Source organism: Thermobia domestica, chromosome 8 (assembly GCF_964235325.1).
Source record: "Thermobia domestica chromosome 8, izTheDome1.hap1.1, whole genome shotgun sequence".
Lineage (NCBI taxonomy): Eukaryota > Metazoa > Arthropoda > Insecta > Zygentoma > Lepismatidae > Thermobia > Thermobia domestica.
Genome location: NC_137461.1, coordinates 265,057,694 through 265,179,589, shown reverse-complemented (window position 1 = coordinate 265,179,589; position 121,896 = coordinate 265,057,694). Strand labels below are relative to the sequence as shown.

The following is a 121,896-nucleotide window of genomic DNA, read 5'->3' as shown; positions in this document are numbered from 1 at the left end:
TTACAAAAGCATGTAAATTGCTAATAGATAATTTTGACTTGTCATGTTATACCATACATTAGTTATACTTTCTTTCTGAGTTTATACTTAATGTTTTGACGACAGCTACTCAGAGGCTTCATGTCGAAGCTCTGAACGGAACGAAGTGAATTCCAAATAGTCTAATGATAGATTTGCTTTAGACAAGGATGTTATAAATAGAGGATCTGCCCATATGTATCTTCATCCTATTAAATCGGTGAAGCCAAAAAGCAACCGAGCATCGGCAGCCTAATTGGTTACTCTCGTTTCTACCATCGTCTGATTGGCTACTTTCGTTTCCGCCATGATTGTTGGCTCAAAACATTGCGATCCTATTGGGCGGAGCAGGCAGAGCAGGGTTGGCGAAACTGTGACGTATGGCTTCAAGATTTTGTTGTAAGGGCAGATCCTATATTTTATAAGATCCTTGGCTTTAGAAGTTTTTCTTTCTATACGCACCATCGTCCTTGTTTGTTACAACTAGTTGGCACTATTTTTTTTTTTGAATTTTTGACCAGTCAAAAATCTTTTTAATAAATATTATTGTTATGTATACAAATATAAAGTGTTAGTTATTTTTGTTTTTTTGTTTACTTTCGGAAAACCCGTGTATTTGTCCACCAAAATATTACCAGATATTTTGTTTTTAACTTTTCTTGCAAATAATAAATTAGATCACAAAAGCACATGTCAAGGTCAGCTAGATGTTATGTTATAGCTTGTTATTGAAAAGTTTGTTTTTTTAGTTTACACAACCTTAGCCTCAAGTTGTTCTTACTTTTGAATGCTTTAACTATTCTCTCACCTTCCGCGTACCAAATATTCGCACTAAAAATATTATTTTAATTGTCCACTCTGTTCCATGTTAATAAAAAAAACTTTATGCAATTTTAAGTGATAATTTATTTATGTAATACAAAATCATGAGTTGGTAACTTCATTCAAGAAAAGATAAAATTTTTGCTTCTCCGAAGTACTCTGCTACTTGGGTAAACATTTAGTTCAATATAGAGCAGTTCCTTTCTATTATTGACGGCGCCAGTCTGTTTGAAACATACATGTGTGCAAAGAAAAGTCTCCATCGTTTCTCACCTGCGATGAAGAGTTCAGAGCAAAGCAAGAAGGTGCCTTTTCTCACTTGAATAAAATATTAATTTTACATGATAATTTAAAGTCGACGAGAATATACAGTTTGTCCAATAAATTAAAAGTTATGGCCAACCGGATGGACATAATGATAATAAAATAAATAGTGGGATGAACTGATGAACCTGAGATAATCCACATACACGGTATTTTCTTTACCACAAATTCAGTAAATGTCAGTGCTGTGCCCTAGAAATTCAGCGCCCGGGGCGAGAGTATACGGCAGTTCCCTCAAACATATATTTCAAATAATTTTTCCTTTCCTTTTTCCCCTTTACTTCAGTGACTGAGGCCGTCCCCCCGCTGGCTTCCCAAGGCACGATACTGGTTACATTGACCCATAACGAAATTACCTCTAAGCTTTGAGAGATAATCGTAACTCTCATTTTCTATTGTGTTAATTGAAATGACAGTAGTTGTAGACATGATGAGTGAATATTTAATAAATTTATTTGTGGAATTTCAGGTCCACACCATTATTATGTAAGCATAGCTATTATTGAATTATTGATATAAAGAAAAGTTGTTTTGTATATGACTTTTAGTAATATTAACAATAAATATTAAAATGCACCAGCAGCAGGATCTGCGGTGAGTGCCAGTCATGTTAATTTAGTGGTACGTTGATCTCCTACCGAGCCATTGAATAAATAAATGAAAAATTAGGTAGATATTACCGTGGCTAAATGATCTGTGGATATTACCAACGTTCATTAGAAAGAATGTGCTGGTGAGAAATGCCCTTCTATCCATTCAAAAAAAAACTTCTGTAATTCCTTCTGATACAATTAACTTAATGCTTATCAAAAGATTTATGTAGTATTTATAGCATACTACCAGTCTATAATATGATATTTCTTTCTGGAAACTGAAAAGACAAAATATGCTTCAAAACGTCTTTTTAGAGTTAATATCTGATACAAGGATCTTATAAAATAGAGGATCTGCCCATATGTATCTTCATCCTATTAAATAATGAAGCCAAAAAACAACCGGGCATCGGCACGTGTGATTGCCTACTCTCGTTTCCGCCATCGTCTGATTGGCTACTTTCATCTCCGCCATGTTTGTTGGCTCAAAACTTTGCGATCCTATTGGTTGGGGTGGGCAGAGAGGGGTGGCGAAACTTTGACGTATGGCTTCAAGATGTTGTTGTAAGGGCAGATCCTCTATTTTATAAGATCCTTGATCAGATACCACTCCACCCATGTTTCTACCAGCGATGGGCAAAACCGGTTTTTATACAAACTGGAAACCGGTTTCTAGAAAAACCGAAATCCGAAAAACCGACATTTCAGTTTTCACCAAAACTGGTTTCGGTGCAAACTTTTGGAAAACACAAAACTATTTCTGTGGAAACGGAACCGGTTTCTGCAGAACAATGAAACACTATTCTGGTTGGAAATAAAACCAATCTTGGAAAAAACCGGAACCGATTTTGTAGAAAACTGAAACCGGTTTTGGTAATTAAAAAGAAAAACCTTCGGGAATCGAGTACGGAACTCTGGAGAGTCCCGTTTTTCATGTGGGAAGACATCTTGTAATGTCACAATAGCAGCATTTAGTTCCGTAGCAAAATTCAGTAAAACAGTAGGGGGTAACGCAACGCAGTATAAGCTCTATGCTTATTATATCAAAATAAAACGCAGATTTTTCGGTGCTACAGTATATTTGCAAAATTTACAGGTAAATATCAATGTTCTGCTTCAAAAGACATGTTCATAAGGAACAAATTGTAGCAACTACCAATTAATACATATGTTTACAAATGTACCGCTACTAGGTTAAAATCAATACTAGTGCTTTATAACTGATAAAATAAGTGCGTGCATACAAAAATGACTGTATTAGCTGAATGCTAACTTCTGCCCTCAATGTATCTCTGTACAATGTACAAAAGTATTGTATTTTATGTTTACGAGTGTAGCTTTACTAGCGTAAGTTACTTACAGGTGCTATCTCACATCAATGAAAAACTCATGTGTTTCTACAACCTTTGCTTAAATGTATGCTTATCGTCGCTGATGCGCCTGTCCCCCATCGGATGCACTCCCGCGCTACTGGGTGACCATTAGCTTCGTCCTACTCGGCTACAGTGGCGGCGTACAACAAACTGGGGCCCGGGGCCAGCGAAGTAGATCGGAGCCCCTTCTCGAACAATCATAATTTATACACTGCTATTTTTGACATTCATTTGCATAATTATTCTTCCTGTTTACTCCTCCTCCTCCTTTCCCATTGGCGTGTGTATTTAAACCATCTTAATTTGGGATATATTAAATAAATAGGGGTGAAATTCAGCATTCCTGTATATCTTTATAATGTTCAGAATCGCCTTTAGGCTGGTATCTAAAAATAAAACCGGACTTAATTTTTAAACAAAGAACACGATAGAAAGAAGATTAGAGATACAATTGTAACGGAAACTACAACCCACCCCAGAAATAACAATCTTAAGAACAAACAAATCATAACAACAAAGAATCCAGAATTTATCCTACACCTATCCTGTACTATCCTAGTTTAAACGTGTAATGTAATTAGATGGAATAGTGGAAGTAATATCCTAATAATACATTTAGAGACAACTTTGCGCACAAAATATAACAATGAGCTGATATTGAAAAAAATGCGAATAATTTAACCGATGCGATTTCTAAATGAAAGCTCTAAGTTTTCTAGAATTTTCTTGTTCGGTTCTCCCCTGTGGTGTTTTTCCTGTTCAATTTCTCACATGGTTAAGTTTTTTTATTCATGGTTTCTCATCAGTCTGAGTTTACGCCAAATGGGTTTTATTTGATTAGATTTTTTTCCTACAATTAGCCCCATTCACTTTAACATTCGATTTCTCTCCCAAAATCATACACGATACTTAACTTTTATTTTTTATTTATTTATTTTTTTTACCGAACTACAGAATTAGTAAATAGTGGCTAGAATACATTTCTCTCTTGCGTGTCTTTTTCATTTATCTTTTACTAGGTTTCTCTGCAGTGATAATATACGATCTACTTTGTCCCACTGCTTTAGCCGAAATATCAATGAGCAGTTAAGCACTAGAATGTTGTCTTTTTGGATCAAAAGATCCAATATATTTCAATAAAAAATTTTCTTGTACGTCTTATATCTGGCCAACTACATATAGTGTATCCTAACCCAAACTATTACTTAAATTCAGTATGGTGTGGTTGTTGCGTAAAAAAAAAAATAGATGCCGTTCAAAATTTTGGTGGCCCCTGATCCAGAAATTAATTATTGGCCAAGATCTCAATCTTTTGATGCATTTTTTATGGATCATTCCTAAAATTCTTGTTTACTATTGTTTCCAGATTTCACGCTTGATTTATGATTACATTACTTTGTATTTAATAATTCAATCATATTTATATTCTGTCATGTTTCCATTACCACTTACTAACACACTTAGTATTAGAAAATATTATAACAAGAAAACATGAATATATTAAATAATTGTGGATATATCATAGATTAAATATGTGAGCTCAGAATTCTATTACGGGCAGAATCTACTACATACTTTTCATTACCACCCATCACCAGTCAATTGAGAGATTTTGACGGCTTTTTATTATTCTTTTGGCACTTTTGTAATTTTATTGTCTTAAGTTGAAACATGAAACTACTTTTGACGATAGTTCCACTACCTGAAGCCTATTCCACCAGCATTCAAAATGATACTTTCCTTGCTTTGGTAGCAGCGAAAGTCTCAACTATATTGTCAGAATCCAGTGGATGCTATTTCATTTTCGATAGAAAGAGTGGCCAGATTCGTGAGTCTTTCTTGATTCATTTTGAAGAGCAAGTATGATTGTATCAGCTTCATTTTGCTGGAAGACCTTTCACGTGATGCGAAAGATAGGGCAATGTGATCAAAATCTGAAGAGCGGTTGCCAAACTTTTGTAAGCTTCAAGCCTTATTGAAGGCATATTTCAGTATGCATTGTGGGGAAAAGTTAAGTTGTTCTTTAGCTTTCTGAGCACATCTTAGTGAACGGATTATATCCTTAAAATTCTGAAATAATTCTACGGCATCCAGGTCATTTGGGTAGAACAAAGCCAATTAAAAGAAACATGCTTTTAGCCTTTCCTCGCTCTCAACATGTAGCTGCCGCACAAAGTTGGCGAAGTAAAAGAATAGTTTTATTTTATTTTCATCTAAATATAGAAGGAAGTAGTATAACATATAATTCACGTAAATTATTTTTTCTTTTGAATATTTGAACATTTGTTTTCTTATTGAACATTTTCTTCACTCTAAATTTGTGGGCTGAAGTGCAAATTCATACGCCAAAAAACAAAAGCAAAGAAGGGGAAACCAGCTAAGGAAAAGCATTTCGCTCGCTGAAAATTAGACTTGTGAAGGATAAAAGAAACAAGACAGAAGTAAAACAAGTGAATCAGGACTATAGCGTCACCCTAATAAGGCATTATGTACAGTCATGTCCAAAATTATTGTCGCATGTCTATAGATATGTTGTTGTAGGAATATAATTTGATAGGGAATTCGCCTGGTATTTCTTACAATGTTAGTATGCGTATAATCAGTAAAGACATGTATGTGACAAATTTCATGTCAAAAGAGCAGTAAATAAGAACAATAAAACAAAAATAAAACTTTCTTTTCCAATTAGTAATATTTTGTTTTACTCATTCTAATTTTCGTATTTATAATTATTTTCCTGTGAAATTTACCACAAGTATACTGTACATTTCCCGATTGTACACATAGTATCAGTATTAAAAGTACCCTGCAAAATCATTATCAAATTATATTCGTACAAGAAGACAGTTGTAGATATGCGACAATCATTTTGGACATAAGTGTACATTGATCAATTCTTTGTGCCCTTCCCTTGAACTGATATATATATATATATATATATAAACAGTGATATTTTAGAAGCAGGCTAGCAAACGGGGCCCATTACTTGCACCATAAGACCTTAGAATGAAAACAGCACAATATACTTTGATTTTTCTTTTATTATATTTTAATATATGCTCAGTTTTTCCTTTAAATTTCTCTGAGGTTGTTCAACAGAGTGAAACTTTTATTTTATTTATTTTATTACACATACGTTTTTTTTTCTTTAAATTTCTTTGGGGCTCCAAGAGAATGAAACTTTTATTTCATTTATTTTTCACCTACATTCAGCTTTTTTCTTTAATTTTTAGCGGCCTCAAGAAAGTGAAACGTTTATTATTTTTTCACCTACATTCAGCCTTTTCCTTTAAATTTCTTTGGGGCACCCAAGATAAAAAAATTTTTATTTTATTTACTTTAAATCTACATTCAGATTTTTTAGAATTTCTCTGCTGGTCCCCAAGAGAATGAAGCCCTAAGCTATAGCTTGTTTAGTTTATACGGAAATCCGGCAGTGATTAGTTTTAATCGGGAGATACTTCTGTTATTTGGTGTACTATTGATTGACAATTAATTGCGTTTACTTTTAGGAAAGATGTGGATTATAAACCTTGATGGTCCTTGTAAGACTCATGCTAACAAGTTTCTTTAGTAATTATTTTTTACCTACCGTCCGGGGGTCCCACAAAATAGGGCCCGGGGCGAGGGCACCGCTTGCCTCGACCTTACGCCGCCACTGCTCGGCTACAAAGCATTCTTGCTTTTTAGCGGACATCTAGCACAATTTACGTTGTGTTTCTTGCATTGTTGTTTTTGTGGCATATATTCGGACACTGTATTTACGCAATTGTGAAATAAATGTAGTTTGCATATGATTGCCCCGTTAACCATCATCTATGCTAAGTGGGATGTTGTCATGTCAGCCAGTGCAAATCTTAAATCTTTTGAGGACAATAGAAAGGAAATTAATGAAAGAATCCTAATTTTCGAAGAAATATTGTGAGTGGTTACCTAACTTTTACCTACACAGATTTAATATTGCGTTAACGAAAACTGCTATAGAATATTTTCATAATAATAATATTTAACAATTTCAGTGTGAAATGAGGTTCATCAGTCTGAGTATTCTGTGGTCGGTGGAAAGTGGTGTCAGGTGAAGAAAAATGTCAGTTTCTTCCTGTTTAGTGAAATACTCCGTGAAAACGAGAAACATTGATCAGCTTTGTGTACGTTCATGATAAATTGAAAATTAATTATAGAATAATGGCTGAAGGCGGTGAAGTTCTGGAAGGATTTTTGTGCCCAGTGTGTATGCAAAATTTTGGGACAGCTGTTCAGTTGCATACCCATTTTCAAGATGAACATAATAATGAGGACCAAGATGTTCTTCGGTCGTTAAAACATCTCATTGGAAAGGCCACTAAAAGGATATTGAAGCAGGATGATGTAGATGAGTCACCTCGAAGTCAGGGTTACAGTGATCAATCTGTTTCGAAAGTGGTCCAATATTCGGTTGATTGGGAACCACAAGAATTCGGTGCCTGTAGGAGTCACACGGATGCATTCCGAACTATTCGAAATATGCGAATGGAACGTTATGCAGCTGAAACTAACAAGCTCCTTATAAGATTAGATAAACTTCTGCATGATATGCCAACTGACCCGGTGAAAAGGAAAAATCATGAACAGCAACTTGTTCCTTGGGTAAATGATGCTGATGTGAAGTTATGTCCAAATTGTGCTAAATCTTTCAACATAACTCGTAGAAAGCATCATTGCCGTTTGTGTGGAGGTATTATGTGTCATTTCTGTTCCGAGTTTTTGCCGTTTTCTAGTGCCAAAAAGATGATCAATCCTGCATTTGGTAATAGAGATCAGTCACCTTCAACAACTTCAAGGCAGCTGGTACCTTCATCAATTATTTCAAATCTCGGTACCCTAACAGGTTTACAACGTAGTGGATCGAACTCAAGCCTTAATTCTGTGCTTTCCATTGTAGATACCGTGACTGGTGAACAACATATTCGTTTGTGTGTCCACTGCAAAAAATTATTAGATTATAGGGAGGAATTAACAGAAAGTCGAACTATGAAACCAATAATTACACAATTTTATGAACGCTTAAGGGGATATCAGAAAGAGGCTTCAGAACTTTGTGTTATGTATCATAAAATGGCAATGTCTCTTAATTGCGGAGAAACAACATATCACCTCAACGACGCTCACGGGTTACGTATTAAACTTCTTAAGTTAGCAGAAAGTATAGATTCGTTAAGCAAGAAAATTGCTGTCCTGGGTACGAAAGATACAGATAGTCCACCTAGAGGCAAAGCTCTGAAGCTACAGCAGATGATACGCATAGCAACAGCATCGTATTTGAAAGAACAGTTAATAGGTTTACCGGCGTTACCGTCTGAAGAGGAGCTGAAAGCCCGTCAAGAGAAGAGGCGTTTAGTGATTGAGGCGCAGATACAGCATGAAAAGCAACTTGCCTTAGAAGCACAGCAGAGAATGCTAATCATAGAACAAAAGCGACACCTAGACCAACAACAATCGTCCCCGCGGCGTGACTCTACCATCGGTTTTAATAAAAGCAGAGAAGAAGTTGTTACAGAAGCAGGATGGGGCCCTCTCACTGCCCCGATCTTTGATATGGATGATCCAATGGTTCAACAAATGAATATAATTCGTAACTACATAAAACAAGCGAGAGAAGCTCATAAATATGATGAAGTAAGCACATTAGAAGCTAATTTGTATGAACTGCAACAAGAATACCAAAGGCAACAACAAGAACAAAACCAAGATTGTAGTTAATATAGAATTTCAACTAAGTTCACGAATTAAGTAATGTATTAGTTATAGTATATACATATGCATCATCAGTTATGTAGGTAAGGGTAGTTTATCCATGCAAATCTCACTTTCTTTTAATATACAAAGTTAGTTCTTTAGCCTGTACAGTACCTATACTAATGTAACCTGCATATTGGACTAATAGATTTCAGTTATGTACAAGTACTTTCATAGGTCACTTTTAAAAGATAGGATGAAGAAAGGTTTCGTGTTAATAGGGTAGGTTATTAAATACCGGTAAGCATTTTGAACAGTTCAAAGTGGTAACTAGATCGTGGTATCAATACACTAACTTCTTATGTATAGATGTATTATCTCGCATTATTCTTCAATTGAGCTTAGTATTTTATAAAATGGGGATCTTTCTTCCTGGTTCTTTTTAAAAACCGCCACTGGAGGCACTCTTTTTCAGCCATCGAATGCAACTTGAAGAATAGGTTTACTCTTTAATGTGTTGAGTATTTTTAAGTTTGGTATCGCCAGTTTCATTAAGTATGTATAAAGTTGTCACATTTTGAAATGCCTCATCGAATTGATTATAATATAGAAAAACTATTATTTATAAGTTTATAAAACACTAATCTTTGTAACTAAGCTGTATAATACAGAGTTGATTCTAGACCACTGTTATAAAACGTGGCAGAATTGTCTCATCATATTTCGTAAAATTTATTTATTCCTTTCTATTTCGTATATAATAAGCACACATCTTTTGTGTGTCTTGGATTTGTACCTTTTGTATATTACTGGGAATTTATTCTCTTCTATGAAATTTCCTATTCTATTACTGTATTTTTTTTTTATTTCTCTGGCTTAAGTTCCGACAAAAATCATCCTAATGACGCAATAAACGTCTAAGTTTAAAATGATGAACACTGAAATTTGCTTCCTCTAACCCGTAGTGTACAAGATACAGCCCGTTTTTATGAAAGGAATAGTTCCAATAACAGAATTTCAAATGAAATCCTTTTCCCTCAATGGATGATTATCTTCGAAACTTTCACGCCATCAGAAGTATGGGGTTAACTTTTCAACACCCGCTCCAGGAGGTATACTTACTTAGAAACGAGAAATTACACACTATTAATTTTATGAAAGTGGATCGAAACTTACCTTAAGGTAACTTGTTCCTACCCCTACCCTACTTATCCCTATCTTACTCTACTCTGCTATCCCTTGTAAAGTTTACCCAATGTAACAATTGGTGCAGTTGAACGATATGAGAGCCAAGGTTTGGAAAATTTACGGGTAAAATATAACGGGTGTCCTACTTGAAGGTAGCTCCGATACTATTCGCTTGCTATTGTAAATATTTCAAGGATTTACTTTTCCGAGGGACTTTGTAAATCACTTAGATGATCAGGAACCCAAACTTGTTTGTTACCAATAAGATAAATTATGGAAGTCATCCTCAATAACATGCAACATTTCTTCAGTTGTGTTTGGACGCTCAGAGAGGACATTTCCAGTACGTACTGTAACAAACCTCAATTCATTTCATACATATAGTATGGCATATACATGTTCTGCCGTATTTCCTCTCTTATTTATTTTAAACGGACAATTTCTAGTGCTACCAACGAGTTCGACACCCTGTACTATTTCATATACAAAATAAATGTCTGAGGAACTGATTTATGAAGTCAATATCCTCTCGTAAGACTAATAAGGTAGAGACAACATTAGCAATATAAGCTTCATACACATTCCAGCACCTTAAATGCAATTCCTTAAGATGTAAGAAATAACGGCAGCATCTCATGCAAGCCGCCACTAAAATTGGAAGGTCCATACTGGCAGAAATGCTGTCTGTGTAAAGGAACAGTGAGCGGTCATTATATAATGACATCCGTGTTCTTTATGTGTGCCGGCATGGTGAAGAGTAAAATGCAAAGCCGGCAATGGAATAAGCATTTTTGATGCTGTATCTTGTTTCTGTAAATTGAACAATTTCCATAGTGTTCAATTCGTGTTTCGGTTATGCTAGTAACACTTCAATATGATATACTTCGAGAAGAACGGTACATGCTTACCCATTAAATATAATCTTGTCAGTAAATTTTAAACAAATGAGCTAATTTAGATGTTTTTGTAAAGAGAATGGTATATATTTAGGCCAAGTAACAAGTCTAATTATTCAGATGGTCAATATTATGTAGTACGGTAATTGATTAAAGATCATGTATAAGTTGAAAGTGCTGGCGACTGTACACAAAAAGAAAAAACGAAAGTGAAAGTTACTATTTAAAAGAGTAAAGAAATCTTGCTTTTTACATTTTTGTAGATTAAAAAAAAAAAAAAAAAAAAAAAACTATTTCAATTCTCTTTTCGCTTCTTTAGTTGCCCCGCTAACGCTAAAATCCCATACCTCGAAGAAAATCTATGTGTTTTTCCATACCAACAAGTAATGAAGTTCAAAGTTGTCAAAAAAAAATCTTCCTTTTGAAAAACCGATCAAGGATTAAAAGCGTTTAACTTATGAACTGAAGTACTGAAAATATGTTCACTTGTGTTGGTGATAATTCTAAATTGTAGTAAGTTCTTTTTTTCTTTCTTTCGTCAAACCAAATAGAAATAAATAAAATAAAAATGTAAGGTAAGATGTATTTTGTCTTTTAAGTACGAAATAAGCATCAATTAGTAAGTAAATAGTTATAAATTTATAATAGTAAAATTGTTTTGTGTTTCCCAGTGAGTGATGATCGAAAGTTAAAACTGAACTGCTGAATCTGGTATTCAAGTCCATCTTTGATTTATCGCAACTGTACGGTAATCATTGTAATCATTGTGCTACTCAGGTCGCGCTCTGAGGATTACATTTACGTACTTGACTTTGGTGTTTGGTGCTCAGTCATTAAGACCTATGAACAGTATGACACATACTACTTGTCCAGATCAACAGCAATTGGGTTGAGGTTACAGTGGCTCATTGCTACAGCATTGATCTCTGGTGCATGGGGTCCTAATTCAATTCCAGCTCCTTCCAAATGCACTTTGTGATGAACAAACCTCATGTTCATTTTTTTTTTCTCAGGGTTATTCTGTTTCCTCGCACTTTCGTCATTGTATCGTTATCCATTTCATTATCGCCGTCTGTGTTAGCTTTGGTGCATAAGTGTGGGACGTTAAATAAACTCATTTGTGGTGTGGAATCCATGTAGACAAAATGACTGAGTATTGAGTTCAACATTAAAAAGTTTATTGCTGATAAGCAGCGAACTGAGTAGCGTAGTGGTTAGTGCATCAGTATAGTATGTCGGAAATTCGGGTTCAGATCTGGGTCCAGTCGCACATTTGTGGCTAAAAAATTATGTTTGCACTCACGTGTATGAGAAAGGATGTTTTAACTAAGGAAAATTTTAGAAAGAGCTGATATTAATCTTAACCTGTATGAAAGGTAGTGTGTCCAGGTTCTTTATAGTTAGTAGTGGCACGGATAAATTGTGCACGTTTTGAAAATGAACACGTTTTAAAAATGAATTAAGTGAAGTATATACTAAATCACTGTTACGTTGAAAATTGTTTTCAAAATACGAAAGATACAATAGGTTAAGTTGTATCCACATATGTACTACGAACTTCGCTTTCTTTGCAGTAGATCCGTTAATTTTGTTGTTGTTATTTCTTGGGGTTTAGCTTTTACAGCACCGAGGCTATGTGATACGTGGACCTACAGTTTAAGGTGAAATCCAAACCATAGTACTGCCTTCATATTTTCAATGCTCTCCCACTGGGAAACGAACTCAGGACCTCGCACACTAAAGAAGCATGCACTAGCTACTGGACAAGCGGGAAGGGCTTCGGTTAATTTTAGATTTGAAAGAATGTATTACTGTGTTAGTGCAAGTTTGACCCAAAGTGTGCTCGGTTTTCAAAGTTTGAAATGCCTAACCTCAACTGCATCCGTTCCAAAAAGCTATATACTTTGCCATGGGTTTGGTAGCTTCAAGCTTCCAGTCCAACTTTTGCATTGAACAAGGAGATAGATCTAACAGCACATCATCCAGGTTTTTTTTTTTTTTTTTTTTTCAGTATTAGAGAGACGTTTATATCAACTTTGGTGTGGGAGACCTGGGTTCGATTCCCAGTGAGGACTCGTGTTCGGATTCCACGTTAATCAGTAGGTCCCGTCTCTTATAGCGTCGCTGCTGAAAGGGACGTTACACTCAAAATCAACTCAACGTTTATATCAATTCTCAGTCCAAGTATATTCGTTTTGAGAAGCCAGATCTGATCTCAGTAAAATTAAACTTCTAAGGTTGCTGTAAGCGTAACAGTTGTATTAACTTCGTATCAGTATATTAAAAGCAGAAGTGTTTCTCTTCATGGATAAACTGTTTTTTGCGCGTATTCCTGGATACGTGTGTGTTGTGGATCTGAAAATGTAGATAAGGGCTCAAAATGTGGGCTGCATCTCACTCTTACCCAGTAGGTGCCTTCTCGTATAGCTTGAGTACTGGAAAAGAGGTTCAACTACAGTCCGTTTGGGTACTGGAAAAGAGGCTCAAGTGCAAGCAGTTTGGTTACTGCAAAAGAGATAAGCTATAATCAGTTCGAGCTGCCTTGTGGCTATGCGCTCAGCGTACACGGATTCGATTCTTGACGGAAACTCACATGGTTCAAATCCCTCGTTTAGCTGCAGGTTTCATACAGCCTTTGTGCTGAAAAGAAAGGCAGACTTACTTAAAGAGTCTGAATTTTTGGACAATTCCTACATGCGGTAAATAAACATTCGTAAAATTTAACTTGTTGGAGTTAACACCTAAAAAGAGTTTCGTTATTACACATTACTCTAGCAGATTTATATTATGAAAAATATATATTATTAGTTGGGAGTGAAGAACTAACGGAATCTGTAATTTTTGTGTGTGTTTGCTTTCTATGGAATTATTTTCGTTGGTGTTTTCTCCAGAATATTTGGTATAATGTGAACAACAGATACATGATGGTGATATGTGAATGGTACCGTTTTGAAAGATTATTCAATCTGAAGAGAATGGGGTATAAAACATGATCCTAGGATAAATAGGGATGTCTCAGGAAATTTTTAAATTACATGTGGATGTTTTGGGATAATCGGCCATTATGGGGCTCATTGGTAAATAGTCCCCCCCCCCCTTACTATTCAAGATAGAATCTTGAAATTTTGTACACATATTTAGTATAGCCTTTAGCATTTTTCAGTTGATTTTGAGATCTGTGTGTTAACAAGGGGGATCCAGAGAGGCTCAAAATTTTAAAACAATTTATATGACATGTGAATGGTACTGTACTGTTGTACAGTAACTGTGAAAAGGCTGTACTGTTCTGAAGAGAATGAGGTACGAACCATGATCCTAGGGTAAATGGGGATAATACTGTAACTGCTTGACTGAAAATCTATAATTTACCCTTAAAAAAAAAAAAAAAAAAAAAAAAAAAAAAGGCCAGAGTTAACCATCCATCTCTTTTACTAGAAATTTAATTTCATTTATTTTGAATATTATCCAATGGTTGAGGTCTTTTAGGAAAGGGGGCGGTGTGAATGTGTGGAACGTAGGTATTTATTACCACGGTGTTTTGACGTTTATTTAGAACCTATGCACTGCGTTTCTTTGATAACTGAAAAACAGCTATGGACGAAGAAAAGTGGTTCTTACTCATTATTAAAATTTTGAGTAATTTAATGTTGGAATCCAAGAAATATTTGCAAGACGAAAATAATAAGATTTATCGCAAATGAGAAACTAATATTTTTAAAGACTTTAGGTTGATCGGTTAAATTTTAATGGGGGACGTTCAACAGCGAGGCTATTTGGTTCTTGTCTGACAAGGTCAATAGCCTACACAAGCTGCACATCAAAAATTCAGAAGAAAACTTGAAATTGTCAATCAAGTATAAGGTCTACGAATTAAGAGAAAAAACTAGATAAATAAATATCAAAATATAAAGTATATAACAAGAAAATAACGAAAAAATAGCAATAACATGAAGAAATCTATGTAGAGAATTCTTCAAAGCATGTTAACCATTCTAATCGCACGAATAAAGCTGAAAATACGGTAGTTGAAGACCGGTTTTGTTCCCAAAAACCTGATTAAGATCTTCAGGTAGTACTAAACCAGGGTGTCTACTAAAATTCCAAAATGAAATTTCGTGACCTTTTCCTTCCCAAATCATAACATTTAGTAACATTCTCAAGAGGGAATTTGGGTGTGAATTGGGCCGAATTTTCATGCATGCGATAGAAGTGTGGTTTGTTTGCGATTTGGTAGCATCTAAAGCCGACCAGACACATTTTTGGTGGTGAATTTTGACGTTTTATACAACAAAATTTTCCAGTCTAATATTTGCACAGATAAAAAATAATTCGTGACCCAAAAGCTAAATTTCGTGACATTTTCTTGACTTTCATGACCGTTTTTTGATTTCGTGACTTTTTCATGACTCGTGACCGATAGAGCCTGTAAACTTCTGTCAGGTTGAAGTATTCTGGACATTCTACAAGAATGTGCCGAATACTCAGCGAAACGATACGATTTTTACTACGAACGGTGAGCGACAAGCATTAAGTAGAAATGTGTGAGATGTGAATGTCCAATACACAAGCGTGGCAAGATTCTTTTATCTGGGTATCAGTACGCAACATCATCTGCCAATTGCCTACGAAAAGTTTAGCTGAGTTGACCGAGTTCCTTCCGCATGCTTTGGAGCAAATAGCTACTAAGATCAGAGCACGGAATTCGTAGGACATTTAGTATTATATTACTTTGTAAAATCCGTATGAGTAATTTTGGTAAATGCGTGAAAATCAAAAAAGTTAGCTGCTTACGTAATGATATAGTGGGATGCATACCAGCTAATAATAACAGTGTACACTCACTTGTTTTCACCATCATCAGTACATATTAAAAAAAAAAAAAAAAAAAAAAGTTGATTAGAAAAACTAAATATTTGATAAATCGTTATCATCTGTAAAAATAATGGTTACGGATTAGTGAAACATTGCTCTTTTTGAGTTTCCTTTATAACTTGTGTTGTTGTCTCATTACCTGTGCCCAGATTTGAAGTGAATTAAATGTCTATATATCATACAGCTGAAAAAAAAAAAAAAAAAAAAAAAACTTTAGTCCGAAATGGCATATATGCATGGGCAAGCAGCGGTAACGTTAATAAAAGCCATGTAATATTAAATGTAGCCTAGTAGTTGTAAGCCAAGGTATTCAGTTATGATAAAAAGAAAACTAGTGCCTTTCATTTTTTGTTTATTTTAGAAAATTTAACAACAGAATTTGAAAACAATCAAGAGAAATTGTCCTCAGAATCTAATTTTACCTAGGCTATCAATAATATATATATATTCATTTAAAATCTTAATCGTGGAAAGTTATATAACGAGTTTGTGTGATAGATTGATCATGAACAATGCAAATACTTCAAAATTTTTTATGTTTGTAAAGGTCCTGTTAACTAATGTTCAAAGGATAAACGTGGAATCAATACTAATTTGTAAACTAAAATCAGTATTATTATTATTATTGCATGAGTAATGAATACGAGTGAGTACTTACTCAGTGTAGCAATCAAGGAAAACAATTCAAAGCATTTTCTACTCATATATATAGTACATTTCAAGAAACACAATGTCCTCAGTACCAGGAGATATTTACCAGGCAGCATTTCCTTAATACACAACATACGTACTAGCAAACAAAGAGCGGCTCTTAAGTATGGATTACTTGACCAATAAGACGATTGTTACTTTCAAGCGAATATATATAACGAGGATTTCATATTTTGAAATGAACAATACTTGGAGTGCTATGTATGTGAGAAAGATGACAAGTTCGTAAAATGTTTGACTTTACGTAAATGATTTGCTATAATGGTCTCCTGTCATGCGTGTATTGCAATCTCAGTGCTTTCTTTTTTCTTTCCATTTTTGTTGGGGGGGGGGGGGAACGGTACGTGACATAACCTTATACACTACTACTACTACACGGACTCCTTGAGCAAAGTAAACATAGTATAATGTATTCAAACAATATTACTCTGACCGGGAATTGAACACGATATTCCCGTAACTGTATAATATTCATTAGCATGCAAGCCTGACTGAAATGTGTAACAAAGTGAACACTTAATCCATAACATTCAATAGAGATTCTCTGATACACTTCAAGCCATTTGTTTCATTCATGTATCGTAGAATTTTGTTTTGGCCTAGCATTTTCGCAATTTGAACGTCATGTTAACAAGATTAGAAAAGTACAGACACACACAATTAGTGATTTGTAGTTTGAAGTGCTGGACTAGAGTCTTTCTGTTTCAAGTATACCCTCGGAAAATATGTGAAACATACTTTAGCCTTCCGCCCGCCCTCTTGCGGAGAAAACCTTCCCTTTCATCTGTGTTGCCAATTTTTGCATTCAGTTGTTTGGTCTGGGAGAGTGAAGGTCGTAGGTTACTTAGATTACAAGGCAAGTGCATAGCGAAGTCCGTGAAATAATTAAATATAACAATCTTGTCCGCATCCAACTAGTGAAGGATTTCGACCAAAGCAAATTGTCCCTCCTGTTGCGAGAGAGCCACGGAAAAACATACATTGACAGGGCGCCAGCAGGAGCACACCTGAAATAGTACGACTCTAACACAATCAACATTTGAATTCAGTATAAAATAACAGAGAAAAGATAAGGTACAGGTACTGTATTAAGGTGAAAGGAATAATATACACCTTTAAAAAAAATGTTACATATTGAAAAATGTTATCTATGTACTATATACATATAAGATAAGAGTTTCGTTGATAAGCAACACTTATAATTCAGATGCAAATGTTATATTTGAAATAAGTTGCAAAGATATATATTTAAGAGTAGCAGAAATGCTTTCTACTTAGAAAAAAATGCAAGCTTGATATTATGATTTGTCTTCCGAAGTAAATTCTTTATTGTATAATAATTGAACAAATACATGTATTTATAGATATTTATATATAGGTACATATAGAAAAAGAACTAGTGTGTGTATTTTAAAACATATACTGTATCAAATTAATTTTTGTTTTGGTAGTAAATATTACATAGTATTTATTGTTAATAGCGAATGATTATCTTTAAATATTCGTTAAAAGTATTCCTGTAACAAGAAGAGTTATTTATGATTGTAAATATTACATTCCTCTTGTGACAATTATAACTGCTGGAAAGATGTCTACGGAACCCAGAATAAGCTGAAAATTAAAGTAGTAGTTTCAAATTAAAATTTGAAATCAACATTCATCAAATCTTGTATATTATGTAAATGAAAAATGTAGTGTTTTGTGTGTAGGAGTTTATATAAATTTTCATAGCATTTACTGTATAAGATCCCTTTAAATGGAATGTATTTACAATGTACAAATGAGCGACTCGGAGGAAGACAGTGGTATCGTTTCTTAGTCTTCAAATAAACTTGAAAAGGAAGTTGAACATTCCCATGCAATGCAATGCAATATTAACAATCATATCTTGCCATATGCAGGTACATTTCCAAACTTAAAAGCCACCTACATAGTACTCTGTGGTCGGATCCCAACCCATTCTACCTAAGAACTTCATTTCTGCTTACTATTTATTGTCCTCCCCTGGGGTCGCGATGGCTGTGCTAAAGCGTTCACTTCTGGTGCATGGAGTCTGAGCTTTGTGGTGGAGAAACAACGTATCGGTGGGTTTTCTCGGGGTTCTGCGAAAAAATTATCTGTGAAAGAACTTGCCGATTACTGCTTAAACAATTGCTTCACCGCATCTCTATCTATTTTTAAAACTTTTTGTGGCTCTGTTTCTGTGGACATTCGAATTGGTCTAGAAACATGGAAGTCACAGAATGACAATAATGACATGTTTAAGGTTCTTTCAACTAGTTGTAACTCTGTTCATACCAATGAATGATTGCTACTGGGGCAAATATGCAAGATAACTACTCTTTAATCATAAATCAGGATGCTTGGACGTAAATAAGTATTAACATTAATTCAAGCTTGCTGCCTTGAATACTAATTTCTCTATATTTCCTCACACACTTGCCGGCAGATCACTTCAACTGCAACAGATTATTTGAATCCTTTCATATTTTCTTTATTTGCACAAAACTGCTCACGCCATGGCTAGTCTCTATTTTAGGTCCTGCCTCTATATTCTTGGATTTCTGTGTTCCTTGGTTTGTCACATGTGCCTACAACGGTCAATCTACACTGGAAATATATTAACCTATAAAGGACACTATGAACTCGCAAAATATTGATATCATGCTAGTCTACGTTTCATTTCAAGGAGCTTTATAACATTGCTGATTGTATCTGAAAAGTATTTGATTTATCCATACATATAATAAGTATTACTAACTCCAACAGAATAGTGTTCCACTTTAATCACTGTTTCTTAGACAAGGATTGACATTATTATGATATTACATGAAATTAATACTTGCTGTCGTCTGTATAATTTATTTATTTTTACAAATATTTTCAATGTATCATTGTAATACTGTTATTTCCGAAACCAATTAAGAAAGTGAATCGAAATATAATATGAGATTGAAGTGTCTTAAAACTTTTTATTTATTTATTTATTTTTTTTTACTATATAACAATTTGTTTAGTAATAGTTGCCAAGAAATCTGTGTTCACTTACTGAAACAGGAACTATTTCACTTGCCATTTTCGCAAATGATGAAGGTTTTGAATGTTGCTAACAAAAGTAGCATAGCTTGAGTCCTCGAATATATTATCAATGATTGAGTCAAGATTGATGTACTTCCGGTAAGTTTTGTTTCTCGTGTGGATTCTAAGTAAATATACTGTATATAACATACCGAAGATACGGTGGTTGTTTTGCTGTTTAATTCCTGAAAGAAACAATTTTAGGTAGATCAGAGGCAGTCATGAAGATAAAAGCTATCTGTTTGAAAATATAGGTAAAACAAAACATCGCTGCGCTAGAGAAACCACTGTGTAGAACTGGCTGCTTTCCAGAAGCACAAACGAGCGTTCTCATCATTTACATTTTCATTTTTGTATCTTTATTAAAACTATAATTCACATATAGAAACATAAAGAAAGATGTAATATGACTTTCTGCTCATATTGTTGCATATAACTTACTTTCGACGAAAATGTCACATACAGAGTTTTCGAGGCGCAGCGACGAAGAAACTGGTTTATTATGTTTTCATTAAGAAACTTGTTCGAATCGTAAATAGTGTATAAAACTGCACTTTTTTTATTACTAGAAATATTCAATTCTTTGAAGAATTACTTGACTCATTGTGGTAGACGAGCCACTAATACCATGGTCTTGGCTTTGATCTCTATACATATGGCTCTGCCTTACATTGTATACCATATCTTCTGAAAATAAACTGTTCAGTTACAATTTGTCCGTATAAATTATTGTTGGACCGTAACATTTTGGGTTCCGTTAGCATCGTAATACCGAAAGAGCTAATATACTGTCTAAAATAAGGTTTAAATATTCCTTTTTGTGATTATATCTGAATTTACTACCGTCCTGACCATTCTTTACCAGTAAATTCTGAATCCTGATGTTTTTATAATGATTATTATTAAGAACATGGATGTTTGCCAAGTGAGTTACCTTATGTGCTGTGAATTTCGTAAAATATATTTTTTATGTTGCTATCCTGTACATTGTTTTCATTCACATCAGTCGTTTTATGTTAGTGCAAATAATAGGAAAAAAAAATATTTTGTGTCAGAACGTCTGCAAGTATAATAAAGTGTCTACTGAAAGTAGGCCATGCATCGTACGCAAAGAACAGGTATTATGATAAAGTCACTTAGGTCGTGTTATATGTCAATTTGTTGTTGCTTATGATTTTATTGACTACGCGCTCTGAAGGGTATAGCAGAGTAAACCAGTCACGAAATTATAAGCAACAAAATATTGATATAAAAACAATTCAGGCGATATATATATATATAGCTTAACGATGCTTAAATAGTTAACCTATAAAAACCTAACCTATAAGCAGCCCACTATACTGTAGATAGTGACAAACTGTTTCAACAAACCACTGTCGTTTTCATCACTGTAGGTCGGAAGCAAACCACTAACTTATGCTGCTGAATTCTTCGCATTATGATGTTTCTTTCAACTTATGAATATTGATAAAACTATGTACAGAATGGATGAGTCCGTAAATATATACAAGTGAAATGGTTACACTCTGGGTTCCTCGTACTGAAGAGCTAGTAATGATCATAAAACCTTTCGAAAAACTTCCTTTACATTAATGCTAAAAGTTACTTTGGTTTATATATATTTATTTATTTATTTACTTTTATTTATATATATATATAGAGTAGCGCACGAAAAAACGTACTTCCGCGAGCATTACTCTCCCGAGCGGGTCGTGTGCTTGTATAGCCTTTTGTTTCGTTTTTTTCCTCCGCGGTGTACCATGATACTAACGCATGCACGCTGGCGATTGCACGGTTCACTGTTGGATGGACGACTAGTAATCGTCTTTGCATTATTCGCTGTGTTAGTCAATTTTCATAGGTCGCCATATCCTAAATTTTCTTTAGTACAGGTTTTATGAGCTTCACTGACGCCCTCTTTAGATGCGATTTCATGGGTTATGAAGGAGTCTTCTGTGCATACTGTTTTAACTGTAACACAACAGTGGTCCTCCTAGCACAGAGCTATTGTTTCGACGCTGTTTTATGATGTGGGGAATACTAAATTTTGCATGGGAAAGATTCACGACGTACTTTTGCCAAAAACTATTTTTTCAGCGATATATTGCCCACTACAACACCTTCACTCTGGAGCACAAGAGCTGAGTGAGTGATACCCGTGAGAGCGTTGCTACTCTGTAAAAGCCGGTTTGACGGTTTCGCTGTCTGCAAAGTTTTTCGGTTGGAAACGGATCAACTTGTATATTAGTGAAAATGTGAAATATAAATGGAAAATAAAAGCAAGATAGGAATATTATTTTAATGTGTGTTGCGTGAGTCATTGAACAAAATTTACATATGAGCAATATTGTTAACTATACGGAGCAGAAACTCATCTCAAATAATAGGGATTTCTACTACTTTTTTTTTTATTTATTTTAATTTAAAAAAAACATCGTGTGAAATAAATACAATAAAACTTGCTCAAAGCGAATCGCAAGGGGCCGAATTATTTTTTACCAAATTGGACAAGTTTCAGTATTATACAAAATTGCGTACAGAGATTACTATAAATCTGAATAATGTTAGGCACATACCAATAAGTATGTGTACCGTTTAGGAGTGTAGATTCTCGCTGATTTCATTCTGCATTGACACATGCTATAAAATCCCACAGTACATTTACGAATTACGTATTTATTATTATTACTCTTGTACACTAGATTTCATACCAGTATCGATTTCTTCATGGAACGGAGGGAACAACCTATTCCCTCCTTTTGAGTATCTTCAAGTAAGATTTGCATTATTCTAAACAGTGCATTTTGTAGGAGAAAACTAAAGTCCCATCTCTGCCATACTGCATTCAAACTCCATATCGTCTTGTTTGTATGGGTGCACCACCGATCAACATTCAGTTGTAGGTGGTGCGAGGAATTTTTCTTCTGAATAAACCCGAGCAGACACGAATGTAGCGAAGAATAGGAGGGAAGCTATGTGTTGGACCTGTTGCATCCACTGTATTGGGCATAGTGGAATTCAGTGCTTCATACAGTTCAGTTTGTTTATGTAATTTTAATTTGCTAAGGAATAAAGGAATGTGTTATTCAGTGAGTTACTGCTCTATCAAGTTGCAAGCATATATTTATCAAAACATGCTATCTACGACTGAGGATAAAGAGCTCTTAAAAGGAAGATATTTTGTAACTCGACGTCACAGAATCAGCATAAAGATTTCTTTCCTCGGCTTCTAGTTAAGTGCCTTTGAATACTTTTGAATGAAGTGCCGCATGTGACATTGTTTATCTTAAAAACCATGTAGTTGCATTTGGATATTTAGACTCTCTTGAAATAAACTGAAAAAGGCAGATATCGAAATATTTCACTATTTATTTTTTCAAACAACACCATTACTCCAAATACAAATATTGTTACAATATCAAAAGATATTAAAAAGGATAGCAAATTTGGTAGCATTTACAATGTCAGTTACTTTTTATCTTACAGAACCACTGCATATCGATCAGGAACTTGAACGAAACCGCAGTAAGGACTAAGTTAGTTATTTTTACCAAAATTAAGTAATATCTACAAGATACAATACTGTCGCAGGACTGAAGCAAGTAAGGTGAAAATCGGAATGTTTCTCATTCCTGTTAAGACATTCAGAAATATTTACGATCGTATTTTCAAGATAATTTGTCACTTAAAAAAAAAAAAATCATGCTTATATTAACAGTACATGATTCATATAAATTTTAATATTTTATTAACATAATTTTCCAACAAATCACAACTTATATGTAGGCTCGTGGAGAACAGCGTATATTGAGATGATTCGTGCATCCGCCAACTGTACTTGATTCAAGCCCCGATCGTAGTTCGAAATCCACATTAATAGGTCCCGTCCTTCAAAAATTTGGTGTTGCATGAGAAAACAGATCTCAAATACCTCACAACAAATACGAGTTTTGCAGTCAGTTAAAAAAAGTGGAAGAATCATTTTATCACAACAAATGTTAGAAAAGTTAAGCCAAGTGATCTGAAAGGCCACGGGTTCTTTGAAATTGTACATTAACCAAAGAAGCTGGTTATGTACTGCAGTTTTGTGTTTTATGTCACATGCTTCTCGTCTTTAAGCTAAAGGAGACCTTGAGAAACGAATGATGAAAGAATATATAAGAAGCATGTTCTATTCAAACTCGCGAGCCCAGTTCTATCAGCCCCTAGCTCAATAAATGAGCGCAAGCCCGAGTAAACTCGAATACCAGCGAGTTTGATCTTCATTGAGCGTGGTGGGTGCGAGTCCAATATAGCTAACAAACGCAAGATGGAGATAGCGTGAGTCTTACTGAGGATAGGGGACCTGAACCCGCGCGAGTTCTGTGACGTGTCATGTGAATAAGCTCTAAAACGGCCATCTCTGTGCCCTGCATGAGCTTCCAAACCGCAACAGATAGGTCTTGAAGTTGCTGACGTTATAATGCCTTAAGACCATGTCAGCCACCCAGACGAATCTGATTGTGAGTTGCTTGGAGGTGATGAGTGTGTAACAAGTAATCATCTTGTTGAAAGTACTCTGGAACTACTACTCGAGGTAGCATGTGTAGAAACCACCCAAAAGCATTGGGTGAATTGCCTGAAACCATTAGGAATGAAGCTAACAACATTACACCTCACAGATTTTAGTAAACATGTAAATACACAGAATATTGTGTGGCAGTTCAGTTGTGTTTACGGGAAGGGTAAGGTGGACATTTTCGAAATATCCTGTAACAAAACTATAATCGGGTACTCTCATGAATTTATTCTTCAACCTCATGTATCCTCAAAGTAAAATGAGTGAGGTTGAACGGTACTGAGTGCCCGTGCGAGTGAGGTTGAGGGATGGTGAGGGACTATGAGGGTGAAGGACACTGAATACCCGTGAGTGAGATTGAAGGATGGTGAGGGACCATGAGGGTGAAGGGATGGTGAGTGGCCGTAAAAACGAGGATGAGTGAAGTTAAGTGATAGGGGCCGTAAGGGCGAGCATAGTTGAGAGGTGGTACTGGTAAGCTAGGTTGAAGACAATTTTGGTTTGAGTGAGGTTTCGAAAAAGTGCCTACCCTTTAGACAAAACGACTTTCCCACATTTACAGCATACGTCAGAACTGACTGCAGTGATCTGTTGTGATTTGTTTAAAAGTTACAAGGTAATAAACAGGTAAAGATTTACATAAATTATCCTGCACAACCAAAGAAATAATGGCTAATTATGAAAATCTTGCTTTCTTTCATTTGTATTTCTTAAAGGCGAAAAATCGTGATTATATACATATAATGACACCCAAAATTATATATATGTACGAGGGTTACTAGAAAAGTTTATAGCGTTCCGCTATTCTATAATTTCGGAAGAGTATATATATAAATTATCTTTCATTGTCTGATTAAGTCGATTCGTTTACTTTTTATAGCAGTTTGAAAAAGTAGTTTTGTGTGAGAAACGGAAATTTCTCTTGAACATTTTCGGTCAATTGATTTTTTTATGATTTCAAATTTAGTTTAACCCAGAAACAATGCATCGAGCGACTTCATTTGGCTTTTTAGCATGAGAAGCAGCATCCAATTGGACTCTGTACAATTAGTTTTCCTGATTCCAGTATGGTCACAATTCTCAGTGATTAATTTCGTGAAGGTCATCCATCCACGTGTGTTGTTGCCAGTAATGTCGATGCTGTGCGTGAAATAATTGAAAGATATCTGCGTATGACATACTGTGCTATTCAGACATTCTTGCACATTGACATGAAAACAATACATATGATTTTGTATGGTCACCTGAAAGTACGGAAACTTTCAAGTCGTTATAACCCACACAACTGGCCGAAACTCAAATACAGGTTCGTGTCAATTGGTGTAAAGAAATATTCAAAAAAAATCTACTTGAGGTTATCATTACAGGAGACAAAACTTGGATCTATTCATACGAACCTGAAACTGAACAGCAATTCATTGTTTGAGTGTTTCCTAATGAGACGAAACCAAGAAAGTTTGTTTGTTCGAGGAGTGATGCCAAGAAAATGTTGCTTGTTTCTTTGGTTATACAGGACATGTGGCAACAATTGGTTTAGAAGATCGAACGATTGTACATGCTGAGTGATATATAATTGCCATACATCATCAATGAATTGCGTAAACAAAACCCAAGTCGTCGCATCATTTCTCACCATGATAATGACTGTTCCCACTCAATACTCCGGACTTTTGATTTTCAGTTTAGTAAAAAAATCGAATGATGATTCATTGTCCATATTCATCTGATTGTATACCTAATGACTTCTTTTATTCCCACACATGAAAAATAAGATGTGGAGTGAGCGATTTGTGCCACCTGAAGTAGCTGTTAACGCATTCCGAACAGCAGTTTCTGAGGTACTTCTTCAAACTGCTGTGAAAAATTAACGAATATACTTAAAAACAAACAATCAAAGGTTACTTAAACATATAAAGGTATATCCTTCTGAATTTTATATCGGAATACTTGTACCTCTGTAAGTTGTAGTTGTCAGAAACTTTTCGAGCAGCCCTCCTATAAAGAAACAAAATAAAATTCTACTTTCCTCCTAAATTCTTTACATACAAATTTATATAATCAAACACAAAGCTAACACCATTATGTAAGCTATCACATTTAATATCACAGAAATCAAATACTTCACATTGTATACTTTTAAGACTAGAACAAAAATGGTAACCGTAAAATTACAAACACATATACCCTTGATGTTAACAGTATTTTCACACTTCATTGTTGCAAACCCTTTAAAATGACTTTGATTCAAGATTAAATGTTTGAAAAATTGAAATATATAAACAGCTGGGCCACGTAGATAGAGTAAGATTCCCAACTCCTTCGTATATATGTATACACAGGGTGTCCAATATACAATGGAACCCAGAGTTTGGGATAGTAGAACTTTTGAACCTGAAGCGATACACAAATAATGATTATACCAAAATGAGGCCTTGTTCATGCATATATTTTTAAAATTAGGAAGCAACGATTGAAGTACACTAGGAACCACACAGTGTTGCCAGATGTAACCGAAGGTGTAAATCAGTTTTTTTTTTTTTTTTTTTTTTTTTTTTTTTACAAAGCATGTAAATTAAGTCATACGTATGAATGTTCTGTCGTTAATTTTCAGTTTGTTTAGTTGAAGCAGCTTGGAAACTATGGAGCAGAAAAAAGAATTTTTCATTTCCACCGATAACTAATCGGATGAGGCCTCTGTAAGGGATAAGTAGAGAAATCGTAGTTTTCATAAATTAACACTCTGAATTGGCAACTCTGCTGATGTTTCAGTGCATCAAAAGGTGTGTTAAGGCGGCAGACTACTGAATATTTTTGAAAAACTAATAATTTTTCTTTTGCCCGTTTTTCGTAAGTGGAAAAGGGTAATAAAATGTCACTTATCACAATAATAGATAATGTTATTCTACACCCGAAAATACGAATCGGAAGAATTTTCAGTGTTGCCATCCATAGAAATTACAGTGTGACCAGAATTTGAATTACTCAAAAATCTGGGTAAAGGCAGCGACTAGAAAAATGAACTCAACGGTATATGATGACTTATCATGTTGTCTAGATTTCTTGTTTACTACTTTTTAAATAATATTTCTATTTATTTTATAAAACTTACATAAATTATTACAAAATAAATAAGTTATTACAAAATAAATAGAAACATTATTTGAAAAGTAGTAAACAAGAAACCTAGACAGCATGATAAGTCATCAATTACCGTTGAGTTCATTTTTCTAGTCGCTGCTTTTACCTAGATTTTTGAGTAATTCAAATTCTGGTCACACTGTAATTTCTATGGATGGCAACACTGAAAATTCTTCCGATTCGTATTTTCGGGTGTAGAATAACATTATCTATTATTGTGATAAGTGACATTTTATTACCCTTTTCCACTTACGAAAAACGGGCAAAAGAAAAATTATTAGTTTTTCAAAAATATTTAGTAGTCTGCCCCCTTAAGGATCTGTCTACACTATGCAATTTCTAAAAACAATGAAAAAGAAACTTTGAAATTATTATGACAAAACGTTTACTTACATGCACCCGGCAACACTGCTACTATCACGAAATGAGTTATTAGCTCTATAGCAGATGCTGGAATTGCCCCCTGGTTTGATTCAAACCCTGGTCCACATGTTTCCCCATGTTGGCAGTAACTTAACGAAGAGTAGAAGTGTTAATGTTCTCAATAGTATTGTGAATGTTCGTTTCCACGTCTTGAATAGTTCGAGAACTGTTCTTGTATACCTCTTGCTTTAAATAGCCCCATAGAAATGAACAGCACTGTTGCCGGGTCTATATACATGATATCATGATAATTTCAAAGTTTCTTTTTCGTTGTTTTCAGGAATTGCATAGTGTAGACAGATCCTTAACACACCTTTTGATGCACTGAAACATCAGCAGAGTTGCCAATTCAGACTGTTAATTTATGAAAACTACGATTTCCCTACTTGCCCCTTACAGAGGCCCCATCCGATTACTTATCGGTGGAAATGAAAAATTCTTTTTTCTGCTCCATAGTTTCCAAGCTACTACAACTAAACAAACTGAAAATTGACGACAGAACATCCATATGTATGAGTTATGAGTCAATTTACGTGCTTTGTAAAAAAAAAAAAAAAAAAAAAAAAAAAATGATTTACACTTTCGGTTACATCTGGCAACACTGTGTGGTTCCTAGTGTACTTCATCATTGCTTCTTATATTAAAAATATATACATGAACAAGGCTTCATTTTGGTATAACCATTATTTGTGTATTGCTTCAGGTTCATATGGACTTGTGGTCGGAAATGCATAGTTTCGTAGTTATGGAGTGCCGAAAACGTGAAAAAAAAAAAAAAAAAAAATGAAAGTCCATTGTTCCACTACTACAGGACCAATCATAGTCGAGTCAAGACATTAATGAGTAACCAGTATGTAAACTATCGAAGTAACTATCTTTCAGAACCTCCGGTACTTGCACAATCATTTTTAGAGAGGCAATTTGGAAAGTACTTGATCATTCTTCACATACCTCTCTAAAAATTGTTGTGCATTCTTAAACATGAATATTTGGATAGTTCACATGCAAGTTCCGCAGTGGTGTCTTGACCCGACTACGATAGGTCCCATAGTAGTGGAGCTATGAACTTTTAAAGTTCTCTTTTTTCACGTTTTCGGGACTCTATGACTTCGAAACTATCCAAATTAGAACACAGTTTTATATGAACATTTTTCTTTTCCTTATTTTGATGTTAGGAATCTGTTTCCAAAATATTGTGAGACATTTTTGTAACACCCTGTATATATATATATATAAAACTAATAATGATATGAATAATCGTGATGCAGATCAAATTCAAGATTAATTACAAATCAGTGTTAATTTATTATTATAGTGCAACTAATTTTTATAATACACGAACGACTTCAGCCTGCTGCCAAAAAACGTAAGTACAATTTTAAACATAAATATGTACAATTTTGTACTGACTGACTAATATTTATTTCTACTTTTAACTATCACCGCAAAGCCTCCCGTATTTTCACATCTTCAGAATAGGGTCAGTTCAAGACTTGAGAAACTGTAAACTGTATACAAATGTTGTTTAAAGCTCTGTTCTTAACAACTATTTACAAAATTTTGGTGATTTTAACACAGAGTTTGATTATTAAATGACTGAGAGACTATAATCTAGCTTCTCTGTTACCATTATCAGCAGTAAAGTAATCACAACTCTTTTCAAAAATATATCCCCATGCTGCCTACCTTTGGCACTGTGTTTTACTCATGAAAAATTTCAATTAACCCACAAACGCTTAGTCAGAGTCCGCCAGAAAAATGTATACACTTTAAGAAAAAAAAACTATATATCATATTTCTTAATTACATTTAATTATTGTTCAAACATGTGTTACAAACTTTCAAGTAAGCATATGTTTACATTACATGTTCAAAATGTCAATGCCAGTATGCTGATACAGGATGATAGAGTGTACACATTTTTCTGGCGGACTCTGCTTTTCAACTTGATTTCTGAAATATAACTGATCTCTTGCTTTATTTAACGATCTCATATCTATATATTTTCATTGAGATTAATAAAAATGGGTACAAAACAATTACGTCAATATATATTACGTCATATCACAGAGTAGGAAAAAATGAAATATTTGAGTTTTACGTCCCACGGTTATGCCGGTTAGGCTAAAGGAGACGGTGATGATGAGTAATGAATGAAATGGTGGAATGAAGAAAGTGGGAGGAAACGGGAGAACCCCGAGGAAACCCACGCACACGGTGTTCGTCCACCACAAAGTTCACTTAGCACAGAGTAAGGTCGACTACGTCCAGCTTACCTACTGTTTTTTTTTTTTTTAATTTTTTTTAAAGCCTGGTTGTGCCTACATAGTTATTTGTGTCGAAGACAAACAAACACATTCATTGTAACAATACTAATAAAAAAAGCTTGTCATTTGGGATAAAAGTTTGCAGCTCACTAAATCATCTAGTCTTTCTTTATATGAGATTGGTGTCTGTACTTAGGAACAAACGTGATCAAGAAACATATTCGATATATATATATACTTTTGTTTGTAACATATAATCTTAATCCTCTTCTCCCTCTCCCTGTACAAATTCTCTCATTGCACCTACTTAAATTGTCATCTGGACGTAAAACAAACGCACTTTCGCGAGTTATGCTGGCATTGGTTCTCGAAACCTGTAATAGCTATCACGGGTCTATTTTATAAAGGACACAGGTCGTGTAACTTCAGCATAAAAAATATTTTGTTTATTCCCGCTGGGGACACTTGATCGAAAAGATGTTAACAGCTTTTTCAGACCAGCTATACTGAGTACTTTTTTCTGGGTTTTCCTCATTCACAACAGGCAAATGCCAGGATGGTACCTAACATGTACGCCCCAGACCGCTTCTCCCTTCTCTGGATAATGTATTCGCCGAGGAATGTCACCTCTCATACGTGACGGACTTACTGTTGCCAATAATGCCTAGAAATATGTATAAATAAATAAATATACTTATTATTATTATTATTATTATTATTATTATTATTATTATTATTATTATTATTATTATTATTATTATTATTATTATTATTAGTGTTGCTGATTTGTAACGTTTGCAGGAAATGTACAAAGAACTTCCAGGCTTGTCTCGCAAGATTCATTTTCAACCACAAAGTTTCGTTGACTTCCGAGGAAGTTTTTCAAGCAGCAAAAAAGGTGCAGTGAAGCTTAATAAAAAGCACAAAACATCACCGACATGATTAAACGGATGAGGAAGGAAACAGCTACTCTAGTTATTAATAACTCTCCGTATCTTATATCACTTTTTTGCTGGCTCAAAAATTTCTTCGAAACTGAATGAACATTTGTGATTAAAATGAAAATTGCAAAGCAAAATGGAAACTCCTTTACATATGAATCATACCATTTCATTTTCTTATGATGATTTTATTATTAGCATATGCAACTGCTCTTGCTGTTTTCGCTAGATACTGCTACCAGCTTTGAACTATAAAACATTTGGTGTATGGATCGTATTAGTTCATGTCTTTGAAATTAATGAAATCGACAAACAGCAAAACATAGTCAAATATAAGTCACATTTATGATGCAATTTCCATGCAAAATGCTAATATGAAACAAACACGATACAACAAATGTCATATACAGTAAAACCTGCCTTCAACGGACCCTTTATTAAACGGAAAACTGTCTTAAACGGAAATATTTCACGGTCCCATGAATTTTGGAGTACAAAACGTGTAAAAGTCCCTTCATTAAGCGGAAACTTTATTATGCGGACAACGGAAAGCAAAAGAAACCTTTAACGGAAAATTCTGAGTTCCGGACTACAGCGTTTAGAAAATGTTTAGACATTCTGTGAGAGGGTAAATATGTATACATTGTATGTCTGCGATAAATTCTTCGTTCTTTTGTTAAATCTTTTTGGGCATTGTTGACCTTCCCCAACCACTACTCATATTCACCTCCACAATGTTTCTTTAATCCCCTCACCTTAATCAAGAATCATACGGAAAGTCGGAAAGGAGAAGATGAGGTGAAAGAAGAAGAGGAATACGGTACCGAGTTCGAAGAAAAGTGTAGAAAAGAGACGTATCAAGATGCTCTGAGAAGTTTAAAGGAACTACAACAATTTGCCTTACGAAAAAATGACTCTGATTTACTTAGTGCAATTTCTCAGGCTAAAGTGTGTGCGGAAAGTAGAGCAGCCAAGCAGCAATGTATACAGAAAACTCTGTTTGACTACTGGAAAAAATAAAGAAAGCATGTGCATAGCATATTTTGTATTAATTTTAAACTTTCTGTGTATTAATTCGTAGAAGAAAGAAATGTTGTAATTGAAAAAGGCACGTAGAACATTTTCTCAGTATGTCCATTATAAGCATCTACTTTAAAAAAAAAAAAAAAGAAAAAAAAAAAGGAAACGTCTACCTCCATTAAGCGGAAACCTGACTTAAACGGAAATTTTTGCCAGTCCCGCTCGATTCCGCTAAAGGCAGGTTTCACTGTATTTGCGTTTACATTTTCGTACTTAGAAAAGCTTTGTACAATTATCGAATAATAAAACTCAAAGTGAAAACAAACTGTTCATATTTAAACAATATCCTATAAATCATAGAAAAAACTGTTAATATAAAATATATATAAAGATCCTATCTGAACACGTCGTAAAACGCGAAAATATCAATATTTCGCCCAATCTCTTATCTTTCGACATGGTTTACAAAATACCACGGTACAAACAGATTTACGAAGAAGGTACCATATGTCACTGGAAGGTTGAAAGAAAAACTAATTGAAAGAAGTAAAACAAAGTATGAATATCAATTTGAACATTGCATAATATAAAAACGGTTGGCAAATGATAATCAAATGCCCTGACAACGACTCACGAATCCTGCTAATTTGAGAGGTTCAAATAGAAGTTAAAGACACTCATGGTGTCCTTTAAGTTTTTCATACATTTTCTTCATAAGATTTGATGTAGAGAAAATGTCTTAATAGCCTTAACTCGCCAAGACAAACCAAAAGTTAATAATAATAATAATAATAATAAAACGTTTATTACCCAACAGTTTTTGAGACAATAATATACCAACTTCACTAATTTCAAGTCATATATATATATATATATATATATATATATATATATATATATATATATATATATATATATATATATATATATATATATATATACGAAAATCGGTCGTAATTTTTGCACTTTACTAAGAAATTATTAAGTCAGACGGTGGTGCTTTGTATCATTGCTAGCTAGCAAATGCTCTCACTGTTCCTTCGGGCAAATTCCGTGTACTTCCTTTTGCATTTTCACATAGAATTCATCTGGACTCGAAGTCTCATATGAAATTCGAACGCCTCATATGTCATTTGGAAGGGGCTAAACTTGCACAATGACTGAAGGAGCCAGGAAGTCAAAAGATGATGCATGTTGACAATATTCAAAAGAAGTTTACTGTTATTACGAATTATTTTGAAAAGAAACTGAAACCAAATCAGTAATTGTTCAGTGTTCACTCTCTGTTTAGACATTGTCTGTCTGATGTTTTTGTGCAATATGCACTTATTTTGCCATAATGTATAATGCCATAATTTTTATGCGGTCTTCAATTATATCCACATGGTTTTGTAATTGTTTTGTAATGTCATACATGGAAGTGGTCACATCCCATCCAGTAAAATTTAGCTTCCATAAGTACTTTTGGAAGTTAAATTCTGCCCAACCGGCCTTCGGTAGGGGATTTTATTTAAACAAGAATAAATTTTTTCATGACTTCGGGTCCGTATTTAGTTACTTTTTTTAAAATGTGTGGTCCCTTTATGCTCCTTTTTGCTGCGAGAATTGGTCCTTTCTTCTCTATTCTTCTGGTTAGCATGTGTTGGGAGCCCTGCATTCGATCCCCCCCATCCCTCTTCCTTCTATTATAGGTCAAACATCTAAAAAAAGAAACAAAATGATGAAACATGTACTTAATTTATTTTAAATGAAAAGTCTGTCTAAACACCAAATTTTGTTTCTAACCTTAGGAATACCGAGATAAGAACATCTTATTATACCTAGGTAGTAATTACAACCCCTACCCCATTTCATTCTCGCTTGTTTTCTTCCCTTCTCAGAAAAAAAAAAAAAAGCTAAAACTCGTGTTTAATTATTTTAAATGAAAAGTCTAAATACCAAATTTATGTCTCCGGAGTCCGAGATATGGATCCTTCCCTTTCAAAAATCATTCCTTGGTGGTACCTTACGTTACAAATCATATGTACCGTCCAAATTTCAAGCTTCTAGTTTAAGCAGTTTGGCCTAGGCGATAATCAATCATTCAGGACTTATTTTATGTATAAAGGCATATTAATTAAAATTTTCCATAAACAGAGGCGTGCGTTGTGCCATTTGAGAAATTGATTGATTAAAGTTTTATGGCGGAAAACTGAAACAGTTCAGTATGTATTAAGCAGGATCACAATAGGTAAAACGAGGACTCATTGCTGCATCTTCAAGGTAAATCTGCAAAGCAAATTCATGATAACATATTCGACATTTATAAGAACGTTTCTTCTTTTATGACACTGTGAAAGGTTAGAAAAACATGTTCCGGTTTGAAAGTAAATTAGACTTGATTACCGCACTGAAAACACGGTTTAGAACCCACACAAAGAAGTCTTATAATGAGCAAATCAAGACGAAGAGATGGGAGCAGTTTCAGACGATTTTCCCCAGGAGGGTGGTTGAACAAACTAGAGTGAAAGTTATACTTCGAAAATACTAGTAACACATGGTGAACACGATCGTAGAAATTCCTCATCATCACTAGATGTAAGAGTATTGCTTTGAGAGATAATGGTACAGGATTAATGTTTAGATCAATTTTCGGGTACATACCTTGAATCCTAGTACAAACTAAAGTGTACTTGTCGACCGACCTTCGTATCTCAGCACGACAGAAAAGGGCCTATCCGGTTGCAATGATGTGAGCGGAGGGGAGCTGAAATTCAACTCAAATGTAGAAGAGGCTATATAGATTCTATATTCCAAAAACAAACTGTCCAAAAATGGATTGAACATAATCAAAAAACGCACGAAACATTAAAGATTAATGTCAGTAAAACAAATAATTCCTCTTTTATCTCAAAAATCAAAAGAGGTAGATGGTTGAAATTAAGCTATAATACAGGACATATTATAAAGATTTTATATTCAAAACAGAATTTTTTCTAAAATGGATGGAACATAGTCAAAAACATACAAAACATTAACATTAATGTCAATGGAAAATCAATTAACAAAAATGAAGTCGTCAACATATCCCAAAAACTATAATAAGGAGATGGCTAATTGAAAGCTTATTGCAAAGACATAATGAAGAGTTTAATAACGATGTATAGCACGTAAGGTAAATTTTGATGAAACATTGTTAAAAAGCAAGTTGTTTGAGTAAAATAAACAATAATGATAAAGTACATGCACCTTCTTCGAATTGCCTAAGGCGCCCCACGCGGAGGTGATGTGCCTGATATATACTTCACATCTGGATTTGAAATATGCAGACTCGATTTAGGAAGCAACTTGACTTTTGAGCTGATCACGTGACAGTCTGGTTCCTATGGCAAATCGGATAGGCTTTTTATTTAAGTAGACTTCAAATTGGTGATCTTATCTAAATGGTTTTAGTGTTCCTGATATCATCTTAGGACATTTGGTTATTACTTATCAATCAGTTTTTACGTTATATATATGTTTATCTTAATATTCATACGTATGGACTATACTGCATTTTCTGTGTACGTAGTTTCAAAGGGAAGCTAATGATACCACTTTGTTCATTCTAAACGTAACGGCTCAGTTGACGCCATTTGTTGTTATTCTTGTCAACTATTTGATGCTTTGATGGAAGTAGGCTATGACGTTTTTCTATTGATCTATCCACATATAGAACCTTTATATAGTTTACATTGATGGTATCTCTACCGTATAGAACAAGCAATTCAAAATCTTAAAACATTATTCATTCAACAAGAAGTACCCAAACCATCTTTTAAAATTTACAACATGAATCACAATTTTCCATTTTACATTAAAACAGAGAAATATGCAATTCATGTAATTCTGTAGCATCTAGTAACAAAAGTGTAAGAGAAGCACTGTGAATATATCGTTCTGCTCAACTCCAGCATATTTAAGATGCATTTTTTTTTTTTTTTTTTTTTTTTACAAGGTCGTGTACTTACACTAGGTACATTTTGTGCCTTACAAGCAAATATTTAATTATTTTTTTCTCAAATGTTACTTCATTAAGAATGAAATGCTGTACAATTAATTACATATTAATCAATCACAGTTAAAGTCATTAAAACACAATAACATACTGAGCAAGACTATGTGTAATCTGAAAAATAAAAATTAAAAAAAAAAAAAAGAAAACGTAAACAGTTTCAACACAATAACTGTGTCTTTTCACAATATACATGATGAAGACACAGTTATTGTGTTGAAACTGTTACATGATTTTATTTTATTTATTTATTTTTTACATATTACACACAACCTTGGTCAGTGTGTATTGTGTTTTAGTACAATATGGAAACAAGACCTAATAGAATAGTTAAAGTTTATGTTAAGAATAATTGCGGTTAACGATCTCTGTTTCGTGATATTTTTGTATCAAATTTGATTAACACGCTTTCACAAGAACAAATCCAAAAATCAAGCGACGGAAAATTAACCATAGAATGTTGCCAACCTATCTTTCCACACAACCTAACTCCGATATGTAGTCATTTTCAACTTACTTGTTTATGAAAGCTTATTAACCGTATTTGATATGTTGAATTCACCTTTTTATTGTGTGGCAAGGGTGTTGCAATCACTATGTACATAAAATATATATACATTATAAACAAATTTGACAAAATAATACTAACAACAATACTCACAATTTCACTCTCGTTTTCTCAATTTAATACTTTTTTTTCATAAATTTATTTACTCCTTAATTTGAAAAAAAAATAGATATTATCATTAAAAATCAAACTATAAATTCATAAACTCTTGAAATCATAACTTTTACTCAATACACTGCAATTCTTCTAGTAAAATAAGTTTTGAATTATACATATATATAGAAACTATACAGTCAGCCACATGGTGTGATTAATATATTTTGTTATTAATATTCATGACCTGAAGAAGCTCAAAGTTTTATGGAGAACAAATAACAAAGCCAGTCCATCAATGAGTATTTCTGATTGTTAAAAAGAAAGTATACATAAGCGAAATCATGCTTTACAAACTTTTTTGTTCTAGCATTTTATTATTTTCTTTGTGTTTATCGGCATTTGACCATTAACATGTAAGTAAAGTTACACTAAGCAGCAGCAATCCCAAATTTATTCTAAAAAAGGTCCAACAAGATTCAATCACGAACATATTGAATCAACAATCAGAGCATCACCCGTATACTTTTATATATATATATATATAAATGAGATGTTCTTAAAATGGTGCCCACGGACTACAGAACACTTTTCTTTAAGTCAAAGCAATATATATATAAATTGTATACCTTTCAGGTCATCATCTGGAGACGCGAATTGCACAATGTGACAACGTCGCAGATAAAGAACCACAAGGTAGACTTACCAATCTATCAAATAGTTTACATCGATTCTTTTCAGATGACAGTTAAAGTTGACAGATGTTGACACTAGTACCACGTATTAGTATAACAATCCATTTAGGCCTAATTGCCCAATGGATTCGTATACCAATGTCAATGGTTACTAGTTAATCTGTCACGTTGTCACATAGTGAAACTTTTGATTCACCACAGCGGCTGAAGGAGGCTCTGGAGAGTATGGTATACCATTATACAGAATTTTTACTTTATTTTGACCTGAAAAATGGCGCTCTGTTGTCTGTGAACCCCATTTTTATAACACTCGTTATATATTGTTTCATTTATTATTGAGAGACCACTTATGCATGTAACAAAATTAGAATCGAATTGAGTTAAAAAAAAAAAAAAACGTGGAAATGTGTGTTCGGAAGAGAATTTACATCCCGGAGTTATTAAGTAATCGAAGAAAGAAAAAAAAAGGCTAATCATAAATGTCATGGTAGTAGATAGAAGTGCAGAGTTTGTGTAAAAAGTAACAACATTACAGTGCATACACTCTGAACATGTATTGAAAGGCGTTTATCAACTGAGGTGGAAGGAGCACATCTGTAACTTCTTAATACCACAAAGTAATTTTTACACGTGTTCGTCTCGTTACTGTGTTTGTATATAATCTGTTGAAATTTAGCGTGGCTTTTCAGTACCCAGGCCATATGATATGTGGTTCTGCAGTGTAAGGTAGAATTCGAACCACCATAATGCGTTCAATTTTCAATGCTTTCTCACAGGGGATCGAACTATGAATCACTTCCATCAAAGGCACGCTCGCTAGCCACTAAAGCAGAAGGAAGGGTTCTATTAACTTGGATTTCAAGTTCCATTGTAGATTCTTCATGCATTTCTTCGCAGTAAATATTTAAATTATGGGATAAGTTCTAGGAACATTCTAATTTATACATTTTACAGTTGTCACAGGAAAAAGCAAGAGATTCAACAACTCCCAATATCTTTCTTGGGTCTGCATAGCGTAGTCGCTAACGCTCTTGTGTTTTGGTGCGAGCAGTCGTGGGTTCGATTCCCGGTGGGGACAATCGAAAAAGGGTAAAAGCTTTTTCAAACCAGCCTTCCTGAGTGAGGTTTTCTTGAGTTTTCCCCATTCACACCAGGCAAATGCCGGGATGGTACCCAATATACAGGTCCCAGGCCGCTTCCTTTTCTTTCCTCGGATAGTATAATCACCGAGGAAGATCATCCCTCATACGTGACTGGTTAACATAACCATAGATGTCCGAAAGTCCAGAAATCTAATTGCTAATCCTAATCTTACATGTCTTGACAATAATGATAGCAGTCGGTGAAAATTAAACGTGTAATATTTCTTAAACAAAATTATAATAGAATACAGAATAGCAAGAGTTCCCTCTCTTTCACCCACCCACCCCTTTGTTATAGAAGGAATTTTAGCGGACGTCTCACAAGTAAAGGGTCCAAATGGATGAATCGAGTTGCGGGGTGAGACATAGTGCGCCTGATAGAAGATGTGAAAATATGTGTATATGCAAAGTTATAGCGGCTGAGCGCCATAAGAAACGGAGGGGGAGGGGATTAAAGTTGGTGGGAGAAGGGCTATGCTGTTATAGAAATACATTTTTAAAAAAACCGTTGAATTGTAAAAAGTAGTGAAAGATAGACAATGCAAACTATGGTAGTTTCACATACTGGCTAAAGAAGAATGGGCAGAGTAGATCACGAACCTCCGCCGCCATCTTAAAATCCGTCATTTTGAAATTTGTGATTTTTTTTTGAAATGGAAAGGTAGTCACGTGATATATCAATTAGCGTCAGCATGTTTTCAAAAAGTCAATTATGAACTTTAGTAATCGTAATCTGTACTTATTTGGAAAATTTAGGATCATGTTTATAGTTATTTACGAAAATCTAGGAGACTGATACTCGATGTTGAAAGTTTGGATTATTACGAAAACACATTCGACTGCAGTAGTCCATTTTTCATCCAGATATGACATACTACGCTCGTCCCAATATGCTATTGCTTACGAAGGTGAACAAAGAAAGTTGATTGAAAAATATAGCAAGTGTTAAAAAAATAGTGGTCTACGTGCAGTACGTAATAACTGCATTCCAATCTATCACATGTTATTGTGTTATAGTCTATATTAGTAAGTACGTCATTTAACAGAAGGTAGCTATATAAACTTCACTTTGTTGTCGACCAAAAGCGCAAAAAAGAAAAAAGCGGAAACGGTTCTTCCAGACCGGGACAGTTCTCTTCGGCACTATATGAAGCAAATTGGAAGTAATGTCACAAATAATCATGTAATAATATACAACTTGTATATCAAATATCATTGTTAGTTTTCTTGGCTTGTAGATATGTTAGCTTAGATGTGTTTTTGTGATAATCAAAACTTTCAACATACGAGTATCAGTCTCCTAGATTTTCGTAAATAACTGTAAACATGATCCTAAATTTTCCAAATAACTATTACTAAAATTGAAAGTTGACATTTTGAGAACTTGCTGGCCCTAATTGATATGTCACATGACTACCTTCCCATTTAAAAAAAAAAACACAGATTTCAAAATGGCGGATATCAAGATGGTGGCGGAGTTTCGTGATCAACTCTGCCCATTCTTCTTTTGCCAATAGGTGAAACTACACCGTTTGCATCATCTTTCTTTCACTATTTTTACGATTCAACAGTTTATTTGACGTATTTCAATAACATAGCATAGCCCCTCTCCCACTAACTTTGACCCCCACCGTCTATTATGGCGCTCAGCCGCTACAACTTTGCACATACACATATTTTCACATCCTCTATCAGGCGCACTAAGTCTCATCCCGCAACTCATTCATCCATTTGGACCTTCATGAAATAGACTTCAGCAGCACATTCATGAAATAGATAACACGTTTTCCACCGATGTCAATTCGCTTCTTATTTTGCTCCGAAATGAAATTTCTGGTTTTGCGTCTCATGATTATGCACTTCAGGTCAAATGAGACAATTGATTAATGAAGGAAAAATGATTGTTAAAGAATTTGTGGAACGAAAATGTGGGAGAATGGTATCCACTACATAAATTAGTCTGAAATCGAACCAGGGACCTCTGGCACCAGAGGTGAGCGCTCTACCACGGAGTCACTATGCCTCTTTTGTTTCGTTCCGAATTTTCGGAGAAGTATTTACTGAGTTTGAACCATAGAAATAAATGAAAGAAAATTAGTAAATACACAAATGATGCTCTGATTATAGATTCAACAGCCATCTCTTCAAATGGGCTGAATCACTGTCAGTACATTCACTTAAAAGAAAATTCTGACATTTTTCTGCCATTAGTGCTTCTTTAAACTAACTTCAAAAAATTGATAGAAGTCCTTAAATACAGCATTAAACATCAGTCTCTTACATACAAACCTTGAAAAAAAAAAAAAAAAATCACACTTGGTTACACAAAACCAAATACCAAATTGAGTATCTTAACAAACGTTATCTACCAAACTACATTTTCCTACACAAAAGTAAAAGAATCAGATGCATAGATGCACCTAAATATCCGATACTTTCCAATTCCTTCGAATTTATCATGTTGGTAATGATGCTAGGAAAGAAATACCGCATGCCTCCATGCAGGGCAAAATTCAATCCCAGAATCCAACCTTGTCTTTCAGTTTCAACTGATTTACTGAGGCACGCCGTTATCAATACGTTGACTACAGTAATGGTTGACAACAGCATTACAGTTACTAGGACGAAATTGAAAGATACATCCACATGTATCTGAAATAAAAGGATATACAATTATTCAAATAATAGAATGGGTACAACAGATAATAATAATAATAATAATAATAATAATAATAATAATAATAATAATAATAATAATAACTAGCATTAATTATCCCCTTCGCTGGATTAAAATAAGAAAAATTAGTAATGTTCCGTTAGTCAGTTACTTTTTTACTAATACTGATGCGCTCTCTGATATTGGTCATTTTCGATCACCGCCCCCCCAAGTTGCGGAGCTAAATTTGGATTTAAACGACATCAGAAGTGTCACTGTTCATCTCAGCAACCCCGAAAACTATGGATTCGACACTAATATCCCTAATTTTCGATAATTTTCATATACCTTCCCTTCCCCTCCCCTCCCCTATGTTGTACCGTCAAAGTGAAATGATAAAAACCATAATCCCAAGCCCGAACTTTATGTATGTTGAAAATTTGATCGAGATTGGTCGGGTGGTTCAAGAGTTATTAAGTCACAAATATAGTCACTTCCATTTTGATTTATATAGACAAGAAGAAGAAGCCATGGTGCAAGAGCACAAACATGTAGCAAGAGAGACGGACACAAAAATTCGTTAGCAGCAAGGGCGGATCCAGGGGACAATCGCCTTCCCCCCAGAAAGGGAAGCTTTCTTATTTTATAATAATAAAAAAAAAACTAATCCCAGAGTTTGGAGCTCTTAAAAGTAGCTCTCTAAGTAGCAGCATTACAACCCCCCCCCCCCCTTCAGAAGTCCTTCCTGGATCCGCCCTGGTTAGCACGAGCATACATGAATGTGTAACCTGAGGTCATAAATCTGGCCACCACGCAACGGAAAGCTGAAGAGGTGGACAGAAATATGTCGCACATGAGCTGTATAGTTTCTGCGAAATCTTTTGCGACGCTAGGCTAACAGTAGTTCATTTTCTTCAGCATAAATAGGACTACTATGAAAGGCGTCAGCAGCTAGCTGAATTCCCGAGTGTTGAAGAGTATCAAGTTATTTCAGCATGGAGGAACAAACAGATGAATACACAGTACAAGTATAGTCCCACTTGGACCGAATTAGACTATGGTATAATCGAAACAGAACAATATAATCATCATCGCAGATGCAGTGGGAAAATACTGTCAACAAATATCTGATGAGTGTCGCCCAGATACAAGCCTGGATCAACAAGGCAGGTTCGTTGGCGGCAGATGTGAACTTACTGTGTTTTTTGACCAGAAAAACGAAAGGCTGTCTCGTCTGACCAAAGAAACAAGACGATTTAATGTTACTTGAAGCTGTCGAGTAATTCTGACACCATTTTTCTACAGAAATCACCCTGAGAGACTGGCTCGTCCATACATTTTAAAAGTTCTTCAGGAATATCGCTGTGTGACCACAAATCCCAGTCATCTAACCGTTTGAAGATTCCTTAACGCCAAGTTTATCATAAGCTTCCTCCAAATCAATATATATATTATATATATATATATATATATATATATATATATATATATATATATATATATATATATATATATATATATATATATATATATATATATAACATGATGCTAAGAGTATAAAAAAAAAGTTCTTGCATCTGGTTTCCGAGATCGCAAAATTGTTTGTAGTGGATCAGTAAGAGGAAAACTACACTGACACTTGCTCAACAGGGAGTTTGATTCTAAATACCAGAAGATTTTTCCTGTGAGCTTGTGGACACTATGAAAGTTGATTAACTCTAGCTTTCCGTTGGGACATGAAGTTACAATTGATAATCGGACATAGTGTCAAAAGAGAATTAAGTTATTAACTATTGTCATGTTTATGTAGATATGTATAAACCTAAGAGGTAAAAGTGAAAGTGAACACGTAAAGTTGATCGGTAGATCTATTAAAGTTTAAAAGGACATTATCGTTTTGTTGTTATGGTGATGTAGATGTGCATAATTACGATTTGATTTGAAATTGTATGTAATTCCATTTGAGAAGTGAAAGTAAATATGAACATGTAAGTTGATCCGTAAATTTCAGAGAGTAAATGTGCTCTTATAAAAACTTAGTGGAACAAATAACATTTGACCGGAAGACACATATGTGACACCAATATGTCATGTTCTGTGAATTCTTATGGTTGATTGTACATTACGGTCCAGAAACGTAAAAGGAATTAGATATTGGTAGCAGTATCAACTGGTTTGTATTAGAGCTCTCAAAGTAAAGTTCTAACGCTCTCGATGATACGAGGAGACGGTAATCACCAAAGGTCATGTGCTGAAGTAAGGGTAATATTTAACCAAAAAAAAAAAAAAAAGCGTTCCACTCAATCCCATTTCGAGATTTACTGTTGAGTGCATCGTAAGACACGTCGAGGAAACGGTAACTATAAAGGATTGTACCATTCCTGGTCGACCGAAATCGGCGACAAACAGATTGATGTTGCAGTTATTTGTTGAAAATACTCAACTCAGTATTCATAAAGCTGCTGAACAACACAACATTAGTCACGTTTCTGCGAAAAGAATGTAGAAAATGAAGTTCCACCCATACAAAGTTCATCTGATACACCAGCTGGATGAATATGTCTTTGATCGGCTTGTAGGATTTTGTGAAGATATGATGAAATAAATCAATGATGATCCTACTTTTCTTACCAGCAATGTGTTCTCTGATGAAGTCACTTTCCACCTAACCGGTTACATGACTTCTACCTAACAGAAGTCATTGTAGGTATTGATTTGACAGCAATCTCATTGGTCCTTTCAAACACGTTCTACATCCTGAAAAGTTGAATATCTGGCCGGTAGTGTTAAATATACAATAATTGGTCCCTTTTTTTATTAATAACAATTTGACTTCCGAACTGTGTGAGGAGATGCTTCGAAATCAAGTAGTTCCAGCAATAAGAGACACTGCAGAAGACAATTTTGCCCACAGATGGTTTCAGCAAGATGTACAAGACCGCACAACGGTGTAAATATGCGGCAATTTATTAACACGGAATTCCCTACATAACGGATTTCCAGAAGAGGTGATAATGGGTAGCCCGCTGGTTCTCTGTTCCCCTGATTTACTGCCACCAGACTACTTTTTCTGGGCTTATCTAAAAATCCGAGTATATCAACCAATGCCAACCACTTTGGATAATCTTCGTCAAAGGATTATTGATGATTTTGTTCTTATTGAACTGAACGTCATCAGGAATGCAGTATTTGTGTTTTACCATCTGTCATACCAAGAAAGGTGCGCAGTTTGATAACATGCTGTGAAACATCAGTTACACTTTGTTCATCTGCTAATTTTAGACAACCAAGTCGTGAGGGGCAAGGAGACTCCAAGTTCTTCGAAGAAAGAAAGAAAGAAAAAAAATGGGAAGACACTACGTTGCTAGTAAAGGTGATGTGTAGCTACGCATTCCGTACCTAGGGTAACAGTAAATCTAGATATCAGGAAACGAAGACAGCACAATGTTTTTTTGTTTTTTTTTTGTTTTTTTTACTTTTATGTGAAACGGAATTTTCAACGAAGTTAGGGTTATGTTAAATCCAAGTGTATCAGTCACCCATCCCTAACAATTAAACTGAATTTTGAGAATGCATTTAAGAAGCAGATGGATCTCCTGGCTGTGGAATGTAAAAAAGTGTGTTCCAAGAATTAGACTATCAAACTGATGTATGTTGAATTACAAACGGCACTCATCTTGAGCAACTTTGACTAGGAACATGATACGCATGTATTTATAAACAAAAAATAATTTTGAGTTTTCTATCATTTAACATAAGTTGCATGTCATTGTGACTAAACACACGTGAGTTATTAACCTCTGAAATCGGGAAGATCATTTACAATAACCCTGTAAGCTTCTATGCGCTTTATCCGGTTTGCTAAATTCGTTCTCCTGTGAAATCCCCTTTGTCATTTTTGCTTTTACGTACTAGTGTGAAATAATGATTTTATTTAATCTCTTCGTGTCACGTGATATATAACAAACATATTAGTCTACTTGACCTTTACAATTCTAGGGAAGATGTTTCTTGTTGCAAAACACAAAAACTTTCCTATTCATATCGTAATGGTCTACCACGGTCGCATTAAAATGTAAATGAAAGCAATTTTATTTTATGCTAAGCCTTTTTTAAAATATATGACACGTATTTCGTGCATTTTAATTGCACGTGTATTTCTCGAGATATTTAGTTTATTATCAATCCCAGGTAGCGTACGATATTTCTTTTGTGTGTGATTACAGCGCCATCTACGTGTATAACGAAAAGTACTTCAAGTACAATTCGCGTATTTTCGGTCGCAAAATCAGAATCTGCAATAAAAAAGGGGGTTTCTATTTGAAATTTTTAAGTTGGCCCCTGGTGCCCTATGATGGGACCCCTGGGAGTCACTTGTCATTTACAGAATTTTATAGGCCCCTTACATGGGTACATTCTTACGTAACTAGATTTGTCACATCTTTTGTTACTTCGGAAATATTTGCGGTCGCAAAGTTTGGGACGTACGTACGATGATATTAATTTGTTTGCGATTACGCGCCATCTACGTGTATACTTCAAGTAAAGTGCTTCAAGTAAAAGTTGCTTATTTTTGATCGCAGAATCAGAATCTGAAATAAAAATAGGGGGTTTCCATTTAAAATTTTCAAGTTGGCCCCTGGGGCCCTATGATGGAACCACTGGGAGCACTAGTTGTTTACAGAATTGTATAGACCCCTGACATGGGTACATTCTTATACGTAACTAGATTTGTCACATTTTTTTGCCATTTCGAAAATATTTGAGGTCGCAAAGTTAGGTGAGACATCCTATATTATATATATATATATATATATATATATAATAACAAGAAGCTAACAATGAAATGAAAAAAAAAAAAAAAAAGTTCTTGAATCTGGTTTTCGAGATTAGCAAGATTGTTTGTAATGGATCAGTAAGAGGAAAACTACACTGACACTTGCTCAACACAGAGTTTGATTCTAAATACCAAACGAGGCATTTGTTAATCATATTCCCAAAGAGCTTACTGACCAATTCGTAGGAGCGATGGGTCTATACGTCATGGCTGTTGCTGGGTTTCTTTGGTTTCAAGATGGGAAGATCCAGAGCATGCCATCGTGGTAGAAACATCTCCTACGACCAGATGCTGTTTGTCTAGTGACGGTATTGCCACTCAATAACAAGAAATCGTGGTAAAACACAGGAATTTTGAAGAAATTTTAAAAATTTTTCTGTTATTTCCCTTCCTTTGCCATATATATATTTATTTTAAAACGTATATATAAAAAAGTTAAGAGCAGACGGTAATGCTTCGATTCCGGAGGCATCCTTGAGTTTTCATGGATTAAGGAAGGAACAGTCATTCTACATTCAAATGTGACCTAAAGTTCACATTCTTCGGAACAGTAAAACTATTCTAAGTTAAACATCTGCAGTTATTTTAGTAAGACTTCTCGGGCTATCAGCCAGGTGAAGGTATTGGCATTCGACGTTTCATCTTCAAGGATTGTGATGAAGAGACTGGAGATGTGGGCATGTATATATTGTGACTACTTGAGGGCGGAGCTATGAATAGGGCTGATGGAAATGCTGGCTTGTGATTAGCTAAAAGATGCTAGCTTCTGATTGGCTGAAGGATGCTGGCTCCTGATTGGTTGTTGTTGTGGCTACGAGAAATGTCTTTGTCGAATGCCTGTTTTTGTACCTGAAAAGGGCCGACCAGATGCTAAGTTGAAACCCACTGTCTCTATTGAGACTGTTTCTTTCCTGTGAAGTAGCTATGGCTTCCTTTATTATTGTGTCCCTAAAATTGCTGCACTTGGTTACTATGGTGGTATTTGTAAAATCACTTCTGTGTTTAAGGTCTAGCTCTGTTCTGACTTTTCGTGTTGCTGAAGTCTTATGTAGCTATTGTGTTCTTTGCATCGTTGTTCTATTGTGATTAATAAAAATGCTTAATTAAATAACTTGAGTTAGGTATGGTATATGATATCAGTTTATATTATTTGCCATCAACCAGTATCCCACGCTGTCACTATTAGTGCATGAGAGGTAGGTTCTAATCTCTTCTTTGTAGAAGTAAAGTAAAAGAACCTAATTTACCTCATAATGCTTAGTCACAATTTTATTTACACCATGTACAAAATGACGATAATGCGATTATTTGTACAATATCTGAGTTACTAGTCACTAAAACGGTTTTCGCTACGAAACCAAACGATAGCTCAGACAGTCTTCTTAGCTAAGTTTTTACTAGTGGCAGTAATTGAACTCACATGAGAATATGGAAACCTCTCACCCAATGTCCGACCGTCCTTCCTTTCCACATGGCTAAGTAATCTTTCTTGACGTCTCGGCTGCCTCCGTGATTTTTTCCCTTTCTCCTCTTCTGCCAGCCTGGATCCCATTATAGTACCACATTTTATCAGTCTTTAACTTCACATTAAGAACTTCATGATTTTTTTTACAATTAAAAAAGTCTCATTAACTTCTATCTCCATTGTTTCTTAGGACAAGTTGTTATAACCAAAGAAAAACATATAATTTATAATTTACTTATAATTTATATATAATATACAAAAGGGCTTTTTCTTATAATTTACTTAGACAGTATCGCTTTTTTTTTTTTTTTTTTTAACAACTTATCACATTCATTTATTCCTCCTTTTTTTCTCATAAAATCTGTTTTCAACACAATTGTACGTCTAGTTTGTCCAATCAGGAGCCACCATCCCTCAGCCAATCACAAGTCCCTATTCATAGCTCTGCCCTTAAGTAGTCACCATATATACATGCTCACGTCTCCGGTCTTTTCATTACAATCTCTGAAGATGAATGCGATGTCTGCATTCGAAACGTCGGATGTCAATACCTTCACCTGGCTGATAGCCCTGGAAGATTTATTACAATCCCTGAAGATGAATGCGATATCTGCATTCGAAACGTCGGATGTCAATACCTTCACCTGGCTGATTGCCCTGGAAGATTATTACAATCCCTGAAGATGAATGCGATGTCTGCATTCGAAACATCGGATGCCAATACCTTCACCTGGCTGATAGCCCTGGAAGATTTATTACAATCCCTGAAGAGGAATGCGATATCTGCATTCGAAACGTCGGATGTCAATACCTTCACCTGGCTGATAGCCCTGGAAGATTATTACAATCCCTGAAGATGAATGCGATGTCTGCATTCGAAACATCGGATGCCAATACCTTCACCTGGCTGATAGCCCTGGAAGATTTATTACAATCCCTGAAGATGAATGCGATATCTGCATTCGAAACGTCGGATGTCAATACCTTCACCTGGCTGATAGCCCTGGAAGATTATTACAATCCCTGAAGATGAATGCGATGTCTGCATTCGAAACATCGGATGCCAATACCTTCACCTGGCTGATAGCCCTGGAAGATTTATTACAATCTCTGAAGATGAATGCGATATCTGCATTCGAAACGTCGGATGTCAATACCTTCACCTGGCTGATAGCCCTGGAAGATTATTACAATCCCTGAAGATGAATGCGATGTCTGCATTCGAAACATCGGATGCCAATACCTTCACCTGGCTGATAGCCCTGGAAGATTTATTACAATCCCTGAAGATGAATGCGATATCTGCATTCGAAACGTCGGATGTCCATACCTTCACCTGGCTGATAGCCCTGGAAGATTATTACAATCTCTGAAGATGAATGCGATGTCTGCATTCGAAACATCGGATGCCAATACCTTCACCTGGCTGATAGCCCTGGAAGACTTATTACAATCCCTGAAGATGAATGCGATGTCTGCATTCGAAACGTCGGATGTCAATACCTTCACCTGGCTGATAGCCCTGGAAGATTATTACAATCCCTGAAGATGAATGCGATGTCTGCATTCGAAACATCGGATGCCAATACCTTCACCTGGCTGATAGCCCTGGAAGATTTATTACAATCCCTGAAGATGAATGCGATATCTGCATTCAAAACGTCGGATGTCCATACCTTCACCTGGCTGATAGCCCTGGAAGATTATTACAATCTCTGAAGATGAATGCGATGTCTGCATTCGAAACATCGGATGCCAATACCTTCACCTGGCTGATAGCCCTGGAAGACTTATTACAATCCCTGAAGATGAATGCGATGTCTGCATTCGAAACGTCGGATGTCAATACCTTCACCTGGCTGATAGCCCTGGAAGATTATTACAACCCCTGAAGATGAATGCGATGTCTGCATTCGAAACATCGGATGCCAATACCTTCACCTGGCTGATAGCCCTGGAAGATTTATTACAATCCCTGAAGATGAATGCGATATCTGCATTCGAAACGTCGGATGTCCATACCTTCACCTGGCTGATAGCCCTGGAAGATTATTACAATCTCTGAAGATGAATGCGATGTCTGCATTCGAAACATCGGATGCCAATACCTTCACTTGGCTGATAGCCCTGGAAGACTTATTACAATCCCTGAAGATGAATGCGATGTCTGCATTCGAAACGTCGGATGTCAATACCTTCACCTGGCTGATAGCCCTGGAAGATTATTACAATTCCTGAAGATGAATGCGATGTCTGCATTCGAAACATCGGATGCCAATACCTTCACCTGGTTGATAGCCCTGGAAGATTTATTACAATCCCTGAAGATGAATGCGATATCTGCATTCGAAACGTCGGATGTCAATACCTTCATTTGGCTGATAGCCCTGGAAGACTTATTACAATCCCTGAAGATGAATGCGATGTCTGCATTCGAAACGTCGGATGTCAATACCTTCACCTGGCTGATAGCCCTGGAAGATTATTACAATCCCTGAAGATGAATGCGATGTCTGCATTCGAAACATCGGATGCCAATACCTTCACCTGGCTGATAGCCCTGGAAGATTATTACAATTCCTGAAGATGAATGCGATGTCTGCATTCGAAACGTCGGATGTCAATACCTTCATTTGGCTGATAGCCCTGGAAGACTTATTACAATCCCTGAAGATGAATGCGATGTCTGCATTCGAAACGTCGGATGTCAATACCTTCACCTGGCTGATAGCCCAAGACTTACCAAAATCAAGTCGCCAGAAAAAATTCAATTCTTTCATCTCTAGTTATCCTTCGAAAAGAACACACATAAAAGCATTTACATTCACAAGTTTTTTTTTTTTTTTTTCCTTTGGTTCCAGAATGAGGTATGCATAATAAGAAGGCGATAAGCAATATTGTTTTACAGATGTAGATCCATCATAGATTTCTTCCTCCTCAGACGAAGAATCATTAACAGAGAATTCTGAACTAGCAACTGGCGTTTAAGAAATTCTTTGTAAATGCAAAATACAATTCACAGACACGATAAAACATGACACCCAAAATTACAGAACTTATCCGTTGTAAAAATTTCGTATATTTATAACAGTTTTCAAAAGTATCTCTTTACTCAAAAACAACAACAAATAACAAGAATTTTAGGAATGATCCAAAAAACTGGATCGAAAAATTGCGATCTTGGCCAATAGTTTGTTTTTGGATCAGGGGCTACAAAATTTTTGAACGGTCCCTAAATCGAGTTTTCTACGGAATAATACTCACATCATACTGAGTTAAGTGATAGTTTGGGTTTGGCTACATATAGTGTAGTTCTCCAGATAGAAGACCTACAAGAAAATTTTTGTTTGCAATATACTGGATCTTTTGATTCAAAATAATAATAATAATAATAATAATAATAATAATAATAATAATAATAATAATAATAATAATAATAATAATAATAATAATAATAATAATAATAAATAATGTAAACTAAGGTCACAAGTTCATTTTACACGTAATTTTGTGCTACCCTAGCAAATCACATAAACTTTTAAATCAGTTTCTCAACATTTCAAAGTAACAACTGCATTTTACAGAAGTATTTCGTTTGGATTTAGTACCTCCATGAAAAAGAAAATCAGAATTGAAATCACTATTATATTGCTAATTTAAGTAGAAAGAAAAACTTTTCTTGTTTTGAAGGAGTTTGCTATACTCAAGCAAATATACACGTTTATTAAATTCTTTGTATCCGAAAATTCTGAGACGAATACTCGGACTCAAGAGGAACGAGAATGGAGAATGGTGGAAACTTCATAACAAGGAACTACATAATTTATACAGTTTACCAAACATTGTTAGGGGTCATCAAGTCTAGGAGGCTCAGGTGGACAGGTCATGTAGCCAGAATGGAAGAACGTGGGGACGCTTTCAAAGTTTTAACTGAAAATCCAATTGGAAAACGACCATTAGGAAGACCTAGGCCCCGATAGGAGGACAATATTAAGATGGATCTCGAAGAAATAGAAATACAACGTAGAAACTGGATACAGTTCGCTAAGAATAGAAGGCAACGGAGAACTTTCATGAATGCAGCATTGAACCTTCGGGTTCCATAGGCCATAGAGTTAGTTAGTTATTAAATATTTTCTGATATGAAACTGTCAAAAATACGTTATTTCTAACAAAAATACACAGTAAATTGTAAAACGTGGCCACTAACAAAAGGAACTGAGAAAAATCTTAGAACATTCGAAAGAAGAATAATAAGGAAAGTTTACGGACCAATTAAAGAACAAGAAACCTGGAAAATCAGAACTAACGAAGAGATAAACGACATAATAAAGAATCAGGATATAATTAGGTTTATAAAATCGAATCGACTAAGGTGGCTAGGGCATGTAACAAGAATGAAAAGCGACAGGATATCACATAAAATAATGAAAGAAAGACTTTACTTCAGCAAAAGAAAAGGAACACCAAAAACCAGATGGCTGGACGGAGTAGAAAGTTATTTGGAAAAACTGAAGGTTTGAGGACGGAAAGAAAAATGCAGATATCGGAAGGAATGGGGGCAAATAGTGGAAGAGGCCAAAGTCCACCTAGGGCTGTAGTGCCAAGTGGTAAGGTAAGTAAACTGTAAAAGGAGAACTTTTAACTATTATTTAAAGAAAAAATACTTACCAATAAAATGTACAAACATGCCGTGACCGCTAGACAACCACTGAACACATGTTGATCATTCCACTTTCTACTAAAAGCAAGATGTCCAAAGCCTTGCATCAATAATGGTATTCCGAACGTACCATATTTAATATATATCACCAGTTCCTCATGGGAGAAATATTCGCTCCTCAAAGCGTACTCTTTAAAAAACAAGAGAGAAAGAATTACTTTAGATCTTACTTTAGCATTCAAATATTTGGTACAATTTTCTTCTACAAAATGTTCACGAAATTAGCTTCTAGGACAAATTTTTATTTAAAAATTATAATATAGATACGAGATATAAATTAAATAGATACCCAAGTACATACAAGAACATTTTACTTAATTCCCGTTTTTTTTTTTTTTAAGAAGTATTTATTGTAGCTCGGAATTCTCATTGCAGATATTTGTGGCAACAACTCATGATGACGTCAGAGCGCTAACGCTCACCTGAGCCCAGGTACAGTTAATTGAGATGATTGTATGTGGTTTTTAATAAGTTTGTTTGTTTAACATCCCACGATTATGCTCCGAGGCTAAGAGGTGGTATTGATGATAATGACAGAAATGGTGAAATGAGGAAACGGGAGAACCTCTAAAACACCACGTAACTCCACCACAAATAACCCTGGGTGCGAGCCGGAATCGAATCTATACTCCATGCGTCAGAGGTGAGCGCTTTCCCACTGCCACTCCTACTCTGTATTATGAGGTCCATGTAGGCGTCATCGTGTCCGAGTTTTTTAAAGTTTTCTTTTTTTTCATTAGTCTGATTTGATTTTAGCGTCCCTTTCAACAGCGGGGCTATATGAGACGTGGATCTACTGATTAATGCGGAATTCGAACCACATGAGCTCCACCGGGAATCGAACCCAGGTCTCCTACGCCAAAGTCGCGTACGCTAACCGCTTAGCCACGAAGAAGCTCTTTTCGAAGTCCTATCACTAATTCTTTTATACTATTCACTTTGATTATTATCTGTATCCTTCAGCTTTAACAGTATATACATGGGTCGTTAAACTAAATATTTCATTTTACTTTATGTTACTACCCATGATGTAAAATCCCTTTCACTTATTAACTTAAACTGGATTCATGTATGATACTAAAACACTGAAGGAATTGAAAAAAAAAATGTTGTCGTTTTACATAGTTTAGTCAAGTTTACTGTCCCTTCATATCAAGCGTGGACTTCACAGTCTAACATGAGATATGAACCACACGTACTCTAACCGGGAATTAAATCTGGATCTCCTGCGCAGGAGGAGGAAATGCTAACCATCAGTCACGAGAGAGCTCTAACTTAAAAATATATCTGTTATATTGTATATTTTCTAAGAACACAATAATAAGACTTTAATGCTATTACGTGTAATCAAAATTATTAACCTGACCAAAAGCCTTGAAAGAGTCTGGATATTTCAGACAAAACACGCAATTGTTCTTCTTCAGCAATGATAAACAATACCTCAAATTACTCACTTAGAAGTTTTCCTCTCATATTTCTAATGATATGATAATGATATTCTTGATACATCTTCAGGGGCACACATGATTTGGACGTTTATCACAGGATCTTTATTTGTATTATTATTATTATTATTAGTAGTAGTAGTAGTAGCAGCATAATAATAATAATAATAATAATAATAATAATAATAATAATAATAATAATAATAATAATAATAATAATAATAATAATATTGTTTCCTCAGCAGTGGTACTTTCTGAATATTACATGTAGTTTTATCAATACTTATGACCACTTACCTTTCGCAATTGTTATAGATACTTCCTATTTTTTACTATATTACTATACACTATACTATATAGCAATATATATATATATATATATATATATATATATATATATATATATATATATATATATATATGCCACCCTAATGTTCATGCACTAACTAAATTTAGTAATAACCTGTTTTATTGGTGTTTTAGGTTTTCTTTCTGATAGATTCTTCTTTTTAATCAAAACAAAGTGATAATCATTCAACAGACAATTTAATCTTATATCTTATGCATAAAGTGGGTCAAATGCAAACTCCAGTAGAAGTAATGCAATAATTTTAAACTGTAAAATATCAACGAACATTTACAATGTCGACAACACCAGCTGTCCTAGATGGTGAAAATCACTAATCCATTTTTCTATTCAAACTGTAAGGTATACCCTGCATATTCAATATATATATATTACGGGTCATCCAAAATTACTAATAAAACTCCAACTGACTAAAACAAAGCAGTGTATATATTTTAAGATTATATATTTGTGTTACAGTTTCGGCCATGTAACATAGCCTACCTCAGACACAATATGAAAGAAATATCCAATTGTGACAGCTTATATACAATCTGGATGCAAGAGACGCCCACTTTCTCTTTACAAAACGTAAACTTTTAATTGCTCTAAAGAGTACATTTTTAATTACTGTAAACGTAATTGGCTCAAAAAGTAAATTTTTAATTACTGTAGTCACTTTCTCTTTTTGCACACCTGTTATGAAACTCTCAATTAGGTGTTTGTCACTTACACTTTCTATTCGCTGTTGCCCATCTGTTGTTCCCCGTAGTACACCTGCTCCAACAGCTCGTGTTGATCCTTTTAATTCTTTCTTTCTATTTTGTCTATCATCTTTTTTCATAATTCATGTATTACAAGTCCACTAGACCAATTCATCAACTTCTTCTTCCCGTATTTCTTAATCCACTGGGTTTCTTTCCACTTTCTTATCACACTCCTTTTCTCCTTTTCTAATCTTTTTTTCCTTCCCAATCTATTTCATGTCCTGTTTCCTTAATGTGTTTACATATTGCGTTGTTCTCTCTTTTTAGTCTAGCATCATCCTTATGTTGTTTTATCCTTTGTTCTAATCTCTTTCCTGTTTCCCCTATGTACTTCATATCGCACTCTTTACAATTAATCTAATACACCACTCCTTCCTCTTCTGATCTTATCCTTTTCTTTCTTCTTTCTTTTCTCTCTCACTAAGTCTATTATCCTCTTTCCTCCTTTCCTCCCTTCCTTCCTCAACAGGTTCTTCAGGATCTCCGTTTTCTCGCCTAAACTTTTAATACCAAACCATCCTTTTCCTTCTTTCTCTGCTTCTTCCTCTTTTCTTTCTTTCTTTCTTTGTTCTAAATCTTCTCTTCTGTATCCGTTTCCCTTTAATAATTGGCCCAGTATTTCTATGTCTTCTTTCTTTCTTTCTTCGTTGCTGTCTATCATTTCTATTCTCTTTTTCATGTTCTGTATAAAATTCTTCTTAGTTCCCCTATCTACGTCACTCCTCTTGTGGCAGTATATCCCGGCATTGCATTCTTTCCTGTACCATCTCGTTTCGAATTTTCCTCCTATTTTCTCTATAGTCATGTCCATGAAGTTGATTTTGCTCTCTTCTTCTATCTCCATTTCTAGCCTTTTTCTTCGTCCTCAATTATTTTAACAAATTTCTCCAACTGTTTCTTAGTTCCTTTCCATATTCGAAGGCAATCATTTACATATCTACAAAACATTATAAGATTTTGTCCTCCTTCTTTTACTTTCTGTTCCCACCTGTTCATTACAATCTCTGTTAGTACCAGACTCAGTCTCGAACCTATGCTTAGCCCCTCTTTTATTCTCACCAATTTTTCACCAATCATGCATACACTATTCCCCCATATCAGTTTTAGGGCCCCTCAACACCTTCTACTTTTTTCCATTTTCTTATCTTATTTTCCATTTCTTCTTCTATTGTTCTTAACACGTACTCCCTCTTGATGTTCGGAAATATTGCCTTTACATCAACACTGAATAATATGGTTCTCTCTCTTCTGTCCTCCACTCGTTCTAGGACACGTTTTTCCTCTTCTGTGTTTTTCACACTGCTACTCTCCTGTCCTTCTCTTATCTCTTCTGCAATATGTTTTATTTCTTGTTCCAGTGGTTCGAAAATGTTGTTCCTACAATCCATCATCGGTCTTAATTTAATTTCTTTTTTATGTATTTTTGGAAAACCTTTCATATTCGGTATTCTTCCTGTTTTATTGATTAATTTCTTGAAACCTTGTTTTTCCCCCTCCTCAATTATTTTGATTCTTATATCATCTTTCACATCTTTATCTCCCACTACTTCATACGTGACATCGCATAGTTCTTCCAGTTCCTTTTTGTACCATTCCTTCCAGGGTCTTCCAAAATTAGAATTTCCTGTGTGGAGCCGAAAGTTTTTTTTTTTCCTTCCTTTTCAGTCCACTCAAACTAATGTTTAGTAATCAAATAGACGGCATCTAAAACAAACAAATTCTATTATTCTATTAAAACAACTTCAGCTGGAATTACATCTTAACATGTGGCCGACTTTTTGTATAGGATAATATAAGCATTATCATTATATTGCGAGTGGTGATAATGATTAGAAATAATGTAAGTAAAAGGCTAATAGTCACCGCAAGAAACAAACCACATCACTAGGAAGTACTCTCGAAGAACATCGTCTTCATCGTCAGCCTAAACACACTTCAAAAAGGATTTAAACAATAAAAAGAATTTTAAAAATGTTCGAAGTAAAAATCTTCTTGTCACTAATTAGACATATGTTAATAGTAATTCACTCGTCACTGTTGGCTGTTGTTTACTGTTTTTTCTACTTTTTTTCTTTTTTATTATCTTCCAGACGGTGAAAATGAGTAGCAAAAACATTGTTCCAAATGTCATTTATATCTCCTTTATCTGAATTGAGTGCCGGTTTCTCCTTATGAATGTAATAAGCTTCTTTAATTTTCCTTTCAGTTACTGTTTATGCTTTTTGGATCAAACATGAATTAACAATGTTGTGGTTATTTTCTTTGAGATGTGATGCCAAACCAGATAACTGTTGTAAGCTACAAGATTTGGACGTGCGAATGTACTCAGCGATTCTGGTATAAACATTCCTTTTTATTTTACCTATATATATTTGGTCACATTGACATTTAACCCTATAGATGCCGCTACTTTGTTGTGGATCAGTAAAAAATTATTTAAAATTTGTAATATATATTTTCTATAGGTTTAGGAAGAACTTCGGAGACCTTGATGTTATATTTATGCAATGCCTTCTTAATTTTTGCCGAAATATATGGAACCAGACGGACACCAATCCATTTGTCTTCTTTGGCATTTGTTGTTGGCCGATGGTGGGTGCCGTCGATCTCCCGCTGTACTTGTTTGTACAACCCGCAGCAAAAAACCTGCAACATGAGGATGTAAGTTTATTGTGAAACTATGCCTAACAGCACAGGAAATGAACATAACGTCTAAGTGGAACGAATCACGCCAGGATAAAATTCGGCCTTCTCCCGTGCACACTTATTTTGGAGCAAAAGACTTTGTCATTTCACAATAAACTTATATGCTCATGTTGCAGGTTTTTTGCCGCGAATTGTACCACTTCAGTAATAAAGACTTTTGATAGTCATTTTTTGTCCAATTTTAATTAAATACTGAATTTCTTGGTTGAGGTCACCAGGAAGATCAGAAAGTAGAAGAGCTCTCCTGAAGAAGTTTTTCCAAATATTCAGTTTCTGAAGCCATGAATGAGGTGACTTAACATGAGTATACTTGGTACCAGCAGAAGGTTTACGATATACTGAAGTAACAAACTTATTGGCTTGTCTTTTGATGGTAATATCAAGGAAGTTAAGAGCTCCATTTTTTTCAAGTTCCATCGTGAATTTGATTCTAGGATGTATCTGATTAAATTCATCAAATGATTTCTTTAAATCCCGATATTCCTTGTACAGAATCAAATTCACGTCTGGAAGATAATGAAAAAAGAAAAACAATAAACAATAGTGAACAGTGACAAGTGAATTACTATTAACATATGTCTAATTATAGTGACAAGAAGATCTTTACTTCGTACATTTTTAAAATTCTTTTTATGGTTTAAATCCTTATTGAAGAGTGTCTACGCTGACGATGAAGGCGATGTTCTTTGAAAGTACTTCATAGAGATAAGGTTTGTTTCTTGCGGTGACTATTAGACTTTGACTTACATTATTTCTAATATAAGCATGTTTATCACTGCTGAAGAGGTACAATCAAGCAGTCTGTCCGAAATATCCAGATCATTTCATGAGTTTTGGTCATCAGAAGAATGTCTCAGGTCATTAATTTTGATTATAATATGTTCCTTACCCTCAACGCAACTTAACGTTTTGCTTACACTTACCTTTCAATGAAGAAGAATACGCCAAGTTTGGAAGGTACAAAAACAACTTCATGAGTAATAATATCACAATCTTCTTCTGCGCAAGGCAGCTAATAAGCTCCGACGTAAATATGTTTCTCTTTTCGTCTGAAATGAATATTTTTAATTATTACAAACTACAATAGAACAAGCAGTTGGTTTTCATTTTTAAAAAATATGACTAATAACATCCAATCTTAATTTGGTATATCGTAACAATTCATCTTTAGGTGCACCACTATTAATTTTTAATACTGGTGTTCGAAAAACTAACGAAAAACTAATAGTGGTGGCCAATATATAACTATTACCTCAAAAATTTTCTCACTGACTATTTTCTAGAAAATAAATCAAGATGTATGCGTCATTTCACGGCGAAGTAACCTTAAAGATCTCACCGACGGAGGCACGAGAGTTGATTCATTCATGTAATTCATGTACAGGAGTTAAATTATTGTTCAGTTAAAAACCTACAGCAGGAAGCGACTGGATTTCGGATTTGCTTAAAGTGATATATGGAGGAACAGCCCTGGGAAGAACTGTTGTATTTGATTGGTCTAGGTGGTTCCAAGAAGATCAAAATAATGTCAGAACAAAGAAACGTTAAACTTCGCTGCTGCTGAGAACGAAGTGCATCAACATTTTGCTTTAAACCAAGTGACGGTTGTTACATTATGCATTAGTATAATGTATCATGGTCCGTGACCTTTTAAACAACCGGTGTATATATTCATATTTAGTTGTGATTAGTAGAAAATTGGAGAAACATGTAGAAATTTATTGTTATACTTCAGGATTAATTGCGCAAATTTAATTATTCTTGTTAAAAGAATAATATCTGAGAAGTGATTGTATAAAAATGCATGTAATAATATTATTTTTAGAATTTTGCTTATTTAATCAATAATATTAAATTATTTTAGTCAATAGTAGTATATTTCGTAGTTTCTAATGGTTTTCGTACCGTTTTCAAGGGAATTTTGATGCAGGGAATCTTCATAAGAAAACTCAAAAATTAAATTTCGTAATTTCTTCAAAATTTTTAGTTTCGAAATTCAGCCATAATGTCTTCTTGTCACATCCCTTTGTTTAGGCACGAATAATTTTTTCATTGGAGGATAAAGATCTCAGTTTAGGTCGAGATTCATTCCAGATCTTGTCATAACACACACACAACATTTTTACCTTTTTTAATTATTATTTACTTATTTTATTATATTTTTTTTAAAAAATAAAACGGTGTAGAAGAAGCAGGCACATCCAAAATCTTGTGCCATTTCATTCAAACCAGACTTGCGGAAAAGAAAACTCAACTCGACAACTGTTCTCCGGTATTTTAATGCAAACGCACGTTATCACAACTTACACATCTCTACGACCCTTTAAGAAGCGATAGGGGACTCATTCTAAGCAAAGAAAAAAAGTTTCTATGACTATGTGTCCTATTCTAAACAGTTTGAGAGTTACAGATTGTTAACGTTTTTTTTTTAACCTTGTTGAATGAAAGTATTTACTGCTCATCCCATAGTTATTCTACAGAGGTGAGGCACAGCGCATGTGAATGGTAATGGAATGGCCTTTTCAATGGTATGCAGCATGTTGCAATGATATTTTCGGAGGGAAAGTTATTATGGAAAATCCTCGGCGACAGTGTTGCCATTCAATTTCCCTTAAGTAATCCTGAGAAGGGAAATTTTTGAGAGACGTCATACAATTTTCCTCTGGCGTCAGTGTCCCTTCTTTTCCTATATTATGACATTAGGAAGTGCTCGGTTTGTATTTCGATCTTTATGGGAATAAAACTATCAAAATAAAATAAAATAAAATAAAGAAAAGGAAAATGAAATGAAAAAGGGGGGGGGGGCGGTGGCTCAGTGGTAGAGCGTTCACCTACGGTGCTTGGGATCCCTGGTTCGATCCCAGCTCGCGCTGTGTGGACTTTGTAGTGGACAAACACCGGGAAAGTATCCTTTGAAAGAAAAAAATAACTCTCAATTTTTCACTAACAATTTGTATTTCATTAGAGCTTACCTAAAATTTAATAGAACAAATAAAGAAATGTGCCGGGATACATGACGTAGGACAAATAATTGAAGGTTCTTCCGTTTCCAACATTCTTCATTCCACCACTTAGTTCATTATCATAGCCACAATCTCCATTAACCCGAGTAAATCGTGAGACATTAAAAAAAAAATTACAACTTCCAATGGACAGAAGTTAGTTCCAGACTAAAGAAAACCTTGAATTATCGGAATAACTACACGGAATTTACCAGTCATATAAGTAATTCCTAATTCTAATTGTTATTGCATGCTCTAGTAGTAAAATATAATGCATTTTTTCGTTAGTTTTTCGAACACGCCTCGTAAAACGAATTTATTGTCAATACAGCACATAAATCGAAGATATAAAACTTAAGTGGCATTTTCACTTAGAAGGTGATTTGTGCCGATTCAGTTGAATTGACATCATTTTCGGCTCAGTGAACTGTGTAATTAGAATTACGACCAAATCGCATACTGATCGAACGCGACGAATCGACTACTAACTGAATTGAAAATTCTATTTTCTTTAGTCGATTTGATCTGATCGATCAGCTGGACAGCCTAGTCAAATCACTTGTCGACGGAGCAGTCCGGTGGGGGAGAACAAAGTATTTATTTATTTATTTATTGTCAACACAACTGGCTATAGGCCAATTATAGTGTTGTAAATTGTGTAATTACATGTTGATAACTCTTGATAACTATTAATAACGGCATTTCTAAATTTCTTAGGCGACATATCACATATATCAAATTCATTGCTATTTGAACACATTCTATTATACAAAGCTGTTGTCCTCCAGATTGGTGATTTCATCATTATATTAGTTCTTGATTTTTTCTCGGTAAAAGAGACCAATGTTTTTACGTATTTTTAATGAGGGAACATGAAAATTCAATAAAGAAGCTAAATCAGGACAATCCAAAATATTTTGAGATACTTTCTGAATGAATAATAAATCAATCATATGACGTCTTTGTTCTAGTGTTGGAAGATGAAAGTTCTCAAGCATGGTTTTATAGCTCTCGTAAGTAGGATAAATTTGAGTTTCTTTGTAGGTTAGAAATTTTTAAAAAAATTGTCTATTCTTTCTAATTGCTTACGATGTTTTATGAGTCGGATTCCAAATAGTAGAAGCATACTCTAACTTTGAGTGAACATATGCATTGTACAACTTCTGTAATGTGGAACAGTTCTTAAATTCTTTTCTCGTTCTAATTATGAATCCTAATAGCTTGAATGCTTCACTGGTTTTATTTACAATGTGACTGTCAAACGTTAACTTAGCATCAAACGTAACACCAAGATTCTTAACTGAATCATGCCTATTTACTATATATTTATTAATTTCATAATCAAAGTGACGAGATAATTCGCTCCTAGTGAACGATAACACTTTTCAGTTGCTTGCATTGACCCCAAGTTGATTGGAATAGCAGTTACCAATATGATCTGGACCTTGCTGCAATTTTATGTTGTTGTCCACAGAAATGATTTTAGCATATATTTTTAGATCATCCGCATATAGTAATTTTTCATGCTCAGGAATGCAGTCAGGTAAGTCATTAATAAACAAGAGAAATAACAATTTTCCTAAATTTAAACCCTCAGGGACTCCTGAGGACGCAATATATTCTTTAGATTTATATGCATTAAAAAGAACGGATTGTTCACGATTAGATAGGTATGATGAGAATTTAATCAGAGACGGAGAAAAGTGGAAAACCTTTAATTTTTCTAATATGTTATGATTAACTTTATCAAAAGATTTTTCAAAGTCTATATATATCATATCTACTTGGCTACCTACACAGGGAATTTTTTACACCCCCCCAACACCCCCTAACACCCTACCTGTGATAGACGATATTCCCCCTTGCAAAGCAGTTCGATACCCCTCCAAAGGGGGTGTACAATTTTTTATGTTATTACTATCATCGGTACCATAAGTGTAAAATATAGCTCAATAAATAATGTCTTGGTGATAGTTTTCTAGTAGCTGGCACGAAACTCAACAATCTAAATATTAGCTTCAATAGCTTTAATCAAACATTAGCTTTGATTTTATATTTTTATTTCTCTCCTCACGAAATTGTGTGAAGTACTGCGCTCAAAGAACTGCTTGAAAATCATATAAACAATCCATGTTAGAAGTGAAATCTGATACCAGAACAATGTCAAAGCTGGCCCATTATAATCAATAAAATAAAGGTGATTAGGTAACTCCAAAAGAGCAGTAGGAAACTGAAAATATATCCGTGATAAGCTAGAGCCTTGGTGGTGGTGGCGTACGCAGGCTGTTCCGTCAAGAGCAGCATTGTAAACTACTCTTGTTTCATTCACTCGATAACAAAGCTTGAAACAAGAAACAGTGGTGTCACAGCGTCAGTCTGTCAGATGAAGGGGCGGAATAATTTGTAAAAAGCATACCACTTTTGTTAGTCGCTGTGTCTTTATATTCGTGTAGGGAACTTTCAGAAAAGGCAAGAATACATGACAAAAGTAAAGATTATATATGTGCGATACAGGCCCCATTGCAAAGTGACAGTGTTCCTACTCAAAGTTCATCAGCAGTTTAACATTACAGTGTGAAGGTATATCGATGATAAATAAAGATTTGTTCAAAATCACGTATTTCCTATTTTCCGAAGAAATACCACATACATCCAAATGGAGTACAGTGGCATCGCTAGACCATTCGGGAACAATAAAGCAGCATATAAGAAACTCACCAGAGAATGCACATCACTTGTCGCATTACTCTATTGCTTCTATTCAATAATCTTTTGGTGTTGCTATCACTGAATCTACAATAGCCAAGTTCTCTAGAATTAGTAAATTCTCTCATGGCAGACGAGTGCACAGATATAAATGGAACAGAAATTCTGGGTATTTGTATACGTTACATAGAGGCTTGCAAAGTGAAGACGACCTTCGTTTGTGCTGTTCCAGTTCAGTCTACTACGGCAAAATGCATCAAAGAGAAAATTATTCAAGAGACACATAAAGTAGGGCTTAGTACTGCAAAACTGACTGTTGTGGCTTTTGATGATGCTTCAAATTTCAGCGGTGAAAAATCCGGAGTTCAGGCTCGTCTCAACGAAGATTCGCCTAGATTGATTTTCGTTCATTGCTGACGCTATCTTTTGCAACTGGCTTTGATAAGGGCGTGTGGAACTCTAAAAGATATCAAAAGGGTTGTAAATGTAACGAATAAACTGTACACAACATTTCATGGGAGTCACAAGCGGCTGAAAGTTCTGCAGGAAGTGGAATCTTCAATAGACGCTACTTCTTAGAAATTGGTGCAACCTGCTTCCACTAGGTGGCTTTTATATGATAATCAAACATTATACTGCAATATGCGTTGTGTTAAAGCATATCTATGTTGATGCAGGAGACATGTCATCAGATGCTGATGGACTACTGCTGCAACTAAGAAAGACATCGACAACTTTCACACTAGTAGGTCTACTCTTAAAAACATTTCTGCAAAACTAAGCAAAAGTCTGTAAATGTCAAGTGGAAATGATGTGGTTACAGCGCTGAAGTTGGTAGAAGGTGTCATTGCACATTTGGAAGATATTCTTTTGAAGAGATTAGAGCATGCTGAAAGTGTTGTAGGAGAGGCAAAATCTGAGGATGTGAGAATGGAAGAAAACTTGAAACCCCAAGAACTCAAGGCTCTTCTCTCCAATTACAAATCAAAAATTATCAGCAACATGAAGAAAAGGTTTGGAGGTTCTCTCAAAGAACTGTCTCACTTCTATGATGTGCTCAAACCCCCCCCCCCCCCCCCTCAGCTGACTTAACTGAAATGGCCAGCGTTCGTAATGTTAATAAACCTGAACTCGAACTAGAGTATAAAATTTACAAAAGAGTTCCTGCGGATCCTAACATCAGCATCCACCAAAAACTCTTGGATCTTGCCTATGGAGAATTATGTTCCCAACTTTGTCTGAAGTAGCAAGTATTCTTCTATTACCTTCTTTGGGTACAACAGAAGTAGAGCGTTGATTTTCTACAATGAACAGAGTGTTATGTTCAGAACAATGTCGACTTAGTTGTGAACATGTAAACGATTTGATGAAAATATGTACAGAAGGCCCCTATATTCCTTATATTCGCTCCGGTTCTGAAGAAGAACAAAAGGCTAAATGAACTGATAGATAAAGCTTGCAACATCTGGTTAAAGCAACCTCACAGAAATGTATAGATAACTACTATGCATAAAGATACGTGAAGAATAAATGAACGTGGTGCAACTTTGTTAGAACAAAAGTTATGCATGAGGGCAAGTATATGCCTGTGTGTGCATGAGAGTGAGAATAACAAAATGTGTTTATACAATAGCAAATAAAAGTGAAAGGAAAGTATTTTTCTTTTATCCTATTCATAGATAAAGCAAATAATGAAATCCTTTGCCAAGGTTATGCTAAATTTGTAATGTGTGTGTAGTATTAAGAAAAGATACGCTTAAGAGTTTTTTTCTTTTTTTACGTACATATCATTACAATCTACACCCCCCTCTCCAATTCATTACACACACACCCTGAAGAAAATTTCTGGCAAATACCCTGTACCTACATCTAATGAATTCGCTATAAAATCGGTAATAATTGCAAGATTCGTTATTGTGGATCTTTGTGGAATAAAGCCATGTTGTTTAATTGAGATAACCGGTTTGACATGATTAAGGATTCGTCGATACAAGATATGCTCACATATTTTAGCAAAAGCAGGTAATATTGCTATGGGTCGGAAGTTGGTAATATCTTGACTATTGCTGGACTTCGAAATTGGACAAATTAAAGCTGTTTTCCATTTGTCTGGGAAAGTGCTTCTTCTTAGTGATAAATTGAATGCAATTAATAGGAGCTATTTAAATGTATCAGTGCAACCCTTCACAATGTAGGAGGGAAGTCCGTCAGAACCAACTGCCGTTTTACACTTAAGGTTCTTAATAGTCATTTCTATTTCCTTCAAATCTATCTGGCAAATATTTAGTGATCCTATGCTACCATATCTGTTACCTCCCAGATCTACGTTGCAATCAATTATCGTTTCTGCAGAGGGAACATACACTGATCTAAAATAATTCACAAAAGTATTGGCTATTTCCTCTTACTACAGAGATTATGACCCTGAAACTTTAATGATTTCGACGGTAGATATCTTTTTCTATTTTTAATAAAATTCCACAATTCACTTGAATTCTTAGTTATAATATTTTCAGAATTACGTAAGAATGTTTCATAGGCTAATTTGATGTCATTTTTAACTTCTCTCCTCAAACGAGCAAATTCCATGTAATAGGAGGTATTATTGCTAGTTTTTAGTTGAGATTTCCTACAATAACTTGCCTTAGCCTTCAATTTATTAATTATATCCTTAGTGAACCAGTACGGAAATTTCGAGGCAGAGTTTTTCCTGCGAGTAGAAAATGAAAATGAAATCCTTAAGTTTTACGTCCCACGGTTATGCGGCTAGACTAAAGAAGACGGTGATGATGAGAAATGAATGAAATGGTGGAATGAAGAAAGTGGGAAGAAACAGAACTGCGAGAAAACCCACGAGCACGGTGTTTGTCCACCACAAATTCCACACGGCGCGAGCAGGGATCGAACCTGTACAAATTCCAATCACAAGTGTTTCGGAAGCAATAGCCCTTTTGTAAAATAATTATGTGGAATTATTTCCATAATTCTGTGAGATAACTGAGTATCTATGAAATATGAAAACACTGTGGCTAGAGAAGCAACACTAGAAGCGATTATAAAGCAAATTCACTTACAAATGACAACTAGCGAACTATGGACTCTGGATACGATCTGGATACAAGTATATTATTTCTGCAAAATGTCAGGTTCTACTTCTAAATAGTTTTGTAGATCTAGTAATAAGTGAGTCAGTAGATTTACTCTTATAGATCTAAAAGTTGAATCATTATTTTTCTTTGTTAATTCAGTTCTATTATTATTGATCATGAGTATTTCACTCATCCTAGTTGTCGAATTTGAAGCAGCAAGTATTAAAATTTGAAGTTCTTTAAAGGCAATGTATATTGAGAGAATTCACATATTTCTTTCAAATTTTCCAGTCTTTCTGGAAAAAACTTTTTCGGTGATTTAAAATTTCCGGAAATTTTACAACAATAGTCATGACGCAGAGTTGGTCCAAACTGCAGAAGATGTAGTCGTTTGCGTCGCACTGCTGTCCGCGAATGGTAACTCACGTATGAGATCTAGTACGCTGCATTTATGGTAACCCCAGGTGACACTCGATATGAGAGCATATAGACCATTATCATCGTGAAGTTTATGTTTGCTGGCTCTTGTTCGAACCTTTTTCGATCGTGAAGACGTCGGGAGGCGCCTCTTACGGGACAAACGTTTCAATTCCAATTCGTAGGATCTCCCCCATGTTTTGTCAATTACAATAATATGGTGCAAAAAATGAACACCTACCTGCACTTTACACCTTCGAGCGCGTAACTTTCAAGGTGTAAATGTGCATATTCCCATCGGTGCCACTTTTGCATCTCCGTCAGGACACGCGGTACCTAACTGGTTCCAATCTTACACATGCTGAGATCGTGTATTACCATGTGGTACATGGACGCAAATGAAATCTTCAGTTCATTAGCTAGTTCACTACACGTCCATCGCCGATCATTCTCGAGTAATGTTCACAATGGTTCTACATGACGTTGATCTGTAGCAGCTCGAATACGGCCCACACCATGTTGTTTGTTAACTGGCGCCTTGCCTCGAATGTCGCGGCTCATTTCGTAACCGTCCGATAAGACAATGCACTGTCAGCACAAATCTCAAGTAATCCTGTGTGAATTTGAGGTTCATTTTGACCTCCTGCCACTGAAATTTGATGAAAACAAGCTGTTCTACACGGGTAAACATTTTTAAGAACACTACCTCACATACACTGTAATACGAGAACACAAACACGTCAACACGATAGCTACACTGCCCAGGAACACAAACTAGGTTCGTCATTTGTCTCCTGGATAAACGACAATCGAATCACAATATTGTTACTACTTCAAGCTATATGACCATCGTACAATCATGAAGTCGCTAAAACACGCTATTCTCCTATAACACGGTGTATTACTACAACTGCTCTTCTCCTGGTATCTTTGAAATTACCGGTCGATTCTGAATCGATCAGGAGAAAGCGTGTCGTCAAGAGCATTCATTTTTTTTTTTTTAAATAACAACAGAATTTCAGTGATCGAATTCGGTCTAGTCGAAAAATAGAAACAGGGCTTTACAAAGAACAAAATAAAGGTCGAATACTTAATTATTTAATGGTAAATTTTAAAAGAATAAACTGGTACCTCTATGATGAAGACTACTGCATATTTTACTCAGCACGACTAAGCTTACGACGGATAGAAGAGCACCCATAAAAGTGACGCCAGCAATTCTGTAAAATTAAATAATTTAAACATGTAATTCATTAATTTAAACAATGTTACATTATATATACGTGCAAAGAACATGTGAAATAAAACTTTGATTTTAGTAAATTACGAAGAGACTATTAAAATTAATATTTTTTCACAAAAATGATGCATTAATATCGTGTTAGTCAGAATATAGACGATCTTTAATACGACCCCAAGTTTTTAACATGGTTTTAATGAAAAAAATAAAAATCACCAGCATAAAATTATACACACTTCGAAAATATACATAGTATTAATCGAACAATAACACGACGAATTACCATTACCTATTTTTTATATACGCTTAAGTGACAAAAGTAATGGAATATCCACTTAATAACATAGAGGACCTACTAGATCACGGTAAAGTGCAGCAACTCGACGTGGCAGGAATGCAACAAGTTGCTTGTAGGATGTGTAGCCATGCAGCTTCGATTGACGTTCACAATTCAGTGGTTGTTGCAGATGGAGAACACACTGGTCAAAAATGGCCCGCTTGATGACATTCCACATATGCTCGATAAGGTTCATGTCCGGAGATCTAGGAAGCCAAATAATGAATTGGAAGTGGCCAGAATGTTTCTCAAACCTGTTGCGTACCATTGCGGTCCAGTGATGTCACAGTGTCAATCCTGGAAAATTCCGTTGTTGGCAGGGTACACGAAGTCCATAAAGGGATGGAGATGGTCACCAGGCAGTTGAACATAGTAGTGGTCGGTCAATGTCCGCTTCAAGTGGACCAGAGGACACTGTGTAAACACATGCGTCAAACCATTACGAAGCTACCATCAACTTGAAGAGTGCCTTGTTGGCAACTTGGGTTCATGGCCTCATAAGATTTATGCCACACCAGGACCCTTTTATCCAGGTATACTAGTTGGAAACGCTACTCATCTGATCCGTTGCTCATTCTCTAACTCCAATCCACGTGCTCCCGAGCCCAGGTGTATATTAGTAGCTGCATTTGTGTCAGTCTGCGGCTGATATTTCATAAAGAACAAATTGCGCTACACTGACCTCTGAGATACGCTGCATTGATTCATGCTGTCAGTTGCCTGTCTGTGCGGACAAGCCTGCCCAAAATCACCGATCGAGGTCGTTAAGCCCAAAGGGTGGTCACTGTGTTATCAGTGATGAGTCGTAACGCCTCAAATGCGGTATTCATCCCTAATACAGTAGAGCAAGAAACGTTCAATATCCTAACGACTTCCAAAATCAAATGTCCCATTCATCTAGTACCAAATATCATCCTCTGCTCAAACCCCGATATTACAAGGTCAGGATATACGAACACCATGGTACACGACATTTCACTGCACTAAAAAAAACATTGACATCACTGAAACTGCATCGTACGTTCGACCGCGTTTTGGCAATATTCGCGCAATGTCAACTAGTTCCTTACCGCTATTCCATAACTTTTGACACTTAAATATATGTCTGACTTAGATGAGTCCCGTAATGGCAAGGTACAGTCAAGGGAAAGTGTTGGAGATCGTAGTCCTGTGTGTATATGTACTTTTTTGTTTCAAATATAAAAAAGTTAGGCTACATTATAATACGAATATAGTTTCCACGAAACTGTTTTTTAAATTAAAAAATCGTATTATATTCAGACCAATACGTTAAGTAAACTTTAATTAACTTAGTTAAGTTTATATTTTAAAGTGTTATGTCGTATTTGACCTCTGTCTTATAAGAGTAAGGAATAGTGTTCCTCATCAAATATTTCCAAGGTCCAATCCTAGTTATCATATGATCTTTCTGATTACCATCGTTGCCAACTAATTACCGGTTTTTTCACTCCGATGCATACTACGAATAATTAACAGCATTAGAATCATCTTGTGCAAATCGCGGTCAAAAGCTTTTTGTCTATTACGACGGGGAGGTGGGGTTAATACGGAAAATCTAAAACTATATCTCCCACAGATTGCTTTTCCTGATTGCTCCTGCAATCATACAGGGTCAGTCCTTAAAGTAGTAGGACTGATTTTTTTCTTTTCTTTTTACAGACTGACGGCAGTTACTCCACCTGTTGTTGGTTGAGGTAGGTCTAAGAAAAGACAGAAAGCAGCGCCAGTCGGCTGCCAGCCATAGCAGGGTAAAGATCGCTCGTCAACGTAACTTCTGCGAGTGACCCTCGTCACACTACGTCATGGCCAATCTTTTGGAACAGCGTTACGCCATCAAATTTTGCGTGAAGCTCGGTAAAACTGGGAAAGAGACTCATGAAATGATCAAGACGGCGTACGGTGATAACGCCATTGGAAGATCGAGTGTGTTTGAGTGGCACAAGCTGTTTAGGGAGGGGAGAGAAGAAGTTGAAGACGCTGCAAGGTCAGGACGACCTTCGCGCTCCAAAACGGAGGAAAATGTTGCAAGAGTGAAGAATTTGCTGGACAGTGACCGAAGATTAACTGTTCGCATTGATTGCCGATGAACTTGGCATTGCTAAAACCCAAGTTCACACAATTGTGCACGAACAATTGCAAATGAAAATTTGTGCAAAGTTGGTGCCGCGAGTGCTGACAGGCGAGCAAAAGGACGTTCGCAAACGGATCTGCCAGGACCTTCTCGAAGAAGTGAGTGAAAATCCAAACTTGTTAGACAATGTGGTGACTGAGGACGAGACGTGGACGTTTGAGTATGACCCTGCGACCAAACGTCAAAGCGCGGAATGGCACACCCGAAATTCCCCACACCCCAAAAAGGCGCGCATGAAGAAATCAAAAGTGAAAAGCATGCTCATTTGCTTTTTCGATTCACAAGGAGTGATCCACAGGGAATTTGTTCCACACGGACAGATTGTCAATGCAGTTTTTTATCTCCAGGTCCTGGAACGGCTGAGGAAACGCATCGTCCGCGTCCGCCCAGCCATCGCCAACTCCTGGCGACTGCATCATGACAATGCGCCGAGCCACACAGCCTTCCGAGTGGTAGCGTATCTGGCCCAACATAACATTGCAACCTTGCCTCAGCCACCCTACAGTCCCGACCTTACTCCACCAGACTTTTTCCTCTTCCCCCGCCTCAAAACCACCCTGAAAGGGCATCATCACAGCTCGGTGGAAGCATTACAACAGACCGTGACGAGGCAGCTGAACAGCATTCGTTTCCGCCTTCCAGGAAGCGTATGAAAACTGGAAATCCCGCTGGCAGCGGTGCGTGCATGTAGGAGGATTATATTTCGAAGAATATTAAGCGTAAGTGTTATTTCAGTCAATATCTTATTTTTAATTGACTCAGTCCTACTACTTTAAGGACTGACCCTGTATTTCCTAATACCAGCGGACAGCGCAGTCCTGTTCTCTCAGTTCTCTTGGAGGCGAGACAGCGTAGTGAGAACGACCTGCATTGTGATGGTTTGATCTTAGAGTAAATCTTGTCCTTTAAAACTTTGTTTATTTCTTTAATTTTTTCTTTAAGTTTAACATTCCACGATTATGCACAGAGGCTGAGGAAGCTTGTGATGATAATGAAGGAATGGCGAAAGTGAAAACAAATGGGAGAACCTCAAGAAAACCCATGCATATTCTGTTTGTCCACTTCAAAGCCCATTTGGCGGGAGCTGAGACTGGAGCAGGGACCTCACACGCTAGAGATGAGTGCTCAACCACTGAGCTACCACGATCCCTTCATAACTTCAGAGTGCTGCACAAGAAAACAATGCACAAAAACGCAAAAAATATTTCTTCAAGTAAATTATATATTACATAAATATACAAGGTGGTCTAAAAATGTGCAATCACTAGGGTTTGAAAAAACCCGGGCTTTTTTGAAAAAGCCCAACCCACCTGGGCCCATATGGGTTTGTTCGGGTATTTTCGGGTTTAATTGTTTTTTTTTCGGGTTTAATCGGGTTTTTTCGAAATATTTCAATGTCTTTGGGGTAAAAGTGTTAAAATGTGATTTATATTTCAAGATTGTCATTGTCACAACTTACAACAATTTTTTACTCACTGCTGTTTTGAAAAAAATGGCCGCCATTTTGAAATTTTATTTACATTCGATCGCCGAGAAAATCTATACAGCAAATTTATCATATCTCGTGCTTCCACCGTCAAAATTTCAACTTAAAAGACTGAAAATTGCGCTTCGTAGCGTGGATGCTAGCTGTTTTGAAAAAATGGCCGCCATTTTGATATTTACGTAGGTATGCCGCCAAAATCTATACAGGTAATTTAGAGTGTCTCGTGCTTGTACTCTGAAAATTTTATAAGGAGAAATAAAATGTCCAAAGGTATTTCAGGCAAAGGCGGACGGACAGTAACTAGTGAATGGTGAACTTAAAAGACCGAAAGTTGAACCCTGTAGTGTGTGTGATAGAGGCAAACAAACGAGTTGAGTTGATTTTATGTTTAACGTCCCTTTCAGTAGCGAGGCTATATGAGACGGGACCTACTGATTAACGTGGAATCCGAACCACATGAGCTCCCTCCGGGAAGCAAACCCGGGTCTCACGCCGAAGACGCGTACACTAACTGCATAGCCATGAAGGAGCTCGGCAGACAAACGAACAAATGTAGATCAAGTCATCCAGAAGCCTGACTGACGTTCGCCAAATATGAATACCAAAAGGGGTCTATTAATTTAAAACAAAGATACAATTTATGTTGTATGAAATAAATAAACGTTACGTTTTAAAATGTCTTACATGAAATTAACATCTTTCAGCGTAAATAAAATTGCCATATTTTCTCCATGAGAATACGGGACACCTCAGATCCCCCCCCCCTTTCCCTCAACTTTCCACACAATGCAAAGAACTGTAGTCTGTTATGAACAAAAGTACAATAGGCCGCGGTGGCTCAGTGGTAGAGCTTTCACCTCTAGTGCATGGGGTTCCTAGTTCGATCCCAGATCGCGCCAAGTGAGCTTTGTGGTGGACAAACACCTTGTGCGTGGGTTTTCTCGGGATTCTCACGTTTCCTCCCACTTTCTTCATTCCGTCATTTCATTCATTTCTCATCATCACCATCAGCTTGAGCATAGCAGGCATAACCGTGAGACTAAAACTAAACGATTTCATTTTATTTAATTTAATTTATTATTTTTTTTTTTCAAGAATAGGTGAAAGTTCACTAAGCAGCAGCTGCTTTTCTCTGTTCGTACCCTGCAATGAATTGTACAGACTGAAGATGCCTAAAAACTTAAGATGTGCTATAAAAATGCTTTACAGGAAAACAATATGCAAATTATTTAAATCAGTGGTACAATCTAACATCAATATTCTTTGCGCGTTTAGCAATATTTATTTACATGGCTGTATTTGCCAAAATTACGTTCGTTCGTCAGTTTAATCTGATGAAAAGCCGATTTTTCTCCCTCGTGTAATTGTCAGCACCAGATTTACATTTTTCTAAGACCTGGACCAAAGCATAATTTTGTGCCCCTATCCTCTGAAAAAGATTATAATTCTTGCTAACTTATCTAATGTGTTGCTGAAGAAAAGGTTAGTCATCTTCCCTGTGTTTGTAAATGTAGAAAAGTAGCTTTGCAAATTTCGCTCGCTATCAAGTCGAACAGGGTGATGTAATAACTTCCTCGAAACTGTTACATGCAACAGCGTACTGTTCATTCACTAACTACAGGATTCCCAGCCAATGTCAGAATTTTTTGTTTTTCACTTTTCCAGGGCTCATAGTGGTCTGGTCTCTTGTAAATAGTTGAAAAGTGTCCAAAAGCACACGAAAAAGTGACCAAAATCTCATCATGCCCCTTTTTTCATCTGTCAATTTCTCCATCACCTCTCCCCTTATTTGTTGTTTTGTTTCATCTTTTCTTCTTTACTTCTTGTTTTTGAGCTTCCTACTTTCTTAGGTTTTCTAAGTATGCTTTCTAGTTACGGTAAGCAGACTTAGCAGATGTAAGAAGCTTTTAAGTAAGTGGAACCAGTTCTGGGCTACTTCCGAATTTCTTCATCCCAGACATTATCTTTAACTTAGCAGAGTTCTGAAAGCCGTGAAATATTCACAATCATACCTACTCTTAAGAACATACAAGATGCATAATGAAATTTCGTGACTTTTTCTTTACCAAAATCATAAAATTTCGCAACACTCTCAAGAGTGAATTTGGGTGCGAATTAGGTCGAATTTTCATCCATGCGATAGAAGTGTGGTTTGCATGCAATTTGGTAGCGTCTAAAGCCGACCATAGAAATTTTGGTGGTAAATTTTGACGTTTTATAGAATAAAATTTTCCAATCTGTACTTACATTTGTACAGATAAAAAAAAAAAAAAAAAAAAAAAAAAAAAATCGTGACCCAAAAGCTAAATTTCGTGACTTTCGTGACCGATAGGCACCCTGATAACACAAGACGAACATGATGAACCACAGCGTTAACTATTACGAGAAAAAACTAAAGACTATTATGATAGAAGAAAGAATAAACACAGAAGGGTTCTCAACCCCACCTTGAGAGCTTAAGCATCCACCAACCATCCACTGTGCTTTAGAAAGAATAAAAGCTGAAGTGAGAATAAAGCTGACTGTTTCACATGTGGCAGCAAGTACTGAAGCTTTCAGAAGAGTAATGAGTAACAAGTTTCTGGCTTTTTCCATTTATTTTTATAATATTTTTCTTAGAAAACTGCCAATGCAAAACATAAATCACACGAAAAAGTCAATTTACCTCCCAAAAAAGTAACTTTTAGTGACAAATCTGAAAAAATTAACTTTTAGTAACCAACGAAAAAAAGTAACTTTTAGTTAAAAAAGTGACTCGCTATGAGCCCTGCTTTTCGAATAAGCTGATATTGATAGCAGAAATGGAACGGAGTTAAAATACGGGACATTTCCCTGTCCCAACTAAATGTACGGAGACGTGGGACACTCAGGCCCAAAAGTACTAAATTGCTTATTTTACTTCAAATAGACTATAAGCTAATTCATACATTAATTTGTTCTTTAACTATCTCAAGCTTTTTTTTTTTTTTTTTTTTTTTTTTTTTAATTATTATTATTCATTTAATGCATTCAGAACTTTATAAAGGTCTTATGTTGAATGTTGTTGTATACCTTAACGTGAAAGCCTCTAATTCGCCCAAGGAAAGTCTAAAATCTGATAAAAATAACTTACAATGTAATCACCTTAGTTGTACCAATAATATACTAACAAATAGGTCAAAAACCCAGGTGGGTTTTAAAGTGGGTTTTTTCGGGCTGGGCCCACTTGGGCAAACCCTGGCAATCACCCCAATAAGTGCTAAATGCTGCAAAATATAACAATGTAGCTGGGGAACAGGAACAAAGGAAAATGTTTGAGGACACATCGCAATGACGTCCCGTCCACCTTCTTGAATTTTACGGAATTGTCTTGAATGAAAACCATAGTGTGTGATATGTCATTTAATAATAAATTTTCGTAGAAACTTAATGACACTGTTATTTTTGCTCCAGCGCTAACTATTACGAAGTTATGATTCCCAGCAGTGAAGGCAAAAATGTCGTCTTCTATGTGCCGATAATCCATGGCTGTGAGGGTTCCGTCGATGAAGAATGGATCCTCAACGTGAATCACCCTCATACCACACCACACCATCACTTTGACGGGAACATCTGCGGATGCGTCAAATGTTTTCACACGATCTCAATGTGCAATGCATGCATTAAAGCCATCTTCTGCTACTAAGTCAGCTGCATCGAAGAACAAAGAAACAATAATAACTTCGTAACTGTTAGTGACGGAGCAAAAATAACAGTGCCATTCAATTTCTACTAAAATCAGCAATTAAAATGACATACCACATGCTATGGTTTCCATTTAAGACAGAAGTGTAAAATTCAAGATGGCGCTCCTCACTGTAATGTGTCCACAAACATTTCCCCCATTCCTATTCTCCATCTCATTGTTACTTTGATTATATTTTGCAGTGTTTACCACTTATCATGATGTTCCTATACTTTTGGACCACCCTGTATTACAAATTTTAAGAAAATAACAATGCTATGATTTTGTTAAATATTCTCAAGTGAGTAATAAGATAGTCGAATACATACCCAGAATTCGGAACGAAATGATGCGTGTACCATTTTCCGCAAAATACTCCAAAGCTGTATGTAAATCCAACGTACGACACTTCTGCTATTCTTCGTCTCGTTGTACTGTACTTCGCAGCAACAATTTGAGAGCCTGTAAAGAACATTCTTCCTTACTTAAGTATAGGTTCAAGGTTATTTTGTAAAACTTTATTATTTGAATTCACAGCACGCATAGCTATTTTGCTAATCATTTTACATACACTTTATTCTGATTCCTGATAACGATTGTAGATGCCTAGCTTTCCTTCAGCTCTTCTCTGGAGACTTGGTCATGGTTAGTAAACAGAGGATGAAAAATAAAACAAGCACGTTTTGTCTCACGTTGTAAAAGCTATAACAGTCTTCTCAAGTACGTGAATTCAATTCTGAAACAGGAAATAGTAAATGTATGATTTCCGATCGTAACAGAAGGATAGTATCAGGGACGAAACTTCTACAGACGCTGAATACATATCGCCACCGGGAAGCAGAAAGGTGCTAAGCGCCATTCTCCTTGATTTCCAACTAAGTGCATATCCTGACTTTCCATTTCATGTTTAATGTTGGCAGAAAGGAGACAAGTGGCAGGAGACAACATGAAAGGTCTGAGGTGAAAACTGAATTCTATAGAAGAATGAAAGAATCGGAATTAATTAGTATTTCATTCGTTTTTATGGTCTCCTGAGAAATTTGCAGTTTGGCGCTTAGCACCTTGCTTTCTGCTTTCTGGGGGCGATATGAAAAACAGTTTCTCAATGTCTGTTACAATTATTACTTTATAGAAATCAGCACTGAAACCGGAAATGGTTGCAAATTCTACCATTGACTGTTGTAACAGAGGTATAAGGTCAGAGATTAAAACTATTCTTGTGACCAGTGGCGGATCCAGGATATGATCAAAGGAGGGGCTAAACAATAGTTCGCCATTTTATCCAGTGTAAAGCAGGATTGAAGCCCATTTTATCCAGTGTATACCTGAGCGTCAAATGGGAAGGGGGGCTATAGCCCCCCCCCCCTTGGATCCGCCACTGCTTGTGACACTGAATCTGTATTATGAGAATATATGTTTCAATATGGGTCGAAATTAATGGAACAAGCCATTGTCAAAGAAGACTCGAATCATTTGATGGAGATAATAAGGAAATTCACTCAGCTTTCTGCACTACTAAGGAAAGAAAAGTCTAATTCTGAGAAACTATTTCTTTGCGCATTAGTCAGTGTAAGACGAAAGAATCTAATTTTGCAAACTAAAGCTACGACGAAAAATGAAATATTTGAGTTTACGTCCCACGGTTATGCCGGTTAGGCTAAAGAAGACGGTGATGGTAAGTGATGAATGAAATGGTGGAATGAAGAAAGTGGGAGGAAACGGGAGAACCGCGAGAAAACCCACGCACACGGTGTAAAGCTACGGCGAATTCTGGATGCTACAAAACGTGCGAGTATAAATACAGAACCAATAAGAATATAACAACTGAAATCATTCTAAATCGCCTTGATATTCCCCGTTATTCTTACCTGTGGCATGTAAGTTTGAGATTGATTCATTTCGAATCCCATAAATTATGGAGCTACCTAAATTCCAGATAATTTTTTCCAATGACCTTTCCAAGTGATGTGCGACCTGAAAATCATGACTTAAGAGTGAACTTTGAAGAACTCTTCAACTAGTCAGAAAACACCCTTTGTTACTATAACAATACAGTAAAAATCTGAATATAAAACTAGACATTTATTCACATCAGTTTCAAAATGGGTATCTAAGTATGTAGTTTCCTATTGGACCTGATATGCTTTAGCAGATGTAAAGATGTTACTATTTAAAATTTAAGTTGATTTTAAATAATGATGGTTACAATAGTAAGTGTTAGTCTTTTAAACTCCTACAAGCATGAATAAACGAGAACGGAAATTAGAACAAGCATTTGAATGCGATAACCTCTGGTGTGGGTGGTCCCTTTACATGATCAAGGATCTATAGTTTTTTTTTTTTTTTTTTTTTTTTTTTTTCTGAAATTTGTGTACTGTCCGCGCGTCACGAGGAAAACTGTGACGTAGTTGTATCAATGTGTCCACGCTGTCGATTTCACTGGCACGGGGAAGGCCGTTTCATTCGGGCACAAGACAACGTGTGATGAACATGCTTTACTCATAAATAGATTCAGGGTTGCAACGTTATGAGCGATTCTTCAGATATGGCAAAAGAAAACATACCAGTAGCAAATATTGTTGCACTTAACCTAGAACCACTTAATACATTTTGGTGAGGAGATATTCACTGATACATATCTTAGAATAGAAGTCAACTTAAAAAATGATTACTTTTGCAGTTTCTTTATAAAAAAAAAAAAAAAAAATACTTCTGAGGAAACGGGGTACTTTTACATTCGTGGAAAAATTGCTAAGTGTTACATACGTTCATTTCTAGTCTTTAATAATTTCTAGGGAGAGGAATCTCACCCTTTGGGGTAATATCTTCGAACCAATTCCTGAATGAAACAGTACTTTTCCTGTTTCCCAGGAGATAACAGTTTGTTCTGCAGTAGCCTCGTGTTTCTTTAATCTGATTCTTTGTGGATCTTGTTAATTGCAGACACAGAAGTATTGTTGCAATTGCTGCACGAGGGACAATGCATTGCTTACTTTTAGTTTCTTGGTTACAGAAGTTGATAACCTTAATAATTTCCCTCCTTTCCCTGTGCATTATTTTGTCTTTCTTCCCGTTCTTGCACAGATTTGTAACACACGCAAATTATTAAACAAAAACACAATGATTAAAAAATCTCAGCAATGACAACAAATCAACAATTAACAATAGCGATAATAAAAGCAAGAACAAATAAAACACAAACTATAATACTAATTCCACAACTGACACACCACAAATACTAATATGTTGAACTAACAACTTACTGCGGCAGTAAACAACTACTAAATTTCTAATAGCGTGTCTCTTTTAAAAGTTTTCTAACAGCCTGACTTTCATTAAAGAATTAATAAACACTTCTGACCAGAGTATATACACTTGTTTATTAAAAACTAAATTACAGTGTAACGGTTTCGACAACTTAACGTTGTCTTCATCAGGCAGAGTTAGTGTCTGATGAAGACAACGTTAAGTTGTCGAAACCGTTACACTGTAATTTAGTTTTTAATAAACAAGTGTATATACTCTGGTCAGAAGTGTTTATTATTTCTTTAGTGAGTTCCAGAGTCGTGATAGATAGAGCTGACTTTCATCTGCAAGCTTGGTATTGTTGGAAAACGATACAAAGAGTTTTGTTGACTGATTTATTTATTTGTTCAATATCAGTTAGTTTCGACTACTATGTTCACTTACTTGAGAAATGCATAGTTTCTGAATTACCTAAGTAAAGAACACTGTACCAAAACAAAATTAAATAAAATAAAATAAAACCTCTCTCATTATTTGAAAATATGATTCTGGTTCACGATTGGTACTTTTCTCGTGCAAATTTTCGAAGGTCAATATACTGTAAATTCACTGCACCTTGCTGGCAACCCTTGATACGTCATCCTTCCCACACAGAAAGGCCAAGCATAAACCATTCTTCACCCCCAGGTTCTGAAAAAAGAGTCGTTCTTTTTGCATTCTTTACCCCGTCTCCCCGCTGTGTACAGAGTTTTCTCGTGGCACAGAGCCAATACTACATTTCAATAAATTGTATTTGTGTGTTGTGAATATCTAAACTTGGTTCAAAGATGCACGGAAAGAAAGAAAGAAAGATTTGTTTTTAACGCTAGTAAAAGAAATGGAAGTGAAGTTGTCGATTTACTTTAAATAGTTTTCGTAACGACCTGAGATACCAGGACATTCAAAAAGTTTCCCGGAACATTGTTAAGCTCTTTGTTGTCACAATATAAGTACATATTTCCTTAATCGCCTTCAAAATAGGCATCTTCGGAATACACAGGGTGTCTACTAAAATTCCAAAATGAAATTTCGTGACTTTTTCGTGACCTTTTCTTTACCAAATCATAAAATTTTCTAACATTTTGAAGAGCGAATTTGGGTGAGAATTAGGCAGAATTTTCATCCATGCGATAGAAACATACTTTGCTTGCGATTTGGTAGCGTCTAAACCCGACCATAGACATTTTTGGTGGTGAATTTTGACGTTTTATAGAACAAAATTTTCCAATCTGTACCTACATTTGTACAGTTTAAAAAAAATCGTGACCCAAAAGCTAAATTTCGTGACTTTTTCGTGACTTTCATGACTATTTTCTGATTTCGTGACCGATAGACACCCTAATACACACACACACACACTGGCTCCACTGCTCCTCCTATTGCTGGAAACACTGACAAAAGTCCTATTTTGTGTGTTAAAAACAGATTTAATGAGAAAAAAAAAAGAGAAACCATTAATATGTTTTTTGGTTATACCGACTTGTCCTAAGGGACAATGGATATAGAAGGTAATAAGACTTTTTAATTGAAAAAAAAATAATCAAATCTTTAATGTGAAGTTAAAAGACTGATAAAATTGGGCAATATAATGGGATTTAGGCTGACAGAGGGGGAAAAAGGAAAAAATCACGGAGGCAGCCGAAACGTCAAGAGTGATTTTCAGTTAGCCATGTGGAAAGGAAAAAACCACGGACTTTGGGTGAGAGGTTTCTACATTTACCTGTAAGTTTAACTACCTCCTTAAAAAAAAAAACTGAGCCATCGTAGTAAGTTTCCTAGCTAAAATCATATTAGTAACTTGTAACGTAAATATTGTGCAAATAATCGCATTATATACATGGTGTAAATAAAATTGTAACTAAGCATCTTGAGGTAAATTAGGGTTCTTTTACTTTACTTCTATAAAAAAGAAATCAAAACCCGCCTCTCATGCTGTAATACAACAGCGTAAAATACGGTTTCTGAAATCATCTGCCAAACCTAACTCTAAATATTTAATTAACCATTTTTATTAATCATTTGGTATCTTCCTAAGTTTTGGAACCCCCTTTTAGTCATCATGTCTGATTTTGATGTCTTCTACGGTGGCGAAATGGTTACCTTTGAGGCCAATTTTTCCTTAAAACATTGTCACCTTAAACTGTTTTAACCCTTATCCGGGCAAGCGAGGCCTCCCACGTTCCGCCCAGTAGCTTCATTTTTTTTTTTTTTTTTTCGAATTTCTCAATAACCATAAATATTTCGATAACATAAAATTCTGATTTCTTCTATCTTTAGTCGAAGTTATAGTCATCAACATATCGAGTTGGTAAGGCCCCAGTTGCCGTCTACGTCACAAAAATAGCTTGCCCGGACAAGGGTTAAGGCTAGCAAAATCTCTGAAGCAATTTCTCCGATTTGCACATGTACTAGATGTTTGAGCGTTACTCGAACAGCGACATTGCGCCAACTAATCTCCAAACACACCCCTCCGTTCAACTTCGCTTCTGCCATACACTGCCTGTTATGACCTGTTCACACTTCTCAAATTCATAAATAGGGGGGGCGCGGTGGTTCAGTGGTAGAGCGTTCACCTCCAGTGATTGGAGTCCCTGATTCGATCCCAGCTCGCGCCGTGTGGACTTTGTGGTGGACAAACACCGTGCTCGTGAGTTTTCTCGGGGTTCTCTCGTTTCCTCCTACTTTCTTCATTCCACCATTTCACTCATCTCTCATCATCACCGTCTCCTTTAGCCTAACCGGCATAACTGTAGGACGTAAAACTTAAAGATTTCATTTCATTTTTTTTTTTCAAATTCATAATTACCTAGGTAGACAACTAAGGACCGTACTGTACAATATTGATTGTGATTACATTATAAATGACAAAATTACAACAATATTCCGGAAATGTTTTAACTGCCCTGGTATTAGGATCAACATCGCTCCATAGTGTGAAGTGGTGATTACGTGTTTTCATTCGTAATGCAAAATTTAAGGTTACAGTGTTCACATTGACTCCTGAAATACACTGTTTAGATTAATTTTAATTAATCTTATCTATGTAGTTTGACCTTCAGGGCGTTGTTTATGGGGGAAGTAGGGGGTCAACTCCCTTCCCTAGTTTTGATAGTAATATTCTAATGAAAACCGTGGAACTACTTATCCATGGGGAATCTTGCTTCACCTACTTTCGCCACCCCTCCCACGAAAATCTTGAAACGACGCCACTGAATTATAGAGATAGACTAGAGCAGTGGTTCTCAACCTTTTTAGACAGACGGTACACTTTACTGAACGTCGAGGACATCGCGACACTGTTCTTTAAATGTTTTTTTTATAAATAACAATAATAATAATAATAATAATAATAATAATAATAATAATACTAATAATAATATCTATTATAACAATGAAACGTATTAATTTTTCTAATGACTTTATATAGCACTGAGCAGTATTGCTACCGCTGGAGGTGTTGACTGGTATAGTCTGTCTCAATTTTAACTAATTATTATTAAATTCTGCATGATTTTTAAATTCTAAAAATTTCGGGACACGCCTTACGGGATTGCGTGACACACCGGAGTGCCGCGACACATCGGTTGAGAACCACTGGGATAGAGAAAGGTAATTTACTTGAATTTTATTTGCGTTTTCTTCAGAGTTTTTAGCTGTCTGTTGTTTGTTTCAACTTCACCGAAATCTTTCAATACTCACGTGCGTTTTCCTTAGTGCGGTAGAAAGATACGGAAAACGATTCCTCACTGAGATTTTGCTTATTTAAGGATAGGAAACTCAATACATCTAATAATATGAACGGATAATTTTTCAATGAGTAGTGCTTCCTGAGTATTGGATTGTATGGTTCAGAGACTTGGACACTACGGAAGTTAGAGAAGAAATATTTAACCCGGGAATGGTCGAGTGTTGATTTCTGACGCGAGCGGTCGACAGGTGAGCGCGGCGCTCACTTAGAATAAAATCGTATCTATAGCCGTGTATGACTTCATGTGGAATTTATTATGAACACATTTCTATATGTTGACATTTTGTGATTCATTATTATTATTATTATTATTATTATTATTATTATTATTATTATTATTATTATTATCGTGATCGCAAATAAAATTATAATGCGTTTATATAAAACCATTTATTATTATAAGTTATATCTATTTTTATTATGTTTTTTTTTATGAAATCAATTTCTGTTATTCTATAAACAATACAATTAGTTGCTTATCCTTATCACATAAAATTATATTTTTATTATCATTATCACATAAGGATTAATACATTTTCTAAAAAGATATTTACATAATTAGAGCGAGTTTTTTCAGTATATGCTCTTCATATGTTCATGCTATTCATATTTTGAGTTGGAAATTTCTAATGAAATTAAAGATATTTTGATACATAGAGTAGGAATTTCAATAAGACACTGTTCTACTCCATATCTCATCACTGTCTTGTTGTCACAAATTACAGTTCCAGCAGATGCTGACAGTGTGTTTCTCACAGAATGGCACTTCACAGGTAGCATGCATACAGCTTTTTTTCTGTTTTTTGCAAGCCATAGCTGGATCTGTTCCTTCTTGTTGTCCATGATCTCGGAAAAGTCACTCACGCCGTCGATCGACATGTGAGAGTGGCGCTCACAAATTACGCATAGTCACATTTATAAAGCCAATGCTACTCCAACAGAAGAGAATGAAAAGGTTACACTTGGCTCTCACACACAAGATGCATCAAGAGACAGCTAGACTGCGCCTCAGGTCTGTGACCCCACTAGGGCGGCTTTGAAACGAAAACATAAACCAGGGTGAGCGCTGCGCTCTCTTGTCGACCGTTCCCGGGCTAAAGAGCTTTGAAATGTGGTGTTGCGAGGAAGATGGAGAAGACAAAACGAACACAGAGAGTAACAAACGAAGATGTTTTAAAACAGATAGGAAAGACGAGAACCCTTTTTAGCCATCATTCTTCGTATGAAGGCCAATTGGATTGGACACATCTCGCCAAGAAATCGTCTCCTTCACACCGCCATAGAAGCAAAGATGGAAGGGAAGCGAGGAATACAAAGACACAACTGACCAATGAGTTGAAAAATAAAATATTGGAAATTAAAAGAGGAAGCTGAAGATCAAGAAACATGATACAAACATTTCCAATCCCAAACCTTAAAAAAAAATAAAATAAAATAAAATAAAATAAAATAAAAAATAAAAATTAAAAAAAATCCCCGACAAGTGAGAGAATGTTGCCAGTAGATGAGTAGATGTACTTCTTCCTATGATAAAGTTTGTTATTAATTACAAGTCAATTTTACAGCGTCAAATAAGAGGCCGTGCTTCCTCAGCTTCCCATCCGACTAAGCAAAACACTTGTGTGAATGTTGAAAGCTTTCAGTGAACTAAAACACACAGCAGAGAGGTGCTCAAAAAATTTTAAGTATTGGGTTATTTTAGGCAAATAAGCCAAATACAGTCTGTAGCTCTGGAAGTAATTCTTAAATCTAACAAAACTCAAAACTATATTTTAATATTTTTCCTTGTCATTGCCTTGAATATAGAAATTCAACTACATTCATGGGGGATAATTATTTAAGAACATAAATTGGTTTATGTTTACAATAATTTGTAAACATATTCTATTTATTTACTGCATGCAAATATTTAATACACTATTAACTGGGTACATTCTTTTAATTTACTGCATGTAATATTTAATACACTATTAACTGTGTACTATTTCGGTGTTCGCTGACATCTTCCTCGGCAGATCTACGCATCCCACACGCAATCCATTTACCATATAATTTAAACTTTTATACGAGGCCCGTTCGAAAAGTAACCTCCGATTGGTTAAAAAAGAAACCCCAAAATAAATAAGAAGAATTTATTATATACATCTGAAAACTACTTCTTTGCTATGTTTTTCAACATAGTTTTCATAAACATTCAAGCACTTACCGTATCTCTGCACTACAGGGGAGGGGAGGGGGGGGGGCGATCGCACCGCCAGAAGACAAAACTTTCTTATTTTATATATAAATAAAACACATCCCAGAGTTTGGAGCTCTTAAAAGTAGCTCTAAGTAGCAGTATTACAACCCACCGCCTCCTCCCCCAGAAGTCGGTCCTGGATCCGCCCCTGCTGCACTAACTTTAGAAATTTCATCATCATAAAAATCTCCCAGCCGTGCCTTGAGCCAGCTTGTGATCACATCTTTCAGCTCCTCGTCATTACTAAAGCGATGGATCCAAGCCACTTCTTCATATGCATGAAGAGATTGTGAAACATCGATTTTCACAAACTTTTCCATTAATTTTCAGAACGAGTTCTTCAGTGACCACTGATGGCCTGCCACTCCTCTCTACGTCATGAATGATTGTTCGTCTACTTTTAAATGAACGAACTCATTTACGAAGAACAACTTCATTCATCATACTTGGTCCATACACGGCACAAAGTCCCCAATGAATAGCTACTGTCGAATATTGTTTTGCCGTAAGAAAACGTATAATAGCTCGCACCTCGCACTTGGCAGGGTTTTCAATATCAACACACATTTTGAGACGCTACAAAAGTGGAACTAGTGATCAGACAACTTTCACTCTACCACGGCTGGATGCAGACTAATCTACCGCGCAAGTCTGTGCAAAGATGGTAGTGCTGCCACCTACTACTTCTCACACAGTGACCAATAGGAGGTTACTTTCCGAACGCGCCCCGCATGTTTTGAACTCTATGCCAAGTAATACATGTGTAATCATCGGAGTTTAATGTATAATTAACATTTAACATTCATTTAAGATTATAATAGCATCTTCACAAAGTGCCTGCTAGGAGTTAGCACAATTTCTACAAACTAGCATAAAATTACGTAAGTCTTTATAAAAATCTTGTGCGTTAATGTTTCACAGCAGTAAGACTTTCAAAAGAAACAGATTCTAGTGCAAGAAATTTACATTAACATTATTAAAAAATAGTGCAAGAGAGGAAATTCTGAGGATTGGACGTGAGTTTTCCGGATCAGCTGAGGAAGACGTCACGGAACAGGTACAGCTAATAGTATCCTCCAATATATTGAGCTACGTCAGTTTTATCATTTCACCTAATATACAACGGATCATTGTACTGAGCAAGATATCCCTATAGCTGAATACCGGAACAGTTGTCCGAGTTCGAATGCTAAGAATATCACAGTTAAAGGGCCTTCTGCAATAACAAGGTAAGTGGAGTTACCTCGATTCGTAGTAAAATATAGAAAAAGAAGGCGTGTGGACTTATCTTCCTTTCTCGTTGCTTCTAGTACATATTCGAAGTGTCAGTTGTTGGGAAACCAGTATCCATCGGTATCGAATCGTCGTTTCCCGAAAACGGAGGGTGCCACTGTTTGCCGCTAGTGAAGCAAGCACTAGTGGATGCTAGAAGGTGACGTGATATGTGTGTAACTTTGTTTTCAAGAATCGGTTGAAGTGAAAACATTGGTACGGAGATATATTTGACGCTTTTGTTCCGAAATGAACAAAATCGAAGCAGCCAAGAAACGAAAAGGACGAAAGACAAAGGAAAATCGTCAATTCTGGCAATAATAATAATAATAATAATAATAATAATAATAAAGGTGAAATGCAATGTTTTGTTTGTTTCCTCGATGTTAATGTGGAAATTAAAAAGAGTGCTGCCAAAAATCTGGATTTGGGCAAATTCGGATTATATATATATTTAAAAAATCTCGATATCCGGATTTCAGGCGCCAGATTTCAAAATCCAAAGTTTTGATTCGTAATCCGGATTTCAAATCCGAATCCGGTTTTCGGATTTACTAGAAAATCAGAGACAAGGGGAAAGGTAAAAAAAAAAAAAAAAGACCCCACGTGGATCTGTGTCAGTTTCGGAAACATATAATGGTAAAAGATAAAAAGCCTATTCGGTGCAGGCACCACCACTGGACACCATTCTGTCCTCCCTCAAGAAACCAGCTAAATCGGGAATCAAAGATTCAAAGAAGGATGTGGAAGCTCTGCTACGATTTATTACTCTTGCCGAACAGTAGTTTTTTATAAGAACGTACTGAACCCTGTTGATTTTTTTGTATCTGCGCTCCTGGATTTTGAATCTGAAATGGACGTATAAGATTTGGAGTTTTCAACAAGACTTAGAACAGTGCAGTTTCCGGATTTTGTCACCTACAACGTTCAGATTATTGCATATTTTGTATCCACGCGCGTTGCAATATATAAACATTACCACACGTATCCTTTTTCTTTCCACTATTTGTTCAGGCTATGGAGTAACAAGGTAAATGCTCACTTTTGCACATCTGTTATGTATTATTCCGCATTTTCGGAATTTGTCATTTTATGCTCCAAAGCAAAGACCAGATGCTACACCACTTTTCTCCACAGGCATATAAACACAGAGTTATTCCTGTTAATTGCCAAGTTGCACTTTAAGTTTATGCGCTTTGTAACTCAAAACCTCCATTTTTCACTTACCTTGTTACTGTAGAGGGCCCTTCAATTTCAAAGAAACTTAGTAGGTACGTCAAACGAAGTTAGTAAATCTTACTTACCAAGTAATGAGTAAGTGAATGATGCAGGAACATGCAACATGTAAAACAAAGTTGGCAAGGAGGTTGGCTGAGACGCAGAAATTGAAGTAAAAAAACTCGCTAGGAAGGACATGAAATACGTGATTAGTAAGGCATTCTGACTTCCATACAAGTCAGCGATAAGTCCAAACACAGGCGCTAAAGCAAACTCCAACAAAACCAAAAACGGTCGGATAGAAAAGAGGCTTTCGTCTATACTCTGTTTGTTAGTTAACATCTGAAACACGAGGAAAGTGATTAGTAAACACAGAAAAATCACATTTTTCATGCTTGGTTTTTTCCACAAGCAAAATATTAGTAAATTAACAGACTATACTAAGAAACTGATCATAGCAACACATACAGAAACTAGAAACAATTATATATATATCTCGAGGAAATATATTCATTTACACAAGTTCAGCAATATTTTAGTATTTAGGTTTTACAGAAAAAATTAGTATACGCTATTATTATTATTATGTTGAACTGCAGCTGGAGGTGGACAAACACCATATGAGTAAGAAATCTTTGCCATCTTTCATTTGACTAAGTGGAAATAACCCCTTCCACTACGATTTCTTTTCTGAATTCTGATAATTGAAGTATAAGTTATAAAAGTGTATTATAGATGGTTTATCATTATATATAACTTTCAAAACATCAATATAGTAACCCTACGTGATGCTACAACAGTTTAAATTTTATGACGAGTGTAGCTCATCACTGTGCGATTTGGCCATGACGAGCTAGACTCGTCATTTCGGTGCAAGGAGTTAAAATGCCCTTTTATAAATCTAGCTGTGAAACGTAAATTTGCGCTCTAATACGGATCCGAATCACATATACAACTATACGTACAATATTCCAGGAATATATTGTGTCTGACACTTTTTCTCTACTAACTCTGTTTTCTTTTTATTATTGTGTCTTTTAGGTTTAATTAGCAAAAGAGACCAGTAAGTATTGATTGTTTAAAATTTTGTGCTAATAGCTTAATAATAATAATAATAATAATAATAATAATAATAATAATAATAATAATAATAATAATAATAATAAGAAGAAGAAGAAGAAGAAGAAGCAAATATTTAAGCTGAATAGCAACTCTCGGCTCCTGCTGAGACTGGCAACAAGAGAGAAAATATCACAGATAGTTCGAATTAGAAAAAAAAAAGTACGGGTTTGGAGAAAGTTTTACTTATTTCTATCAAGATGTTAGTATACATGTAACATGAACAATAACAACATGCGTAAGTATTTTAACATTTTACGAGTATACAACGGGAAAAAAAAGTAGTAAAATACGTAAATAATGCGGTTTCTTGTAGCGATTTCTGTGTACTCATTTATCAAGTGACTTGAAAGATTGCCTTCATTGAGTGCAGCTTACTCTCTGTAACTTAATACCGTTGGTTAACTTGAAATGTGGAACAATTAGCTCCGAAAATTTCATATAAAGGTTGTCTGTTACTTTTTTCTTTCTTTAATTAGTTACCAACGGAGAAAGAGTTCATTAGAAATGTGGAGGCCTGAGTCTATGTCTATAGGCACATTATAAAAATGGCGCTCACAGATTGCAGATCACTATTCTAAAAGTCAAAATAAAGCGATATATATATATATATAATTGTATACCTTTCGGGTCCTCGTCTGGAGATGTGAATTGCATTATGTGGCAACGTCGCAGATAAAGAACTACAAAGTATATCTATCAATCCATCAAATAGTTACATCGATTCTTTCCAGATGGTAGTTAAACTCGATAGAGTTGACACTAGCTTATTAGGGTAACAATCGATGTAACTGCTTCATGGATTCGTAAAACAATGTTATTGTTCTAACGAGGAAACCTTTTGTGGTGTCACACGAAATGTGGAACGAGACTATAGTCAATCGATTTGTGTTAGTGAACACGAAATTCCATAGGCGGGAAAAACTCTCGATCGCAACCGTTTCGTACTTATGGGGGGGAAGAGTAGGGGCATTGCCAACACAACACGTTGGGGATAATTAGATGAAATATGGCACAAGTTCGATGAAAATATGCATAGAAACACAGTTAAACATATACTACAATGTGACATTATATTCGACAAATACTCTGAGAAGTGAGGACAGTGGCGTAGTACGTTTCCTCGATAGAAGAGGGGGAGGACAAGCGCAAGTAAAAATGGTCATATAATTGAGGAAAACGAAGAAGCAAGACGTTAGGGGAATTGTACAGTAATAATACGTGGTCAAGTAATGAATCACAAACTATAGACAGCCTGTAGACGTCAACATAAGGCAGACATGGAAGAAAGAGAGCTAGTGAGGGGATTGACCGCAGAGTCCGGACTCCCTCTCCTCGTAACGTCCGATGTGTATAGACTGTTGTAGTAGTAAGGGCAGCACTTGGTCTCACTTTTGGCTCCTGGGTCCCTTCCTAAGGACCCATGGTACCTGGCCCAGGATCAATGACCTAGGGGTACTTAGGACAACCCCTGTGAATTTTGGTAGGGTATCTTGGCCCACCCCCTAAATTTTGGCAGGGTTATATAGAACTACCTCCTTAAAATTTGGAAATTGCCGAATTTAAAAATTGGGTATGGTAGCCTAGGACCAGGGTATGTACCTCTATAAGTTTTGGGGTCTATCTCACTCCCCTTCATGGTTAAAAATTGCCAAAAATTTAAATTTCGGAGGTTTTTGACCTAATTTACCCCTTTGATAACGTCTTATTACGATATATGGTTGCATGGGCATGCACAGGGGTCTATTCCAATTCATAAGACATAGGTACAATGGTGCATCCCCTTGAAAATTTAAAGGGTGGCCAAGGTACCCTGCCAAAATCTACAGGGGTTAGTCCTAAGTACTCCTAGGTCACTGACCCTGGGCCAAGTACCATGGGTCCTTAGGAAGGGACCCAGGGGCCAAAAGTGAAACAAAGTGCTGCCCTTACTACTACAACAGTCTATACACATCGGACGTTACGAGGAGAGGGAGTCCGGACTCTAAGGTCAATCCCCTCACTAGCTCTCTTTCTTCCATGTCTGCCTTATGTTGACGTCTACAGGCTGTCTATAGTTTGTGATTCATTACTTGACCATGTATTATTACTGTACAATTCCCCTAACGTCTTGCTTCTTCGTTTTCCTCAATTATATGACCATCTTTACTTGCACTTATCCGCCTCCTCTTCTATCGAGGAAACGTACTACGCCACTGTCCTCACTTCTCAGAGTATTGTCGAATGTAATGTCACATTGCAGTATATGTTTAACTGTGTTTCTATGCATATTTTCATCGAACTTGTGCCATATTTCGTCTCATTATCTCCAACGTGTTGTGTTGGCAGTGCCCCTACTCTTCCCCCCCATTAAGTACGGAACGGTTGCGATCGAGAGTTTTTCCCGCCTATGGAATTTCGTGTTCACTAACACAAATCGATTGACCATAGTTTCGTTCCACATTTCGTGTGACACCACAAAAGGTTTCCTCGTAAGTTAATTTATGACGGATTTCCCGGACGATATATCATTATATAGCATTTTCGCTTTATTTTGACCTGTAGAATAGCGCTCTGTTGTCCGTGGGCGCCATTTTTAAAGCACCCGATATACCTATTTTTTTTAGGAAGTTCTCGTGTCCTTCAGCAGTAAGTTGTTCGTATATCTGACTTGCATTAAACAACAAGTTTCTGTTCCTTTTCCGAAATTAATATTAAGTGAAATTATTTTTGATTTTACTAACAATACTACAATGTGTCGAAAGCTTTGCGACATACGTAGCGAACCTCGTAGCACATCCATTTCAAAGTGTACTTCCACTATGGTTCGAATCTGCGGGTCTTCCGCACATAAGGACAGGACTTTAAACAAGCAGAGCTCTGTAAGAACATTCAGAGAGGTAATGTAAACCGGGGTACGATAACTATTATCCGTCATAAGTAGTATGGATATCCACATTATTTTAGGTGCTAAATAATATTCCAGTGTAAGTTAACCAACCAAAATTTCCAAGGTAGTATTTTGAGGTTCATTGTTTAGGTGCTTAACATTACTACTACAGGAAAGAACTATTAAGAGGTTAAACACATCCAGGAAAATAAGAATATACAAGTGATTAGAGCTATTAACATTTGAAGAGTTTAAAACGAAAGGCCAACTTCCATTAAAAAGAAAAGAAAATGAAACTTACTTCCAAGACAGCTGAACGAGACGCCACTGTCATGGCATGCGTAAAGAAACTTAAATATAACAGACACTTCACTTGAAGCGACAGTGTATAGTTCAGCGTTTTCGCAGCACTTTCTTTTATGTGCATTCCTTCTTTGTGGAGATCAGGATGTAATTTGTTATTGGCTGGCAAAACCTGTCGATGTGATTCAAAAGCTTTCAGACTATCAGTTTTTACATTGTTAGTCTGTCTGCTGTCACTGGTTGTTCTTGCTTTGACAGGGCGTCTCTTCATGTCTTGAGATTTCGCAGCCATTGCTTGGGATTTAGATCTTGATTGTCGTCTATTATGTCCCATCTGCTTTCATCTGAAAAATAAATAAATAAATAAATGAAAAGATGTATTACGCTCTTGTGTTTTTATTTATTTATTTATTCACCTTATTAAATGGTATACAGAGTCGCTTTTTTAACTTTAAACTGTAAAATATCTGTAGAAATAAGCATCGGCCAAGTACCGTGCCATGGAAAATCATCGCCCGGGGCTAGAGTATACGACGATGGCCCCGTACATATGAGTGAGGGCGACAGACCAGCCGCGAAGCGCCACCATGAAAGGAAATTTTCAAGCAACTCTATCCATCACGACTCTGGAACTCACTAAAGAAATATTAAACACTTCTGACCAGAGTATATACGCTTGTTTATTAAAAACTAAATTCCAGTGTAACAGTTTCAACAACGTAACGTTGTCTTCATCAGACACTAAAATTTTCAAAAATAAACCCTGCTTTTACCTGATTATTATTTTTTACTTCCATTTTATATATGTCCACAAGCATTTTCCTAATGTTATAGGATCACTTCCTAAAGCACGAAGCCGACTTAAGTGCATACTAGTAATATTCCAAGTAGTTTTTCCTCTCTCTCTTTTTCTTTCCTTTTTTCCTCCCTTTACTTCGGCGCCCGGGGCCGTCGCTAAGCTCACCCCCATGGCACGGCACTGCATCAGACGAAAAGAATCATGTTCGCAATAAAATGTTAATATTTTGGAAAGACTACTCGTTGATAACTTAATTTCAGAAGTTTTAGATATATCCACATTTTTTTACTATAAATTAAAGTAAGTTCTGCATATCTGTCTTTCTTCTATATTTTCAAATCATTCCCAAAGATATCGACCAAACGCCCAAGTTGTCCACAGCAAATACAAAATATTACAATAGAAAACAAACTGAAACTCATCACATAGAACTACACAATTATTAAGCATATTGTAATGCCAACATCAGAAAGGTGGAGGAGAAACAAATACTCTTTTCTTACCGTAAAGGGCATAATAATAATAGAGAACAGAATTTTGCCGAGAACAACTATTATTTCTGATCGTTGGAAATCGTTTGGACAAAGAAGTCTATAGGCATCTTGGAGTAAATCATTCAATTAAGTTTGTGTGCACGAAGACAAGAGGGGAAATGTTTGAAAATAACACAAAGGTACAGAATGACTTTACACTCAGACAACTAAAAGCAAATGCCACAGTGTACAATACTCAATTTCTGCATTTGGAAACCAGAAACGGCACATGGAATGCTATTTGGCCGAGTACTTACTCAAGTCAGAAACTATGCAAATAAGGGAAGGTTCAGAGTTCTTCAATGGCTGCCTCAAGAGCTGTACAAACTCTGGAGTATGTTAAGCATGGTAACCAACCTAATCTAACTTTACCTAATCCGCCTCAATTTGCTTAGAACTTCTTCTAAAAAGGTTAAAATTGTCATTTTAAGTAAATAATGTTTGGACCCCTTCTGTCAAATAATGTCCGCTTTTCCATTATTATGTTATAGATTAATTTTACAAAAATCATAAAGGTGAAATTTACTGACAGCTGTCAAGATTGTTAAAATGCAGGTATGAAAAAGCCTTCCATTGACTTCTGTCTTTAACCAACTGGATCTAGTTTCTACTTTGTATTCCTATTTCTACGAGATTTATCTTAATACTGTCCTCCCATCTGCGCCAGGTCTTCCTAATGATCGTTTTCCAATTGGATTTCCACTTCAAACTAAAACCGTTTCTACTTTTTTTCCATTCTGGCTACATGATCTGCCCACCTGAGCCTCCTAGAATTGATGCCTTTAAACATGTTTGGTAAACGGTAATTATGCTGTTCCTCGTTATGAAGTTTCTGCCATTCCGGTCTCTGGGTCGGCTCCACGTTCCTCCCTCATGTTTCAAAACCTTTACAGCCAGCAGGTGTGCTTATCGTTTTATATATTTTAAGCTTCAAAATCCTCGAGAGAATTCGCGACAATAAAAGAGTTTGAACTGAATAATAACACGAATTCTATGCTTTTAAACAACATTTAATTTTTTCATAAGTATGGTTTTGCTTTGTTAACATTGATCCTAGATATTTGAAAGTACGGTATCCACTTTAACGAAAGTATTATTTTGATATTTTGACATCTCCATAACTAGCAGTATTACGATCTCGACGAACTTCCATGGGTTTAGTTTTTTCTACAGTTTTCTCTACCCATGTCCCTGCAGCAAGCGTTTAATAATAAACCTACATTTTTTTCTATCATTCTCCTATCATCCCCTAGTAAATTTATATAATCAGCATACGCCATAACCTCGTGAACACCATTCAACTCTAAGCCTTGGTTGCTATCTTTAGTATTCCAGGACAAAGTTGAATAATAATGGCGACAACGCATCTCCTTGTTTCAGCAATTTTCGACGTGAAGCCCGTGGACAGGAATTTTCCTACTCGAACCTTACTTTGGGATTCATTTAAACACATCTTAATTAATCCAACTAGCTTATTTCGTATTTCAAATCCTGTAAGAATATCATACAGTGTTTTCCTCCTAAGCATGTGATAGGCCTTTCTAAAATCAATAAATAATTGGTATTGAAGTTGTATTGGGACATTGTATTCCTATTTCTTTTCGAGTACTTGTCGCATGGTAAGTAAGTTAATAAAAACCACAATGGTAATTTTACAAAATTATTTCATTACTAAACAAACTACTTGGCATAACGGCCTGATTTGTGGGCCTGAGCCGCTCCACGCCATCTGTTAACGACTGCCGAAAATTGGGGAAAGCACCGACTAGGAATCGAACCTGGGACCACGTGGACATGAGTCCAAACCTCTAGCCACTAATTACGGTGTTCCTCTCTTTCAATACTAAGTCTTGTTAATGATTGAAGTTTCCCAAAATCCAGTTCGAACTGGGATTCGCTGCAATACTTAAAAATGAAATTAAATGCTCATCTGTCAATCTGATTATGAACAACTCCTTCGAAGTAATTCTATTCTTCTTTTCACTCGTTAGATTAGAAATCATGTCATGGGCCGGACAGAACCCTTGAACGGGCGGCATCTAGCATGTGAGCAGTAGCTTGCTCATTACTGCTCTAAACGAAACTACAAAAGCATTCACTACGCTTTAAGGAGAATATTTAGACATTATGCACATACCACACACATATATATTTTTAATATATGTATGAAGTTAAGAAAGCGCTGCCAGTTTACTTTATGAAACAATAAATTCGTACAATTTACAGAAGAAACAGTTACGAAAAGGAATACATAAGTAATCAAAATATATATGGGGATCTTACTTCTGACATATCTAATCTTAAAAAAGCGTAATCGAAACGGTATGGATTCAACTGCGTGATAATCCACAAGGAGGCAATGATGAACTAAATTTTTATGGAGTAGGTTCTAGATTACTGGTTCCCCATGTAGATTAGTAGCTGGGTTAGCTTCTCTTTGTACTAAAGTTTATATTTTTAATTCTCATACTATTTTCGAGCCAGCCTTAGCGAGTGAAGGCAGGTTAGAGCTCCGCAGGACACGTTGTTTTCTGTCTTTATTACAACTCAATGGAAAGTGGAACCAGTAATCTAGAACCCTCCCATTTTTATGTCAATGCAGTTTGTAAAATCACGATACAACAGGTAAGGCATCTACTAACATGAGGAACACTGTTTCCACTATCCTTGCTTACGCGCACATCTACCGTCGCTGATGTGCCTACTTCCTTCGGATGTACTCTCGTGCGGCCTACTAGTTTGTCATGCCCTAACTGAGTTACACATTCATCTAGCTTTAAGTGGATACCTAGCATAGGTTGGTTGTGGTTTTGCACAATTCTTCCTATGACATATGTTTGCATTCTGTAGGCCTATTTACACTTACAGCAGTTATGCCTTTCTCAAGTGAATCTGCAGCCAGGAATGCAATTTCTCCCATGAAAAAAATAAGTTTAAAGGTACTGAGGATACATTCCCTGAGAAAGAAGTAAATATATCATTAATTCATGTAGGTCCGGTGTTGGTGTAGTTTTGGCGCACCACATTTTGAAATATTTACAAGTAAAATTAAATACTTTACATGAAAAGACATTTTTTTCCTGCAGACAACAAAATTAAATACAGCAATACAGATGTATTTTAGGTTTGCAAGTGTAGTGTTACTAGTGTAAACTGATATCATTGCCAAAAACCACTCCTTTTTACTATCCTCAATTACTAGCAGTGCAGGTTTACTTTGGGCGTACCACATTTTGGAAGACTTACAGGTACAATTCAATACTTTGCACGAAAATACATATTTATAAAGAACAAACTTCTGTTAGCAATAGAATAAATACGAAGTAATACACCTGTATTTTGTTTACAAGTGTAAAATCATTACAAGTTTTTTACGACAGATAAAATAAATGACTGCATATGAAAGATGACTATTTTCCACCGGCAGTGTATTTTTGCACAGTGTACAGAACCTGTATTTTATGTTTAAAAGTGGAACATTATTAGTATGAAACCATGACAAGTGCTTGAAACTCATATCATGCCAAAACCCACTCGTTTCAACTACCCTCGCTTAAGCATATACCCACCTTCGTTGCCGCGCATGCTCCCTTCGGACACACCCCTCGCTAACGCTCGGGTCTCCCAACTACGCCCTGCTCTAAGTTAGACAGCATTTTTTTTAGTGGCTATCTAGCACAGGTTGTTTCGTGTTTAATGCACTGTAGGTTTTATGCGTACATCCGGACGCCGTATTTATGCTCAAATCATAAAAGAATTGTAATTTTTGAATTGCTTATGATGGCTCCCTTAAATGTTATGTCATATGAGATATTTTCATGTCGCCCAGCGCAAATCATTTAGGAAACAATAAAAAGGAAATTAATGAAAACATTATAATTTTTAAACATTTCGAGTGGTGCGCCAAAAGTAAACCAGTAAGCATGGTCCCATAGAGTAAGTTTGCACCGTTAAATATTAATGTTTTTCGATAATTGTTATAATGACATTTTCAATATTCCGAACTGTTTCTTTTGAAATCACTCAAACACTAGTACGGACGGAAGTGTGACATGTTACACTGCCTCTATGGCTTTACATGGTAGATAGATTTTATTTATACTCACGATTAGTATCACTCTGTAATCTATAAATATAGTTCTCGAAACACGTAAATTCAAAAACGACATGCATTTATACACGAGCTATAACTCTTAATGTGCAACTTAATTTACTTTACAACATATTTCACTTAACGTACTACACGTAATCCCAGAAATTCTACATATTTGGTACACCAATATTCACTGTTCTATGTCTTGCTTCCTCCCTCCAAGTTTAAAACAGTAAAATCTTTTTTACACGAAAACAAACATAAAATTTATGTTAACATATTTCCACTTTCATATTATTTTGAAAACAATTCTTCCGGACGAATTTCTCGCCTCGTTTATTTTCAAAGATATATTAAAACTACAAGTCTCGATTGTAACTGAAACAGCTGTCTCAAATAGTTTCCATGTGTAGGCACATGCTTACATAGTCTTCCATTAGAACATTTTCTCTAGAATTGCTCCCTAATAATGAAGAAATAGATGTTCCATGTACGAATGAATATAATCTATCCTTAAAGATTAGATTCTTCCCCGAAATCGGAAAGACAGGTTAAAACACTGGCAGAAGCGGCGTTAGGCATAGGCGAAGTAGGCAACCGCCTAGGGCCCCCCATCGGCACTTGTAAGAAAAAAAAATAATACCCTTATTCTTAATCTTAAAGGAAGATTAAGAAGTTCTCTTTAAGATCTCAGAAATAATCTGACTTGCCGAACGTGCTGATATTGAAATTGCTTCGTACCTTGCGGTGCTCACAGCTGGAATTTAATACTTGGAGATGCTGCAGCTTCTTGCATTGGAGCCAAATTATTTTTTGGTGTTTTACAGAGACTTTTTACTTGATTCTCTGGTTCAAGCGCCAGATGGGAAGTTGTGAAAGCCAAGGTCGAATTAACTCTGAAACCTTTGTGTAAAATTAAGTGGAAGTGCAGAGTGGAAAGTGTGAAAGCCGTGAGATACCAACTGAAAGAAGTTTGTGAGGCTTTAGTAAGTGACTGTTTTGAGGCAAGCGAATGTCAATCCCTCATCAAGGAAAGAAATAAAGTCTTATGAATTCATTGTTTCTCTCATTATTCGGTATGACATTTTGGTACAGATTAACACTCTCAGTAAAGTTTAGCAAAGAGTAGATTTCCAGATGTTGCTTTAAAACATGTGATTGGTTTTCAACAGTGGCTTCATACGTACACAGATCAAGGTTTTCAGTCAGTTCAGGTCACAGCAAGTGAATTAACGAGTGGTATTGGCATCAAGTCAAAATTCAAAGAAGTTGTTATGCATAAAAAGAAAAGGATGTTCACATACGAAGCGCAGGATGAGGTAATATGGTCAAGTGAAGACAAATTCAAAATTGAATATTTCTATGTTGTTATTAATACTTTGGCACAAAGTTGTGAACCTCGATTTCAAGCGCTAAGGAAGTATCACGAGATATTTGGATTTTTATATTTTATGATGTTGCTTCTCAAAAAAAGTCTGATAGAAGAGGAACTGCTGGCTAGTTGTAAAAATATTCAGATCGCTAATTCTCAACGCACGATATGTCAGATGTGGATGGTGTTGAACTATTTGAAGAACTGAAAATGTTCAGTCGTGTTTTCAGTGTTGGTAATATTAAAAATACCATGAAATACATAGCGGAAAATAAGTTAGGAGAAGTGTATCCTAATTTAGAAGTGGCTTTGCTGGTTATGCTGACTATGCCTGTGTCGGTAGCATCAACAGAAAGAAGTTTTTCGCGTTTGAAACTGATTAAAACATACTTGCGGTCGACAATGAGTCAGGACAGATTTTCTTCATTAGCTATATTATCTATCGAAAACGACATATCTAGCAGTATTGATATGACAGAAGCGATCCAGGTGTTCAGCAGCAGGAAATTTCGTAAAGTTTCCATTTTGATAAGTTTAGTAATTTTTACCTTTATGAATCAAAGGTGTTCTCCCAACTTAAAAAAATGACGTTATATTTCAAAGTATACTCAAAAACTGCCGAAGAAATTATCCACAAAAGAAATGTCAAACAAGAAAAATCGAATGATTATGATAACAAGCTCTATGAGGTGAAGCTAGCACAACCAAATAATGATGGTTGAATGAATGGAGGTGAGGTGAGGTGATTTTGAGTTTAACGTCCCGTTCAGCAGCGAGGCTATATGAGACGTGGATCTACTGATTAACGTGGAATCCGAACCACATGAGCTCCCGCCGGGAATCGAACCCGGGTCTCCCACGCCAATTGAATGAATGGAAACTGATCTAATTTTGTTGAAATTACGATGTAAATATTTCTTCGTAATTATTATGTATATATAATTTTTTATTCTGGATTAGTGTCTGTAATATTATTTACCTTTAAATATATAAGTAGAAAAACATAACTCCATACACCTTAACCCTAAAGTGCATATTCGATAGTGATTTTGCCATCTTATTAAAATAATATAGAAAGGTCTTCCTTTTTCAAAAAAAAAAAAAAAAAAAAAAAAAGTAGTGATATGCAAGTGAATGGGATATTTTGGAAAACAACAAGAAATGTAAGACTTGAAAGAAAAAACTGGTTTGTATAAATCTTATTCGTATAAAAGGACTAGGAAGATCTTGGCTGAAAACGTTTCCCTAGAACAGTAGGAAGAGAGACAACAAGATGGATGATTAAATAGAATAAAGGTAAGTTTCTGTTTAAGTGTATTTGTATGTGTAAACATATGTTAGTGGGTTTATTTAAATATTGCATGTTATTATTCTGAACATGTTGGGTTTCGCCTAGAACTTATACAACACGAGCAGATCCTTCCGAAATCAAAACTTGTGGGTGCGCAACTGTTGTTAAACACACTTATAGTTCGCCTGGAACTTATGTAACCAGTACGATTTCCCCTAGAACTTATGCAACTTGGGACGGTTTTTTAGGGGGCCTCGATTTAGGGTCTCGCAATGGCCTCGCGAAACCTAACACCGCCTCTGAACACTGGTTAGGATGCTGAAAAAAAGTAGAACAAAAAGCTACTCTATATTTCCAAAGATAGGAAAAAAGCCCACCAAAAGTTTTCTTGGTTAGGGTGGTTAGGGTTACGCCCACTAGATCAATGGCGAAGCGTAATTTCACAAGTAGGGTAGGTCTGGCAAACTAATAACACAAATAACATTTAATGTATCATAAAATGTTTAAAATTATACTCAGAATTTTATTTTTCTTGTTGAGTTAAACAAAAAAACAAAAAACTACCGAATTATTTATTTTAAGGAACTTTCTTAGTTGTATTTCCAACACTGTTTAGAGTTGAATTTATGTGCATGCATACATAGTAGTTTGTTGTTGTTGTTGTTGTTTAATTTAACAAGAAATAATGCATATATAAGCATAAGTAGACAGAAAGTAGTCTATTATTATTATTATTATTATTATTATTATTATTATTATTATTATTATTATTATTATTATTATTATTATTATTATTATTATTATTCAACAATATTTACATGAGGAAAACATGCAGTATGTTTTAATGGAATATTCCCATTTAGCTCCACTACAAATATTTTGAAGTGCAGTTCATACTTTCCTCTGTCTGGGATTTGCAGGGGGGAATGAGGGGAATTTGCTCCTCAGTTGCTGTTTTCATGTCCTGCATATTTGAAAATGGACGGAGAGAAAAACAAAGTACATTCTTACAATTAGCTGTCAAATTTCTTGCATAAGCATTTGTTACTTCCATCTCCAACTTTAAAGTAAATACAATACTGCATTTAATTAATGCATCAAGTGATAATGACTTCACTAGAAATGTTAATGCTCAGAAGGAACTTTATTTGAATCAGCGCGAAATATTTAACCCTTTAATTGGAAAGCATTGATAACATTGATATTAAACTATTTAGTTTGCTTTTACGGTTGAACCATGTCTTCCTGATCATAATCTCGTGATATTTAAAGTATTTTTGTACTTTGGTTACAAACTAAAGGGTGTTTATTTCAAAGCAACATTGCCATAAAACAGGTCTTATGTGTTGCTGCTCAGCAGCATCACCCTATTATGGTCAAATATGATAAGAATACTTTCAGTAATTAGCAACAGTTTCGCTGAAATATCTTCCTAAAAAGCAAGAAACCATAAGTAAATAAATAAATAAATAAATAAATAAATAAATAAATAAATAAAGGACCTTCGCGGAATGTAAGATATAAAGCTTCTACAGAGCGTTCAAAAAAACCTCTATACACCTGAATCATGGTGCAAGCATGTTTGGAGGCTCATGGGGGACATTTCCAACATTTGCTGTGAAAATGTGTGTGTATATATGCTACGCCCTGTACATAGTGCTTTTATGCCATAAAATATAATAAATTTTGAGTAAAATAACTTTCTCGTTGCTTTGAATATGTGACAATTCAGGTGTATAGAGATTTTTGAACGCTCTGTACAATACTAAATTTGACTGTCCCCTGTTGACGAAGATTAGAAGTATCTAAAGAAGCGACCCGCAAGTCATTTATATGAATATTGTATGAAAGCAATAATGTCAATTAAATTTATCACTGACGTTATAATTCGTGCGGATAACGAAATAGATTGGAATGTTGCTTGAGAGCAACACTATCAAATAAAGGGTTAATATTGTATTCTATGGAGTGGCATATTTAAGGGAATGGTTTTCGGGCTTAAGCATTCACCGAAATTTTATCGCAACTTTTTATTGTTTTATACATATTACAGAATTTTCACATTTCCACAAATAAAGTTAGCAAAGCCCCTCCCGAAAGAAACATTACCCCCCAACAAAATCTTAAACACTCCACTGATTTGTGAAATGGAAAACTCAACTAAAATTACAGACAAATATAGTTCTTTTATCCTGTACGGTAGCATTTTTAATTTTTACATACGTTTAATGTATCAGACATATTTTATATGCTATTATAGACCAGGCCTCATGTAGGAAAAAAGAAATTGCTACCCTGAATAACTCCTGAGAGTATATACCTAAATTTAAAAAGTTATCACTAACAGAAATACATAATTCTACACTGAAACTTCTTACTCTGTGTTAAAGAAACCATTTTATAACATATTAGCATTGAAAGATGCCTTCAACGTTAAAACTATACTCCCAGAGGCGAGCCTTCACACCTTCCCAACAATGCGTGCAATCCCAAGCGAAAATAACTTCGCTCCCTGAGCAACATAGCCTGTAAACCTCTCTAGCGAGCTGGTGAGGCTCGGACGGAAGGGACTCCGAGTGTTTCCAACCTACTATGTTGTTACAAAAAACAAAAAAACAAACAAAAACGAAATGAAGTATTGACTTTATTTCATAAGAAACAAAAAATTAAAAAAATATATACGGTTACTGTTGCCACACTTGGTACAATTGTACCAAATTTAGCCCTTTTTGTCATTCATCGACCCGTTGGTACCACGCTGGCATTTTCAGCCCCTTTTGTGAAAAAATTGGTACTATTCTACCCAATTCAGCACCATTTAACAAATACTTGACACATTTTCAAAAGTGTCAGTAAGACTTTCCCTACATCTCTTTCTTTTGACGTCTTTCAGGGAAGGTTCTAGGACCCTGTACGACGGACCGCAGACATCCGTTAGTGAAGTGGTAGAGCGTGCTTGGGGTCCCTGGTTCGATCCCAGCTCGCGCCGTGTGTACTTTGTGGTGGACAAACACCGTACTTATTTTGGTTTATTGGTCACTAAAATAAAGGCGCGTTTGATTTCCTTACAATACATACCAAAAATGATAACTGTTTTCCCTTTTAATTTGCGCTCTCTGTTAAACTTCCTACGTTCGATAAAAGTTTCATCTACTTCCACGGTTGTTCGGGTTACTCCTATTTGAGTGTTTTAAAAAGTAATTTTTAAAAAGAGTACTTTCTTGGTTTGCACTCTTGGAAGAGGGGGTAGGAGTGTTCTAGAACTTCACCTCTTTTAGTTTCGTGTTATAGAGCCATGTATTACGCTGGTATAAAATAATGAATTCAGCCCTTTTTGTTTCAATTTGGTTCTATTTTTCAGCCCACTCCAGAGATAGGACTGTGGCAACACTGTATACGGTAGAAAACAGGGTAGGCCCGGTTTCAGAGCATCATAGTACGCTTCGCCACTGCACTAGATAGATTGTGTGACGAGTAAGCATTAAATACACACTATAGCCTACAAAAAAAAAAAAAAAAAAACACACAGTATATGTAGTATATGTTACCGGCAAAGTAGGAAATCAAGCATTTTTAACAATACCTAGACATTATATACAATAGGGTGTTCAATTTCTGTTTGTGCTTGGTCGGGAAGACATTCTACAAAGTGTCCAATATACAATGCAACCTGGAATTTGGGATAGTAGAACTTTTGAACCTGAAGCGATACACAAATAATGGATATAACAAAATGAAGCTGTGTTCATGTTAAAGTAGGAAGCAACGATTGAAGTACCTCAGGAACCACAGTGTTGCCAGATGTAACCGAAGGCAATCATCATCAATTTATTTTACAAAATATGCAAATTGACTCATAACTCTTACGTATGGATGTTCTGTCGTTAATTTTTAGTTTGTTTAGTTGGAGCAGCTTGTAATCTATGGAGCAGAAAAATGAATTTTTCATTTCCACCGATAACTAATCGAATGAGACCTCTGTAAGGGGTAGGGTAACTAGATTCTGACAAGCGAAAAGTAGGACACAAGTATAATAGTATATGATAGTTTACTGAATCGGCAATAAGCATGTCCTTATTTAATTTAACAACCTTAAGTTTATCATTCATTTTTGTTAAAGGAAAGTACTGAACAAAAGTATTCCAGGAATTCAACACAACTTTAAATGCTTTGATGTATGACAAAGTGTTTTTATTTTTATGAACGTACACTCATGTCCAAAATTATTATCGCATATCTATAAATATGTTGTAGGAATATAATTTGATAACGAATTCATCCGGTACTTTTTATAATGCTAGTATGTGTATAATTGGCGAAGACATGTATGTGGCAAATTACATGTCAAAAGAGCAGTAAATAAGAACAATAAAACAAAAATAAAACTTTCTTATCCATTTAGCAGTATTTTGTTTTAATAATTATAATTTTCGTATTTATAATTCTTTTCCTATGAAATTTACCACAAATATACATTTCCCGATTATACACATAGTATCAATATTAAAAGAAACCTTCAAAATCATTGTCAAATTATATTCTTACAAGAATACAGTTATAGATATGCAACAATCATTTTGGACATGAGTGTACAGTGAAACTTCGTGATGGGCTAAAATTTTTTTCTTAATCGATTTTCTGGATGTGGTATTATTTTAAGGAATGAGGGAATATTTAGACCAGCATGAGGAAACTTCAACTTAACTTGGTTAACATCACTGTCGTAAGTTGAAAAAGAAACCTTTCCTATCTTACCAATATCTTAACAGGGTCTTCTCAGTAAAAACAATGTATTGCAAAGAAAAGTTTGTTGATTGTTCATCTTTAATCTTTTGAAGTGTTTAAAAACACAGCGGTTCATCATTTAGGAAAAGAGTGCCTGTGGTTCAAAATGCTGTGAATAAAGAATAAAACATTAAAATATTGCAAATAAGTAGAGCTACCCACATTATGCTTTATTTTTTGTTTAATTATGCTTTATTTTTTCTAAATTATGCTTTACTGTTAATTTCAATCATTGTTTTACATTAATCGTGTATAATGTATAATATTTACTATACATTAAATAATCTCTTGATCTATTTATTAATATTTTATGCGAGCAATTTCTTTCATATTTAATGAACTTTCTACTTAATGCACTGGTAAAGCGATATGCTTTACTCGAGTCAGTTTTTTCTATCACTTGTGTGCGCCTTAGAGATGCATACATACAGTAAGGGAAAGTAAAAGATGTCACCAAAAACTACAGAAAGTGCTCAAGTTCAAGAGGTACATATAACAATATAGTGTGGAGTTCTTGTGTGCTATTCATTTTTTCTTTTCTCCACATCAAAGGATAACACCAAAATTATCAGAAATAAAAATAAGCTTTTCATTGTTGTATTGTTGTGTTGTCAATGATTTTGCATTGTAAATATTGGTTTTAAAAAATATTAATATAGTATATGTTAAACTTGCAGTTAAATCAAATTTTCCAAGGATTATGCTATATATTTTAAATTATTATTTATTTTCTAAAATTATGCTTTATTATGCTTTTAAAATTAGTTTATTTCGGACCTTTAGACAACCACAATTACGTTCAAGGTACCAACCATATGTCTAAATTGCTATTATGCTTTTTATGCTTTTGGGTTGCTCTCTACAAATAAGTTAACTCAGGACATTTTAAAAAAGAAGAGCAATTCTCGATTTTCTAGGTGTCTTCGCAACACGCAGGACAGCTCTTTGAAAAACAGTACTGTACTACGAAAATCAGTACGTCTGGTCGCCCTAGTAAGGGGTAACTAAGGAAATCATAGTTTTCATAAATTAACACTGAATTGGCAACATTGCTGATGTTTCAGTGAATCAAAAGGTGTGTTAAGAATCTGTCTACACAATGCAATTCCTGAAAACAACAAAAAAAGAAACTTTGAAATTACCATGATAAAACTTTTATTTACATGCACCCGGCAACAATGCTATTCATTTCTATGGGGCTACTTAAAGCAAGAGGTATACAAGAACATATTCTCGAACTATACAAGATTTCGAAACGAACATTCGCAGTGCCATTGAGAACATTAACACTTCTATTCTTCGTAAAGTTGCTGCCAACATGATAAAACGTGTGAACCAGTATTTGAATCAAAACAGGGGCACTTCCAGCATCGCTGTAGAGCTGACAAGGATGTTATAAAATATTTATAACATCCTTGAGAGCTGATGACTCGTTTCGTGATAGTAGCAGTGTTGTCGGGTGTATGTAAGTAAAAGTTTTATTATGATAATTCCAAAGTTTCTTTTTCATTGTTTTCAGGAATTGCATAATGTAGACAGATCCTTAACACATTGAAACATGAACATTGTTGCCACTTCAGAGTGTTAATTTATAAAAACTACCATTTCCCTAGTTCCCCCTTACAGAGGCCTCATCCGATTAGGTATCGGTGGAAATGAAAAATTATTTTTTTCTTCTCCATAGTTTACAAGCTACTTCAACTAAACAAACTGAAAATTAACAACAGAACAGCCATATGCATGAGTTATTAAATTTCCTTTTTTTGCACACACACACACACACAAAAAGAGGATTCACACCTTTGGTTACATCTGGCAACACTATGTAGTTCCTAATGTATTTCAATCGTTGCTTTCTAGCTTAAAAATATATGCATGAACAAAGCTTCATTTTGGTATAACCAATATTTGTGTATCGCTTGAGGTTCAAACGTTCTACTATTCAAAACTTCGGTTTGCTTTGTATATTGGACACCCATGGGTTTCGATTCCAGTGAATGCAACCTATTTTATACCGTTACTTAGGTTAGTTTCAGCGTTGGTTCGGAAGTACCAACAAGGCTGACTATATAGCCCCTGAACTAAACGGTTCCAATCACAGAGTTCGCTAAAGGCCGATTCTAATTCTACCACTAGTACCGATACAGCTCAATAATATAAATATTATTGAGTTGTATGAGGACTCATTTAAATATGCTGAAAAAAGAAAAACAACATATTTTCATGCCTTAAAATCTAAATTTTATCTTATAAACTTTGAAAAAAAAAATCGTAAATTTGTAATTTTTATGTTTTAATTCCCAATACTTAAAAATCACTATACAAACTATATATATTTAAATACGAATTTGATTAGCTTTATCGTAATGAAACATATTTCTAGACCCAATAATTACTTGTCGTGAAAAAAATCACTTGCGGAAGATTTTTGACTGATTCAAAGTAGTGTTTTCACTATTGCTTGTTGTTACACTATCACCACTGCCACCATTGACACTTTAATTAATTTCTTGGGGGGAGGGGGAAGTTTGCTGACAAAGCCTTTCAAAATACAACTACTATCAAAATACTAGAATACAATTAAACACTGGTCACCTGTCACATATATCCCTTTTTCGACTTGGAAATGCGCAACCCATGAGCTTAGTTATGCGCTCGCTGTTTGTCGTATCGGCTTTGGAAGGCGACTGTTCTTAATTCTTCAGCCTATCTAGTCGTGCTTCGACCAAAGGGAAAATCCCGGTTTTATTAACAACGCGAATTGAATAACTAAATCACCAATATAATTGAAGCGTTTGGAGGATAAAGGAGTTATGTTACATTTTTTGAAACGTTGCATTCTGGTGATTCATGCACGTGTTAGGTCTTTATGTTAATCATGCTACGTAACACATTATTTAGTGAGTCCTCATCTGGGTGCAGATATTTAGAAACAACAAAGGCGGTATGTTGACGGACAAAGTTGGGAAAGTCAATTTTTCCGTCATATTCAATTTGTTACATAACACCTTTATCCTCCAAACGCATCAATTTTTAAATAGCAATTGAGGCCAGGGTTACCAATTTAGCCACTTGGAGAACTTGGTTAGCCACAAATTTTCGAAAATGCCACTAGTAGCTTTTCCAGCCATATAATTTTTGCTTTTTTCAAGCTATTTCCTGAATTTAGCCATTTTTTAAATATATTCTGTGCGTCATTTTGCTATTTTCTGAAGTTTGATTCGTTCTCTAAATGGTAGCATTCTAAACTTTACTGCAAGAACTCACCCCTAAAATACAGCACTGATGGTCATATCGATCCTTCTCCATATCTTGGATACACAGTGGAGAATGAATTCAAATCCTATAAGCTACCAATAAAAGTTGAAAAAAGTCTTTGAGAAAGAAGTGTAAGTTTTAGTAAAACTCGTTAAAGAAATTCAAAACAGACTTCCTGATAGTAAACATATCCTTTAGAATGTCAGTGAGGACTTAAAACAAGTGAAACCGACTTAGCTTTAGTTTCACTTCGTGATTTTAAAATATTACGAGTATTAGTGGCGAACACAAATTTCATGAAATGGGTGAATAAGGATTCAACTGAAAATTTTTTGCAAGAAGTAAATCAGTACACAGATGCCGGAGAGAAGAGTTCATTTTCAAAATTAGTTTCATTGGTTTTATTATTATTATTATTATTATTATTATTATTATTATTATTATTATTATTATTATTATTATTATTATTATTATTATTATTATTATTATTATTAATTATTTTCATACTAACGCTTCCATATTCGAAGGCGGAAGGGAAGCATGCATTCAACCAGGTGAATATAGTCAAAAACAATCAGAAATAGGTTGAAAAATTTTGTTTAAAATTCTAAGACTGAGATTTGGGTTTTGCCGTGTGCAAAAGTGTTATTTTCTAAAAGATATACCACATTGACTTGACACCTAGTTTTCCATTCCAAGCGCTGCTATCGGCTCAAGGAATTCCACTCCCTTTTGTCATCCACTCTCTCGCTTAACAACAGCTGAACCCTCATTGGCTAAACGCGTGGGCGTGTGAGGATGTGAGTTTTAGTTTGAATTTTTACCATGGCTCAAGACATTTTGGCAGCACTATAGTAAAAATTCTGCCACACTTTTGGAACTAGTAGAAACAAAAGCAGCTCGGTATAAGCAACTGAGAGAAAAGAACCTTTGTCAACCTGAAGAAGATTATGATGATGATATTTATTTCTGTTGCGAGGAATGCTTTAATTTTATGGTATTAAATGAACCGAATTTATTTGCTTTTGTGTCAGCGCGGAAGCTTCCTTTTATCTGGCCACTCTTAGCTATTGATTTCAGCCACTTTTTCTCGTTAGGTGTTGGAATTCTGACATTTCCAGCAAGGTTTTGTGGTTAAAATCCAAATATTGTCACGGGATGAATGTCGGAAAGGTACATGAAGTTACAGACAATCATCAATGTTAAACTGAGGCAAGTCGTTATAATTATTACTCATAATTGGCTGATTTCATACTAAGCAGTAATTTAATAACGTTAGCTATAAAAAAAACTGTTAAACTTAAACAAATAGGTTTCAATTTAGAAATAAAACTTCATATTTTAATTTAGAATAGGAGAGCAAACTTAGAAAGGATTTGGTAGAACAATATGTAAAAGGTTATAAGGGATGTGCTTATGCTGTCTGGTGTTTAAGAACTGACTTGCCGAATAGGTGTATTACCTTCAGCTGTTGTGAATAATCATGTTCTGCTCTAAAGACTAGCAGAGCGAATCTCGTAGTAGTAACCCCCACGACGGTCTTGTCTCCTTCCATCCAGAGCACCCATTGCTCCCAAGTTTTGTCCAAATTCCGTTTTTCCGGGTTTCACCTTCTCATCGCATCATAATCCAAATATGGTCAACGACGACTCCCTAGACGCCTCCCACGTCTTACACATCAAACTGACGTCACACTCGATGCCTACGCCGTAGATTGTCCTCTTCCGTGGCGATGTCCTCAAAATCCTCACTAATCAAAATCAAACCCGGCAAAAACTCGATTTTCCGCCAGGAAGCAAAAAAACCTCCAACTCATTGAAGAAAACACGGAAGATACATACCAAAGTAAAATGTTGTCTTCTTCGTTGCTGATCACGGAAGCAATCGTCGGCAGACAGAATTCAGCATTTCTTAATGTTTGTAAATGAACAGCACAATAAAGCATAAGCGGAAATTAAGAAGGAAAAGGTAAGGGACTTATAGGACATTTGCCTCGTGTGTCAAGTTTAATAACAGGAAAAAGTAATACAATATGCTCTAAGAGCCGCCTTGATGCTACATTGATGTAATTTTTAAAAAATAAAGTTTTCCTTCGGTGCGGATCCAACGGGAGTCCCGGTTCCTCAACACTACATTCATGAAGACACGTAAAATTTGTAGAGAACATATTTTTGACTTTGGATGTTGGATCGAGTTAGTCATTACTTGCTCATAATATGCAAAAAAAAAAAAAAGAAACATTATTATTATTATTATTATTATTATTATTATTATTATTATTATTATTATTATTATTATTATTATTATTATTATTATTATTATTATTAAGCAATTGCATGAAATTAAAAATTTTCGTAACAGAAGAAGCTTCTTCCTAAATAAATTAACACATAAAATGTTCAACTAATATATCAAAATTCAGCAAAACTTGTGGATCCTGCGCACAACTTTTCAAACCGGTGAACCGTTTCGAAGAGGAATACGGTGTACGTTGACTAGTGTGTCAATATCAGTATGGCGACTTTCTAGGCTTTCAATACTTAAGACTGAGAAAAAGATCAACCATCTGCGACATTATGCTACGAATACTGTACATACTGTCCAGCCAGAACAGTATGACCACTTACTTCACATCTAGTATGTTCATCTATAGCTTGCAGAACAACAACAATTTAGTTTGGTATGACCTTGGTAAGTGGTTGGAGGTATCGTGTGCCCCATCTGCAAAATTATTGCTATCCTCTTACATATCATACTTAGAGAATAGACAGTCCACTTTTATATGAATCTTAAATTAAATGAAAGAGGGGACCCGGTAGAAGAATATAAAAATAAATAATTTTCTTAACTTTCGACTTGGCAACTGAGATATATCTTTATATGAAGGAAAATGGCTCGATATTTTCCCGAAAATTATTATTATCCTTGTAAATATTATACTTATAGAGTAGACAGCCTACTTATATATGAATCTTAAATGAAATTTTGGGCCTCGTACGGGAATATATGAAATATATATATATATATATATATATATATATATATATATATATATATATATATATATATATATATTTTAAGTTTCGACTTGTGACAGACATACATACCTTTCTATGAACGAAAATGAGTTTATATTTCTCCCAAAATGATTACGTTATTCTCGTACATACCATACTTAGAGAATAGACAACTAGTTTTTACATGAATCTTAAATGAAAGAGGGGCCGCGGTGGCTCACTGGTACAGCATTCACCTCTGGTTTGTGGGGTCCTTCGTTCGATCCCAGCTCACGCCAATTGAGCTTCATAGTGGTCAAACACCGTGTGCGTGGGTTTTCTAGGGGTTCTCCCGTTCCCACCCACTTTATTAATTTCACTCATTTCTCATCATCACCGTCTCCTTTAGCTTAAACGGCATAATCGTGGAACGTAAAACTTAAAGATTTCATTTTTTAAATGAAAGAGGGGACCTCGTTCAAGAATATAAATAAAAATAATTTTCTTGTTTCGACTTGGCACTAGAGATATCTGAATTAATTTATGTAGTATACAAGTAAGAATGAATACTGGCAACCATGTATATCTTATACTGTTGAAAAATCAAGTCTGCTGGTAAAATCACTCCGGTCATTTCATATACCATCATTAAATGATATAGAGTTACAATTGAAGAACTTATGCATAACAGTAAATGAGATCATCGAAACTGAAATAAAACTAGGAAAGATAAGACAAAATTCAGTTAAAAAACTTCTGCATCCGTGGATGAACGAAACACGAACAGGAAGTAAAAAAAAATCATATAGTATATCCGTTCATGCTTCACAGGAACTATATTTCCTTTGACCTTTCCATTAATATCATATATTTTGAAAGAAATTGCAAATTAAAAGTTACTCTTAACAAATATTCATCTGTCAAAGAAATGAACACATACGCCTTACAATTCAAAAGAAACAACGCCATAATAAGGAAATTAACACACTTTCGCAATTAAAATTAACTTTTGGAAATTTATTCAGTTTTCCTTGCGTTTCTAATGGTTACTCTGTTCACTTATATAGGGTGGTCTTTTTATTCCTTTCTCGTAATATATCCAGTGGGCTTTTGTCAGGGGTGTAGCCAGCAGGTTTGTGTAGGGGGGGCCCGTCGTTTTTGAGGGGGGGCCAGCTACAATGTACAAAGCCCCAAAAAAAATATGTTGCTGCTAGTGTTTTTGAAGCCTGAAAGAAAGGAAAATTTTGGTTTCCTTCTGTAAAACTAAAAACACTAGTTTAGCTTCTTCTTCTTCTTCTTCTTCTTCTTCTTCTTATTATTATTATTATTATTATTATTATTATTATTATTATTATTATTATTATTTTCTCCATAAATTATATTCAAGATAGATAGTTTTTATTATGCTTAATCAAGAACTACTGTCCGGGACCAAACGCTATACTTTTGTGCATAACTATAAAGGTAACTAACAAAGTTCTGTCCCTTTTCGTGGAGGTCTGTGTTCAATTGGACCTCACACCGTGAGTTGAATGCGAGTGGAGATAAGGCGAACGTCAGTTGTTGGTGTGGGTATATCCAACATACTATTATACCTGGTTGTGGCAATTCAGATACACCGTGAACTTGCGTAAAGACAGAGGGAACATGGGACATCCACAGAGCGTCATAAGAGCATGTATGCTGAACGAGTTCAAATGGAGGTCAAATGCCGCTGTAGCGGGACCACCGCCCGCTGGAGTCACTCCTTTTGCTCGCTCTCTATAGAAAGCGAGCGAGAGGAGTGACTCCAGCGGGCGGTGAGCGGGACAGAAGATATGCCAGGTCTTTGGTGAGGGTGTCGTGACGACGCGGACAGCGCAGCGATGGTTTAACAAGTCTAAGGACGATGACGAAATACCCGAAAACACCACGTGCCGGAAGACCAACACATGTATAAGAGGTACTGGGACTACAATTCAGTGTGTGGAGAAACCATTCGGCAGCACATCCATCAACTTGGGAAGCACTACAAGTTGGGTCGATGGGTCTCACATGTTTTGACTCGGGGCCAAAAAGCAACGCGGCAGTCGCCTGTGTTTCTTACTATTTCGGAGCCATTTCTGGATAGGGCGTTGATATGTTATAAAAAGTGTGTCCTATACGTAGCTCCACGGCGCCGTCATCATTGGTTAGCATCCCATGAACCGATTTCAAAACAGCCGAAACCAGCACTGTACTAGAAGAAGGTCCTTCTGTGTGTTTGCTGCATCATGCATCGAAAACTGCTACTAACTGGTCAGAATATCAATGCAACTGTGTAGTGTCAGCAGTTGAGCTGTGCTTAAGAAAAACTCAAAACTCTGGAGCCATCACTTCTGAATTGCAAATGGGTCCTCGTTTACGGAACAACGCGAAGTCCCACGTGGCAAGGATGACTCAGGACACCATTCTCCGCCTTGGATGGGAAACAATATTGCAACCACTATATTCCCCGGGTATTGCACCGTCCGATTATCACCAGTTCCATTCTTTTGAAAATCACCTTAGAGGACGCCAGTTCAAATCCCTAGTAAAAGTCCAAAATGCACCTGATACCTTCTTCGTTTCACGGCCCACCAAGTTCTACCGCGATGGATTCCATGGCCTCCTAGAACGTTTTCAGAAGGTCGTCGATGCTGATGGGGACTATTTTTGATCTTCAAGGTTAGGTGAGATATTGATGTTCGAAGGTGGTGGGTGAAAAAACAACAAAACTTTTCTTGGTTACCTTCATATTTAAATATAAGACCTTGTATACAGAACCTATCTACACAATATTGATTTTCTTTGAAATTTCACTTAATTTCTTTACGGTTTCCTGACAAAAATATTTATTTATTATTCGTGACAAAAAAATAATTATTTTATTACACTGAGTAGAAATAAAAGAGAGATCGAATGAAATCCAAATTGAATAAAAACACTGTTTCTCACAAAATTTTTCATCCTCTATGTCTTTTAAAACACTTATTAAAGCATATAAAAATATACTGTACTTACAAATCAGTTTAGTGCCTTTGTTTTGTGGCTGTATTTGTAGTACCTTGTTAAAATGTTTGTCTTCAAACTGTCAAATATAAATCGCAGTAAATTGTGTAATCTGCTGTCACAAAAAAGTATCCTATTTTTCGATCGGTATAAGGAAGAGATACCATACTATTTTTCGATCGGTATGGAAAAACAATATTTCTCCATACTATTTTACCATAAAATATAAATTGTCAATAAACTTTGTTACTTTTAAATGAATGAAGCGAGATAATTTTACTATGATGTTTTAAAAGCTGGTTATTTGGGGGGGCCAGGAAACCATTTGGGGGGCCTGGCCCCGATTGGCCCCTTCTTGGCTACAGCCCTGGCTTTTGTCCTAGTCGACAAAACTTTTGGTAAGCTTTTGTTCGCCTTTTGGAAATTTGGAGTGGGCTTTCATCTGCGCCCTCTAAAAAAATAAAAAAAAGCCTGGAGAATCTTAAATCCCGATTGTCGGCCATTTGTCTATAAATTTAATGTGTATAAAGGAAGTGTGCACTGTATTAAACAGTGCAATAAATTGTAACATTTTCGTGCTTAAACAAGTAAAAGAATGTTCATGTATAATGCCTTTTGGGAATAGAGGTTAAATCTATTATCTTACAATGAAAGAGCCAATGGAATAATTTATACTTACGACTCACCTTAAAGTGAAGCAACAATCTAATAATAATTGGATGTAAACATGAGGGGTGTAGATGCAAATGTGGCAATCTCCAATTTTTTGAGAAATTGAGTTAGAGGTGGGACTGTAGTGTCCCCGACCGAGCGGTGAAGTCTGTTTGGATCAAAACATACACCTTCCCAGTAAAATCTGAAGGCGAATATCACGATTTTTTTCAAAACTTGCAATCTCCACTACCCGATGCAGTTCAAAAGTGACAATCTCCACTTCAGCCAATCAGAGGCCCGCTGGCGTCAGATGTTGCCATGGCGACCGTGTCGCTTCCCTGGAATTGTTCCAAACTTCCTCACTAGTTTCTAATGAGTCAACAAGTCTGTACTAGTTCACTGCTTAGTATAAAACTGAAACACTGCTTTCACTCTCGACGAGTGTACGAAGGCACCCACGTCGGCCTGACCACAACATCAATAACAAACCAGCGTGGTGACACCAATAAATTTCTAGTAAAGCTTTGCACACCGGGTTTTTTGCATTTATTCAAGTATGGAAGCATCAAAAAACATTGTTTTATGGGCATTTTACAGTCACGTGTGCGTGTGCAATGCCTGGGCGCAGTGACGTTACAAACAACGAAGGCGGCTTGTAGAAAAGGGTAAATATTAGAGCTTTTTAAAAAATTCGTGACGCTTCCTATTAATCGCAGAAACATAGTTTGTACGTCGTTGGTTTCGTTATAAAGCAGAGTTTCCAAATGTAGCACTCAAATTTCTCTATTATGTACCAGAAGTAGGAAAATCCCGCCCAAATCGATTTTTTTGCAGGAGAAAATTGCCCTTTTGTTCTAATTTTCTCCCCTCAGGGACATTTATAGAGATATAGAAGTGGTACCGTTGGAAACCTACTCTTATTTGGAACAAAGCGAGATACAAATCATGATCCTAGAGTAAATAGAAATGTGCCAGGAAATTTTCCAATGTTTGAATTTTTGCTTTATTTACACATTTTTAGTCAATGAGTTTAGTGAAGTATCTACAGTATTATCACTATTTATCCTAAAATCATGAATCGTACCTCGTTCTCTTCGACAAGAATCGGCCTTTCGAACGGTAGAGTGCTTCGGGTAGAGATGCCTATAGGGGAGAGATGCTAGTTTCGCTATAACTTCATCGTAACAACAACATATGGCACGAGCTTGCGCAGGCTGTTAGCGGAGGTCAAGAAGAAGGAAGGGACGTCGTCAGTCACGTCGATGAGTATGTTATGTACTTAATTGATTGTAAAACAGAAATTATCAATAAATTTACACATGTTTTTGTTTGTGAATAAGTCGTATTTTCTGCATGAGTTTGTAATGCAATTAATAATGACGAGAAACACGTAGTTGCTGTATAGAGAGGATTACAGTGTTTAAGAAAACGTGAGTCTCAGCATACCTTGTGACAGTTTTGGCGCGAAAATTCAGCTGGCATCTTTCCCCAAAGTTTGGGAAAGTTGCTACATCAATGTCGGGTAAAGATGCATGTGTACATTTTCTCGGGTAAAGATGCAAGTTTAATTCTTGCTCGGTAGTCACCAAGTTTCTAACTTCGCGATTAATATCAAGAAAGTTGAAAATGAAAATATACAGAACTGTTATTCTCCTGGTATTATTTTAGAGTTCGGAAAGGGCGAACGTTTGATATAGCGGCTATGAGTTCCATAAGAGTTAGTTATTAGTAAAACCCTTCGTATACAATGCGCAAACACTTCCATACATATTCCATATCACATCGTATGATCATTGTGTATTTATATTTTTCCAGGTTTTCTTGGTCATGAATATTTAAAATTGCTCTTTGTCTGCATATAGAAACTACAAAATGTAGGATTTGCTCCAACTGACGAGAGATACAAACTCTAGCATACAACTTCGCTGAACGTTATGGTCTGAAACATAAATTTAACAAAGGGAATTGAATGGCTGGATTGGTTGTAGTCTTTTATGAGATTTCCTACGTTAGTTAGAATAAAGTTTCAGAATTTGTCTAGCGATCGAGCAGAAGCTATGAATCGTGAGAATGTTGGAAATTATTTTAAACTTCTTTCAGAAATCTGTGAGAAACATGATTTACTCAACAGAGCAGGTAGTATTTTTAATTGTGATGAAATAGCAATACAATTAAATTCTTGTTCAGAAACTGTAGTAGCCGCAAAAGATTCTAAACAAGTTAGTGTGCTTTTACACTGAGAAAAAAAATTGTAGGTGGCATACTTAAAAACGTAGGTTACATTCGTAATTCCTGTAGTTTCTGGACTTAACGTACAACCGTATATAACATCCTGCAGCAAACGTATAGCTGAAAAAGTATGTATTATACGTACTGTCTGCATAAGTGCAATGACGTCATTCGTGTGACGTCATCTGCAGTAACAAGTATATACGGAGGTGATATCTAGCTTTGTGACGTCAGGGTCGTATGTAGCATGTGGGTTAATAATGACGACATACACTGACTATCAGGACGGAGCATGATTTCAAGAAGTATGCAATATACGTTCTGTACGTATGTTTCTTGCGTTCAACCCCGAGACAGCATCTATATTGTACTTGTGCCCCATACGTACGACTAGATACAGTATACGTATTGTACGTATGTATTATACAGATTTTCCTTATGTCGCACACAGCTTGTCCAGATACAGCATACAGAATATCCGTATGCACCATACAGAGTGCATATATGTAGCTTACAGACTGTCTGCATGCAGCATATAGATTATACGTATGTCGCGTACAGGTTGGCCATATGTAATGTATAGATCGGATGTATATAGCTAATAGGTTGTCCATATGAAATATACAGATTTTACCTGTATCGAATACGTATTGCCTTCTTGTAATGTATGGATCGGACATATGCAGGATCTAGAGTGTACGTATAGTGCACCATTATTAAAGTGCTGCAACATACTGCAAAGTGCATGATACATTCTTACTGTAATGTTGTCAAATATTGTTTTACTCTGTATGAAAACAAAAATAGCTTAAAATATGGTTGATCTCCTTTGTGCCAATAATAATAAAATTAACAATACTACACTTTTCAAATCTTAGTTTGGAGCAGTGAAACTGTCCAAAGAAATGTATTTACCTGCAGGGTGTCCTATAAGTTTGGGCTTCCTGCTAATTCGTTGGAAAGCTACTGCAAAGCCAAGTGTTGAAAAGTGACACAAGCGTTAATTTTAAAATTATGGGCACAAAGGAGGTTAACCATATATTAAACTATTTTCGTTTCCATACAGAGTAAATCAATATTACTGTAAGAATTTATCATATGGTTTGCAGTTAGTTAGTTGCAGCACATCAATAATAATGCAAAATGCACAGCCTTATACAATCCTATATTCAAACTCAAACAAGATTTACGTACAATCATTTATTAAGCTGTTATCATCCATTGCTTGTACGATATAAAGATTAGTTTACCTCATTTCTTTCCTTAATAGTATCTTCTTCTAAAGTGCAATTGTTACCACAAGAGGCCTGAATAGAATTTTCCAGAAATAACTTCTCTGTACATTTTAATTAACAGGTAAGTTATGTCTTTTCTTTTTTTTCTTTTTTTTTAATGTCGCAATAATTAAAAGTGTAGTGTCAGCCGAAAACGTATTCGCTTACAAGATGATTCCTACTCAGTACTCGCTATTAAAAATGCAACACCAAGAAGGAGACTGGGTAGATGCGCCAAAGTTCCCAGGCCGATACCTAATAGTAAGTGCAGAATACTCTTAAACGTTCGCTGTATTCGCTGTGTGACAACGTGGTGACAGCGGAGGCGTTGTGCAGCCATCGACTAAACATATTTATTCTTCCCTGCTATAGACGTTCTGCAAATCTGGACTTTCCTGGATGCATCCTTCTTAGTGCAACATTTTAAGCAACGAGCAATTTAACAGTCTCATACATTGCTTAAAGAAAGAGCAATGATTCTCAGAATTACTCGGAAGATATATATACACAATTTAAAACGGTTATTTCAAACTTTGCAATTCAAAGCACGAAAAGAACTATAGATAAAGGAACACTGATTTTAGCCAAATAGTAATTAGTAAACTCAATCACACTCAGTACCATTAGTTGCTTGGTGTTATCCGTAAGTCAGAGATCACGGTATCTCATTTCGTGTAGATTTTTGCATTTGTTTAACGCTAAAAATGTATTTTATCGCTAATTGAACCCAGTACCATATATATACCGACAGGACGTACCTTAGTCACAAGGTGACATGAGTGAAACACTAAACTATTCGATTGACACCTGCGGTCTTGTCAACACTAGAGAAAGTTACAAAGTGATTAAGTAAATACGGAACATAGTTCATAGAAAGTATAGCGATGTATGAAGTCTCCGTTTCATACGACTTGGATAAAGGATACATCTGAAATAGCAACAAAGAAATATATAATGATTTCTCTGGATAATTTGGATTAGTCCAGAATTCGAACACACACACAACACGAACACACACAAGTCCAACATTTTTTTTTTAACTTCTTTCTTCGGATTCCCAATAAAGTTGACTACTGAAAAGCTGAGTTATAGATTCTGTATTAAAACAACACCTTCGCTAGACATGTTCAGTATACACATTGTCTTACATACAGAACAATACATTAGTTATTAATGCATGTCTGAAATAATAGTGCTTCGTATAGAATTTTACTTCATCCAATCGCAATAGCACAAAGATAAAAAAATATTGCGAGGGATAATGTTCTTATTACAGAGAAAAAGAATTAAAATGACTTAACATTAACAATCATTTTCTTTAGAGATAATATTTTATTATAATTTATGGAAGAAAGAAATAATTTGTAGTACAGTATCTTTATTAGGGTTATATATTCGTACAAAATAATGTAAGTACAACTGGGTCTGTCTTCAGAAAGGACGTACTTTTAGCCACAACCTACACTGCTTCTTTTGACTGTCTTTCAAGCAGAATCCTGGTTTGAAGCACGAAATACCTGCAACAAAAATCAGAAAATATTTAAAATGTTATATTCAGTGTGTTTAATTTGGTTGTACTTAACAATACAAAATATCTTAACCTTTTTGAGATTAAATGGAAAAAATCTGTTCGGTCAGGTATGGACTTTTGGGTTGCACGTAGAAAAAATATGAGGTGTTTATTGATGCTGAACAACAACTCAAAATGTATTACCATTCAAAAGTAAGTGGGTACCCCAATGGTGTTCGGGGTACCATGGGGTACCTAATGTCTGTATTTTTTAGATATATGGAAATGTATGTCTCTAAAATGTAAGGAACTGATATCTGTTTACCGAAAACCTCAACTCGGTAAGCCTTATGGATATCGAGATATGGGAAAATAAAGAACGACACCATAGAAATGTGGGGTTTGCGTACTAGATGGGCAGTTTCGGAAACGTAATTACGAGAGCTTACAACCACCTCAAAAGTAGTTTCAATTAAATACACTACACACACGCCCTGATGGGGGTTTTCGGGTACCATAATATTCGCAGAACTCTCATTTCTAAACATTCTAAAATATGTTTTAATAACGTTTTAAAGAACCTTAGAGGTGTGTGTTTACCGAAACCGCAAGTCGGTACGCCTAACAGTTACCGAAATATGATGAAATAAAAAGTGACACCATAGGTACGTGGAGCTTGCATATTAGACAGTACAATTTAGAAAATTAATTAAAATATGACTATCAAGATATTGTCAAATAAAGGGAGGATCCATACAGTTATGGGGTTTTCGTGTTAGGTGGTAAAATTTCCGAAACCGGCCATGGAAAGTTAATAAGCATCAGTAGCAATTTCATCTTAAAGTAATTAGGTATTTCCATGGAGTTTAAGAACATCATGGGATCTACCAAGATTACATTTTAAAAGCTTTGGAAAATATATTTTGACATTTATAAAGAGTATTAGAAATATATATTTACCTAAAACTTCCAGCTAGTACATCTAGCAGCTAGAGAGGCACCATACAATAAAAGCGTATTAGATCTTGAAATTTCAGAAAACAATTATTGATCCTAACAAAAGTTAAATAAGATGGTACTTCCATGGGTTAAGTGAGTACCGCAGACTCGTCAGTACAATTTCGATCGAAAGATTAATTCAGCTCTAAATTTTCTTTGGACAATTCCAAGCGTTCATCGGGCTCTGAAATAAAGTGAACATTTTTTGTCAATATCTAATATAGCAAACGAGATATAAGGAATTGTGTATTTTATGACGTCGTAAAAATAGAGACCCACATGGATTTGTACTTTTGAGTCTTTGCTGTAAGAAGAAGAAATTTTAGAAAACAACCGTATATACCTTAATAGACAATTAAATTGGCGGGGGCACAGTGGCTTAGTGGTAGAGTGCTTACCTCTGGTGTATTGGGTTCTTGGTTCTATCCGCGGCCAAGTCAGTTTGTAGTGGACATCGTATTCGTGGGTTTTCTCGGGGTTCTCTCTTTCCTCCCACCTTTGCATTCCATCAATTCTGCCAACAACATTCACTTGCTTTAATCAAAATCTCCCTGAGACTGAAATGCATAATCGTGGGTCGCTACACTGAAATATTTCCTTTTATTTAATTTAAAATTAAATAGGGAGTTAAGTATGATCGTATCTCTATGGGTTAAGTGAATACTCCAATAGTTTCTGCAAAAAAAGATTAGTTAAACACCCTACCACTAAGCTACTGTGTCCCCGCCCATTGAATTGTCTATTAAGGTATATACAGTAGTTTTCTGATTTTTTTCTTATAGGAAAGACCCAAAAGTACAAATATATAAAGATCTCTATTTTTACGCCATAAAATATATAATTCCTTTTATCTTGGTTACTATCTTAGATATTGACAGCGAATTTTCATTCTTTTGTACAGCTCGATGAACCCTTGGAATTGCCTGAAGAAAACCTAGGACTGAACTAATCTTTCGATCGAAATTGTACTGAGGTACTCATTTAACCCATAGAAGTACCATCTTATTTAATTTTGTTGCGACCAATAATTGTTTCCGAAATTTCAAGATCTCATACACTTTTATTTCACAGTGTTTCTCCAGATGTTAGATGTACTAGCTGGAAGTTTTGGGTAAACACATATTTCAAATACTGTTTACAAATGTCACATTATATTTTCAAAAGTTTTTAAAATTTAATATTGGTAGACTCCATGATGTTCTAACACCCCATGAATATATCTAATTACTTTAAGATGAAATTGCTACTGGTGTTTATTAACTGTCCATTAACGATTTCGGAAATTTTAGCGAAATCTAACACGAAAACCCCTTAACTGTGTTGGTCCCCCTTTATTTGACATCATCTTGATGGCCGTTAGTCATATTTTAATTCATTTTCCGAGTTGTAGCGTCAAGTATGCAAGACCCACATACCTATAGTATCTCTCTTTATTTTCCCATATCTCGGTATCCATAAGGCTTACCGAATTGCAGTTTTCAGTTAAAAAAAATCAG

At 35.5% G+C, this 121,896-nt stretch overlaps 2 protein-coding genes across 3 annotated transcripts; one reads left to right on the top strand and one right to left on the bottom strand.

The window, feature by feature from the left end:
- Window positions 1-7,176: 7,176 nt before the first annotated feature.
- On the top strand, window positions 7,177-20,568 carry Rbsn-5 (Rabenosyn-5). Its single transcript, XM_081769747.1, has one exon. The coding sequence runs from the start codon at window positions 7,316-7,318 to the stop codon at window positions 8,867-8,869; it is 1,554 nt and encodes a 517-aa protein (XP_081625873.1). The 5' UTR covers window positions 7,177-7,315; the 3' UTR covers window positions 8,870-20,568.
- Window positions 20,569-32,896: 12,328 nt separating this feature from the next.
- Window positions 32,897-97,344, bottom strand: LOC145693606 (uncharacterized). 2 transcript variants are annotated; one of them, XM_081769745.1, is made up of 8 exons: window positions 97,037-97,344; window positions 91,597-91,942; window positions 87,394-87,649; window positions 75,875-76,007; window positions 67,759-67,847; window positions 58,337-58,462; window positions 52,098-52,279; window positions 32,897-41,120 (listed from the first exon to the last, which is right to left on the bottom strand). In XM_081769745.1, the coding sequence occupies exons 2-8, from the start codon at window positions 91,930-91,932 to the stop codon at window positions 40,842-40,844; spliced, it is 1,401 nt and encodes a 466-aa protein (XP_081625871.1). In that variant the 5' UTR covers window positions 91,933-91,942; window positions 97,037-97,344; the 3' UTR covers window positions 32,897-40,841. The 2 variants fall into 2 exon arrangements, with proteins under 2 accessions (XP_081625871.1, XP_081625872.1); XM_081769746.1 differs by having other exon boundaries at window positions 97,171-97,344.
- Between the last annotated feature and the right edge of the window lie 24,552 nt (window positions 97,345-121,896).

What these genes read in the sequence shown, in the direction of transcription:
- LOC145693606 (XM_081769745.1), bottom strand. Translation starts at nt 91,932, where the DNA reads ATGGGACATAATAGACGACAATCAAGATCTAAATCCCAAGCAATGGCT. An exon ending in CAGTAGTCTTCATCATAGAG is followed by an intron (nt 58,463 to 67,758) that starts GTACCAGTTTAT and finishes TATTCATTTCAG; the next exon opens with ACGAAAAGAGAAACATATTT. An exon ending in GTATTCTTCTTCATTGAAAG is followed by an intron (nt 52,280 to 58,336) that starts GTAAGTGTAAGC and finishes TGTTTTTTAAAG; the next exon opens with AGTACGCTTTGAGGAGCGAA.
- Rbsn-5 (XM_081769747.1), top strand. Translation starts at nt 7,316, where the DNA reads ATGGCTGAAGGCGGTGAAGTTCTGGAAGGATTTTTGTGCCCAGTGTGT.